At 35.9% G+C, this 132,196-nt stretch overlaps 8 protein-coding genes and 3 pseudogenes across 11 annotated transcripts; 7 read left to right on the top strand and 4 right to left on the bottom strand.

Annotated features, from left to right (window-relative positions):
* Positions 1 to 18,944: 18,944 nt before the first annotated feature.
* LOC132270801 (probable LRR receptor-like serine/threonine-protein kinase At3g47570) lies at positions 18,945 to 27,737 on the bottom strand (annotated as a pseudogene).
* Positions 27,738 to 27,842: 105 nt separating this feature from the next.
* On the bottom strand, positions 27,843 to 29,082 carry LOC132269868 (receptor kinase-like protein Xa21). The gene is made up of 2 exons (XM_059771103.1): positions 28,434 to 29,082; positions 27,843 to 28,366 (listed from the first exon to the last, which is right to left on the bottom strand). Exons 1-2 carry the CDS (start codon positions 29,080 to 29,082, stop codon positions 27,843 to 27,845), a joined length of 1,173 nt encoding a protein of 390 aa, XP_059627086.1.
* Positions 29,083 to 31,202: 2,120 nt separating this feature from the next.
* Positions 31,203 to 37,363, top strand: LOC132270800 (clathrin light chain 2-like). The gene is made up of 3 exons (XM_059772003.1): positions 31,203 to 31,708; positions 33,208 to 33,361; positions 36,689 to 37,363. The coding sequence occupies exons 1-3, from the start codon at positions 31,293 to 31,295 to the stop codon at positions 37,055 to 37,057; spliced, it is 939 nt and encodes a 312-aa protein (XP_059627986.1). The 5' UTR covers positions 31,203 to 31,292; the 3' UTR covers positions 37,058 to 37,363.
* A 1,000-nt stretch (positions 37,364 to 38,363) lies between these two features.
* LOC132270802 (uncharacterized) lies at positions 38,364 to 45,113 on the bottom strand. 2 transcript variants are annotated; one of them, XM_059772004.1, is made up of 5 exons: positions 44,097 to 45,113; positions 43,657 to 43,768; positions 42,272 to 42,386; positions 39,575 to 40,657; positions 38,364 to 39,252 (listed from the first exon to the last, which is right to left on the bottom strand). In XM_059772004.1, the coding sequence occupies exons 1-5, from the start codon at positions 44,290 to 44,292 to the stop codon at positions 38,995 to 38,997; spliced, it is 1,764 nt and encodes a 587-aa protein (XP_059627987.1). In that variant the 5' UTR covers positions 44,293 to 45,113; the 3' UTR covers positions 38,364 to 38,994. The 2 variants fall into 2 exon arrangements, with proteins under 2 accessions (XP_059627987.1, XP_059627988.1); XM_059772005.1 differs by lacking the exon at positions 44,097 to 45,113 and having other exon boundaries at positions 43,649 to 43,768.
* Positions 45,114 to 50,633: 5,520 nt separating this feature from the next.
* LOC132270803 (arginyl-tRNA--protein transferase 1-like) lies at positions 50,634 to 56,881 on the top strand (annotated as a pseudogene).
* Positions 56,882 to 69,443: 12,562 nt separating this feature from the next.
* On the top strand, positions 69,444 to 76,552 carry LOC132270804 (arginyl-tRNA--protein transferase 2-like). 2 transcript variants are annotated; one of them, XM_059772007.1, is made up of 6 exons: positions 69,444 to 69,841; positions 71,946 to 71,984; positions 72,799 to 72,949; positions 73,483 to 74,628; positions 75,454 to 75,766; positions 76,178 to 76,552. In XM_059772007.1, exons 1-6 carry the CDS (start codon positions 69,703 to 69,705, stop codon positions 76,283 to 76,285), a joined length of 1,896 nt encoding a protein of 631 aa, XP_059627990.1. In that variant the 5' UTR covers positions 69,444 to 69,702; the 3' UTR covers positions 76,286 to 76,552. The 2 variants fall into 2 exon arrangements, with proteins under 2 accessions (XP_059627990.1, XP_059627989.1); XM_059772006.1 differs by having other exon boundaries at positions 69,445 to 69,841; positions 76,169 to 76,552.
* Positions 76,553 to 77,793: 1,241 nt separating this feature from the next.
* LOC132270806 (protein yippee-like) lies at positions 77,794 to 83,758 on the bottom strand. Its single transcript, XM_059772009.1, has 5 exons — positions 82,078 to 83,758; positions 79,984 to 80,027; positions 78,560 to 78,668; positions 78,392 to 78,447; positions 77,794 to 78,216 (listed from the first exon to the last, which is right to left on the bottom strand). Exons 1-5 carry the CDS (start codon positions 82,171 to 82,173, stop codon positions 78,132 to 78,134), a joined length of 390 nt encoding a protein of 129 aa, XP_059627992.1. The 5' UTR covers positions 82,174 to 83,758; the 3' UTR covers positions 77,794 to 78,131.
* A 5,070-nt stretch (positions 83,759 to 88,828) lies between these two features.
* LOC132270805 (probable LRR receptor-like serine/threonine-protein kinase At3g47570) lies at positions 88,829 to 92,993 on the top strand. Its single transcript, XM_059772008.1, has 2 exons — positions 88,829 to 91,906; positions 92,384 to 92,993. Exons 1-2 carry the CDS (start codon positions 89,188 to 89,190, stop codon positions 92,767 to 92,769), a joined length of 3,105 nt encoding a protein of 1,034 aa, XP_059627991.1. The 5' UTR covers positions 88,829 to 89,187; the 3' UTR covers positions 92,770 to 92,993.
* A 3,172-nt stretch (positions 92,994 to 96,165) lies between these two features.
* Positions 96,166 to 103,626, top strand: LOC132269869 (putative receptor-like protein kinase At3g47110; annotated as a pseudogene).
* Positions 103,627 to 107,139: 3,513 nt separating this feature from the next.
* LOC132270810 (uncharacterized) lies at positions 107,140 to 110,701 on the top strand. 2 transcript variants are annotated; one of them, XM_059772016.1, is made up of 3 exons: positions 107,140 to 109,340; positions 109,734 to 110,211; positions 110,426 to 110,701. In XM_059772016.1, exon 1 carries the CDS (start codon positions 107,527 to 107,529, stop codon positions 108,514 to 108,516), a length of 990 nt encoding a protein of 329 aa, XP_059627999.1. In that variant the 5' UTR covers positions 107,140 to 107,526; the 3' UTR covers positions 108,517 to 109,340; positions 109,734 to 110,211; positions 110,426 to 110,701. The 2 variants fall into 2 exon arrangements, with proteins under 2 accessions (XP_059627999.1, XP_059627998.1); XM_059772015.1 differs by having other exon boundaries at positions 109,807 to 110,211.
* Positions 110,702 to 116,605: 5,904 nt separating this feature from the next.
* LOC132269871 (probable LRR receptor-like serine/threonine-protein kinase At3g47570) lies at positions 116,606 to 117,277 on the top strand. The gene has a single exon (XM_059771104.1). It carries the CDS (start codon positions 116,606 to 116,608, stop codon positions 117,275 to 117,277), a length of 672 nt encoding a protein of 223 aa, XP_059627087.1.
* The last annotated feature ends 14,919 nt before the right edge of the window (positions 117,278 to 132,196 follow it).

Genomic DNA, 132,196 nt, shown 5'->3' on the forward strand with positions numbered 1-132,196 from the left:
CCACCTTTGTGGTTTGTGCTTAGAGTAATCGTATATAGTCCGACTACTCAATGTATCTACAAACAAGAGGGGAGGTCCTATAATTAATTACGACAAACAAACAAGAGGGGAGGTTCCTGAAATTATGACAAATAAATCATAAAAGAGGTCTTTTTAATTATGACAAACTATAAGGAGGTTCTGTAAATTACCCCCCAAAAAAAAAAGTCTTGCACTTGCACCTCCCAATGCAAACCACAATTGTCTAGAATTTCCACTTGACTGACAATAAATCAAACTGCTACCAACTTAACCGTGGTTGATGGTCTAAGTGGAACCCAAATTTGCTTACCAATGGTTTCAAATTTAAGCTGTTTTAAAACGGATTCATTTCAAGTAGGATGGCAATTTAAACCTAAATTAATTAAACCATTCAAGTCAATTCACTAAAATTAAATTATTTGAGTATCCAAATTTAAGTGAGTGGGTCAATAATGGGTAAAAAGTGAGTATACATTCAATTCAAGGGTCAATAGTGAATGAGGAGTGAGAATCCATCTTAACTCGCTTAAATAAAAATCTGTATTTTCTTTCTTTCTTTCTCTTCCTTCTCCTCTGTTTTCTCTCCTTTTTCTATCATAAAAAAGAAAAAAAAAAATGTAATGCTTGAAATAAAAATATTAATATAAAAATAATTTTATTATTATTATTATTATTCAATATAATTACTGAAAGTGTAGGCGTTAATATTATATTTAATATTATTAAATATTAATGCCTACACTTTCAGTAATAATATTGAATAATAATTTTTTAAAAAAATTTATTTTTATATTAATTTTTTTATTTCAAGCATACATTTTGTTTTCTATTAAATATTAACGCCTACACTTTCAGTAATAATATTGAATAATAATTAAAAAAAAATTTGTTTTTATATTAATATTTTTATTTCAAGCATTACATTTTTTTTTTCTTTTTTATGACAGAAAAAGGAGAGAAAACAGAGAAGAGATAAAAGAATAGTAACTTTTTTTGTTCTCTTTTTTGTTGTGATAACTCTCCAAGTAAGTTATATAGTAACTTTTTTCCAAAAAAAGTAAATAATAAAAAAATAAAAGAAAAAAAAATTGTAATTGAGTGAGATCAAAAAATTAATAAATTTAATATAAAAATATATATTTTTTGGTATTCAATAATTAAAATAATTTGACAATTTGTATCTAAAAATATTTAGGTAATTGGATTGGGTGTGTATTAACCCAGCCTATTTAATACCCAATCTTTTTATCACCCATTATAAATGGGTTGATAATGGACTATTGACTCTCATATTCATGATCAGCCTGCCACCCCTAATTTCAAGTCATAATTGTTTTACTTTAATAAATAAGCCTAATTAGTAGATCTAAATATATATATATATATTTTACAACATACTTAGGTCTTCACTAGTGAGGATATATATCATTTTCATTATTGATGTGAACCAAAAATAAATGGACATGTAATCTTTAATTATCAAATTCAATATGCTGGGAGTAGATACTCATTTACCAAATCAGAGATGTGATTTGATTACCATCTGTGATTTGATAATTAAAATAGAATGTGTCCATTTGTTATTAGTCCACATGATGTAGATTTTCATTAATGAGGAATTAAGTATTATTCTTTTTTTTAATAATGTAATACCAATTTTCTTATTTTATATATATATATATATATATATATATATATATTCAATGAAATGATGAGGCCTACCGAATGATAATTATCATGCTTGACAACGAGGAATTGACACTGACGTGCTCCATGTGAAGGAAGATTTCTCAGCCCCTTCTCTTTTTTTCCTATCCTTTCCATCAAACAAAATAAAGCATAGTAATTCTACGATGGCAACACTTGACCATCAAGTTAGGACGTATAGTAAGAGATGAATTACTATGTCAAGACTTGGAAATGTAGGGACATGGCGTAATCCATAAGCTAAGATGGCAATTGAGATGCCAACTACCAAGACTTGGAAATGCAGGGACATGGAGTAGTCGATGGGCTAAGATGTCAAGTCTTGACGAGGTAGGAGTGTAGGACACGGACAAATCCCTGGGTAGTCTTGACGAGGTAGGACCGGACCATCTCATTGAAATAAACCTTGCTAATGTAGTAGCTTTTTTATATATGTCTTTGTAGATCGATGGACACATATCCTTTCCAATACACTAGTATTTTTAAATCAAGAATGCATCGCCATACAATACCAGTACATACTGTACATTAAGGATGCAACAACGCACAATAAAAGGATATTACACTCTTTGATTTAAATTAAGATGTAATTTGTATATATATATATATATATATATATATATTGCATAAGTGTTGCATTATTGATGTATAGCGTGTGTTACATGCATCATCGATTAAAATCCCACTGAAACATCCAGTCCACAGGAATGGACCCGATTCTATTATGAATTACATAATCACTTAACATTCTATTTGAAAAAAAGGAGATTGATATCAGTTACAACTTGTTCTAGCTAATTCTTTCATGGTAATATGATTTTTTTTATTTTTTTGGTGATATCATAAAAGGAAAAGAAAAAATAAATAACGACCTACTTTATTTAATATGTCTTACTGCATGGATTATATATGGATTGAAAATAGTTTAGACTAATCAAATTGGGCTCCGCCAATTTTAATGTCTCCAGTACCACAATATGATTTTCTTTTCAAATAATTAGGTAATAATCGTATGCGGCAAGTTCGTTAGAACTCACCACATGTCGTCTTTCCATTAGTCAAAAATAATGGGATAAACATTGTTAATTCATAATATGCAAGAAATAGCCACAAGTTGACAACTGATTCCATGAAAATGAAAATAAAAACACGAGGAAAAACAGAAAAAAGAAGTCCAATACATGAAACAGTGGAAACTGATGAACATAACATCCCAATAAAAAAATTAAAAAAAATTTTAAAAAAAATGGACGAACAAACTTCAGCGAACTAAGTGGCATTTCTTAGAATTGTCATCAGCCTCTTGCACCTGTATAAAAGGAAATAAATTAGCTTCTGAACTTTACAACTTTACCTTAATCAAAGTGATTTGACTTGAGATCAATTATAAAGAAACAATGTTGTTATAATATAATTGCCAAGATTTTCAAATAGATGAAAATCGTGTAGCTGAAAAAATATTTGCCAATCATCTGGGCATCCCATGAATATTGAATTGGTCTATTGAGCACAATCACAAACGCACACATGAAATGACTGTTGGAAACAGAGGCATTAAAAGCATAAATTTTGAATGAGATTTGGAATAAATTTTGTTAAGAATTTTTTGCGAATCTCTAGATGAGCGCGTTTCTCTCCATAAGGAGATGAACATGCTATATTTACTTTCTCAAATTTATTTCCGGGTGAATGAGAAATTAGCTCCAAAGTGTGATATTTTGATAAGCCTAAATGGGTATGCAAAATGTAGGAAGTGTTTGTCCCACATGAAGAAAAAAAAAAATGTTGAAATCAATTGAAATTTAAATAAGCCAAACTTGGGCTTGGGCTTGGGCTTAGGCTTGGGCTTGCGTCTAATTGTAAAGTCCAATTATTCTTTTTACTAAAAGGAATCTTAGATTGGGCCTTTAATTTTGGACTGGGCTTATTTAAATGGGTGGTTGGTTTTTGAATTTAAATTAAAAGTTAGTTTTTTTCCAAAGGGTTGCATCTATTTCTAAAGGGTTGTATCTATTTTTCAAAGAGTTGCATCTGTTTCTAAAGGGTTGCAACTCAAAACCAATAGACATAACTATTCATGTGAACCATTGCAACCTATTGGAATGGATGTGTCTATTGGTGAACAGATACCATGTGAACCATTGCAACCTATTGGAATGGATGTCTCTATTGGTGAACAGACACCATGTGAACCATTGCAACCTATTGGAATGGATGTGTCTAGTGGTGAACAGACACCATGTGAACCATTGCAACCTATTGGAATGGATGTGTCTAGTGGTGAATAGACACCATGTGAACCACTGCACCTATTGCCATGGTTGTGTCTAGTGATGAAGAGACGCACCCAATCCGAAAAGGCATTTCTGATTCTATAAATACCCCCCTTTGAATCATTTGCAAGTTGTTCATTTTCATTTTCTTCTATCTCCCTCTCTAGACTTGAACCCAACCCATATGGGTTCAAACCATAGGCTAAGTGGTCCGAGCCACTTAGATCATAATCCAATTTCATCGAGCCATATTAAGATTGGTTCAAACCATTTTGGTTCGGATTGTACCCAATTTCACATTTATATTGTATAGATGCATTTTTGAGTCAGAGAGAGTATTACACAGAGGAGGTTTGCCGTATCCACGAGTTTGTAGTGCTGCTACTGGTGGATGTAGACCGTTCTATCCTGGGAGATAGACGCCACTGAGTCCGTTAGCACCATAGCGGGGCGAATCTGTCTTAAGGACATAATATCCAATACTAGCCTCGGTTCAGGTTCTTTATTTATTATTATTATTTTATTGTTTTAATTTGCATGTTTAATTAAATATCTAGTTAAATATTTAATTAATTATTTTTAGCATATTACAAATATCTCATATTATATTAGTATAGGGTTAGTTATATCTTAAATGTCACGTGAAACATATATATTTACCAACAATCTTAAGACAGACTCATTCCTTGCGTAGATTTTATTATATGTTTCTATTTAAGATATAAACAAGTAGATATTATACTAATAGTTGAGATATGATAAAATAATGTTATATACATTATTATATGATAATATGTTAAATATTAATGCATTCAATATTATGTGGAATTGAAGCATGTTATATAAGTAGATTATTGAATTATTCAATATTGGTTGAATTATTTAATTTTGTAATATGATATTATGAAGTATATGACATTACCTTAAACATGTACCAACTAGAGGTGGAAAAATGTACTTCATTACTTTTATCAATGGTTGCACAAGATACCGATATGTATATTTGCCACGAAGCAAAGATGAAACCTTAGAAATGTGACATCATATGAATTATGGAAAGGTTGAAAACCTTTCTATAAATTCTTAAAAGTGTGGGGGTGTCTATTTAAGGTTGCAGATCCTACTCCTATGAAAGGTTAGAGTGGACCTAAAATGTGACAACCTTGTAGGTGAGTGTGTTGTGGACGGGTGCAAGAGGCACTGACAGGCTACCACACTAGGCGAGCTACAAGTGTACAGTCCCCACACATAAAACCTTTGATAGGTTATGCTCATAATAATATTGCATATCATTTCCTTGTGCATAAATCATACAATGAAAATAAAGATGAGTTTAGAGGTAGTAAAAAGGCTAGAACGTCTAAATCTTTTATTCCTTATTTTCTAACATGTTTATTGGAGAATAAGCCACAAAGCTTTAAGGAAGCAAATTCTTCTCTTGATTATTATTATTTCTTATATTAATTATGTGATATAATTAATCATGTGATATAATATGAAACTATATTGTTATGCAAGTTTAATATTATTTTTATAAATGTTTACTATCATTTGATACTATAATATTGAACTATATAGTTGAATTACTTAATGTGTATTGTAATTCAAATTTACAACATAATTTATTTAATATGTGATATTATTGAATTTTGTATGAATGGACTAGTCCAACTATGTCAACTCTTCTGATAGTCAAAGGAAAACGATCTATACTAGTGTTTAAGACACGTATAGCTGTAAATGGGCTGAATCAGAGAAAATTTTCCAATAATTCGAAAGAATTTAATAGAAAATGTTATGGATACACTAAGCAAGTACACCAAGACAAGCTAAATCGAGCTAGTTAGCTCTAATATACAATTTAGCTAAAAACTAAAATGTTATTGAGTTGCAAACTGGTTAGCTTAGGTATAAGCTAAAATGATTAATGAGGTACACAGAATCTAAGAGGAAGATGAAAAACTGTCAGTTGGTTCTAACTCTTAACTTGAAAAAAAAAAAAAAAAATACATGAGGGTGATGAGTAGCCATTTTAGCCATAAGCTATTTGAGTTATACATCATATCTGCTCATGTATGAGGGAATAATACTACTTGTAAAGTAGTAGTTTTTGAAGAATATTCTTCAAAACAAATTACTCTACTACCCAGATAGACCACTTAGATAAGTGTGTACTAAAGCTACGAGCTACTAGAATTGCTAGCTAAACAAACTTAATTTCAAGCTAGCGATAATAACTGAAAAGTGGGTGCTCATCATAACTTAGTAGTGAGATATGAGAAGAGTGTAATAATACTTGAGAAGTGAGTATTCACTCTGTGGTGATTGTATCCAAAACTTAAATAATAAGATAATTATTTGCTTAAATGATTGAGTTATGTGATGTGTGACACATGAAAGGTTATGACATGTTAATATGACTAACTTAACATGAATAACTCAATTCATAAATACAAGAGATGTAGAAGCAAATATTAATTAAAGCCCATATCTCTAGCATTAATTCACAGTCAAGTCAGTGATATATTATAAAAACAAGTTAGAGATAAAGTGAATACATATGCACTAGAGACTCTTAGACATGCTTGTTGAAAAATGAATATAGAACCTTAGAAAGGTAGATGAGGTGAAATATTTAATATATGGTATTTCAAGAGTTAGAAAACCATAAGAAATATATCATATATAAAATTTCAGGATTATCTCAAAGTTGTGGGGGGATATTGTCCATAGATAAAATTTGCTATGAGTTGCCTCACCAAATAAGAAATACTTATAAATGTAGGGTTCTTAATCCTAAGAAATTTTGAATAGAACCAAAAATCATTTATAGTATTATAACAATAGTGCATGTTGTTTCCTATGAGGAAAATATTATGGAACAACTAGAAAAATTCTTTTTCCAGCGGAAGAGCTGAGTTATTTGTTTTAGTTGAAGAGTAAAGTGTGTAAGCTTATAAGTCCTTGAGTGGATTAAAGCTAGTACCAAGACAATGACATAAATGTGATGTATAAGTCATTGTATGCCTTAAAAAAAAAATTAATGATATACTAATTAGTATATTTGATATAAAAGATTTAACATCTAATAATATAGTATATTCTCAATAGAGTGAGATTGAGATAATACTAGTTATGATAATAAAAGCCTAACTAACTTTTGTAGATGTAAATCTCAAATATAAATACTAGCCAAAGTATATCATTGGTTGAGATTGCAAGGCATCTTAATAACTGTGTTTAATTGCACATTTTCAATCCAAGATCGGATCACTAAAAAACAATAAATTGGGTAGTTGAGATACACCATAAATCCAATATTGCATAGATCGAGGTATCTAACTAAATTGGAGGTGTAACAGTGATGCAATCTAGATATGGGATATTAAAGACTTCAAATCCAATAGTGGATATGTCTTTTATATTAAAGGTGTAGTTCTATATTTTTAATATAACTCAAAGTTAGAAACTTTGAATAAATCAAATAGGGAAGTCAATAGACTTCACCTAGAGGAAAATTCAAAGTAAGTCTACACCTGTGCCACTAAAGAAAATGATATTGCTAACAATAAGCAATTTTAGGGCACAAAATATACAGTTGCTCTCACCTGGAGAAATCTCTGCAGAGTGTAATATTTCTAAACACAACTTTGTGGCCACATATAAAATTGAAGGTTGTACTAGAGAGCAATTTTACAGTTCATCGAGGGGAATGGGATTTAAAGCCTAAAGCTAACGAGTCACCTTAATGGAAATCCAACCTAGCTGACTGGAGATCCCAAGATCTAGGTTTAAAGGGACAACAGAAATTCTGAGTGACTCACCAGAAGCACTGGGAATATATAAATCTTCTACCCATTTCTATGATAAGACAGTGCTACCTACAGCGATGATCAGGATAAGCTACGCTTTTAATGACTCTTATACCTTGAAAATTCAAGTGGGGTTTGGTAGGATACTCTTAATAAGAAGTCACCTATATGAGTGTGAAGTGGGGCCGCTTCTATGAGAACTATAAAGGCTAAATTTTCTAGAGCACTCATTGAATACCAGGACTTGTTCAGGGCCAAAATGAACACAACAATGAGAACCAACTTTGTGAGGAAAGCTACTGTGTGTTTGTTATTGTCTTGGTTTACACAAACGGCTGAACAATTCAAGACATCGCGTTCACTGATTAGCTAGTAAATCCGATAGCAATACACTAGGGAAGGTTCAAAGCCAAAAGCCACCTATCCTGATGCAGTAACTTTCCGACTATACTCTCTCTAGTGTCTGCATGATCATCTTTTGCATTTTATGCAAATTTCCATTCATGTGGGGGATTGTTGGAAACAGAGGCATTAAAAGCATAAATTTTGGATGAGATTTGGAATAAATTCTGCTAAGAATTTTTTGTGGATCTCTAGACGAGCGCGTTTCTCTCCATAAGGAGATGAACATGGTATATTTACTTTCTCAAATTCATTTCCGGGTGAATGAGAAATTAGCTCCAAAGTGTGATGTTTTGATAAGCCTAAATGGGTATGCAAAATGTAGGAAGTGTTTGTCCCACATGAAGAAAAAAAAATGTTGAAACCAATTGAAATTTAAATAAGCCAAACTTGGGCTTGGGCTTGGGCTTAGGCTTGGGCTTGCGTCTAATTGTAAAATCCAATTATTCTTTTTACTAAAAGGAATCTTAGATTGGGCCTTTAATTTTGGGCTGGGCTTATTTAAATGGGTGGTTGGTTTTTGAATTTAAATTAAAAGTTAGTTTTTGTTCCAAAGGGTTGCATCTATTTCTAAAGGGTTGTATCTATTTTTCAAAGAGTTGCATCTGTTTCTAAAGGGTTGCAACTCAAAACCAATAGACATAACTATTCATGTGAACCATTGCAACCTATTGGAATGGATGTGTCTATTGGTGAACAGATATAATGTGAACCATTGCAACCTATTGGAATGGATGTGTCTATTGGTGAACAGACACCATGTGAACCATTGCAACCTATTGGAATGGATGTGTCTAGTGGTGAATAGACACCATGTGAACCATTGCAACCTATTGCAATGGTTGTGTCCAATGATGAAGAGACGCACCCAATCCGAAAAGGCATTTCTGTTTCTATAAATACCCCCCTTTGAATTATTTGCAAGTTGTTCATTTTCATTTTCTTCTATCTCCCTCTCTAGACTTGAACCCAACCCATGTGAGTTCAAACCATAGGCTAAGTGGTCCGAGCCACTTAGATCATAATCCAATTTCATCGAGCCATATTAAGATTGGTTCGAACCATTTTGGTTCGGATTGTACCCAATTTCACATTTATATTGTATAGATGCATTTTTGAGTCAGAGAGAGTATTACACAGAGGAGGTTTACCGTATCCACGAGTTTGTAGTGCTGCTACTGGTGGATGTAGACCGTTGTATCTTGGGAGATAGACGCCACTGAGTCCGTTAGCACCATCGCGGGGCGAATCTGTCTTAAGGATATAGTATCCAATACTAGCCTTGGTTCAGGTTCTTTGTTTATTATTATTATTTTATTGTTTTAATTTGCATATTTAATTAAATATCTAGTTGAATAATTAATTAATTATTTTTAACATATTACAAATATCTCATATTATATTAGTATAGGGTTAGTTATATCTTAAATGTCACGTGAAGCATATATATTTACCAACAATGACAACCAAGATAAGGAGGATGTGAGCAGTTGAGCAAATTAAAATTGGCTATTAGAGGGGTTTCGATGCCTGATGTTTCTCAAAGCCTCGCACTCAGCAATGAAGCTCCTCGAAGCGCCTCAATGCAAAAGGTTAAATACCTTGACAGCAATCTTTTTCACACCCTGATCAAGAATTCCCTTGTAGACAGACCCAAAACTTCCCATTCCTATCAAGTTGGATTCACTGAATCCATTGGTAGCTCTAAATAGAATTTGGTAGGATACTTCAAGAAACAATCTTCCCGAATTCCCTAATGAAGGTTTTTCTTTTTTCTTTTTGCACCAACAAAGAAATAGAAAACACAACACCAATATCAGTCCTAGAAGCCCCAAAACTGTTGGAATTACTAATTTTAAGTTATCAGTGGATTCCTTCTTAGTTGGCTCCCTGAAGTTGCATCTAGGAAGCTTGAACTCAGGTATTCCCATATCAATCATATGTATTACAATATGAAAAAAAATTGTTTTCACTTGTTCCCAACCAAACCACGAAAAACATATTCTTAACTTATTTCTAATTTATGCGCATCAATATACATATTCATTTATATCTCTCTCCTCACTCTATTCTCTCTCCTCTCACTCTATTCTCTCTCTTCTTCTCGTTTATGATCTCTGCGTGAGACAAGTCATTTTTGCAACAAAGGACAACCCATACATGATAGAATACTATATGTCCTGCAGATTGAAATTACAAAAACTTATAAAGACAATAAAGCCCCAATCCGCTTCGATTATCAGGGATTGTTGCCACTTATAATCTCGATGTATATACACATATCTATATATAGGTACGGATATGTAGAGGGATTGATGGTTACATTTCTTAGAGACAGGTGAATATGGGTTTCTCTTTAAATTGGTTCAACTTTATTACTTTGTCTTATTTTCATCATTCATTACTAAACTCAATTACCAATTGCCAATTCAAAAAATCCTAACAGAAAACTCAATTGTTATTATATATGAGAAATATATTAATTAATGGAATTAATATATTTTTATAAGAATAATTTTTATTTTTATTTTTGGTGCTAAAATCTTACCAAACATGTTTTTGGTTTACGGTTTATAAAATTCAAGAAATAAATAAATGTTACCAAACACTTCACTGTTTTTAAAAAACTGACAAAGAAATAAAAACACTTAAAAATAGAAAAAGTAAATAAAAAACACGTTTACCAAACTACCCCTAAATTTTAGTAATCATTTGTAAACAAAATTGCTTTTTAAGCCATCATAAAAAGTGGTAAAAAATGAATACAAATAAGGGACCATTTTATCATTATTCCATATATGCCCTTTATATAAGCGAACAGTTGTTATGCTCCTCTGATCCTCGTAGACCAAAACCTGACAACTGTGTTAAATTGCGAGGGAAACTTTTTGCATGATAATTGTAAATGTGAATCAATCCAAAGTCCTTTTCTAATCGGGTCCGGCTCACCCATGGCGCCCTAATTTGGATCCAATCCCAAAATGTAACTCATTTATATGAAACAAAATTAAAAAATTAACAATCCATTTTACCCCTACCTCTTTTGGAACAACTCACAAACCATCTATAACTAAGAACTCGAGGACAAGATTAGAATGCAACCCATACAAGCAAGAAATTAATGATAAGGGGTGTAAACAGCAAGATTGATAATGGAAATTTGGTACTCATAGTGAAATTTGCTCATTCCAGACAGATTGGAAATGTTAGATAGGAGTTTATATCACGTGATGAGCCTGCCCCGTAACAATTATTAGGTGTTTAATATTCCTCAAGTACCATTATCCCAAAAAAATTAAGTCCTTTTATGCTCTTAATAAGTATATGAAGTTAATTGACAAAATGGCCTGGCAATGCAATTTTCTTGGCGGGTTTTGGACCTGATTTCTAATATCTACTGTAACCCCGAATATATAAGAGTGCTAGGATTTTATATTGTTCATGTAATATTGACAATATCGACAGTCTACTTTGAAAGGTACCATTATGCTACACAACTCATTGATTATTATGTTTACGCTTGAGAGCCCACTGCATAAGGCATGAGCAACTTGATGGCAAGACATGACGAGGAATGGATATAAGTTGAAATTCGATGGACTATAATTTTTTTTTTGTTGTTGTTGTTGTCGTCTTTATTTCATATGAATAGAGTCGGCTGGCCATATAGAATAATGCGACACCATCAACATCTCTTTAAAATAAGTGGCCTAAGCAGCTTTCCCGAGATCCTTTAATGTATAATGTTGTATTGAGATGTCACAAAAGTATTAGTCAATTTCAATATCTCATTAAATTTTGAATTTTGGGCAACCAGCCAAAAATAAAATAAGACTTCTATATTGAATTCACACACAACCAATCTCCAACCTGATGCTACTCTTATATAATGGGTGAAATACCTCACATTCCCTAAGGTTTGTTCAAAATTTTCTAAATCAAAACTATTGTCAAAATAATTCATAATTTTCTATTGAGTGTTTTTTCAAATATCTCTTAACTGATATTATTGTCAAAATAGTCCCTGAATTCCTCTAGAGTTTTGTCAAAATACCACCTAACACCTTTGAGATTTGTCCAAATTTCTCTTACCATTCGCTAATCAATGGAATATTTACTAAATGCACAAACTACCTTTAAGTCAAAGAAAACTATTCAAAATTTAATTGGACAAAATTACCCTTGTTAAAATATCAAATGACAATTTCAATCAAATTTAATTGGACCAATCTACCATTTCTTATATCTACCATTTTGGATTGTTTTTACTAGGAGTGCACAAAAAACCTTTAGAACCGAATCAAACCGGAACTGGTGCTTCGGTTTCGGTTCCTGTTCCAATTTTTACGAACCGTTGGAAACGATTCCGGTTCCGGTTCCAGTTCTAGACGTTAAATAATTATAAATATTATATTTTTAATTATATAATTTCTAATATATACGTCTATTGATGCATACAAAGAGATATATATAATAAAAGTATGTTTTATGTATAATATTATATATCAAAATGCACTACAAATGGGCTTAGAGTCATTAAATATTTTTTAAAATAAATAAATAAATAATAAGGAATCGGAACCGTGGACCCGTGGAACCGTTCGGTTTGATTCCGATTCTATGTCCCAACTATTCCGAATCCAATCTATTATTCAAGTCAAATTCTAATTTTTGTTATACATAAAGGCATCTAAGAGAGTGTAAAACAAATGGGCCAATCTATCTATGGGCCATGGACTCAAATTGGCCGAAGATATTCAATCCATAATTTAGAATTTAGATTTAGGTTGGGTATTTGTATTAATTGCTTGTTAAGGATTCTTAAAATTTAGCTTGGGCTGGTTTCAACCAGACCCAACCCATACTGCAAGAGCGAACGGTCAACGACTCACCGATCTTTAACAGCAGTAACAAAAAAGACGTGTTCGCGTCACAGCCGATTTTGCTCCCACCAGCAGAGATGGAGTTTCGCTCTCAGAGAATGAAGAAGATTAGGAGGTCTTTGCCTTGATTTTTCTTCTCCGATTTGTTGAGTGATGTTTTTAATTTAGCTCACTTTCAATTTTTTGAATGGTTTATTGGATTTATTATCAGTTTAGATCAAGGTACGTACCATTTTTGGCAAAAGTAAAAAAAAAAAAAATTTCAAAAGTTTCACCAATCAATACCTCTGTGATATAAAAATGAGCAAGTCAGTTCCTATAATTTCAAAAGTGAATAATTTGTATCCTTACATTTTACCTCCAACCACTTTCTTTTCATATTGTAATACATATGATTGATATTTGTTTATTAATCCCATAAATATCCTCCAATATAACTGGTATATCTTTATTTATACCCTAAGGTCAGTTCATATATATATATATATATATATATATATATATATATTCATGTGTATTTATTTCACTTCTATCTTTTCTAGCTATTAGAAGTGTTATCAAATGTAGCTGAGGAAATAATACAATCATAAAAGGTACGTAATCAAAACCCTCTTACATATATGAATGTGGGATTTAAATCCCTTTTTGGCCTCAAAGCCTTCCTCAATGCTCACTTTAAAATAGTTTTCAAGGATTTTATTTGCTTGAAACTTCAACAAATTGCTAGTTAGTTTTGTACTATGAATAATTTTTTATCTTTTCGCCTTATACTGAGCCACGCCATGAATACAAATGTAGAATCGTTACAAAAAAATTAATAAATAAAAATACAGATGAAGAAAAAGCTAATGGACACATGTTCTCCAATTTTGTAGAAAAAAAAAAGGAGTAGAAACCCATTCAACCCAAGTTCACATAAAGCAAACAAATGCCCACATGAAGTAGGATTAGATCAAAGTGAACAAAATGAAAACAAACTCTCAGAGTCGTTGGTTAGGGCGCGTAAATGCAGTGGGATACATAACATTTTTTTCCCTCATTTGAAATTTAACAGCGAAGGGAGGCGGGGCATATCTCTCTGCTCGAGACTTGGTTTTCAACGCAAAGGATGTGGATGGGAATTGATATTTGTTGGAGGACTTTTTGATCATTTTGCAAAGTCTTACTATTGGCCTCTCTAGTCCAAGTAAATAAGATCATGAAGTTTTACTAATTTTTCAATTTCAAATAGAGGTTGGGTATAAAAACAAGCGTGATTCTTTTTTTTTTTCTTTCCAAATGGGTTTGCGGGTAAGGTGGGTGAAAGTATGTTGTTCCGAATTTTCAATTTTAAACTCTCAAACCCTAAATCACATATTCGAGCCATTTCGGTCGACTGAAATGCCAGTTCGGTCGCCTGATTCCCTTTGTGGTTTTTTTTTTTTTTAGAAAATTAAAATTGAATGTGGTTGAATCCATATACGTTGTGTTTGATAAATCCCCAACCTCTCTCACAAAAAGTGTGATGGACAATGATGAAGAAGTTGAACTTGAAAAGGGTACTCAACTTAAAGTCAATTTAGGGCTATATGATACCTCAGTTTATTATAAGGTGCATTTAAGATATTTTGCTTTTTATTTTTAAATTTTTTTATTAAAAAAGTTAATTATAGGGGATAGTATGGTAAATACACAATGACATCGAGTGAATGGTAAGAGGTGAAATGTAAGGAAACAAATTGCTCACTTTTGAAATTATAAGGACTAACTTGCTCACTTTTATACCACAGATAATATTGTACTCACTCAGTGAAACTTCATGAGATTTTTTGCACCTTTGCCTACTATATTACCTTGGTTATTGTGTAACTAATGACATCACTATATGCTTGAAAACACTGCCTCTTCTTCTTTGTTTTTATTTCCCACGGAAATTGCAATACAGACATTAGTTTTGTTGTCACATAGAATTTTTGTGATATGATTTTTATTTTATTTTTATCTCGACAATGAACTCACACATTCACTTGGCTAAACCCTCGCCCAAAAATACCACTAGGGACAACCCTCGGTAATACGAAATTTATTGAAAGAAAAATTGTACAGAAAACAGAACAAGGACTAAAAGGGCCCCCGACCTAAGAACAATAAAAGATAAGCTAAAGCCTACAACTAATCAGGAGAAAGGACTATAGTAAACAGAACACTCAAACCATGTGAAGAGCCCAATTACCAAGAGCTGTAACCAATGGTAGTTTCTAAATTTCAAAATCGAACATTTTGTGACATGTATATCAACCTTGAGTGGCATTTTCTTAGAACTGTCATCAACCTTGTGCACCTGTAAGAAAAGGAAATAAATTAGCTTTTGAAAACTTTGCATTAAAATGAAGTCGTTTGATGTATGTAAGGTTGAATGACTACAGCAGGGAATCAGATGTTCTCACAATATTTAGTCATAATAATTTACTTAATCAATTATAAAGAAATGATGTTGTCATAATATAATTGCCAAGCTTTTCAAATAGATGAAATCATATATTGGAAAATATTTGTTCACTCGTATGTCTTAATATGTGTGGATTTAGTAATCCTCAATAACTAGTTGCATAGCAACAAATATTTGCCTATCATGACATCCCGTGAACATTGAATTGGTCTAATGAGTTTGATCATAAACACAAACTAACACATTGATATAGAGATCATAATAAATTAATAATCACCCAACCAAAAAAAAAGAAAGTAAAATATATCACAACTTGAACTTCATAAAACCCTAAACTGTTTCGAAAATCACTAGTTTTTCAATGTGCCTTCAGTATTACTAATCTATCAAACATTCTGATAAGTTTTTTTTTTTTTTTTTTCTTTGATAGATCAGTTGTTATGCTCCTCTAATCCTCCTACGTGAGGACCAAAACCTGACAACTATGTTAAATTGCAAGGGAAACTTTTTGCATGATAATTGTAAATGTGAGTCAATCCAAAGTCTTTTCTAACCGGGTCAGGCTCACCCATGGCGCCCCAATTTGGGTCTAATCCCAACGTGTAACACATCTATAAGAAACAAAATTTAAAATTTAAAATTTAAAAATCCATTTTACCCCTACCTCTTCTGGAACAAGATTAGAATACTACCCATAACAAGCAAGAAATTAATGATAACTAAGAACTGGAGGACAAGATTAGAATACTACCCATAACAGGCAAGAAATTAATGATAAGGGGTGTAAACTGCAAGATTGCTAATGGGTTATGCCATCCATTTTTCTCCTTTCTTCAAAAAAAAAAAAAAAAAAAAAAAAAGAAATGATACTCTGCTTTTCTGTCTAGCAAATATTGGTGGAAGAATAAGTGTGAACACTATACTAACAATCTTCAAGTGTAACTTTGAATGTTCTGTCAAAAAAAAAAAAAAAAAAAAAAGGTGTAACCTCGAATGAAAAAAAGAAATGCTCTATTTACACAGCAAGACTTGACTAGGGAGGGACATAAAATAATCAAAGTAGAAGTCAATGTCAATTCTACATTCAATTTTGGATTTTGGGAACCAGCCAAAAATAAAATAAGACTTACAATATTCATTCACACACAAACCATTCTGGAACCTATCCTTTCATGCCACAATGGTTGTTTGGTTGTTAAAATGTCCCTACAAAATACGGGAGACTGTAGAACCATGTTTCCACTTTCCTCTTTTACTCGGTCAATCTTGCGAGATCTTAGGGGTTGCCATATGTTGGAAGTTTCCATTTCCTTAAGGATTTTGATAGCATACAGTGTTGTCCAAAAACTTTCTTCCTGTAATCCTAATTCTCAAAGGGTTTGTTTGGTTAGACGAAAATAGATGATAGAAAGTGGAAGTGAAAGAAAGTGAAGTGAAGAAAAAGAAAATTAAGTTTTCATGGTGCATTTGGTTAGCATGAAAATTTTTCAAGAAAGTTATAAGAAAATATTATGTTGTTAGTTTGGATAAAATGAAAGAGAAAAGAAAATGATTGTACTTGTTAAAATTGTCCTTATAATTTTAAATACTAAAAATATAAATAAATTTGAATAAAATTAATTCATGCATCAAATTTTGTTGTTGATAATAATTTTTTTTTTTTTATAAGTAATACAAAATATTTTATAGTTATATAATTTTAGTTGAATTCAAAAAGGTTGTTAATAATAATATTCTGAACTTGTACGAGATACCAAGTCATCCGAATTTCTTTAGTCAAAATATATATATATATATATATATATATATATATATATATATATGATTTGGACATTACAATTTATATAGTAATTGTAAGTACTTTGATGAAATCGAATAAGATTAGGATTGTTCCGCTAAATGTTTGTTTATATTAAAATAACCAAAACCAATAAAATTTTACATATAACAACCAAGTTTACGAGGGTTTTTTTTTTTAATTCAACTAAAATTATATAACTATAGAATATTTTGTATTATTTGTTTTAAGGAACGTATATATTCTCTAAAACTTATAATAACTCTAGTATCCAAATTCTAAAACCAACTCTATGTACCAAATTCTAAAACCTAGTTGATATGTATATATACATATTGTAAATTAATATAATGCACTTAAAAAATACCCACCATAATATGTTATATGTATATACGCATTTGAAAAAAAAAAAAAGGTGGGGAAGAATAAAGCGATAAAAATAGATTACAAAAAAAAAAAAAAAATGTTAAAAATAAGATCTCCCCAATTTCGTTCATTTACGTTTGGAAAAAAAATGTCTCTCAAGAAGGGAGAAAATATAAAGGAAACCCAACTGATATATAATAGGAATTTAAAATATAACTTCATAACTTTTCGAGAAACAAAAATTTTCGTGTGTTTTATACTTATACAGGAATCGTTTTAACAAACGTACAAAAAGTTTAAATATTTTCAATTCTTTTGCTAGTTCTATCTAACCAAATAAAACCAAAACGATTGATACATCATAGTAAGTTCCATGAAACTCGCCATGTGTCATTCTCTTATTGGTTTACGGACACCATTATTTCATAGACTCCATGTGCCGAAAGCTGAGTAGTTACATGAGTTTTGCCTTGAATAATTGAGTAAGGTTGCATATATAGTAGTGTTTCCATGCAATCTTTATTTTCCGCATCATTAGGAATTTGTGGGCGGTGGGCCATTGATCTAGTGTGGCAAGTCTTACAAGACACACCATATTCTTAACTTAGAAGACTCCTTGGGGCGGAGAATGATTGGCTTAATGGTCTTTGCTTTGGATTACTAAGTGAAGTCAGGTATGTGCTTTAACGCTTCAATATGACCTTCCTTTCCAAGCTTGCTAGAATTGTGATCCAGTGTGGCAAATTTCATTGAAACTCGCCACATATATCCTCTTTATCGGTAGACAATTTTTCTCTTGATTTTTACCTCATGTACGAGTCTATATGGCAATATGATACAAATCAACTTTTATGTCTCCAGTACCATAATATGATTTTCCTTTCAAATAATTAGGCAATAATCCTGTGTCGTCTTTTCATTTGTCAAAAATAATGGGATAAACATTGTTAATTCATAATATGCAAGAAATAGCCACAAGTTGACAACAGATTCCATGAAAATGAAAATAAAAAAAATAAAAAAAAACAAGGAAAAACAGAAAAAAGAAGTCCAATACATGAAACAGTGGAAACTGATGAACATAACTTCCCAATAAAAAATAAAAAAATTGGACGAACAAACTTCAGCGAACTAAGTGGCATTTCTTAGAATTGTCATCAGCCTCTTGCACCAGTATAAAAGGAAATAAATTAGCTTCTGAAACAATGTTGTTATAATATAATTGCCAAGATTTTCAAATAGATGCAAATCATGTAGCTGAAAAAATATTTGCCTATCATCTGGGCATCCCATGAATATTGAATTGGTCTATTGAGCACAATCACAAACGTATACATGAAATGACAACCAAGATAAGGAGCATGTGACCACTTTAGCAAATTAAAATTGGCTATTAGAGGGGTTGTGCTTACTGCTTACCATACCAAAGAAATGCTTGCAAAAGTTTGTATAGGTTAGAAAGTGATGGGGTCATTACGGACCTACTTGTGATTAAACTGCAGTCGTAATTCTTCTTCCTCCATCTGTTCCAAGAAGATTGCCCCTAATGACATGCAACTTTGTTACAACATCTCCGATATCTAATCTTTCTTGTGGAGATTCTGCAGAACAAGCAATTCCAATTCTAAGTAGTGAAGTCACACAATCTTGAATCTTGTAAGCGCTAATGTGGCTTTGATGGCGAGTATTTATGGTATTTGTGCTCGTCTCCCCCTCCTTTCCTTGTTGAAGAACTACTGGATCTATAATTTCAGCCACTCTCTCTGGCAAAGCCATCTTAGCATAGTTATGAAGGTTCATACCGTCAATGAACATATCATCAGTTGGCCTTTTTTCCGTAAACATCTCCAATAAGAGGATTCCATAACTGTACACATCGCCAGATGTTGACACCTCACTTCCCATTCCATATTATACACTCCAGGCAAACAAGTGTACATAGAAACAAATTTATGTCATGATAAAAGCATGTAACTAATTGTTAGCAAAATAAATGAAAAGAGGGAAAAAATATATATATATATGTATATATATATTTCCGAAAAGTCAATCTAAAATATATAGTTTCAGGCTCAAGAAGGAATTACTTCTTTCAAATGAAATTATAGCATATGGTTTGCACAAGGATGGAATATGATATTTTTTGTGGAATCGAGCTTTTTAAACAAAGTAGCGAATGATGCCAAATTTTCATCAAGAACCAAAAAAAAAATTAAAATTAAGTGGGAACGTTGAACAAAGAGCTCATCTATTAAACATTCAATTTTAACATATGATTGTGTAATATATCAAATATTCTGATAAGATAAAATCTACAAAAACTTACCTTAAAAGATTGAAAAACTTTAAAGAAAACCCAAAGAACAATGGATTTTATGTAGTCCTTTAATACTCATACATGATGGATTGTATGTAGTCCTTTAATACTCATACAATATATGTTTATTTGCGTGGGAAAATGGGATTACACAGTTTACACTCAGTATTTCTGCTACTTAATTTGCCATTTGAAAAACAATTGTAAATGTGAATCAAACAGAGTAAAGAAAAAGAGAAACAGAAAAGGAAACATAATTACCTGGTGGCATATATCCAATAGATCCTTTGATCCCAAAAGAACTGGTTTGATTTTCACTGTTGCTAATGTTAATATCAAGAAGAAATCTTGCTAACCCTAAGTCACCAACACGGGCAGTATTGTCTTCGTCGAGAAGTGTTGGGATTTATATGCCCTGGCATAGCAAATTCCTATCTGGATTGTATTGACATATGTTCCTGACATATCTGAAATATTTATGATTTATATAATTGGTGAATTCAATGTATTATGTTTCAATTCACTATGAAATTGATAGTGTCCAGTTAATTACAAGAAATATTTATATATATGTGATGACAATCAATGCATGATATATAAATAGTAATTATAAATTGTTCATAGTCGGTAATTATGGATGGACTCATAATTAATTAAGACTTGAACTGGATCCGCGTTAGGTTGAGATATATTGCGAGAGCCGTCGTATGCAATTACTCCCTATTACCGTCATGGCATGTGACTCTTAAGCATGAGAAAAGTATAGACTCTTTTATTAATTAATAATTACTTTGATTTGTTCGGCGGATTCTTCGGGATCCTTAGACCGACACTTTGGGTAGTTATGTAATTAATAGTTAGAGGATTATATTTTCAATATTTGCATCATTGCTACTTGTATTTATTTTGTATTGATTATGGTTGATCACAAAGTAAATTCGAAGGCCTTCGTGTGTTTTTAGACAAAATGATTTATTATATATTTATTTATTTAAATTATTATTTTTGTCAAACAAATGTTTTATTGTGATCGAGCCAGAAATAATCAAAGGTACCAAAATAAATATATTAATTAAGTAGTCGGATTGATGGCTATATTTATCCGATAACTAATTATGCATAGAGGGGTCAAAGTGCAATATTGACTTAGAGGTGATTTATTATTTAATTGGAGTTCAATTAATTTCTTTTAGTGGAGTAGAAATTAATTTATGAATTAATTGAATTGGGTCCATGGACCGGGCCAATTATTAATTCATTGTAGCCAATAAAATAATAGGCCCAATGGATTCTCACTCATAGCCCAACTTGATATTGGAATCATATTAGATTTGAGACATATGAATTAGAGATGGAGAAGGATTTGTTGTTTCCTTTTCTTTATTTTTATGTTGCCTATAAATATACATGGTCTATGTATATTTTAGGGGTGATTTTTATGAGAAGGAAAAAGGAATAAATTTTCTCTCTCTAGAAAATTAGGGTTTATGTTCTCATCTAATGGAGGCTCCCACAAGCCTAGTTTTCCAAGGTCATTCATGGAGGCATATGAGTGATTCCTAAAGGCAAAACAATTACCAAGAAGATGGAGATCCAAGGAGAATGCATCTAGCAAAAGGGATCTACAATAAGTGAGAACATTCACTTTAGAGGAGAGATCTGAGGTTTACTCAAACCTTGATGTAAGTATTCAATCTTTTAGTTGAATAATACATCATATTTTATTTTATTTTTTGCATAAAACTTGTCTCTATGTGATGAATCAAGATCTATGAATTTAAATCCCTCGAAAAGTTTTTAAAACTAGCACGTTTCCCAACAGTGGTATCAGAGCATGGTTTGATTCATTACTAGAGAACATGTGTTTATAAAAATCATATTCATGGATCCAAATTATTATATTATGTGGTTAACAAACTCATTTTAATTTTAAATATGCATGACAGAATTAATAATTCACCTTGCATATTGTATGAATGCATTTATATTCAGATTAATTATGTCTAATCCAGTTAATCTACTTGCTTACATATTCTATGATATTGGACCTTATTTATAATGACTGGAAAATGAACTTAGATATTTTATTCACAACGTAAGGGTACAAAATGTATTTATTACTCCTATACCTATCTCTTTTACTTTGAGATACCAAATTTGACATTAATGCTTTTAATAAATTAGATAAGGCAAATGATATGACTTGGTGCAATATTCTAGAGTTTAGCTCGAATATACTCCAAAGCTAACATTTGTATTATTTTATTTTCTTCAAGCATCATATTAAATGTCAATGAGATATTTTGGTGAGATTAGATAGAGCATATGCCTAAGTACTGTGTCAAATTTAAATACCATCAAGATAGCCTGATGAACTCCAGTTTGAAATCAAATTTTGGAAAATGATTGTTTATTATTTAAAAATTAGCTGGAGATCAATAAGGCTGACTTGGGTGGTAAGTTTCAAGTTGACATGATTATTGCCTTGTTACCAAACTCATTCGACTCTGTTAGAGTGAACTAAATAAGGAATCAGTTTGAGTTCACACTCGCTGATATTCTTATAGACTTGGTAACAGAAGAAGGGATAATCAAGAGTATGGGCGTTCCTATCAATCTAACCTAGTCTATACCATCTTCTTCTAGGCCCAAGTGGATGGACAAAGCAAAGAAGAAGGATGATAATAGGACTAGGCTAGCACAAGGCTAGCACAAAACATAGGTATCTAAAAGGTTAAAGGGAATAAGGCAGTGTATGTTGAGGGCGAATGAAACTGTTTCTTTTGCCGTTAACTAAGACACTAAAGGACAAACTGTCTAAGCAATGACGTGGCATAGGAAAATATATATTTAATCAGTGAGACATGTTATGTGGTTGTATCTATTGATTCCTGATGGATAGATTCTGGAGCCACTAAACATGTTTGCAATTTATTGTAAGGATTTCAGGAATCCAGAAGCCTTGATGATATGGGTATATATTTATCTTTTGACCTGATGCCAAGGTTGTAGCTAAGTCAGTGGGAGTATTACATCAGAAAATAGAGAGTATGAGGATATTAGTATTAGAGAACTATTTTTATGCACAGAAGTTAGACGCTATCTTATTCTTGTTTCACTTGTGGTTTATAAAAACTGTGTTGTTATTTTGTAAAACTGGTTTTATAAAATTGAATAGATATGCGATTACTTCTGGTGTATTGAAAGATGATTAATATACTATAATCACAAATTCTTAAGATTTGCAGGATGTAGAAACAAATGTTGCATCTTCTAGATTGAATGATAAGAGAAAATTTGTTATTCCTGACTCATTGTATTTTTAATGTCTATTTTTGGGTTGTTATCAATCAAAATAAGATTCAAAGATTGGTCAAAGAAGGTTAATTACCTAGTGAGGCAGGGGAGCCTAAACCAAACTTGTGAACCCTGTTTTGAAGGATAGATAACTCTTAGGGCTTAATCAGCCAGATGAAATAGACATAAAGGACAATTGGAGTCGGTACACACTGACACGTGTGGTCTTATGAACATCCAAGCAAGAGTACTCACGTTTTGGATAAGTTTATCTGATGCGACACAAGTCTTATACTTTTGGTCTATTCCGAGAGGGTCAAGATTAATGTGGAGCACAGATTAGGTAAACTTATCAAGACACTTCGATCTGATTGAGGATATGAGTATTTCTTGGTATAGTGCAAAGACTATATGGTCAATGAGGGTGTTGTGTACCAGTTTTCCGCAATTGACGCTAAATTAATTTAGGTGTCAAATAAGAATAACAGAATTCCACTTAACATGGTTAGATCTATGATCAGTTATGCCACATTATCTCTTTCATTTAAGAGTTTAGCGTTAATGACATCGATGCGCATTATGAACTGCATTCCATCTTAGTCTGTCTCAAGGATACCGTTGAGTTGTGTTTTTGACTAAATATTAGTTTGAATCATATGCACATATGGGGTAGTCTTGCACATGTGCGCTTGATATGGACAAGTAAGTTGAAAGCAGATCATAGGCATGCTAGATTTGATAGCTACTCTAAATGTCACTAGGATGGATTATTTTATGATCTCAAAGATAAAAGTTAATTGTTTTGACTCACTGTTTATCTATAGGAGAATCATATTATGAATCACATACCTAGTAGCATAATGTTAGAGAATTTGGTATGAGTACCAGATGTACCACATGTGAACACACTTATTATAGAGATTGAGAATAATATATGAATTCCCTATTGATGCGTTAGCATCATCTATTACACAGATTCTTGCATCGGTACATTGATGTAGTGGGAGGATTATCATCCAATTTGACAGAATCATGTTTTTAGGTGAGACCATTATGGACATCCCTGTTAAACATGAGTTGGACCCAGTAAGCTACACGGAAGCGTGAACCGATGTGGATACAGATCGTTTTGGTGAGTTACTATGAAATCAGAGTTGGAATCTATGTATTCTAATAAATTCTGGGATCTTGTAGAACTTTCTAGTAGGGTGATTCCTATGGAAGGCAAGTTAATCTACAAAAAGATACCAGAAAATTTCTTAGTGAATAAATCATGAGTGTACAAGGGAATGTCATTATTTTTCTTAATTCTATATATTGATGACATCCTACTCATTTATAATGACGTGGAAGTTTTGTCATCAATTATAAGGTAGTTGTTCAATTACTTTTAAATAAAGGATTTTCAAGATGTAAGCTATATTCCTAGGATCAAGCTTTTGCAAGATCAGGTTAAAAGGAAAATAGGCTTATCTTAATAATCCTACATTGATAAAGTTTTGACCAGGTTTGGTATGCATAACTCAAAGAATGAGTTCTTGCTTTATTGATATGGATCGCTCTCTCTAGTAAGTAGTTTTTCAAGACTAGCAGAGGAGATTGAGCAAATGAGACTGGAACAATATGTTTCGGCATATGAGAGTCTCATATATGCTATGGTCTATACCAAACAGGACATCCGCTACATGGTAGGGATAGTCAGTAGAGATCAGTCCAATACTGGACTTGACAACTGGTCTATTGTGAAAAATATCATTAAGTACCTAAGGAGAATCAATGATATCATACTCATTTATGGATGTGATGATATGGTCCTAGTCAGGTATGCTAGTTCTGATTTTCAATCAGAAGTAGATACTATGAGGTTCATGACTTAGTGTATGTTCACTTAATGGAAGGGAAATCAGTTGGTAGATTGTCAAGCAGATTTCAACTGTTGACTCAAACCTGCAGGTGGAACATATTGCAGCCTTAAAGGTGGCAATATAAGCCTATTGGTTTGATCTCACTGATTTAGAGGTTGTGGAGCATACTAGCCTGCCTATCGAGCTATATTGTGACAATAGTGCAGAAGTAGTCCAAACCAATGACCCAAGGTTCCATAGAGGAACAAGATACACTGAGAGGAAGTATCATGTTCGACATGATATTTTCCGGCAAGAAAATGCACTTGTAGTTAAAACATTGCATTGGAACACAACTTTGTTGATCTATTATCAAAGGTGTCATTGATCAATAATTTTGATCATCATCTGGATAACATTGGAGTTAGGTGCAATTTGAATTGGCTATGAGGGCAAGTGGGAGCTGTTGGGATTTATATGCCCTGGCATAGCAAATTCCTATCTGGATTGTATTGACATATGTTCCTGACATATCTGAAATATTTATGATTTATATAATTGGTGAATTCAATGTATTATGTTTCAATTCACTATGAAATTGATAGTGTCCAGTTAATTACAAGAAATATTTATATATATGTGATGACAATCAATGCATGATATATAAATAGTAATTATAAATTGTTCATAGTCGGTAATTATGGATGGACTCATAATTAATTAAGACTTGAACTGGATCCGCGTTAGGTTGAGATATATTGCGAGAGCCGTCGTATGCAATTACTCCCTATTACCGTCATGGCATTTGACTCTTAAGCATGAGAAAAGTATAGACTCTTTTATTAATTAATAATTACTTTGATTTGTTCGGCGGATTCTTCGGGATCCTTAGACCGACACTTTGGGTAGTTATGTAATTAATAGTTAGAGGATTATATTTTCAATATTTGCATCATTGCTACTTGTATTTATTTTGTATTGATTATGGTTGATCACAAAGTAAATTCGAAGGCCTTCGTGTGTTTTTAGACAAAATGATTTATTATATATTTATTTATTTAAATTATTATTTTTGTCAAACAAATGTTTTATTGTGATCGAGCCAGAAATAATCAAAGGTACCAAAATAAATATATTAATTAAGTAGTCGGATTGATGGCTATATTTATCCGATAACTAATTATGCATAGAGGGGTCAAAGTGCAATATTGACTTAGAGGTGATTTATTATTTAATTGGAGTTCAATTAATTTCTTTTAGTGGAGTAGAAATTAATTTATGAATTAATTGAATTGGGTCCATGGACCGGGCCAATTATTAATTCATTGTAGCCAATAAAGTAATAGGCCCAATGGATTCTCACTCATAGCCCAACTTGATATTGGAATCATATTAGATTTGAGACATATGAATTAGAGATGGAGAAGGATTTGTTGTTTCCTTTTCTTTATTTTTATGTTGCCTATAAATATACATGGTCTATGTATATTTTAGGGGTGATTTTTATGAGAAGGAAAAAGGAATAAATTTTCTCTCTCTAGAAAATTAGGGTTTATGTTCTCATCTAATGGAGGCTCCCACAAGCCTAGTTTTCCAAGGTCATTCATGGAGGCATATGAGTGACTCCTAAAGGCAAAACAATTACCAAGAAGATGGAGATCCAAGGAGAATGCATCTAGCAAAAGGGATCTACAATAAGTGAGAACATTCACTTTAGAGGAGAGATCTGAGGTTTACTCAAACCTTGATGTAAGTATTCAATCTTTTAGTTAAATAATACATCATATTTTATTTTATTTTTTGCATAAAACTTGTCTCTATGTGATGAATCAAGATCTATGAATTTAAATCCCTCGAAAAGTTTTTAAAACTAGCACGTTTCCCAACAAGAAGAACATTGCTTGGCTTCAAATCGCAGTGAACTATCGGAGTTTGGCAATGATGGTGAAGATAATCCAGTGCACAAGCAACATCGATAGCAATATTTAATCTCTGAACAAGACTGAATTTGTTTGGTTCCTCCCGCTCCTCATATTCTCCTCGAACCGGATGCAACCACTGATCTAGGCTTCCATTCACCATAAACTCATAAACCAGAGCCTTGAAATCATTATTTTGGTGATCCACACTTGAACATGCACTGAGTACTTTAACAAGGTTTCGATGTCTGATGTTCCTCAAAGCCTCGCACTCAGCAATGAAGCTCCTCGAAGCTCCTCGATGCAAAAGGTTAAATACCTTGACAGCAATCTTTTTCCAATCCTGATCAAGAATTCCCTTGTAGACAGACCCAAAACTTCCCATTCCTATCAAATTAGATTCACTGAATCCATTGGTAGCTCTAAATAGACTTTGGTAGGATACTTCAAGAAACAATCTTCCCGAATTCCCTAATGAAGGTTTTTCTTTTTTCTTTTTGCACCAACAAAGAAATAGAAAACACAACACCAATATCAGTCCTAGAAGCCCCAAAACTGTTGGAATTACTAATTTTAAGGTATGAGTGGATTCCTTCTTAGTTGGCTCCCTGAAGTTGCATCTTGGAAGCTTGAACTCAGGTATTCCCCCACAGAGCTTGTTGTTTCCCATGATTGAAGTTGCAGTTGCGTTGGCAAAAACACCTTTTATTGGTACCACCCCTCCGACATCATTATAAGATAGATTCAAATTCTGCAATAATTGAAAGCCCTCGAATTATTTTGGAATTTTGCCAGACAAATTGTTACGAGAAACATCGAGAACTTGAATAGCCCTAAGAGAGCTGAGAGATGATGGGATGCTCCCTTGAAAGAAGTTACCTGCTGCGAGTAAAATCTCTAAACTTGCACAACTACCAAGAGTGCTGGGAATTTCACCTGATAACATGTTATCATTAATATGCAATTGACCTAGATTTTTCAAGTCTCCGATTGCTACAGGAATGGAGCCAGTGAAATGGTTTCGAGAGAGATCGAGACCGATTGATAAGGTAGATAGACTGAAAACTTCTGGGGGAATGGTACCACTAAAGTTGTTGTTAGAAAGGTCCAGGAATAACAAATTTTGGCATTTCTCAAGGCTTGAAGGGATGTTACCATGAAGTTGATTGTTTTCCAAGCTCAATTCGATTACAGCACTCAAATTTCCTAGAGAGGACGGAATGTTTCCAGACAAATTGTTCCCACTCAAATATGAGAGAAGAGAGATTGAAGATTGAGGGAGGGATGATACCAGATAACCTATTTAGTGCTAGAGTAATGATTGTTATGTTAGTAAGTTGGCCAAGAAAATCAGGAACACTCCCACTCAAATTGTTCCCGGTTGTAGAAAGTCTATAAAGAGATGATAAGTTCATAAAAGAATGAGGAATCTTTCCGATTAGATTGTTAAACCCAATATTCATCGACTTTAGCTTTGGCAAGGAGCCAAGCTCCGTAGGAATTTTCCCTACCAGTTTGTTTTTATAAAACGTGAAATCAAGGAGGTTAGAGCAAGCAGATAAATTGGAAGGAATGTTGCCACTAATTAAGTTACTGCGTAGGCTTAAAAGCTGCAGTCTCCATAGAAGGCCAAGTTCTGGAGGGATTTCTTTTTGAAAACTATTGTTCGAGAGATTTAGTACTCTCAGAAAGCTTAGATTCCCGATATGTGGCGATATGGACCCAAACAATTTCTTGGACCGCATGTCTAATATGGTGACCCTTTTGTGTCGGCGACCACAGGTAACACCATACCACTGGCAGAAGTGAATGGAACCATTCCATGAACTCATAACCCGATAAGGATCGTCGATTATTTTGGCCTTGAAGGCCAACAATGCAAGACGATCCGTCTCATTCCCTCTCACCCTGAAGGTGGCTTCAACAGTAGGAAAATTTGCATGCATCATCATGCTCAAGCAACATGCAACCACAACATAGATGGAAATGTTGAAAAGTGAGCTTGAAATGCCCATACCTGAAAGCAAAACTCAAATATGGACGTTGGTGCTCCAGTACTTCCTGCAAACAAAAGAAATTATCAAGTCCTCTCAAAAACTAATCAAGAAACGGATATATGGGGAGCATTTAACAACTAATTAATAACTACATATCAATTGTATGTACCTGTAAACTGGATTTAGTAAGTTCCAAAAAATTTGAGCACAGCTTAATTACTTGAAAAAAAAACTAGAGAAAAAAAAAAACATGGAGTTGTGATAACTAGCCTTGCTAATAGTTTTCCCTGAACTATTATTAAGCCTATTTAAACAAATTTTGTATGAGGACTCAACAGGAAGTCTTCACACTTTCTAAAGTTCTTCACTTTAACAAAAGACTAATTAAACAACTTTTGTTGGAGGACTCAACAGGAAGTCTTCACACTTTTTAAAGTTCTTATCTTTTCCAAAGGACTACTCTCCTTCACACTACTTTTGTTAGTTCTTCTCTTTTCCAAAAGACTACTCTCCTTCACACTAGTTTTGTTGAATGGAGCCCAAATTCCACGTTTGTTCTATTTATTAATATTCACTATATATGTGTCCCAGTGTGTTGCATTTAGAATTGACAGAAAATAGAACAAGCATTATTTTTTTCTAAAACTGCCTAGTCTTACATTTGATCCCACCATGTTTTTTTTTTTTTTTTTTTTTGGTCACCATGTTATTTACATAACTTAAGGTAGTCTATAATTCTTTATGAGGGTATAATTTTTTATACACACAAAAAATTATTCCCTCACTAAATTTTCAGGACACTACGCAAATCGCTCCCTTGCACGGGTTTGGTAAAATTTAAGCTTTCATCTGCGAGCGTAACTTTAAAAAATTATTTGCACTCAAATGTGATCAAATCTTAAACCTCATACTTTAGGAGACATTAAGTCTAAGAGGCTTGGCGAGCCAAACTTAGTCCATCTACGTAATGAAAGAAATGACTATAATCAAAGTACAAACTAAGGCTAGGTTTTGGGCCTTTGGCTATTATATTTGGGCCCTTAAAGCACAAAAAGTAGGTCATAAAGGATTATTTCAAAAAAAATTCATCATATTGTGAACATTGCACTAGTTTTCTTCCATGTAAGCTGTAATGAAAGAAGTGATTTCAATGGAAAGACTTGACAAGGTAGGACATGGATTAATCTCATCTTAATTTTATATTTTTTAAAAAAAATTATTAGATGATTCTCCTGTTACTTTATGATTCAGTCTAATTAAAACTGATTTTTAGTTTTTTTCTTTTTTTTTGTAATATTTTATTAGGCTCTTGTAATTCTACTTTTCTTAATGAGAGAGTCTTTGATTAGACCAACTATAAATGATTCAAAACCATCTAATAATTTCCATCTTTTTTTTTCCTAATTGATACTCACAAACCTCTAGTTATCCATTTAAAGAATGCTAAATCAGATTATTTTAATACAAGAATTATAATTACATGTACCCAATATATCCAACAAAAAGTTTCTTAAAAAGCATACTACTCTAAGGCTCAGTTTGTTTCGACATAAAATAATTTTCTCATAAAATATTTTTTTATTTTTATTTTTCTGTTTTTGAGAAAAGTCTAGGTCAAGTCCATCGGGCGAAACATGTAAAATAACTTGTCGAAAATTGATTAGTAAATTATTATTGTTAGATTTTAATTTTTTTTTCTTCGTAAATATTTTATGATAACTAAAAATCAAAAAATAAAAAATATTTTCTAAAAAATATTTTACATCCAAATAAACAGAGTTTAAAATAAAAAATTTTGAAATTTGAGACATGATTGTCCAAAATTTATCATTACTTCAATGTGAAGCTGATGCTAACAGTATAAAAAGGCCCAACTAAAATGGCAAAAGAAAAACGGACACTGACAAAACGATTGTCCAGGAAACAAATGTGCCCAATCTATCTATGGCCCATAAACTCAGGTTGGCTAAAGATGTTCAATCCAGAATCTGGATTTAGGTTGGCTTAATGGTGTCGGGCTTCTCAGAACACTCCACTATTCATCACCCAACTAATACAATCAAAGTTTAAATAGGCCAGACCCAACCCGACCCATTGCTATCTTGACAGAGAGGCCTATATAAATTTATTAGATATTCAACCAAGAAATTTCACCGAATCATAAGGTGTTCATTGTGCGAGAGCAAACAAACCAAACGACGAGCGACCATTTTCTGGATTTCTAAACCATGTCATCTTCATTCCCTGACTCGTTCGACCAACTCGGTGCAGACTCGCGACCCGCCGCTTCCACTCGGCCGTTCGACGACGACGGCTACTTGGGGTACGATCCTCGCATCGCATCCCAGCGTTTCGACTCTTTCTCGAACTTCGCCGACTCGGAGTCCGTCAAGGACTCGATCGTCGACGACTCACCGATCAACGACGTGTTCGCGTCGCAGCAGATACCAGACACTCCGTCTCCGCCGCCGATCTATGTCTCTGGCAGTGGACACTCACCCTTTTCGCCGGAATTATGTTCGTTGTCGCCGGAAGCGAATGGAACACCTTTCGACAGTGGTTTTGTGGGGTCTAATGGTCCGATTTTGCCCCCTCCGGCAGAGATGGAGCCTGAGGATGGTTTTGCTCTCAGAGAATGGAGAAGGTTAGGTTTTTGCCTTGATTTTTCTTATCCGATTTGTTTCTGTTTGATTTGTTCAGTGATCTATTTGATTTAGCTCACTTTATATTCTTTGAATGGTTTATTTGATTTATTGTCAGTTTATATCAAGATTCAAACTATTTAATTTTGTTTCTGTCTAGTTAATAGGAAAGTACTAACTAAGAAGAAATTATTTGCGGATTGAGACTTGAGAGTTGTTTTTGATTTTTGAGATCTCTTTGTAAAAAAGAGATTTGGCTTGGTTGTGCAATTCTTTTTTTTTTTTTTTTCCAATTTCTTATGAAGTGGAATGAGAGATTTTACTTTCTCTATGCAATTGTATTGGTGGATTTGGGACCTGAATTTTAACATAAACTGAAAATTAGTTTGTAAATATATCAGACCTCCGAGAGTATGAATGATTGACAAATAGAGGATTGAGATTTTTGGTTTTTCCGAGTATGTTGTATAATATTTTTGGATAACTCGACTTATTTTATTTTATTTTATTTGTTTTGGGAAGCAAGCTGAGATTTTATAATATCATCAAACCTTTACAAGATACCAGAGGCAAACCCCATAACTGGGCTTTTTTTCTTTTATTTGCTTTTTTTTTTTTTTTTTTTTTTATATATGCTATTTGAAATTGTTGTAGTTGCAGGCTGATTGGCAGAGTACCGTTATTGTGTAGTGATATCACTATATGCTTGAAAACACTGCTTCTTCTTCTTTGTTCTATTTCTCATGGAAATTGTAATAGAGATATTAGTTTCTTCACATATAGAAGTTTTTCTACTTTTAAACCTTAGGCTATATATTTTCGCTCTAGCTTCTTGTAAGAAGGGCAGAGCCAATTAAGGCCTATGGGGCAAGTGCCCCGCCCCGGACCCGCCCCGCCCCGCCCCGCCCAATAGAATACATGTAGTTAATTTGTATTTTTTTTTAAGTATGTGTGAAAAATTATATATTGCTCCCCCCTAAATTTTTTATTTCTAAAATTATCTTGACTTTTTCTTTCTTTTATTCTTTAAATTTCTTATAAAAAAAATGTCAAATTTCCCTTTTGTGAATCATACTCTAATTTTTTTTCTTTCAAATTTATCTCAATTTTCTCTCTTTTTTCTTCCTTTTCTTTTTTTCTTCTTAAAATTCTTCTTTTTGCTTGTTATATCAACGTTAGTTGAATTTTTTTTCTTTTTTTTCTTTTTTTTCTTCAGCTGTGCCCCCTCTGAATTGAAATCCTAGCTCTGCCCTTGGTTGTAAGAAAAATTAGCCATATTGAATGGCATAACATACCATTAAGGGTTGTAGTCCAATGACTACCTCCCAAAGTGGAAGGGTAAGAGTTCAAATCCCATAGAGTTAAAGTGGGGGTGTGAGTTATTTGCCATGATAATAAATAAATAAAAAATGGCATACTATATGCCAGAGTAATTAAAGTGAAAATTAAAAAATTATTTCTTAAAATTACTTACAATACATGTAGCTTGTTAAATGCTCAGGCAAAACGCAATTCGACTAGAGGAGAAGGAAAAAAGAGAGAAGGAATTGTTGAACCAAATTATTGAAGAAGCTGAGGAATACAAAATTGAATTCTACACGAAGAGGAAGGTCACCTGTGAGACTAACAAAGCCACTAACAGGGAGAAGGAGAAGGTAAGAATGCATGATTTTTACTTTGATAAAGTAATAGTTTATGTTTATATTGCTGCTGTTATTTGTTTATCCATTATTCATATAATAAATTAATATGGCATTTCTACGTTTCTCACTCTCTTAATCACCATCTCAAGGTTATTTCCATGTATCACATCACACGATAGGAATTTTTTTAGTACTCTGTTTTGCATAGGTATATGATTGCTTTCTGTTTTAAGCCTATTGTAGTATGGTGTGTCTCTTAATTTATTTGATATTATTAATAAATTTCATCATGTTCTGGGTTTTTGGATTTTTATGCAACAACAAATATAATACTAAGAATTTCTCTTACCAACCATCCTTATTCTTCTTCCATTTTCATTATTTTATTGAAATTTTATTCTTATGTGTGATGGACCATCTAATTGGGATGGCCTGTGTGTTGGCAATTTGACCAGTGAGATGGCCCATTTCATGGTTTAATGAGTGGTTTTGGTTTCCAAAATGTTGCTAGTAGAAAACTCTCAATAGAGACTGATGGAGATGATGAGGTTGTTGATTGAAGTAGTTCTGCATTGATCTCATAGTTAGTGCTAGGTTAAGTTTTCCTTATAATGTAGGATAGGTGGTAGAAGAATGTTGTAAACATTTAACAATTTAACATTTTGATTAACAATTTAAGTGAGACAATTTTATTTTTATTTTTTGGGAATTTTTTGATTTATTTGAGATCTACAACCTTTAGGCATGTGCAGTTTAGCTAAACTGAATGTTGAAGGGTAATCCTATTGGATATTTAGGCCATTCAGGAACATGGTTCATTATATTTAGATGGGATTTCTATACCTTGATGTATGGTAATGTCTATGGTCGATAGTAATAACTAATATGTACTTGTCAATAAATGAATCATGCATAGCTTGACAAAATAAAACATGGTGATATCACTAATATTATTATATAAAAAAAAAATTTGATAAGTAATAATATCAAAAAAAAAAAATCCTTTACTGATCATCATCTTGAATGAGTAATCAACAAAAGAATCTTTTGAAGGGAAAAATAAATGTCCGATTATAGTATTAAATTTGTTAAATTCAGAGTATATATCATCTTAAAATATTGGAGTACCTATTATCATCTTAAAGGGTTTTTTTTTTTTTTTTTTTTTGTTTGGGGGGAAGTTAAAATGTTACCTAAGTTGATTGAATAAGTAATTAACAAAGGAATCTTTTGAGGGAAGAGTAAAGTTCAACTTCAATACCCTTTAAGTAAATGTGTGGGAAACTTGATAGTGATATACTCTTTATGGGTAATACAAGTTCACAGAAAGTACCATGAAATTTCTTTTAACCTGAGAATATTTCACTACATGGACCACATGGATTGAAAGAGGCCCTCCTTGATTGGGGTGCCTCTAATCTTCACATGCTTCAAAGTGCCCCGAGACGGGTGCATCTCATTTTACTCCCTCTGTCCCATATTAGTAGTCCATTTTCCCCTTTTAGAGTGTCCCAAATTAAACGTCCATTTTGAACTGTCAAACAAAATAAATGCCATCTTTCCATAATTACCCTTCTAATTTTTCAAAAATCTTACAACTTAGTGTTATATATATTTAAAGTTTAAAGGACAACTTAGTAATTTGAAAAGGGGACAATGCATTAATTGCATGTCCCCTTAAAAAGTTATAAAACCAAAGATGGACAACTAATAAGGGACGGAGGGAGTAATGATTTTGTTGGACAATTGGAGTTGAAGTGCGTTGATGAAGGGCTCCACACTTTAAAAATGGAATAGAGTTATAGTTGTTTTGTAGGGAGGAAGGATGGAGTGAAGGAAGGTTTTTCCTTCAAGAGAAAGGGGATGAAAAATGAAGAGGGAAGCCTCTTTCCCCTGGGTACACCAAATATCTTCCTTCTAGATCTGGATGGAAGCATCTTTTTCTCTTTCCAAGTGATTTTCCAATAAATATTATTACTTGCGGTATGGTATAAAGATCCATTCACAGTTCACAAATTACCCATTCAGTTCCTTATTTCATTTCCATTCAACTAAACAAAAAGTAAGGTTCTTTCCTTCCCATAGGGATTTTTATTCTATTCCTCCTATGTTTTCTTCCTTTCAATTTTTCATCCTTTGTATTAACTGAAGTGTTAGTAGGGATTACCTTCCAATTTATGTGCTCCATGTGGTGAGATGATATCAAGTGAGACCCAAAATAAATATAGTATTTTGAAGCTGAGAAATAGAATGAAAGTTCCTGTTTTGCATCGCTCGTTTGTGGAAAATACTGGTGTTATTATGTGTTATGAAAATATTCTCATTATGAATAAAGTTGCCAAATACGTACTTTTTGGTGTTCTCTATTTTCACGTAAGCTAAAATTCTATATATTGTAAATTGCACGCACATATTGCACATTTCGTTGCTCCAATGCATTTCTTAATTTCTATTGTATGGAATGGATTCTTTTTGCATGACTACATATTAGCAGATATCAAATTGTACAAATGGATGGCAGATATTGTGGCATGAGATTCTGTTGTTTATTGAGGTTTGGAAGTGATGTGAACAAAGGACATTTATCTACGGAAATGAAACTCTAAAGTGAAGAAAATAATTGAATAATCATAGGGGTGAAGCTTTATAATCTAATAGTTGGTGAAAAGCACATGTCATATGCACCGGATAACCATAGAGTATTGTGCGTACCTGGCAATGTTAGAAAGCAAATGCAAATGTGAAAAGTATGATCTATTAATGAGAGAGAGTACATGAAAGCCTCTTGTTATTCCGAGTTCAGTTTTGAAGGAGATATGAAGCAAAAAAAAAAAATAAGTTTTGAAACATGGAAATAATACCCTTCCTTACTAACTCCACCCATATTAACTTTGGTCATTCAAGTAAGACCATGTCACACTCTTCCTATATTTTGTGTGTGTGTGTGTGTGTGTGTTTTCTGCTTTTGGAGTTCTAAGGCAGTATTGGAAATTTTGAACTCGCCTTGATGCTTTCAGATTCTCTATGTTTTCTGAAGGCTTATTTTGCTTTGTGAAGTTAAATATTTTGTAACTGATATTGCCATACAACTGGATGAAGGAAAGGCAGCATCTTTAATTGTGGTGCATCAGAACTTACACACTGTATCTGTGATCTTTGATAAGGGGTCCGGCCTATGATGTATCTCTGTTGTTACCAGGAAATTGTACTGCGGTTCCACTTTGCTGAACATGGAAGGATGAAATTTGTTATATAAAGCAAAAACTATCCTCTTAACATCTCAAAAAGCAATATTTATTAGGATAATATATATATTCTAACTTGTCTCTTTCATGTCAGTTATTTGTTGCCGGCCAAGAGAAGTTCCATGCCGAGGCTGACAAAAATTACTGGAAGGCAATTGCTGAACTTGTTCCTAATGAAGTTCCAGCCATAGAAAAGAAGAGAGGGAAGAAGGACAAGGAAAAGACGCCTTCCGTAGTTGTGATCCAAGGGCCAAAACCCGGGAAACCAACTGAACTATCAAGGATGCGGCAGATACTCTTGAAGCTTAAGCACAATACTCCTCCTCACCTAAAGCCTTCTCCACCTCCTGCTCCAGCCACAACCAAGGACGCTAAAACCGGTGCTCCTGCTGCTGCTACTACCACCGCTGGTCCCAAGGCTGCAGCTGTTGCCACCACATCTGAGCCTGTTGTTTGTGCCTGATAGTTGCTGCTCTCTTAGTAATCAGCTTTTGTATGTCGAGATGCTTGTAGGAGTATGCTATTTATTATTTTTCTGTTTCTATATGTACAACAAATGGATCTACAAGGTTTCTGTTCTGCCTCAATGTTACGTCATGAGGTCTATTGTCTGTTAATAGGAACATGTCGGAGTGTGTGAATGAATGACCTTGAAAAGCTCGTGTGCCTACCAATTTCGTGTCTTGGAATTGTAAACCGAGTCAAAATTTTATGGCCGTTGTAAACCTGTATTTGATTCTTGTTAATTACTCAAATCTCAGCTTACCTACCCAGAAAATAAATAAATAAATAAATAAATTTTAACTAATGCAACCCTCAATTCCAATTTTAAGGTGATGATTCCATGCATACAAAACCTTGTGTAAAAAGCATTTTTTACTTTATTTCAGGTATGCGGGAGTGGGAATTACATGTGTTTTAAGAGACTCGACACCAATACCGTCAAAATTTGTGTGTATGACTTCGTAGTTGTTAAATTTTGCTTGGTTTGATCCAATCAAGTTCAAGCCATCACTTATGAATTGAAATTCTATGGGGTCCTCAGATGGGCCAGCTCTTTGAATCTGTTGAAGGCTTTTAGGGTCATGTCTCCCTCCTTTTTTCGTCCCCATGCAAAACGTGAAGAAACTGGAAACCGTGGTTGTGGGCACTCACATGATATGATGATGATATTAAATAATTTAAAGGACTAATAAGTCAGTGGCCTAACTGTACTAGTCTCCTATTTTTCAAAAGGAAATCAAGAGTTCAAGCTTCGGTGGAGACGTGTGTATGAGAGTACTAATTAGGAAGAAAAAAAAAATAATTCAAAGGACTACAGAAAAAAATGAATTTGTGGGCAGAGTTTTGGGTCCATCTACTGAACAATTTCATCAATAATGTTCAAATATAGTACCAGATTGGTACTCTAGGTCTTGGCATTCCCTCTCTGCACTGAACTGAGCTCAAACGGACTGGTGAATTTGTGAATGTGGTCCAGCATCTGAATGGCTGGGTCCAGAAATGACTCATTTATCCAAAAATCCTTCTGCAACTGATCCATGTGACATAACTCAAGGCTGACAATAAGTGGCAATGGTTCAATAGAGCTTCAACCCATGCATTTAAATTTTATGGAGGGAAAAGACTGAAAAGCCAGGTTCACACTGAGCTGTTATACTATGAACCTCAGGTTTGAGGATAAGCACCCACATTGGAGTGTATTGAGGATTTAAATCTGATCCAGTTCCCAAATGATCCTGAAATCCTTCATCTAATACACAGAAAACTCAGCAAAGAAAGTATGACTGCATAAGCAGCAAAATATGCTAACAACTTTTTGTATTCTTATATTTTTCACTTCGAAGTTCCTAACAAAATCAAATAAAATAAAATAATATTCCAGGACATGTTACAGAATGAGCAGCTCTATCTCCACCAGTGACTGAGCTTCTTCCTCAAGTTCCTCTCTTGTTTCCACGTGACCATCACATCAAGGCGAATGCAGATATAGTGGTGGCAGATATAGTGGTGTCCTTTCCGAACCTTTGCACCTTGGGGTAGGAAGCGTGCACTAGTAATTTTGTCAAGTAAGCAAATTGGGGTAGTGGGTAGTCAAATTCAGATCCAGAATAAAAAGATTTTAACATTTTACAGCAAGTTCATAATGCCTCACAACACGGGAAATGAACCAGCAAGGCGGTTCATCTAGAATTGAGATTCTAATAATACAAAAGCTCTGACTGATACGAACTTAACCCAATCATCCACTCAACTTTACATTAATCATAACCCATACCCGTGTCAGCTATACCTGGAAACGAATTTGCTTTCAGCCGTTGTGCTGATACAGATCCAAAATGAAAAGACAAATGGATTTGCAAAGCAGCTTCGTCTGTTAATAGTAGTAGGTCCAGAATATCACCTTCCCTGGACACTGGCAGGAGATCGGACACCTTTCTCACTGTTAAAATCATCCTCTACTTCGATTCCATCTGGAAAGATGCCATTGTTTTTGACACTTACTTCAGAACTGGCATTACTGCTCGTTGCAAGAGGGGAATCTGAAACACTAACTGTCCTGCTACGTGTAGGCCCTGATCTCACGCTGTACATAGAGGATGCTGGAATATTTGTCATTAGTGGTCGTAGATTACCTGGAATACTTCGCCTTATATCCTGCTCAAAGGAAATGCCAAATCAAATATGGAAAAGTTATGAAATATTTCTCTAAATATTTCTATATATATATATATATTAATATGACAAACACTGGAAAAGAAGAAAATTAAAGCAAAATTTTGAGCTTTCACAGATTTAGCAATAAATTTAGGCACCGTGAAAGAGAACCATGTCATGTCATATCAAAATAGGTAATTTGGATCTGAAGTATGTCGATACACCAACACTGATCAGCATTGAAAACTAAGAGTATGTAGTCTCAACCTTTGCTGAATAAACCATTATAACACCATGTGAAATTAAAAAAAAAATTGCATACCATATGCCTTATAGCCATATCCAATGATTTCTTTGAGAGTGTTCTTCCAAAGCCCGAGCTATCTGGAGATGAAGATTTCCCAGATAAGTTACTATGAGGAGAATTTTTGTCATCTTGCTTTGGTGGTGCCAGTTTCCGCATATTTATTACCCGTTCCACCATCTTGGTTCCAATTAGAACAGGGCTCACATTCTCATTAGCTTTAGAATATGCACGACTCATTGCAGGAACAGAGCTTCCACTGCTATGAGTAATGCCATTAGGGGGGCGTCCTCTTGAGGGAGAGCATGATTGTCGTCTAGTCCTCCCATTAGAACCAGCCTCAACAGAAGAAGATCGAGCACTGGGTGCACCAGGCCTCCCTCTAGTGGCTGAAAGTGGCCTTTCAGGAAGTGTGGTTCTTAAATTCGGCGGTGCATCGAGGGAGAAACCTGGCATCTCTGAAGGCTTCCATGGTCTGGATTTTACAGTTGGGGAACTACCACGTGATTGCACTGGATTTCTTGCTGTCATGGGAGCTGACTTGGTAACTGAAGGAGACTTAACAGGAGGAGCAGACGTGTTTGTCACAGTTGACTGTGCGGATGGTCTACGAGTTGGTGTCGCTGCTCTTGATGTTGGCTTGGAAGCAGGAACAGAGGGTGTAGGTGTTGGCGTTGAAGATCTTGTCGTAGTCCTTGACAAAGGAGTAGAGGGTCTTGCGGTAGTCCTCGACAAAGGAGTAGAGGATCTTGCAGTAGTCCTTGACGAAGGAGTAGAAGATCTTGCTGGGATCGTGGGCTTAGTTGAAGGTAATGTAGCCCGAGAAATAGGTGTAGAGGAAGACCTTGAAGGTTTGGACGCGGCAGACAGTGTTGGTTTAGATGTCGCAGTCAACGTGGATTTAGATGCCGTGGTCAACGCAGGTTTTGAAGCTGTGGTCAACGCGGAGCGCCCAGTTGGTGTTGCAGGTCTTGATCCTGGACCCCCTGATGACGATGGCCTGCGAATTCCTATACTTGAAGTATTCAACCCAGGGATTGAAGCTGGCTGTCTAGATGCTAAGTTGCTCCTTGCAGCAGGTTCTGGCTGAGAGTTTGCTAGCTATAGCCACAGTAAACAAATGATTGAAGAACATGAGTTTATGACTTAAGACAGATACAAACGTGTAATTTCCTAAACGATATATTAATTTGTAAGCAACCCTCGAGCTTTCTTAAGAACTGAAACTTCTGTGTAGAAGCACTCCTATTTTTTAGGGAACCCTTACTTAAGGAGTTAACAAGTTTTTTAAAACCTTTCAGATGCTTCTAAAATTTTCAACATTTTTTGGAAACCATGTGCCACTGTGATTTATCATCCATTCAAACATTTGGAGATGCAGTGACTTTTATTGGTTGTTATTGAACTCGCATGCCCATTGGAGATTCTTGGTTTGGCACACCAATGTTTCACAATAATGATTAAAAAGAAAAACCATCATAAAGCTTGTCACACATGCAGAAGGATGAAACAATAATTCAATGGCTTTTAGAAAGTTCTGAATTTAAATAGATGTGATATGCAGACATGTAATCCCAAGTTCCAACCATACTTCGTGTCGATGGATGTCATTAGATATTATATGCCAGCAGTGATGGAAGTTTCATTTAGGAGGGGTGACAAATGATCGCCGAAAGAATCAAATTGCACGGCTATAAACCAACTACCTCACTAGTTTATGTGAGAAATGACACTAAATTTTGTTATTTTTAAAAGTAATATTAGATTTGATTTGGTACATGGGTTTAGAATTTAAATGATTATAAAACTGAATTGGACCTGGACTTTTAACATACTTGAGGTCCAAAGACAATATTAAAGAAATTTATCATGGTCATGATCACTGTAAAAAAATAAAAATAACCAATAATTTCATCTCAAACATCACATTACCAGTTTACCACTAAATAAAAATTATTTTTTAATTTGATCACTAAAGTAGTTTAATATTTGCATCCTTCTATTCTTTTGCAATCCACTTGAAAAAGGAACAAGTGCTCTGTAGAGTGTAAGCTTTTCTTTTTTTAAATATATATATATATATATATATTTGTGGGGTGAGTGTGCTTTCGAAGGATAATTGTGTCAAAACAATAAAAATGAGAGAGCCATTTTTCCAAAGACAGAAGAGTGTTTGAAAATTTTGAGGGTGAAATTATAGTATATATCAAAATAAAAGAAAAGAAAGATGACACGGCTTATTATGGCTCCTGACAAGAGAGAGAGAGAGAAAGAGAGAGGTTATGGGGAACCTGGGGGCAATTATATATAGAGTGGTTATGGGGAACCTGGGGGCAATTAGATATAGAGGAGTTTAATCAAATATTCAGTGGGGGCATTATTAAAATTTTAGCGAAATTGAGTATCTAATGTAAATAAAAAGAATTTAGTGGGGATGTACCCGCTCAGCAGTCGGCCTTATGTGCATCTGCCCGTGTGCCAGATCCTCAGAAATTTTGCAATGCACATTTGGCTTTACCATTATTGGAAAACATTTAAAAGAAATGGGTACATTAATAGTTACACTTATTTTTTATGATTATTTCACCAGGTGCTTAATTCGTATTGTATAAAAATTGTAAATCTACCAACTTTCAAATTTTTATACTAATACAATCCCATAACTTTAGAATAAAGACTGCTAGCTAGCAAAGAAGTAAAAATTATCAGTCTTACTCTAGATTTCAGCACTGTAGGGTGAGCTTTAGGAGTTCCAATCTGACTCATAACTGTTTTCTGTGATTCCATCTCCAATGAAGGAAAAAGAGGAGTGCCAGGAGGTGTTAGAAGCCTGAGAAGTGAGAACAGAAGAAGCATAGAATCAAATAACAGCGTAAAAGACATTATTGGCCTGCATCTTTTTACATTGACATGAAAGAATAACTCCTTTTTTTTTGGATTAGTGTAATATGCAACAACAATAACTTGAATCTAATCCATCAGAAAAAAGATTTGAAGTCCATTAGACACATGCCGGCAATGTGCAGGAACTTGTCCAGGATTATTTAAATTATTTGCTGTTTGGCTCAAAAAAATAAGAAAATTTAACAAACTAGTTCCCACCATGCATTTACTTCATCAGGAATCATATCCCCAGAGTGTGAAAGGATATTTGAGACCATTTCATAATTCATTTGATACAGATGACTACGGTATAACTAAAGGTGGAGATAAATGCAGAACATTTGTGTTTAACGACATTCCCCTTTCACCAAACCTCTTGTTTAAATTTTATTGACCTGTAAAATATTCAGTTTATAAGGGGCTGCAGTTGGTTTTGTCTGAGTAAAATATTCTGTTTGTGCCTCTTAAAGAGCGGGGAAGAAATGCAGGGAAGAATTTTATTATTTTCCTTTTTTTATTTAAGGGATGGATGATCGAGAAGAAGGTGGTTTGAACACTATATCCAAAACAATATGACTAGTCTACAGCTCTGGGTCAACATAACAAAAAATAAATAAATGACATTCAATTATATACAATAAATAAATAAATAATTGAGGATCTACTGAAAAGACTTGCGTGTGAATTGTAAAAGTAATACAGATTTGCAACAAAAGGGAGGAATCAATGACAATGGATATGGCAAACTAAGTTGAGGATTGCGATAGAACTCCACTAGATCAAACCTATGTATTAATCAATAATTTGCTGGGTCAGCAAAGCATAGTCATTTATATCCATCAGCTGTGCCTGTTACTGAGAAGGCTTACTTACGAGGCAGTGACAGCACAATTTCTATTGATGTTGTACATTTTTTGAAAAATTACACCCTATATTCTAGTTTTTAGGATATGGCAAAAACATACAGGTTGACCCTAAAGAAAAAAGTCAAAAACCTTTATTATAAATTTAAGTATTAAGTTAAATTTTCTTATTCTACAAGGAAAGTTTGTTTTGCAAGAAGAACGGAAAAAAAACTAGTTCATTTATCCTTATAGCTCTTCTTCTTGAGGCAATGATGACTCCAACATAATTTCTAATAGGAAGTAAGGAAATAAAATGAAAACTATTAAAACAAGTTAAGCATTTGAGAAAAGTAAGAGAAGCCACCACATCACCAGTCATAATCATTTTTCTCATTGTCAGAATTGAGGAAGTCATCAGCTCCAGTCCTGCGAGCCGGGGTTGATGATGTAATACTGAATATGGGAGAACTGCCTGGTTTTGATCCTGCAAGTAAGAAAAAATATGTCCCGAAAGCAATTTCAAATTCTCAATACTCAAAGAAGCACGTAGCATAATTAGTTAAGAGACATGACAAGTCAAGTGATACTGGGCATATCTCGATTTAACCAGTTCAAAAGAAACAATTTTTAGGATTACAAAAATAAATTGCATTAACTCAACAAATTGCTAAAATTCAAACAAAATATATAACAGATTTACAGGTCTGTTAACAATAATTTAATAACACAGAAAAAAACAAAATCGAATCAAATCAGATCAAAACCTCAAAATTTCCAAATTTTGAGCAAAGTTATATCATATGAATTCTTACCTAGCGGAACATCAAACTCTTCCGAGTTTTGAAAGAAAAGATTGTTCTGCTCCTTTTCGCGTTTCCTCATATCGAGAAACAATGCGAGCTCATCCTCCTTCTCCTTCATCATCGAATTCATGAGACTCCCAACTTGCTGCCTCTGCTTCAACGCGGCCGTCATTTGCGATTCCGGAGCTCTAAAACTTCGATTCATTCCCAAATCAATCGTCTCTAAAGCTTAAGCCGTAAAATGACGACTAATCACTCAATAAACCTTACCAAGACTTCTTTTTCCGGTAAACACAAGCTATCTAACACAGAAAAGAGCAAAGCATCGAATCTTCAAACTTCAACCCTAATTTATCATTCACAGATCAAAACACAATCTTGCGTACATCAAAAGGACCATCAGGTAATCAAAATCAACAGATCCAGATCTGAAATTGAGCTCGAATGGTTTGAAATTTGAAGCTAAACTATCAGAAAAACTATTGCCATTCACGTTCTTCCCGAAAAATCGAAACTCTCTACCTTCCAGTAACAGTACTAGAAGCCGCAACCTAGATAAATATACATAAATATATATATATATAGAAACTTGTATATGAATTTGTTTGTCTATAGAAAAAAGCCTTAGCAAGTCGTTGTCGCCAAACGAAATGGAGATAGAAAGAGAAACCTAGAGAGAGAGCTAGAAATAGAATGGAGGGAGATCACCGGCGAGAGAGAGCCGAGGGAAGGATGACAGTAGTGGCACTGAATGTTATTTATTGGTTATTTGGAGGCTGAAACGGTAGACGAGAGATTTCCGGAGCTTTTTCCTCGTCCGAGACGGGACAATGGTGACATCTATCAGTTTCTCTCACTTAAAGGCGACCTTTCCATACTGTTGCTTTTAGACGTATAATGACGAAAGCACCCTCCATTTTTGTTATTTATTGTTTTTGAATTTTGGGTTCAGATTTTGCTATGGTGTTCCTTAATTTTGCGTATTTCGAATTATTCCCCCCATATAAAATGGTTTTTTTTTTTTTTTTTCACTTCCTATATAAAATGGTTTATGAATGCAGGCATTTCAAAAGTTACATAAAGACATAAAATGAAACGACGTCAAAAATTATTTCAGCCACTTGAAATTATATGAATGACAAAAAAATTTTGTACTACAAGTACATTTAAATTTTCAATAAGAAAATCAGATTTAGATGTTGCTAATTTTCTAACATGTAACTTGAGTGAGTCAATCTAAAGCTTCTTAGGCATGTTTTATACCCACTGGACCCAACTCGTGATTCCACTCTATCAATCAATTAATTGAGATATTAATGGCTTATTAGTGGTTTGAAAAATACACCATGTCACGTCTTTAATTCAAACGACTCGATATATGAGTAAAAATAAAAAATGAATCGAATTTGACACTCGAGTACCCGAATGCAGAAGTAAATTTCCCTTCGTCAATGAGGTTAACGAAATCCACAACCCCACATGAAATAATGAATCTCAATACCCAATCATTTACTGACCACATGCCACACCAAGGCATAAAAGAAAAAGCGAATCCAGTAAAGATGTCACTTAGCCCACATTTGCACATAAAACTCATAAAAGAAGATATGTGTGAAAATTAAGATTTTCCCACTCTTTCAGCTAATTTATTTTCTTACTCATGTAATCTTATTTTTTTAAAAAAAAAATTAAAATGAAAAATTATTTTCAAAGAATTATAAAAGATAATTTTCTAAAAACAAACAATTTTTAACTAAATTTTTAAAAATACGAAATAAATGTTACTAATGTGAGTTTAGTTAGAAAAACTTATATATATTTTGTACACCAATTGGACTCTCAACTATTGATTTCATTTCATCAATCAATTAATTAAAAGATCAATAAGCCCACAATTTCGACACAATTGAATTGAGATAGCTTTTTATTTTTAATTTGAGAGTTTAATATAATTAACATGTTAGCTTAATTCTTAATCAAATATGATTTTAAATTAAATTAATTCATGGTGGTGGTGTACCAACTACCAAATACTACTATTTCAAACTTTAACTAATTTCATCAACCCTTTAATAGCATAAAAAGGAACTTTTGTTGACTGTATATCGAGGAATTCATCTAATGAATAAAATAGAAATTAATATTTTCTAAAGGCTAAATCTAGCTCTCATTTCACAAATATAAGTGAAATTAACGCCGATGATGTAGAGAAAATCATGACTAGTTGGAAAATACCCAAAGCTAAAGTTAGTGAATTGTATCTTCAGTTTGAACTAAAACAGAGATTCTATTAAGACTGTTGAACAAGATTTACCCCTTACTAATGCCAATCACATTTTTCAATTATTAAGCAAAATTGCTTTAGATAATTTGAAAGACAAGTATAAGTAATATCCATTTCGGGTTAGTAGGATTTAAAACAATGATTGTTGATGGGTTAGATACGTCCCTCTTGGTCTATCTTAGAGATTGTCACCATCTAGATTTTGAAGATTCTCTTCTAGACATGGTGAAAACTAACTTTCGACAAGGGCCAATTTATTTTAATTGCTACTTTATTTATTTAGTTTCTTTATTAGACTCACATATTTGCGATGTTCTAACTCTTATTAATATCCAAACTCTAGAAATATCGTATGAAACAAAGCTATTGTCGCTATTCCTAAAACACTCAAATGGAGTGATATTACCTCTCCTGAATCCTTTAAAGTGCTACTCGATCTGATCCACCTCAAAGGAATTAAATGAAAAGTATTATTGTTGATGGTGAAAGAAATGTAGAAATTCGATTTACCCCTCGTATCAACCAACATAGACCATCAACCCCATAATAGTATAAAAAGGAATTTTGGTTTGTCTAGTGATGAGATAAATTGGTGCAGCAATCAAAAAGTTAGCTCGGGGAGGAGGTCAATCATCAGTGACGGATTATTCCTAGAATATGCAAGTAGAATATTTAAACAACGAGCTATGCTATAAACAATTATTAGAGTCTCTAATGAATAAAAATAGAATCTCTCTTTTAATTAGGTTATATCTTTTAATAATTGTCAAATGAGTTAGTTAGAAAACCAATCTAGATTTCTATCTTTTTTTTTATGAACAAATGCATATGGCACAAATAGTGATACATGAATTTGACTAGACCAATTTAGGCCCGGGACACAGCAAACCTAAAAGTCCAAAAAAAAAAAAAAAAAAAAACCAACTTGACTTTGAGCAACTTGAAGTCTATTTTATATTTTGGAAATTTACCCAAATGCAATTAATTTTTATTCTATAAATTGACTTTATTTTATAAAACACAATTTTTTACAAGTAGAGTTTAGAAAGCCCTTAATGACTCTCATACTAACTTTTAAAAATTGAAAGTTACTGGAAAAAAATATACATAAAGTATAATTTTCACATATATATAGTCAAATTTATGCTCTGTGTTTTAAAATATAACTCATGGTTAAAATATTCCGACCATTTGAGCATGCTTGGTATTCATTTCGTTGCCGAGAGTTGTGATATCAAAAATCTGGAACTTCACCATGGAGCACCTGTGAGGCAACATAAGCGCATACTTAACGCTGTAAAATAAAAAAATAAAAAAAAAATGTACCATGTATCTCGATGCCACAAACACATTTATGATGATCCCTTCAAAGTATCCTAAACGGTTTAGACCTCAAAGACACTGTTACATGAAATTAGGGAGCGTTGGTTTGGTAACTAAATTTCGAGGATGCTAGAAGGAAGATCTCACTTGGTTTGATTAGGGCTGCAAGTTGGACGGGCTAACCCAGCCCAACCCAACCCCAACCCAAGAATTTTGAAATTTGGACACACAATTCACAAATCGGGTTCATGTTCGGGTTGGGTTTATGGGCTTTGAACTTTTGATTCTTGCAGACAGATCTGAAATATATGGGTTTTGAACTTCTAATTCTTGTAGATTTTGTAGTTTGAAGTTGCAAAGAGAGAGAGACAGAGAGTTGAGAATGAGACTGGACGATTGGGGAGGCTGAAATGATTTGCCCTAATTTTTTTTTGTTTTTTTTAATAATATATAGATATATCTATATAATATATATATTTTCGAAAAAATATATATATAAATAAATTTTTTAAACTCAATCCGTCAACCCGACCCATCAGGCCCGAAAATATTCGGGTTGAATTTTTACTATAACTCATGTTAGGTACAATTCGAGCTGACCCAACCCAACCCAATTTAGGTTGAGGTTGGGTTGGGACTAAGCCAACCCAACTTGCAACCCTAGGTTTGATAGAATGCGTAGGTACCTTTTGGTCTATCACAAATGAAGGATTGACATCGGTCTCCCCCCAAGGCAAAGTAAGAACCCAGATCCCTTTTGTGTGGAGGAGGTCCTGTGTGCACTCCGTGCACGAAAAATAATATTGTTTTGATACACAACACAGATCAATGCGAGTCGCGTGGAGTCCTAATGCGATGTCCACATTGAACTACGCACTTGTGCACCAAAATGGCACACTTTTACAGCACGACTCCTTCCACACAAGAAAAGGATCTCATTCGACAGACCCTCCAAACTTTTATGTCATAATTGCAAACCTTCCTCTGTATTGTAAGTGTATTAAATGTTTCAATCGTTTCTTCCCCTATTCTGACTTGCTTGCACAATCATTCTATCTTAAATTCCTAAAAGCCACATCCTTATTAAACAAATACCAAATGATAATGCTTCGCACGACTAGTTTTATCCCAATATAAATAGAAAATTAATGTTTCATTTACGACAATCAAAAAAATGAATAACATTTAATGATGCAATTATGCTTTTGACGAAGACCACGAAAGACACCCTCATGCCCTTCCTCGAGGTGGCCTCTTGAGCCCCTTTGTGACAGCTTAGACTTCTACGAAGGTCTCTACTATGTGGTATTATTATAAATTGCAAGAATGGTCTCATATTAATAAGACACAATCAATATTTATGTTGAGTATGAATTTAACTTTAAAGAATTATCAATGGTAAGTGGTTTAGTGGTAATTTTTATTTTTCAAAAGGAGATCAAGAATTTAAGTCTTTATAGAGACATGTATGTGTGAGTATCAACTAAAAAAAAAAAAAAAAAACTTTAAAGGATTAAAAAAATTACTTTAATTTATATTTCACACAAAGAAAGTGATTATGATCCTCTTTCTTCTTTCTTAAGAAGAAAGAGGATAAAATTAATGAAATATACCGTTTTAAAATAAATTTTAAACTATAAAAATTTTACCTTTAAGTTACTTAAAGTCAATTCATATAAATAAATAAATAAACAAAAAGTTGATGTTTAAGAACATTGGACATTCAAAGTAATAATAAAACAAGATGCTTTAAAATGACCCACGACTATATATGTATTTTTATCTATAATATTTATTGAGTAATACTATTATACAATTTTATTTATTTTTAATTTCTATAATAAAAATTATTCCAAAAAGTATCATTGTATATTTCTCGTGTGACCTGATTTTTGTTATACAAGACTTTTATCAGCAATATATTCTTTTAGAATTGTCATCTAAAATAATTAAATTTATTTTTAAATTATAGATACATCCAGAAAACATAGATCAATATTTATAAATAGCAAAGGTCTCTACCATGTGGTCTTATTATAAATAGCAAGAATGGTCTCATATTAATAAGACACAATCAATATTTACGTTGAGTATAAATTTAATTTTAAAAGATTACCTATGGCTAGTGGCCTAGCAATATTCTTTATTTTTCAAAAGAAGGTCAAGAGTTCAACTCTTTATGGAGACATATGTGTGAATATCAATTATGAAAATAAAAAAATAAAAAAAATTACTTTAATTTATATTTCACACAAAGAAAGTGATTATGGTCCTCTTTCTTCTTTCTTGAAATATACCATTTTAGAATAAATTTTAAACTACAAAATTTTTACCTTTAAGGCTTTAAGTTACTTAAAGTCAATTCATATAAATAAATAAATAAACAAAAAGTTGATATTTAAGAACATTGGACATTCAAAGAAATAATAAAACAAGATGCTTTAAAATGACCCACGACTATATATGTATTTTTATCTATAATATTTATTGAGTAATACTAGAATTTTATTTATTTTTAATTTCTATAATAAAAAGTATTCCAAAAAGTATCATTGTATATTTCTCGTGTGACCTGATTTATGTTATACAAGACTTTTATCAGCAATATATTCTTTTAGGATTGTCATCTAAAATAATTAAATTTATTTTTAAATTATAGATACACCCAGAAAACATCCTAGTCTATTTGATTTCTAGATTAAAGTAGAATATTTTCGTTTTAAAAATGTGATAATACATTCGCACTCTACTTTTATACTTAAATACATGTTATTAAAGACAATTATAGCATTTTCTTAAAAACAATTAACATTAAAAAATTAAAATGGGGAATATACATTTCTTAAAATTTTCTCACTATTATTTTGAAATTACGAAAATACCTTCAAATAAAGCTCTCAGGGCAACATGCAAAGCTTGGATTCCACAGATCTGCATTTAAACCATATATTGAATATTAAATCCAATGGCGTCAACTGCAACTGAAATGCCCAAGTTGCGAGTTTCTAACTCCTTATTAATTGTGAGCTGTGGCTTTCTTTCAATCTAGAGAGAGAAAACAATCTGAATTTAGAGAGAGACGGAGAGGGGGAAGGTGGGGGACCAAATGATTCATGTGTGCGGTTCATCTTGTTAAAACCCTAAAATTCTGGTAACGAAACACTGTTGAAGATTCGAGTGAAGATCGATAATGGCGGAGATGAGAAACGAAGCTAGTAGTAGCCCGCGAAGAAGCTCGTGTGATTATTGTAAATCCGGTGGCCGTACCAGTATATCTCACGGTCGGTGTTTCGATTCTCTGTTGTATATGCATGGAATTCATATATATGCGTAATCATAATAATTGTTGTTTAATTTATCGATGATATAGATATGGAGGTAGATGAAGTATAATTTGAATATCCAATGAGCTTCGATGTTGTTTGATGGATTGAATTTCATAGCTTTGTTTATTCATTTTAACGATTTGATTGTTCTGTCAACTGTTGATGGAGAATTTGAATATCTAATGAGCTTCGCTGTTCAATATAACGATTTGATGGTTCCGTCAACTGTTGATAGAGAGGACGTCAATTTTTGTGCCTTCACAATGAAATTGTTCACTTTTACATGTTGTAACGGAATTTACTCTATTTGAAAGACGATATAGTGATATATATGAACTTGGACTACAAATGGAGGTTATCGCTTTCAATGCATTGATAGAGCTAAGTTTTTACTATTTTTTAATTCTAGTCTTTATGAGATTTTGAATTATACACATATTTTTCATCCTTGATTCATCAAAATAAGCATTCAATCTTCAATTACAAGATATTGGTGCATAAGGATGATCCATTTGCTTTTATTTTTATAAGACTATTGTTCATCATTAAGCCATTTTTTTTTAAAGTGAGAACATAAAAGTTGCAGCCTGCAACTCTTCAACTGTTACTGTGGTCGACAATTCTTTCCCTTCACTGCCACAGTAGCTTCTTTAGTTTTATCCCTCAAAAACCCCAGTTTGATTGTGATTTCTTAGGATGCTCTGAATTTGCAATCTTCATGGGCAGATTTAGAAGATTACAGAACTAATGACATTTGCATCATGAACGTGTCAGCTATGATATGATTTTCATGTCTTTTATGTTTTTTTTTTTGAAGTTAAACATTTGAATAATATCCATGATACAAGTTCGGTAATTAATTATGTGTTAGCCTTTAGACATTCCCCAGCTTGATGCACCAAAATGCATGGTAGGTCGTTGTGATTGGCATTTGTTGTAGAAAATTTCGATGATTACACTAATTCTTTAACATTATCTGTTTGAAATGGTTGCATGAGATTTCTTTACTTTTTTTTTGGAAATAATAAATTTTAACAAGCATGGCTTTCTTAATCTCAGATATGTTTATGACTCTTTTTTTCCTCACTGATTAACTTCTGAATCAATTTATTATTATTCCTAAATCTGTGAGGAACATGTGAGAATATGCAAAGAAAAAAGCTAGCCCAGTGCACGAGGCCCTTTCCACTGCAGGATCTGGGAAGGATTTGATTTACGCAGCCTTACCTCCATATGCAAGTCTTACCAAACTCATATTTCCTTTTCGTGCCATACGGCACCATTGTGCCTATCACAGGGAATTAAAATTACCAAGATTGTAAAAGTTTCTCTCATAGACAAATTCCACTCATGGACATACAATTCATACAAAATGATAAGAAAACGGCAAAATTTATGTCCTTGTGTACAGGTTTAAATAACATGGTAAATGTTTTAGCTGTTGGGGTACTATTTAATAACTAAATTAGATGTTATTTTGGGTAGGTAATCAAAATTTTTAAACACAACTAAAAAAAATCAGTTCATTTAATGCCCGGTTTGTGATTGTTCATTAAGCAAGCAAATCGAGCTCAAGCTCGATTATTAAATGAGCCGAGATAGGACAATGTTCGACTCGGCTCAGCTTGTATAGGCTCGTGAAGGCTTGACGCATATAGGCTTGTGCAGACATGCCTCATGAACTCGTCTTATAGGTTTTTTAATAATGTAATTTTGACAAGTTTCATACATATTTATTGATAAAAAAGTGGTTGGATATACTACAACATTAAAGTTTTCAAAATTATGATAAGAAATAAACATATATATGTTTCATGAGCTCACTAGTCAATTGGAGTCTACTTGCAAACAACTCATCTGAGTTGGAGCTCAACTTTATGAACTCATCAGAAGCCAGCCTGAGTTAAGCTCATGAATAAGCGACCCGAGTCTGAACAATCTTGAACTAAGCTTTGCTTCATTCATTTGCCGCCCTACTGAAAATTATAACCCACGTGATAGGTTTTTTGTAGTTTTTTATTCTGAGATTCTCGTTTTTGATTTTGCAGGTTTACGGGCAGACAGTCTGACAGTAGATGACTATCAAGGTAGGTATTTTTTTGTTTCTCACTTTATTTTGTTATTCAGCACCTGTTCTGCTTAAACCTGTGTGCACTCACCCACGATCTATAATTGGAAGGCAATATGGCTTCTTTGTGTTGCTTCAATGCCATGCAAAGGGTAGACCACCTCTTGCATTCACAAGAACAGGTCTCCATGAGCTATGGTATTACAAATCCCCCCCTCCTATCCTTCTCCTTCTCCTATCCCTCCTCCTTTTCTCTGTGGTGCACCATTGTTAGTGCTATGTACATCTACCTTCATATTACAAGTTAATCAGACTGAACCCCCCTTCTGCCACACAGACTCCATAATTACAACTCTCATTATGTTGACAACTACTAATACTAGATCCATTTGATATTTCACAAATTTTGGAACACATGCAATTTAGTTTGGATTAGCTGAACCATTGGGGAGAAATGCAGCATGTTAAATCTGGAACTCAGGTGATTGTATTTAAGTTATCCATGCTATACTTGCATTTGTGTGCAGGTAGCTTTTCTTTCTTTTGTGGTTTCAGCCTGAAAGTCCTGCTTTTTGTTTCTTTGTTACTTTTATTACTGTTAGTTGTTTTAAAAGTCTTTGCTCTTGAACTTTGATAGGATAAATGCTGATTAATATTTTTTAGCACCTTTGCTAGCTCTTTCCTGTTTTGGCTGCCCTATGCTTTGCTGTTGCTCTTTTTGACACTTATCCCCCTAACAAAAAAAGACTTCGCTGTAGCTCTTCTTGACAGAGGTTGGAGAAGATTTGGTTCTTTCCTTTACAAACCTGAGATGGAAAGAACATGCTGCCCTTCTTATGCTATTCGTCTGACGGCCAGTGATTTCATTCCTTCCAAAGAGCAACTTCGAGTGGCTAAACGAATGCAGAGGTATTTTCATATTACCATCTTTACTTTTTTCATGGCAGTGTTGAAGATGTTGTATTTTTTCTTTTTCTTTTTTAAATGCATTTAAGTAAAATCTGATTTACCTGAATACTTACTGGCATTGTGGATCCATCATCATCATCATCCTTGCCTTTATCACATATTTGTGGATGCCTAATAGAGATAAAAATGATTAAAACCAAGAAAACGTTAGGGGTTCTAAACTTGGAGATATCCTGTGCAGAAAGATAGTTGGTCTGATGGTTGTATTCAATGCATTTGTCAAATTTTATTTTATATTATTATCTTTCAACAGAATCTTCGGAAGGTTGCGATTTTCTTGAACCGTTGTCTTATTTTTCTTTTAGAAAATAAAATTATTTGGAGGTTGAGTGGATTGCAGAATAGTTAATACCACTCTCCTTTGTGCATTGACCAATTTGATTATGCCAGATATTCTTAAATTCTCTATATACCCCAGCTTTCTTAAGAAGAAATTAAACTGGAATTACTGACAGCAACAATGTATAACCTATCGGTTTCTAGATGGCACATTGGATGCTAAAAAACAAGATGAGATCACATCCGAGGCAGGTAATTTTAAGGGTTCATGCAGCCACTCCCTTAATGAAATTAAAAGCTCTGCGGCGGGGGAAGCCTTGGTGTGTAACGATGAAGAAAAGAAGAAAGCTGAACAATTTATGCATTATTAGTCAGACCAGATCGATAATGCAGTACGTGCATGCATTGGAAATGGGGAGTTCCCTTGTGATATTCAATTACCAAAAGCATCTGTCAAAAGAGTTTCACAAGCCAAGAGGAAGCGGCTAGTTGAAGGATCAGAAGTTCTCTTGTACTCCAGCAATGTTTCATTCCAGATTGCCGCTGTTTTAAGGCGGGTTGAGAAGGATGTGCACCATTCAGAACTGTCAAGGCGTATTGTGGGAGAAAATGACGAGTCTCTTGAACTTTCCCCGAAAATGATTGCAGAAAAACTGGCATGTTCTTTAAATCAGCTGGCAGAAACCTCTGATTTGTCAATCAAAGCTTGCAATGGACACATTAACTTCTATTCTTCTATAAAACAAGCTTGTTTAGATGAAAAGGTTAACAAATTTACAGTTTCTAAAGAGTCTCCCACAGGAAATGGAAGTAAAAGGAGTTGTTTGAAGATATGCGAACGTCCTCAGGTAAAGAGACAAAAGATTGAGATCCTTTTGAAGAGGTCCAGTTTTGATCCAGAAGAATATGCGTTGTATAGGAGATACCAGCTTAAAGTGCACAATGATACACCAGATCATGTTACAGAAAGCTCATATAGGAGGTTTCTGGTTGATACTCCCTTAGTTTTTGTTCCTTCAACTGGCGATGGTACAGTTCCCCCATGTGGTTTTGGTTCTTTCCATCAGCAATATGTGATCAATGGCCGGCTAGTCGCAGTTGGTGTGATAGATATTCTCCCAAAATGTTTGTCGAGTAAATATCTATTCTGGGATCCAGACCTTGCTTTTTTGTCTCTCGGAAAGTATTCGGCCCTACAAGAAGTAGAATGGGTCAAAGAGAACCAAGTCCATTGTCCTAGCCTCCAGTATTATTATCTTGGCTATTACATTCATTCCTGCAGCAAGATGAGATATAAAGCAGCATATCGCCCATCTGAGCTTCTATGTCCTCTCCGTTACCAGTAAGTTCTTTTTCCGCATTAAGCAATTGACCAGCAAATTTCTGGGCCTATAAGATTTACATAAATGCTAGAAAAGTGGTGAAATATATTTATTGTTTTATTTCTGATTCATATGGGAGATTTGGAGCATCTTGCATCTGAGTCGCATATGCTCAGTCATTCATGCCAACACAAGATAGACCCCTCAAAAGGAATTGGCAATGGTAATGGATATTAATGAATGGAGGATGTTGGACCCCAAAATCTGGAAATTTAATGTGTCAAATTATTGTAAGATTACTTTTATCTAAAGTAGCATGATAAGATCAGTCACCATAACATATCGTTCTAATCTCCTATGATATAAATCTGAGATGGCCAGATGGGTTACATTTACTTTGGCGGGGCATTGTTTTTATGTAAGTTGAGTTGTATTATGTATTCATCCTAAATTCAGAGGTTTGTTTGTAGTCTGGGGAGATCGACACATAATGCTCAGTCCTTAAAATGATGCATTGGATTCCAGTCAGTGTCAAAATTTTCAATGAGTGATGGTCTCATGGATCAAGCCAACGAACTTGATAGAGGTTTTGGATTGATTTAAACAAAAAGGGCATCCATGCTTCACTTGTGCTTGAGTTGATCAGGTTATTATGTGATATTCAATCCCAGACTTATCATTTATTGCTTTGATCCAGTATTTGCTCTGCTACTTGTTGAGTAACTAAAGGTTGCAGCGTTATACCAAATGGTCACGTTAAAGTGACATTCAGGGTCTTAGACGGGACCACTGTAGGCTTCATGCTCTTTTTATTCTTTTTCTGACAACTTAACTTCTCTCTTCAGGTGGATTCCATTTGATATCGCAAGGCCGTTGCTTGATAGAAAACCGTATGTTGTGTTGTCTGATTTTGCCACTTCACAGAATGTAGATTCCTCAGCACCTGACATTCTTGAAGAACATACAGACCTGCAGCATGATGACCCTGGCATAGAAGACTCGAATGATGTTCTTATTGATGAAAACGAAGAAATGGCTGATACTAATTTTGAAGATTCTGACGATGAGTCAGGCCTAGAAACCAATGGTCTGACGTCACCAGAAATAGAAGGTGGAGATGTCAGTAAAAATAAATAAAATACGCTATCTCACGTTTTAAAGGTTGTAATCAATGTTTGTCACATAAGTAACAAAAAATTTCGAATGCAAAGTTTATTTTTTTCTTTTTTTATCCCACCATTATATAATGAATTTCATGATTCTTATGGAATTCAATATCATATATAAACTACATTATTTATAAATTTTTTAAGTGATTTATTTTATTATTTTTACAGACAAGTAAAATTATGTGAAATTTCACTATTGTAGTGATGCGGTAAAATTTCATTAAAAAAGTTACAGAAGGGTGATTTTGGTCACACCCTCTCTCTCTCATACGCGGGGACAGACTCTCTCTCTCACACACACTAGGTGTTCTCTCTTTCTAGTTTCCACCCGGTACCCTGTCTCTCGCTATAATAACGCCGCTACCCCATTGAGCCCCAGCCCCCCCCCCCCCCCCCCCCCCCCCTTCTTCTCTCTCTCTCTCTCTCCAGATTTTCTTCTTTCACAGTTCATAAAGCTCTCACCGCCCCCCCTCCTCCTCTCTCTCTCTCTCTCCAGATTTTGATAGAATGCGTAGGTACCTTTTGGTTTATAACAAATGAAGGAAAGACATCGGTCTCCCCAGATCTCTTTTGTGCGGAAGAAGTCCTGTGCACACTTCATGCACAGAAAATGATATTATTTTATGACATAACACGATTAATGCAAGTCGCGTGGAGTCATAACGCGATATCTGCATTGGATTGCGCACTTGGGCACCAAAATGGCAGACTTTTACTGCTCATGACTCCCTCCACACAAGGGATCTCATCCGGCAGACCCTCCAAATTTTTTTTTTTTTTTTTTTTTTTTTTGTCATAATTGCTAACCTTCCTCCGTATTATAAGTGCATTAAATGTTTCAAACCTTTCCCACCTATTCCGACTTTCTCGCAAAATTATTCTACCCTAAATTCCTAAAAGCCAAATACCAAATGATAATGCTTGGACTAGTTTTATCCCAATATAAATAGAAAATTAATGTTTCATTTACAACAATCAAAAAAAGAATAACATTTAATGATACAATTATGCTTTTGATGAAGACCACGAAAGACACTCCCATGCCCTTCCTCGAGGTGGCCTCTTGAGCCCCTTTGTGACAGCTTAGATTTCTAGGAAGGTATCTACTTGTGGTCTTATTATAAATAGCAAGAATGATCTCATATTAATAAGAGTCGATCAATATTTATGTTGAGTATAAATTTAACTTTAAAACATTAAAAAAAGCAACTTTAATTTATATTTCGCACAAAGAGAATGATTAATGGAATGTACTGTCTTAAAATAAATTTTAAACTATAAAATTTTTACCTTTAAGTTACTTAAAGTCAATTCATATAAATAAATAAATAAACAAAAGTTGTTGTTTAAAAACATTGGACATTCAAAGTAATAATAAAACAAGATGCTTTAAAATGGCCCGCGACTATATATATATTTTTATCTATAATATTTATTAACTAATACGATTATAGAATTTTACTTATTTTTAATTTCTTTAATAAAAATTATTCCAAAAAGTATCTTTGTATATTTGTCGTGTGATCTGATTTATGTTTGTGGAGGGAAAAAAGACGCCCTCCAATAAGAAGCGTACACGTCATCACTACACATATCTACATTTCAAAGACGTATAAGGCCCGTCATGCTCAAGCCCAAATTGAGTGTATTTTTAGCCCAAGATCATTGTTATTTGTCTTCCAACCTCCATCAAGGCCGAATCAAGAGGTCATCAGCCCAACTTGTTAATATTTAACATCCGGTCCGTGACTCAAGCCCAGCCGGATCAAAGTATGTTCAGCTCAGTTATTCAAGAATGCACAAGTCCTACCAGTTGAAGGATTTACCGTAGAAGGAAAATTCTGAGATAGGAAGTTCTGTACAAGGCAAGTTCTATGTATGGAAAATTAGACAATGGAAAGAACTCCATTAGTAAAGAATGTTTATATAGAAAGAATTGGAGGACAAGCAACGCGAGTCCTACCATAATTTTACAATCTTTTGTATATAAATATAGGCTTAGACCTCCAATAAAGGGATCAAGCAATTCTACGCTTCGACATATATTGTTCTTGTTTATTTTTGCTATTGATTGAGTGAGTTGTTTTATTTTTCTTAATCATTATTGGTTGAGCGAAATTTTGCACCTACACTTTGGCGCCGTCTGTGGGAAACTTATAAAAATATACTCCCACTTGTTCTTCAAATCAAATCCTTAGTCATATCTGGAATGTCAAACGGAGAGTCAACAATGAATCAACAGATAGAATTGATGCAAAAGATGCGAGAGGAGTTCTTGCACCAATTTGAGACACTTCGGCAAGCAAACGATACGAGTGTCGCCCAGATAGCTGCGCTTCAGCAGCAAACTCATACGCTGCACACGGCAATGGCCAGGCTAACCCCACAACCACCACCAGGCGATGCTGCAGCACCACCCCCCACCTAGAATTTACCTCCAGTTCACGAGCCTCCGGCCAACGGGACACCACCCAACGGGGCTCGACCTAATGAGGTTCAGCAACAGCAAGGGACGAGGTCCGAGGCGGTTGCTTCGGATAATCTCCCGCGTCGCACACAGGACGAACAGGCCGAGTCCAGCCATAGGCTTACGGTATGGTCCAATGGCGTTCCAGATGGCGCATGCGTACAAGATGCCTTCTACGAAAATAAGCTATTAAGAGTTCAGACACCAGCCGAGACGGCTAGAGAGCACAAGAACTCCTTGGTCAAGACCCCCTTTACTGACGATGTGTACCTTGTGGAGAGACCAAGGAAGTTCACTATGCCATCCTTCACCCAGTTCGATGGGGCAGGAGACCCCTCTCGGCATCTCGATCATTATGCGCAAAAAATGGCACTGGACGATCATAACGATCCGTGGATGTGTAAGGTTTTTCCTACCAGTTTAACCGGAGCAGCGTTAGAATGGTTCAGGAATAGGCCACACAAGTCTATCCCTGATTATGAGACCTTGTGCACTATGTTCTTAGCCCAGTATTGCGAAAATAAGAAGCAGAAGAAAAGTATCGCCAGCCTTTTCACCATAAGGCAAAGGAAGGGAGAAACTCTGTAAGATTTCTTATCCAGGTTTAACATGGAAGCCTCGGAGATAGCAGATTGCCACCCTGCCACGGCAATCGAAACATTTAAGTTGGCAATGATCTAGGGAACCAAGTTTCACACATCCCTGATCAAATATTCCCCCCCCGGATATGCAGACTTTGAACGCTAGGGCACAAATCTACATTCGGTTGGAGGAAAACGTAGCCCACCATGCACAACACGCTACCCTCGTCATAGTGGAAAACAAGTCTCGAGAGAAAGCTGCAAGCACAAGGATGCAGAAGGTTCCTCATGCCGCCACACAAGTCACCCAAGCGCCTGAGAAGAGGCAAAAGACAAAGGACAGGCTTACCCCTCTCCGTACTACCTTAGCGCGCCTGTTCCAAGAGAATAAGACGAGGTTTGCAACTCCTCAGCCCATGAAACAACCCTTGGAGCAGAGGGACAAAAGCAAACATTGTGCCTACCACAGAGACTATGGGCATACCACCAATGACTGCAGGTCCCTTCAGCGACAGGTAGAAAGCATGATAGCGAGAGGAGAGTTGGTGGAGTATCTCGCCACGAAGGAGTACGTAAAACCTCGGGAGGTTAACCCTCGACGGGTAGAGGGCGGTCAGGTAAAGGTTATCCATGCCATACACAGAAGGTCAGAGGATGATGAAGAGTCTGAAGAGTTGTACAGATCCAGGCTGAGAGAGGCTCATAAGTTACGAAGATTGTCTTCGGTAAACACGGTTGCGCCAGGCAGCATCAACATTGGATTCGGTAACAATGATCTGTCTAGAGTCCAGCGCCCGCATGAAGACCCCTTGGTCATCAGCCTCCTAGTGGCAAATTATATGATCAGGAGGGTGCTGATAGATCCGGGAAGTAGCGCCAACATCATTACAAAAGCAGCCTTCGATCAGCTGGGGGTTTCACCATCGTCCATCAGGCCAACTTCCAGCCCCCTAATGGGGTTTGATGGTACTAATGTGAATCCGCTTGGGGTGATTGATCTATCCGTTAATGCAGTAAAGAGGACTCTGAAGGAGAACTTTATCGTGACGGAGATTCATCCATCTTATAACCTCATTATGGGGAGAGGTTGGATCCATCGTATGAACGGAGTCCCCTCTACCCTTCATCAAGTAATGAGGTGTTTATCCCCAGATGGCAGGGAGGTCATCGACCTCTGGGGAGACCAGGTTGCTGCAAAAGAATGTTACATGCTAACACTATATGAAGCAAAGAAGGCATCGAAATCACCTCAGTCAGAGGCGAATCCCAAAGACGCAATCAAATAGCAGTTACAGTACCCTCTGCCCAAGTATCTCAAGGCAGAGGAAGAAGCCGAGGCGGAAGCACCTACAGAGGAGTCCCTCGAAGCTATAGAGGTAGTCCTCGGAGACCCTCAGAAGGTCACCTACATTGGCTCATCTTGCACATCCGAAGAGAAGGAAGCATTGATCAGGGTCATTCGGTGCAATTTGGATGTCTTTGCCTGGGATCACTCGGACATGGTAGGGATCGATCCTACGGTCTCATGCCATAGTTTGAGGGTTAACCCAGAATTCAGGCCAGTCAAGCAGAAGTAGCGACGGTTCGCACCTGAACGGAATCGCATAATAGCTGAGGAAGTAAATAAACTATTACAAACAGGATTCATTCGAGAGGTGCAATACCCATAATGGCTCTCAAATGTAGTAGTCGTTCAAAAGAAGAATGGGAAATGGAGGGTCTGCGTAGATTATACCAACCTTAACAAAGCTTGCCCAAAAGATAGCTTCCCTCTGCCCAAGATTGATCAAATGGTGGATGCTACGACATGTTATGAGAGACTCACATTCCTCGATGCATACTCCGGCTATAATCAGATTCCCATGAATCCTGAAGATGAGGAGAAAACCGTTTTCATCACAGAGACGGGCACTTACTGCTACAGAGTGATGCCCTTCGGTCTAAAGAATGCCGGAGCCACCTACCAGCGACTTGTCAATAAAATTTTCAATAATCTACTGGGGAATACAGTTGAAGCTTATATCGATGACATGGTGGTCAAAAGTATACGGAAAGAGGATCACCCGAAGCACCTCCAGGAGGTCTTTGATACTCTCAAGAGGTACAATATGAAGCTGAACCCCACCAAGTGCTCCTTCGCCGTCTCTTCAGGACAGTTCCTCGGGCACATTGTAAATAAAAGAGGAATAGAAGTAAGCCCAGCTCAGGCAAAGGCACTCATACAGAACCAAGAGCCAAAAACCCGCAGGGAAGTGCAAGTTCTAACTGGCCAAGTTGCGGCCCTCGGCCGGTTCATATCTCGATTATCTGATAAGTATAAACCTTTCTTTGATGCTATTTGATCCAAAAACAAAGATATGTGGGGACCTCAGCAGAAGGAAGCTCTCAATCAATTGAAAAGCTACATGACAAAACCCCCAATCCTTTCTGCTCCAATGCCCAGAGACACTCTCATCCTGTACTTGGCAGTATCAGCTGTAGCAACAAGTGCAGTATTGATCAAAGAAGGAGGCAAGATTCAGCATCCAATCTTTTACACAAGTAAAACGATGACGGATGCCGAGACACGGTACAGCAAGACGGAAAAGATAATTCTGGCGTTAATTTATGCCAAAAGGAAACTTCGACATTACTTCAAATCTCACAGCATAGTGGTACTTACAAATCACCCTATACGGGCTATCCTAGCTAAACCAGACTTATCTGGTCGAATTACAAAATGGGCTATTGAACTTAGCTCTTTTGATATCACCTATGCACCAAAGGTATCTCACAAGGGGCAGTCAGTAGCGGATTTCCTACTGGAGTATGAAGATCAATCTTAGGAGCCGACACTTCAAGAGCCGTACTGGGAGTTACGGGTTGATGGCTCTTCCAACCAGAAAAGGGCAGGGGCCGGGATTGACATCACAACACCCGAGGGTACCAAGCTGCAGCAGTTAATTTGGCTAGATTTCCCAGCTACTAATAACGAGGCCGAGTATGAGGCGTTGCTTGCCGGACTTCGGCTAGCTAAACAGCTACAGGTACGGTGCTTAAAAGTTTTTAGTGACTCACAGCTTGTGATCAATCAAGTGACAGGGCACTATTATCCCAAGGAGGAACGTATGAAGTCATACAAAGATGCTGTAGAGAATGCCATCCGGGATTTCGATCAAATCGAATTCCATCAGGTACCACGAGATGAATATGCCGAAGCAGATCGATTGGCTGCAGCTGTATCATCTTCAGACGAAGAGTTGATTCGGCTTGTTCCAATCGATGTCCTCGAAGAACCTAGCATTAATCCCCGGCAAGAGGTGATGGTGATCCCGGAAGTTCCATGCGAGCCATGCTGGATTGATCCAATCGAGGCCTACCTCAAGGAGGGAGTTCTCCCAAATCAAAAAGCTGAGGCAAGGAAGCTTAGGCTTACCGCGGCTAAATACTCAATACTCAATAATCAATAACCAGTTATACCGAAGGTCATTCTCCGGTCCTTATCTCAAGTGTTTAACCCCTACTGAGGCTCTCACAATTCTACAACAAATTCATGAAGGAGATTGTGGAAATCACTCGGGAGGAAGATCCCTTGCACACAAAATTCTAACCCAAGGCTATTTTTGGCCATACTTGGCTCGGAATGCCGAAGAATACTCAAGAAGATGTGACAAGTGTCAGCGCCATGGTCCAATAAAGCATCAACCTGCCGAAGGTTTGCACGCCATGGCTAATCCATGGCCATTCGCCCAATGGGGGATTGATGTAGTAGGACCGTTACCCAAAACCGTGGAAAAAAAAAGAGCATGTGCTTCTGGCTACGGATTACTTCACCAAGTGGGTGGAAGCTGAAGCCTTCTCTAGCGTCACCCACGAAGAAGTAAAGCATTTCATTTGGAGCAACATTATTTGCCGGTTTGGGGTACCAAAAGTCATCGTAATGGACAATGGTAAGAACCTCGATAACAGAAGTACAAGAAAGTTCTTTAACGAACATGGAATCCTACAAAAATTGGCTGCAGTTAGTCATCCACAAGGCAATGGGCAAGCTGAAATAACTAATCGCACGATATTTGGGTGCTTAAAGAAAAAATTGGAGAAATTAAAGACAAAATGGTACGAGAATCTCCCTCAAGTGCTCTGGGCCTATCGAACCACTCCAAGACGACCCACGGGAGAAAGCCCATTTGCTATGGCATATGGATCCGAAACTGTCATTCCTGCCGAGTCCATAATCCCAACCCTTCGGACATTCTTGGTACTGGAAGGGAACAATGAACAGCAACTCGAACATAGCCTTGATCTTATGGACGAAAAGAGAGATGCGGCAGCAATTCGGCTCGCGGCATACCAACAGCAGGTGTGTAACAGTTATAACAAACGCGTCAGATTCAGGAGTTTTGTGGTAGGCGATTGGGTTTTGAAGCAAGAGACAGCTCATGTAAAGAAACTGGAACCTAATTGGACCGGACCCTATAGGGTTACCGAAGTAGTGGGGAAAGGAGCATATCGTTTGGCCGAAGCTGACGGACGTCCCATTGCGCGTCCTTGGAACGCAATACACCTTAAAAGGTATTTCCATTAGATAAGTTTGTCAATTTTGCTACAAATTCTTCACAAATAAGGCTGAGTATGTCCACAGTCAACCAAACTTTTCTTTATTTTGCTTCTATATTCAGTACAATTCTACTCTATTTATTTTTTTCTATAAAAATGGGGGCCATACTACTCTATGATTATACAACTTTTATGCATGCAACTTTTATGCATGCATCGCATTAGGCAATTTTTATGCATGCCAAGTCGCACTATGCAATTTTTATGCAAAGCAATATTAGAAGCAAGCTGTTAAAAAGCATTCGTCACAATGATTTTTAAGGAAAAAAAAAAAACATGAGTTATGGCCTATGGTTAAAACTTTCTATCCCACATCGACAAAAAAGTATGTGCTACATTCTGTTATATATGGGAATATTCAAATAGTTAATTGCGGTGTAAGGAGGGTCTACTGGTATTTAAGGCTGTCAAGCTCAATATCAAAGGCATTCCTTACACCGACCTTTTTGACAAAATTTAGTTTATATCCCACATCGGATAGAAATAGAAAAGAAATGCGGTTAATATATGCGTAGTCCACTACATTTGGTTGCCAATAAGGGAGTATCAATGGAAGAGGAAAGTCTCCAAAGTCAACAAATAGGAAACTTCACAGCCACTGTTACTCGCTTTCTTGGCTTCTTATCATTTTTGAATCCTCGGCCTCATGGTAAGTTGTTTAAGAAAAAATATAAACAAACTTCCCCTCAGGCTCAGCGCCGGGGAGTAGTTCATTCGCTTCGGATCCTAAGTGTCCGGCTCGGCAAAACCTCCCCTCAGGTTCAGCGCCGGAGAGTAGTTCATTCGCCTCAAACCCTAAGTGTCCGACACGGCAAAAATCTCGCCTCGGATCCTAAATGCCCGGCTCGGCAAAACCTCCCCTCAGGCTCAGCGCTGGGGAGTAGTTCATTCGCCTCGAACCCTAAGTGTCCGGCTCCGCAAAAATCTCGCCTCGGACCCTAAGTGTTCGGCTCGGCAAAAATCCCACCTCGGACCCTAAGTGTCTGGCTCGGCAAAACCTCCCCTCAGGCTCCGCGCCAGGGAGTATTTAATTCGCCTCGGATCTAAGTGTCCGAGACAGCTTTGGACCCTAAGTGTCCTATTCAGCAATATTCCTCCACGACTCAGTGCCGAGGAACAATTCGCCTCGGATCTTAAGTGTCCGAGACAGCTTCGGACCCTAAGTGTCCTATTCAGCAATATTCCTCCACGACTCAGTGCCGAGGAACAATTCGCCTCGGATCCTAAGTGTCCGAGACAGCTTCGGACCCTAAGTGTCCTATTCAGCAATATTCTTCCACACTCAGTGCCGAGGAACAATTCGCTCTAGACCTCTGGTGGCCGGATCAGACTCCAAGTGTTTAATACCCTGTGGATGTGGATATATCATAAGTTCATCATGATCCACCCCACATCAGGAACACACGAGAAAGAAAGAGTATGTATACGTCTACTGCAGGCAAGTCAAAGGCAAGAAGAATTCACTTAACAGTTAGATCATTGTCCATATGAATCATCCTGAGATATCAATTAAACTATTAAAAGGATCTCCTTCTTCCCATCGTCCTTGCTTTTTCTTGGATAGCATAAATCCGAAGCATAAAGACAATGTGTTTTGCTTGTCATAAAAACATTACCAGTCAGAAAAGTATGAACAATATCAAGAGCATACAGTAAAAACAAATCAGGTATTGAAAGCCTAAAACAAAAATTATATTTATTATCCCAAACATACTGTCAATAAAAACAAAATACATGGTTCTACTTCCTCTTCGGATCAAAGGGAGTAGATTCAAAAGCATCCACTACAGTAGGACTTGGGGTAGGAGGAATTGAAGCCGCATGGGCAGAAGAGCTAGGAGTACCCTTCAGGTGCGCCTTCACCATCTCGACAAAGCGGATTTCAGTTTCCAAAGCCTGTGGCCCTTCATCATATGGGAAGTGCACCCCCACCTGCTTGTCAAAAGCGTCCGGATCCATCGTCCTAGGGCCTGAGCCCTGATTATAGTCAGACCGGAACGCTTTAGCACTAGCCAGGTGTGCCAGACAGGAGTAGCGCCCCTGCATTTGCTTCCCTGCCTTGAAGCAAGTAGTAAGAGCCTCGGTCAGGCGTTGAATTTCGGCCTGAAGAGAATCCACCTTAGCCTCAGAGGCAGCCAACTGCCTCTTATACACATCCTTGACTTCAGTAGCTATCTTCAGATTGGTAGAGGCAGTGGTGGCTCTCTTCTCTGCATTGTCAAGATCCTTTTCTAGCTTCTTGATGGAAAGGGATTGGGCTTTAGCAGTGGCGCAGAGGGCCATGGTGTGGTATAGACTCTGTATAACAGAGGAACAAATATGAGCATAAATGGAAACATAAGTAAGCAAGAGTAACATAATTCTGAAGGAGCAATGCGAACCTCTATGGCCCGGACCGGGGCAGAGGGGAGTAGTTGTTCCAACCCTATTTGGCTGATGGCTTCCTCGTCTTTTGGGAGCCACATCCTTCGGGCCACAGCCAGTGCAGCTGAAGGGTCTGTGATCACAGAATCTCCTGAATACAGGACTGACTTGTCAGCCCTGGTGAAGGAAGGAGTCCAAGGAGCCCCAGTTTCAGCCAGAACAAATGCCCTGACTTCATCTTCAGGTTCGGCCTCTCCAGCCTTTTTCCCTCTGTTTTTAGAAGGGACCTTGCCCTTGCCAGAGGATGGGGGTTGAAGCAAGATTTCTTCATTGGTGGTTCCTCAGCCTCCACCTCACCCTCAGTAGATCTAATAACGACCAAGGGTTGGGCATCTTCGGCTTTCTTTTTTAAAGCCTCAGCCCTCCGTATCTCCTCCTCAGTCATGGGGAAACTATCAAAGGATGGTAGAGACAGATCCATGAGGTCTGCAGCAACAGCACTGGAGGCAATATCCTTGAGGTTTGAAGAAGTTAGCAGGTCCTCGATAGGCGAGGGGTCACTCTAGACTCGTTCCTCAAGAAAAGAAAGTCTGTTCCTTGCTGCGGATGATGGGAATGTAGCTGAAAAAACACCAAGAAACTCATAAGTACGGCGAAACATTAAGATTTGGCAAGGAAAATAGCCAGAACACTTGGTATGAAGGGAGGTTAAGTATTCTATACCTAATTTCCCGAACTTGCGCGGGATGGGGAACGTAATTGATTGGGGCACGAACCATTTTCCTTTAACTATAACCATCCTTTCTTTCCACTTCTTCTCGGATGAAGGAAGGTTCGTGTATATCCTCTGATGAAGGGGAGAGGTAAAAAAGAAGCGACCAGGCTCGGTCCCATGCTTAGATATATTGTAAGTAAGCAGAAGGTCGGCAAAGGTCAAATCCAGAGCCTCTAATTTCCGGCGCACCAACAATGCCGAAAGGATGCGAAAGAAATTAGGATTTACCTGAAGGGGGGCAAGACCTAACTTGTTGAAAACTAAATGATAGAAGGGGTGAAGAGGGAACCGGAGGGCGCTAAGATGCCCTACCGAAAGAAGCAACTCACTCTCTTCAATTCCCTCGCCGGAGGTAAAATCGGCACCCTCGGGATATTCTACAATTTCTACTCCCTCAGGAATATCAAATTCTTCCATTACCGAAGCAATAGAGAACTTGATACGGCGAATAGAGATGATTGCTTTCCTCTCTTCATGAGTAAGAACATTATCAGAGCCTAAGGTGGATGTCTCGGCTGGAAGGGGGGAAGTACCTAATTGATTCAACGAAAGACGATCTGTAGAAACCCTAGGAAGGGGAGCCCTAATGCGAACGGGGGAAGATGAAGGTGTGGATTCAGAATCCCCAATGTCTATACGTTCGGGAGTAGATGAAGTACTCATAATGAAAGATTGAAGAGAAAGATGCGAAAAAAAACTAACCTGACAAGGCGATGGAATGAAAAACGCAGGAGTGCAGCTAGGGCGAATATAACTCTTGCAGAATCTTGTACGACGGAGTAATAATGAAAGTCCTCGAATCGTCTCTGAAGCAAAGTAAAAAACCGGTTTCAATTCCCTCTTTAATGGGAGCCGTCACTCAATAAAAAATGAAATTTGGGGCAAAGTGTGGAGGGAAAAAAGACGCCCTCCAATAAGAAGCGTACACGTCATCACCACACATATCTACATTCCAAGGACGTATAAGGCCCGTCATGCTCAAGCCCAAATTGAGTGTATTTTTAGCCCAAGACCATTGTTATTTGTCTTCCAACCTCCATCAAGGCCGAATCAAGAGGTCATTAGCCCAACTTGTTAATATTTAACATCCGGTCCGTGACTCAAGCCCAGCCGGATCAAAATATGTTCAGCCCAGTTATTCAAGAATGCACAAGTCCTACCAGTTGAAGGATTTACCGTGGAAGGAAAATTCTAAGATAGGAAGTTCTGTACAAGGCAAGTTCTATGTATGGAAAATTAGACAATGGAAAGAACTCCATTAGTAAAGAATGTTTATATAGAAAGAATTGAAGGACAAGTAACGCGAGTCCTACCATAATTTTACAATCTTTTGTATATAAATAGAGGCTTAGACCTCCAATAAAGGGATTAAGCAATTCTACGCTTCGACATATATTGTTCTTGTTTATTTTTACTATTGACTGAGTAAGTTATTTTATTTTTCTTAATCATTATTGGTTGAGCGAAATTTTGCACCTACAATGTTATATAAGACTTTTATCAGCAATATATTCTTTTAGAATTGTCACCTAAAATAATCCAATTTAATTTTAAATTATAGATACATCCATAAAACATCTAGTCTATTTAATTTCTAGATTAAAGTAGAATATTTTCGTTTTAAAAAAATGTGATAATACATTTGCCCTTTACTTTTACACTTTAATACAAGTCATTAAAGACAATTATAGCATTTTCTTAAAAACAATTAACATTAAAAAAATAAAATGGGGAATATAATTTTCTTAAAATTTTCTCCCTATTATTTTGAAATTACGAAAATACCTTCAAATAAAGCTCTCAGGGCATCATGCAAAGCTTGGATTCAACAGATCTGCATTTAAACCATATATTGAATATTAAATCCATTGGCGTCAACTGCAACTGAAATGCCCAAGTTGCGAGTTTATAACTCCGGAATAATTGTGAGCTGTGACTTTCTTTCAATCTAAAGAGAGAAAACAATCTGAATTTAGAGAGAGACGGAGGAGGGGGAGGTGGGGGACCAAATGATTCCTGTGGGCGGTCCATCTTGTTAAAACCCTAAATTCTGGTAACGAAACACTGTTGAAGATTCGAGTGAAGATCGATAATGGCGGAGATGAGAAACGAAGCTAGTAGTAGCAACAGCAGTGGAAACAGCAGAGGCGAAAGCGTCGTAATTGATGTTGGCCGGCGAAGAAGCTCGTGTGGTTATTGTAAATCCGGTGGCCGTACCAGTATATCTCACGGTCGGTGTTTCAATTCTCTGTTATATATGCATGGAATTCATATATATGCGTAATCATAATAATTGTTGTTTAATTTATCGATGATATAGGTATGGAGGTAGATGAAGTATAATTTGAATATCCAATGAGCTTCGATGTTGTTTGATGGATTGAATTTCATAGCTTTGTTTATTCATTTTAACGATTTGATTGTTCTGTCAACTGTTGATGGAGAATTTGAATATCTAATGAGCTTCGCTGTTCAATATAACGATTTTGATGGTTCCGTCAACTGTTGATAGAGAGGACGTCAATTTTTTGTGCCTTCACAATGAAATTGTTCACTTTTACATGTTGTAACGGAATTTACTTTATTTGAAAGACAATAAAGTGATATATATGAACTTGGACTACAAATGGAAGTTATCGCTTTCAATGCATTGATAGAGCTATTTTTTTACTCTTTTTTAATTCTAGTCTTTATGAGATTTTGAATTATACACATATTTTTCATCCTTGATTCATCAAAAGAAGCATTCAATCTTCAATTACAAGATATTGGTGCATAAGGATGATCCATTTGCTTTTATATTTATAAGACTATTGTTCATCATTAAGCCTTTTTTTTTTTTTTTTAAAGTGAGAACATAAGCAACTCTTCAACTGTTACTGTAGTCGACAATTCTTTCCCTTCACTGCCACAGTAGCTTCTTTAGTTTTATCCCTCAAAAACCCCAGTTTGATTGTGATTTCTTAATGCTCTGAATTTGCAATCTTCATGGGCAGATTTTAGAAGATTACAGAACTAATGACATTTGCATCATGAACGTGTCAGCTATGATTTTCATTTCTTTTATGTTTTTTTTTTTTTTTGAAGTTAAACATTTGAATAATATCCATGATACAAGTTCGTTAATTAATTATGTGTTAGCCTTTAGACATTCCCCAGCTTGATGCACCAAAATGCATGGTAGGTCGTTGTGATTGGCATTTGTTGTAGAAAATTTCGATGATTACACTAATTCTTTAACATTTTTGTCCAGAAATGTTTCATGTGTTTGAAATGGTTGCATGAGATTTCTTTACTTTTTCTTGGAAATAATAAATTTTAACAAGCATGGCTTTCTTAATCTCAGATATGTTTATGACTCTTTTTTTCCTCACTGATTAACTTCTGAATCAATTTATTATTATTCCTAAATCTGTGAGGGACATGTGAGAATATGCAAAGAAAAAGGCAAGCCCAGTGCACGAGGCCCTTTCCAATGCAGGATCTGGGAAGGATTTGATTTACGCAGCCTTACCTCCATATGCAAGTCTTACCAAAATCATATTTCCTTCTCATGCCATACTGCACCATTGTGCCTATCACAGGGAATTAAAATTACCAAGATTGTAAAAGTTTCTCTCATAGACAAATTCCACTCATGGACATACAATTCATACAAAATGATAAGAAAACGGAAAAATTTATGTCCTTGTGTAAAGGTTTAAATAACATGGTAAATGTTTTAGCTGTTGGGGTACTATTTAATAACTAAATTAGATGTTATTTTGGGTAGGTAATCAAAATTTTTAAACACAACTAAAAAAAATCAGTTCATTTAATGCCCGATTTGTGATTGTTCATTAAGCAAACAAGCCGAGCTCGAGCTCGATTATTAAATGAGCTGAGATAGGACAATGTTCGACTCGGCTCAGCTTGTATAGGCTCGTGAAGGCTAGACGCATATAGGCTTGTGCAGACACGCCTCATGAACTCGTCTTATAGGTTTTTTAATAATGTAATTTTGACAAGTTTCATACATAATTATTGATAAAAAAGTGATTAGATATACTAAAACGTTAAAGTTTTCAAAATTATGATAAGAAATAAACATATATATGTTTCATGAGCTCACGAGTCAATTGGAGTCTACTTGCAAACAACTCATCTGAGTTGGAGCTCAACTTTATGAACTCATCAGAAGCTGGCCCAAGTTAAGCCCATGAATAAGCGACCCGAGTCTGAACAATCTCGAGCTAAGCTTTGCTTCATTCATTTGCAGCCCTACTGAAAATTATACCCCACATGATAGGTTTTTTGTAGTTTTTTATTCTGAGATTCTCGTCTTTGATTTTGCAGGTTTATGGGCAGACAGTCTGACAGTAGATGACTATCAAGGTAGGTATTTTTTTGTTTCTCACTTTATTTTGTTATTCAGCACCTGTTCTACTTAAGCCTGCGTGCACATACACACACACACAATCAATAATTGGAAGGCAATATGGCTTGTTTGTGTTACTTCAATGCCATGCAAAGGGTAGACCAACTCTTGTCATTCACAAGAACAGGTCTCCGTAAGCTACGGTATTATAAATCCCCCCACCATCCCATCTCCACAACCCCAGTTCCCCTTCTCCTATCCCTCCTCCTTCTCTCTGTGGTGCACCATTGTTAGTGCTATGTACATCTACCTTCATGTTACAAGTTAATCAGACTGAACCCCCCTTCTGCCACACAGAGTCCGTAATTACAACTCTCATTATGTTGACAACTACTAATATTTAGATCCATTTGATATTTCACAAAATTTAGAACACATGCAATTTAGTTTGGATTAGCTGAACCATTGGGGAGAAATGCAGCATGTTAAATCTGGAACTCAGGTGATTGTATTTAAGTTATCCATGCTATACTTGCATTTGCGTGCAGGTAGCTTTTCTTTCTTTTGTGGTTTCAGCCTCAAAGTCATGCTTTTTGTTTCTTTGTTACTTTTATTACTTCTATTGTGGGAATTTGTCATTTTACTTCTACCTCTCAACTTCTGTTTACTGTTAGTTGTTTTAAAAGCCTTTGCCCTTCAACTTTGATAGGATAAATGCTGATTAATATTTTTTAGCACCTTTGCTAGCTCTTTCCTTTTTTTGGCTGCCCTATGCTTTGCTGTTGCTCTTTTTGACACTAATCCCCCTAACAAAAAAAGACTTCGCTGTAGCTCTTCTTGACAGAGGTTGGAGAAGATCTGGTTCTTTCCTTTACAAACCTGAGATGGAAAGAACATGCTGCCCTTCTTATACTATTCGTCTGAAGGCCAGTGATTTCATTCCTTCCAAAGAGCAACTTCGAGTGGCTAAACGAATGCAAAGGTATTTTCATATTACCATCTTTAATTTTTTCATGGCGGTGTTGAAGATGTTGTATTTCTTTTTTCTTTTTTAAATGCATTCAAGTAAAATCTGATTTACCTGAATACTTACTGGCATTGTGGATCTATCATCATCATCATCCTTGCCTTCATCGCATATTTGTGGATGCCTAATAGAGATAAAAATGATTAAAACCAATAAAACGTTAGGGGTTCTAAACTTGGGGATATCCTGTGCAGAAAGATACTTGGTCTTATGGTTGTATTCAATGCATTTGTCAAATTTTATTTTATATTCTTATCTTTCAACAGAATCTTCGGAAGGTTGCGATTTTCTTGAACCGTTGTCTTATTTTCCTTTTAGAAAATAAAATTATTTGGAGGTTGAGTGGATTGCAGAATAGTTAATACCACTCTCCTTTGTGCATTGACCAATTTGATTATTCCAGATATTCTTAAATTCTCTATATACCCCAGCTTTCTTGAGAAGAAATTAAACTGGAATTATTGACAGCAGCAATGTATAACCTATAGGTTTCTAGATGGCACATTGGATGCTAAAAAACAAGATGAGATCACATCCGAGGCAGGTAATTTTAAGGGTTCATGCAGCCACTCCGTTAATGAAATTAAAAGCTCTGCGGCGGGGGAAGCCTTGGTGTGTAACGCTGAAGAAAAGAAGAAAGCTGAACAATTTATGCATTATTTGTCAAACCAGATCAATAATGCAGTACGTGCATGCATTGGAAATGGGGAGTTCCCTTGTGATATTCAATTACCAAAAGCATCTGTCAAAAGAGTTTCACAAGCCAAGAGGAAGCGGCTAGTTGAAGGATCAGAAGTTCTCTTGTACTCCAGCAATGTTTCATTCCAGATTGCCGCTGTTTTAAGGCAGGTTGAGAAGGATGTGCACCATCCAGAACTGTCAAGACGTATTGTGGGAGAAAATGATGAGTCTCTTGAACTGACCCCGAAAATGATTGCGGAAAAACTGGCATATTCTTTAAATCAGCTGGCAGAAACCTCTGATTTGTCAATCAAAGCTTGCAATGGACACATTAACTTCTATTCTGCGATAAAACAAGCTTGTTTAGATGAAGAGGTTAACAAATTTACAGTTTCTAAAGAGTCTCCCACAGGAAATGGAAGTAAAAGGAGTTGCTTGAAGATATGCGAACGTCCTCAGGTAAAGAGACAAAAGATTGAGATCCTTTTGAAGAGGTCCAGTTTTGATCCAGAAGAATATGCGTTGTATAGGAGATACCAGCTTAAAGTGCACAATGATACACCAGATCATGTTACAGAAAGCTCATACAGGAGGTTTCTGGTTGATACTCCCTTAGTTTTTGTTCCTTCAACTGGCGATGGTACAGTTCCCCCATGTGGTTTTGGTTCTTTCCATCAGCAATATGTGATCGATGGCCGGCTAGTCGCAGTTGGTGTGATAGATATTCTCCCAAATTGTTTGTCGAGTAAATATCTATTCTGGGATCCAGACCTTGCTTTTTTGTCTCTAGGAAAGTATTCGGCCATACAAGAAGTAGAGTGGGTCAAAGAGAACCAAGTCCATTGTCCTAGCCTCCAGTATTATTATCTTGGCTATTACATTCATTCCTGCAGCAAAATGAGATATAAAGCAGCATATCGCCCATCTGAGCTTCTATGTCCTCTTCGTTACCAGTAAGTTCTTTTTCTGCATTAAGCAATTGACCAGCAAATTTCTGGGCCTATAACATTTACATAAATGCTAGAAAAGTGGTGAAATATATTTATTGTTTTATTTCTGATTCATATGGGAGATTTGGAGCATCTTGCATCTGAGTCACATATGCTTAGTCATTCATGCCAACACAAGATAGACCCCTCAAAAGGAATTGTCAATAGTAAAGGATATTAATGAATGGAGGATGTTGGACTCCAAAATCTGGAAATTTAATGTGTCAAATTATTGTAAGATTACTTTTATCTAAAGTAGCATGATAAGATAAGTCACCCTAACATATCGTTCTAATCTCCTATGATATAAATCTGAGATGGCCAGATGGGTGACATTTACATTGGCGGGGCATTGTATTTATGTAAGTTGAGTTGTATTATGCATTCATCCTAAATTCAGAGGTTTGTTTGTACTCTGGGGAGATCGACACATAATGCTCAGTCCTTAAAATGATGCATTGGATTACAGGCAGTGTCAAAATTTTCAATGAGTGATGGTCTCATGGATCAAGCCAACGAACTTGATATAGGTTTTGGATTGATTTAAACAAAAAGGGTATCCGTGCTTCACTTGTTCTTGAGTTGATCATGTTATTATGTGATATTCAATCCCAGACTAATCATTTATTACTTTGATCCAGTATTTGCTCTGCTACTTGTTGAGTAACTAAAGGTTGCAGGGTTCTACCAAATGGTCACGTTAAAGTGACATTCAAGGTTTTAGACGGGACCACTGTAGGCTTCATGCTCTTTTTATTCTTTTTCTGACAACTTAACTTCTCTCTTCAGGTGGATTCCATTTGATATCGCAAGGCCGTTGCTTGATAGAAAACCATATGTTGTGTTGTCTGATTCCTCACAAAATGTAGATTCCTCAGCACCTGACATTCTTGGAGAACATACGGACCAGCATGATGACCCTGGCATAGAAGACTCAAATGATGTTTTTATTGATGAAAACGAAGAAATGGCTGATACTGATTCTGAAGATTCTGACGATGAGTCAGGCCTAGAAACCAATGGTCTGACATCACCGGAAATAGAAGGTGGAGATGTCAGCAATATTTTGATTGGGTTGAAAGGATCCCGTCTGAGATATAAGGTACGTATAGTTACGTCGCTTTTAAAGTATATTTTATTCCATATGTTTGAATCCATAAAACTAGTCAGTATTCATTCTGTGTGGAATTTCAAAGAAGAAATATATATATGTGTTTATATATATACTGGTTGTATGTTGTATATGCTTTTCTCAATTCAAGTTTTTCTCTGCAATTGGTCTCATCCTTAAGCCATTGAATAGTCTTGATCATCCTGTCCTACATAAGATGTCTACGGGCTTTGGGTTGACAGATTCCACTACACAAAACAAGAAAATTAAGTTACCAGTGTTCGACACGGGATTATATTTGTGTAACCTGTCTGGAAGATCTGGTTCAACCTTTTCCATCCATTTTGATATATTGGTCTGTTTTTTACTCATCACTTCGTATTTCTTCTGAAGGGTCTACAGATTGCTATTGGTCCTCCTCAAAGGACCTACCTTGAAACCCAACTGCATAGATACATGAGGACTGTTGGTGTAGAGCTCTCTGAGCGAATGGTTTATTCACTGGGGTGATTCAACAACTATTTACAAGATTTTTCGGATCTCAACTACAAATAAGTATTCCTGCCTGATTCATGGCTAGCGATCTACAGAGCTGTTATGGAGTTATTATTTCTTGCGTATGTTTTTCCTTTTTATTGTTTGATCCGTGATCGAATACAGAAGTAAAGGCTCATCTTGTGGATTGTATGAATACCGGTCACCCTATAATGTACTTTCTTTGCCTGCCGATTGAAATGGTTCACCAAATTTGGTGTAAGTTAATATTTTGGACACAAACTTTGTTTTCCATTTTTTTTTTTTTTTTCATTAATGGATGTTGTATTGCAAAAGGACCAACTATTACAATACAAAAAGGAAGAGGGCATACCCTCTGTAAACAAAAGAAAAAATGCCTTTGAGACCGGGATTATAGTGCACGAACTCAAGTATACCGGTTCAACTGCTTAATCACGTATAATATGTGAAACTCAATGGCTTGGCTTGGCTTGGCTGACCGGGATTATAATGGCTTGGCTTGTCATTCAAAATATGTGAAACTCAATTTATATTCTTTATAGGGCTTCAATAATTTTAACTTTGATCTGTGACCGTAAGAAGTGATCTCTGCAGGTATAGCATATTTTCCGTGCCATGTCAATGCGTGATTAAAAGAGTAACTGGTCTGTGAATCGATCCTTAAATAAGATGATGTTTTTATGTGAAGTTTTTATCTTCCCAAGTTTGCAATGAATTCTCTGGTCACAACCTAACCAAAAGAAAGGAAAAAGATGAGCAAGTCAATTCTATGTAATGGTTCATGCTACAAACAGTTTATTCGGAAGCTTTCGCATTGTCAAATTTCTTAACTGACACGATTTGCTTATTAGTATTATTCCATCATAATCGTCCAGCTCTATAGACATTAATCATTGTTTGGTGCCTATTGTTTTCAGAATTAAATTACTTTTTCGGGTTGTTTGAAAATGTGCTTTTCTATTGCCCTCCATATGCTAACCAAATAAGTGGTTTATAAATGTTCACGCCTCATATGTATTTGTTTGATTGATGCAATAGAAGCATTATATGCACATGGCGTGACAAAGACCAAGCAAAACAGACAACAGGGCACACCTTGAGAGATGTTATAGATTTGTCTGATAAATCACTAAATTTGGATTGATGTAACATATTACAGAATTCAACCAATTCAGATAAGTTCAATTGATAGGAAAAAAAAGAAAAAAGAAGATAGGTTCAATTGATTAATAAATAAGAGAGAGAAAATCTGTCTATAATTTGAATATTATTTTGCACGAAGTGATTATTCTTAAAATCAACCCGCTCAAACATGTTAGTTTGAGCTATGGCCCTTATTTACAGCTTATTCACATGTCAATTTCCAATATGAAATCTAGCTAAAGTATCATCAATTTGTCTCTCAAAAGTTATATGGTTATCTACCATATGAAAAACGCAATTTCATGCAAAAAAACATGCTTGCATTCTGTTTTGATCAAGACAGTTATTAACTCGAACAATGAATGACAATGTTGAATGCTTATATTATGCAGACAGCAATGTAAGAGTTTTGGCACACATAGCAAACATATGGACTAATAACAACAGGGTACTGCTCAAAATAAGAGCCTCCTAACCCGAAGTGCATTCACTGTTAGAATTTTTAAATTTTTGAAGAGAGGTTCTGATTTAGCATAAATCAGTGTGAACAATGGAGTCTTTGATACATGTTATTCGGGCAGCGAAATCAAGCTTTGCTGAAATGAGAAATTACCAAATCAAGAATCCACAAGTTGAACAGGAACACTGGGGAAAGAATTTACAATTGGAATGAAGAAAGTTGGAAATGAAGAGTAAATCAAGCATCATCTGCATCACTTCCACTGACATGTGCTTCATGAGTGGCCCAGTAGTTGCTTCCATCTGGACCCGAGACCTTAAACCTACTCAATCAAAAAATCCAGATCTCAAACATCAAATATATACCGGGAAAGATTTTTGGGTGGGGGCGGTTGTGGTTGAATCAAGTTAAAATGAAAGAACTCAACTGAAATATTACAAAATAAATTTTAAATTGAAGGTCAACTTTTTAAAAACCATATAATCTTATCTACTGACCGCTCAAGAACGGATTTCCCTTCCTTGTACTTTTGGCTCTTTTCATGGGCAGCCTCCTGAAATCAATCATCCCACTAACTAACAGCAACAATAAAGGAATATATACATAATATGTATTGATTTATTTATATAGAAGATTAATGTAGAATATCTGCCTCCTGATCTTACATATGTCCATCCTACAATTGATCCGCACCCAACACAGAAAACGTCAGCAACTGTGTGCATTCCAGTTATCATCATTCTCTCTTCTTTCTCTCCAATAGTGACATTCACTCTGTCAAAAATGGAAGGCAAGTATAGATTATAAGATGATCTGAAGTTGCAAATATGAACTCAGCACTCGGCAGTGACTAATCAAGTGTAAAAGAGACATAATTGGGCATGCCAATAAAATCAATCCTTGAATATCCTACTCCACATTTAGCTTAATTGCCCAATTTTGATACCTGCAGTTACAGAATTACATTTCGCTATCCTGTTCCAATCAGACAAATCTGAAGATACAGCAATTGGAAAATGGGACTGAAAGAATTAAGGCTTTGAGACAACAATGCTAATTCATTTTTTTTTTTTTTCCCAGTAAATAATGGCTACTTCCTTGTTGCATAGAAACAATGTTTCAATACTAAAAAAGAATTTCACACGCTTCAAAGTTCGAAGAAACAACAGATAAGTGCGCCTTGGTGCATATAGAACAAAAGCAAGCCAAACAAGCAACTTAAAAGTGTTTATCTTCATTTGGAACTATGAGGTGCAAGCAAAAAAAAAAAAAAGAAAAAAAAGATCGGCAGGTGTGGTAATTGTGCTCAATTATATTTCACAAAAGCAATATATCCACCCCCAAGGAAATACAATAAATAATATAGCTGAGGTGATGAGAGAAATTTAAATTGAAACTGACCTAAGGAGCTTATAACATTATATGTGGTCATGATGAGCGTCTTTGAAGATATTGGACTATGCAGAACAAGTTTAAGCTAGTGAAAGAGTTAAACTTTCATGTACGTCAAGCATTTGAAAAGGTAAATTAGGTTACAAATAGCCTTCAACAAACTATAAACATCATCCTAGGGACAAGAATCCATTTCAATCCTTAGGTTGATAGACAAGGAAGTTTTCCAAATGCAATTTACTCTCCTACCTTTTTTAGAATTTCTCTCTCTATACTGCAGCCCAGTTGGGCTGCTTAGTTTTTTCTTTTCTTCCTCCCCAGACTGGAGAGAGGCTTTTACATTGCACTGTCACACATGGATATTTTCCTTATAGTAAATGTACGGAAGGATCCAACATGGAAAAGGTAGTATCTTCCCGCATTACCAACACCACACCATCTCTGGGAAAAAGGAAGGAAAGAAAGAGAAGAGAAGAGAAGAGAAGAAAAAAAAAAAAAAAAAAAAAGCACTCAACAATAGCGAAATGAAGAAGCCAGAAGAAAGAAAGGTGTATAAATAATAAATTTTTTGTTGTTCATATAACAAAAATTGCATCTCATGGCTCCATAAATCTTGAGATTTTGTTAAATACAAAGTTGTGCCCAGAGAATTTTGGTTCGTGTAGTAACGGGGTGCCCAAAAACAAGAAAAACTTACACCTTATTGAAGAGGTAAGCCTTCCCATGCCTGCAGTGGAAAGACTGAATAGAAGAACAGAGGCAAAACATGTAGTCAGAAAATTTGCTTTGCATAAAATTCCAACTAATTATAGATTTGACTTCAAATATTTAAATAAATTAAAAAAATTAAAAGTAACTAAATGTGACACGGATATGTTTAGCTATCAAGGAAATATAGTAATTTTGTTTAAGCCCCAAGAGGATTATTTGAAATTGCCCAGAGTACAGCACTCCGCCTTTTCCACTCTGTTTAGGACCACGTCTTCTCCTATATTAACATACTAGCTATTTGTAAACATATATATAGATATATAAACACATACGCATATATAAAGTTATATATACAAAGCCATGTATGCGCATCCATAAATTCTTGCTTCTGCATACTTACGAAGGTCAAATAATTATTTTCAACAAACTGTAGAAGTGAAAAGGTCATTTAAATCAGGTTTAGTAAATTGAGCTAGACAGATTGGCCTGCCAAAGTAAAGAAACATTTGAAAGCAAAGATCCACCATATATTCTTGAGAGAGCATTAGCTTTACATTAAGGAGCAGTAGATCCATCAGAAACAGTCTATTGAGTTGCTTGCATATATATTAAGTATGCAATGTTTGGAGTAAAAGCGCTAGGTAAATGGAATGAAATTTCTAAAACCCAAGCTTTTCAAAATCATCAGCCACACTGATTAATGACTTTCTGGAAAGATCTATTAAAAACTTATTAATGGGACACTCCAAAAAGATCTACTAAAAACTTGTTAGTGGGAAAGGCACCAATCAGGAAGAAAGAAGTCACATTAATTCAAGGTTTTAAACATTCCCAATATCCTAATCCATCAAATGTTTCATTTCCAATTAAACTAGAACTTAGAAGAAAGTATGAAATGTTAATACTTTGTATAGGTCCAGGGGAATGTATGTAAAATTAAGTACTTGGAAAATTCCCAACCAAGAAATTAGGGACTTAATTCATTAAGTTTCAAGCTATTTAACTTGCAACAGGAACCTCCTCTAAATCCTAGTGAAATGCAACTTTTTATTTAGAATATCAATAAAATTATATAACTCAATTACCAAGCATAAGTATCTATGAAGAAATATATATGTTGAGACAAATGTTTAAAGAACATCACTCCAATAAATGGAGACCCAGTAAACAGCAACTAACACAAAATAACTCGACACATCCTGACTAATCCCGGTTCCTTCACAAATCCAGATTGGCCACCATGCTCCACCAAAGGCCATCAAATAATTTCTCGCTGGAGGAGCACAATAACATCCTCCTTCCATTCACAGTTGGAGTAGAGAAAATATGCGAAGTTGTGGCCCGAATTTTGTTTTGGCCTGAGTCGTGTTTCCTTTTGCAATTCATGGACCCGATTCTAGAACTCTTTTGTGGCCCAGCATTTAGGGTTTAGGGTGTGTTCAGAGAGAACACTAATAGTTGCAGATTAGAGAGTGTTAGAGAGAGGGGTTTGGGGGCTGAAATTCGTAATTCGCTTAGTAAAATCTAGGTCCGGTAGATTTTACACAAAATCATGTAAATCTTTGTGTTCTTTGTGGGTAGCATGTTTACTTTTCTGTGGATTTCTTGATTGTGTTATGGCAGTATTTGTCACAACAAAATAGAATCTAATCATTCAACTGACATCCTAAACCTGGTAGAAATATCACTGCAACCCAAGCCCACTACAATTGATTAACAAGATTGGCCTTCAAAGGACAAAAGCCCTAATGGGTCTTACCAATCCCTCGTTTATTAAGGTGACAAGAGCTGGAATCATCCAATAAAGCATCATAAACTCTTTCTTTATCAGCTTGCTATCAAACTGATGCAATTTTAGAGAAACCCAATCAATAGATTTGCATTTAATTCCTCATCTCTTACAAACAAGTCCTCTATTGAATATCTAAAAATTACAAAAACATCATATTTCAGAACAATCAATTACTAACACGAAAAAACAAATCCACAATTTGACAAACAAAGACCACATAAAATGGGGAAAAGAATTCACTAGATTGAAAGAACTGATCGATCAGAGGTTGAGAAGAGAAGGAGAAACCTTGGAGACGATATCTTCACTGAGAGCAAGATGGGTTCGGCAGTACTTGCAGCTGTAGATCTTGCCTTCAAGAGTGACCACAAATAGCCTGCCCATTTGTCCCCCTTTCTCTCTCTCTCTCTCTCTCTCTAAAAACTCTCCCCTCTCTCTCTCTCTCTATAAACCTTACCTTACTTTACTTTACTTTACTTCCCCTTCAACGCAAACACAAAATCTGTTAAAATGAAGTTAATTCATGAAAAGGGTACAAAGAAGATGGATCAATAATGTACATAATCAATCATATAGTATAAGATTCGAAGGGTCGAGGATGGTGAAGCGTTTGTATTGTACGTGAAGAAATAGACAAAAGTGAACAAAATAAAGAATGCGTGTAGAAAGAGAGAGGATAAAAGATTGAATAATGAGGAAGTTAGCTCCTGAATAACCCAAGTTGAAAGAAACAGAGAATCGATATATCAGGCACCATATCAACATAATACGGTGTTAAATTCGCAATGAACAATGCTTGCTCCCTGCTGAGGTGGCCATCTAATATTCTGATACATGTCCCCAACAAAAAATTGATGTTAATATGTGCAATACACATTTTTTATGGGTTAAACCCATTTCTCCTTATCACTCTCTTCTCTCTCTCAATACCTAATCTATCTGCCGCCGCAACAAACCCATTTTCATCTGCACATTCATCAACATCTTTCAACCAGTCAGGTGAAGTAACCTTCAAGCTGTTCTTCTCCACCACAAATCTACCCACAATAAACAAACCGAACACACACCAAAGCTCCAAGTTTAGTACCCATCATCTTTTTTCTCTCAACTGACTGAAAGAAAATGACCCAGGTCAGAAAATAAAAAATCAAATCCAACGTCTTTTTCTCTGGAAACCCAGCAATTCTAAACTAGGATGATCATATATATATATATATATATATATATATAAAGATCAAATTTTTGCTCCTTATCTTTTCTGGGTTTTTAGCTGAATTTGAACAGGGTTAAAAGGAAAGAGTTTTGGGTGTTTGGAAGAAAAGAATCTACGAGGAAAAGAAAAGCTGGTTGAAGAATTGTAAATAGACTATAGACGCGTTTATTACCAAGCATAGACTTTGAACTGATTTGGGTCGTCTTCGATAGAGTTAGTTATGGATTGAGATTGGGATTGAGGCAGCGACGAAGACAACGGCAGCGCGACAGGAGGAGGAGGAGGAGGAGGAATAATAGGATGATATTGAGGTTGAGGGGGAATTGGGATAGTATTTTCTAGTTTTTTGAAGGAATTGGGTTCTGTAATTTAGGGCATTGAAATGGGAATGGTGTTGCTGCCTCTGCCGTCGGTGGTGGTGATGCTGCCGCCCTTTGATGGTGGTGCTACTGCGGCGGCCGGTTGTGGGTAGGTAGATCCAGAAGCAGGAAACAAGGAGAGAGAGAGCGAGTTGTGACCACAGTGTTCTTGCTGTTCATTTTTCAATCATTCCTTTATAGGTCAGAAATTTCTTAATTTCCTAGAATCATCTAAATTTGATTACTCAATTCAAAATTCTTGCAATCTACAACCTTCTTCCATCGTTTTATAAACAAGTCCGGATCTTAGAGAAGATGGAAACAAGGAAAGAGATTAAGAGTGCGCTAGAGAGAGAGTTGAATGAGTATTCTTGCCGTTCATATTTGGACAACTACAAAATTTGTTTGTTCCAAATGGGTTTATTGGGGGCGGCAGTTAGGTAAGTATTGAAAGAGAAAAGATAGTGACGAGGAGAAAAGGGTTTAACCCGTAAAAAATGGGCATTGCCCATATTAATATTATTTTTTATTATTAACAGGTGTCATAATATTAGGTAGCCACGTCAGCAGGGAGATGCTTCAACCTCCCTGCGGAGATGTAAGCATTGCTCCAATCAAAATGACTACTCTGTAACAACATGTTACATTAAAAAAATAATAATAAATAAATAACAATCTGTACTTTTGCATAAGGGCAAATTCTAGATAGCACCAACGACACTTATATAAAAATATACGCCATATATTTAGAAGTGGAGTTAGGATTTGAAAATAGGGAACTAAAGAAAAAATTAAAAAATTTCAAGCAGGGAAAATAAAAATCAAAAAATAATATTATATCATTCCAAACACCTTAGTCTTCTTCAATCTTTTAGTTCTAATTTGTTTTTAGGCTTATTTTTTTTAGGATGGATCATTTATCATTTATATTATATTATGGCTGGCTATGGCTATGGCTAATAAAAATTGGTAGTTCTAATTTTATTTATTTTTTTTTGGACATGGGTTATAGCACATGTTAGCCCACAGGGAGCTCCGCCCTGCATATATTGGTCAACCATCCTTGTGGTTTCTTGAGTGATGCTTCAAATCAGTGTATGGTAACTATATTTTTGGACAAAAATAACCTTGTTATTGTGAGAAGACCAAATTGTCCATTAATTGAATTGAAATTACATCACTCCAAAAGGACAAAAGTATAGAGATAATATTGATTTTTTTTATATGTAAACCTTAAAATGATCAATTGAAATGTGACAAATAAACAAATAAACATGATCTAGGGTAAATATGATTTATTGAAATCTAAAATGACAAATAAATCATAAAAAAATGAGGGGAATATAAGAGGGGTAAAACAATAAGTTACACTCACTCATTCCCTTCCAGAATTTTCTTTTAAACAATGGTTATATGCATTAAGGTCATATAAGTAAATTTATCTTTATCTCCAAAAGTCAACTAGTCAATTTAGACTTTGCTGTTAATTGTTGGCGCATACTTCTATCTAGGTACACTAGATGAAAATTTCGTGGGTGCTATATGTAATTTGCCCTTTACAACATCGTTTCATCAATATATATATATATATATATATTTAAAAAGGTTCAGTTCAAATTCCCTCTCAATTACAGTTTTCAATGACGACACTTAATATAGGATAGAGTGAGTATATTTTTTTGACCTATTTTTACTCTACATTATGTCATAATAATTGTTGAATTAAATGTCAATAGGAATCACCCACCCGTTCGGCAACGGTCAAAGCTATTTTAAACCAAGATTTAATCTATAAACAAAAATGGAAAAAATCTCCATTAAGAAAAATAAAATTTGATTTTAACTTATGAGTCAAATAAGCACATTATGACATAAGTGCTTTAAGAGGAGCTCTTGAAACTAAAAAAAAACTTCTATCAATTCGTAAACTTTTCCAAAAAGAAAAATAATGATAAATAATTTTGATTCTAAGAAAATCTCTTTAATGAGCATCTTAATCTATAAAGAAAAAAGGAAAAAATCTCCATTAAGACTTCGTTTGTTTAGACGTAAAATATTTTTTTTATTTTATGGTGTTTGGTTGTTGTAAAATATTTACGAAGAAAAAAATATTAAAATTTAACAAAAATAATTTATCCATAAATTTTCGACAAATTATTTTATATGTTTCGCCCGATGGACTTAACTTCAACCTTGACGTAAACTTTTGTCAAATAAAAAATAAAAGAATATTTTACCTGAAAAATATATATTTTTTTTAAAAAATTCTTTATATTGAAACAAACGGAGACTAAGAAAATAATTTTTTATTTTAACTTATGACTCAAATAAGCACATTGTGACATATGTGCTTTAAGAGGAGCTCTCGAAACTAAAAAAAACTTCTATCAATTCATAAACTTTTCCAAAAAGAAAAATAATGATAAATAATTTAATAATTTTGTTTCTAAGAAAATCTCTTTAATGAGCATTTTCTACTCAATGCATGCGAATATGAAGAATTAATACAATGACAGAAACTTTGAATGAGATCGCCCAAGCTTCCTTTTTTTACGACTGACTGTTGGGTGTGGATTATTATATTATTAACAATTATAAAAGTTAGTTATATGAAAATAAATATTTTTATAATTGAATTTTTATAAAATAATTTTTAAAAAATTGAATCAAATAGAAGACTGTTTGTACAATTTTTTGATTTTTAATTATTTGAAAATAGAAAATTGTTTTATGAGTGATAAATCAAATAGAAGTGTATGACATATATACTTTAAGAGTTGCTCTTAAAACTAAAAAAAAACATTTTTTTTCAATTTATAAACTTTAGAATAATGATAAATTAATAAATAAATTTGATTTTCTACTCAAGTCAGTGCATGCCAATATGAAAAATTAATGCAATGACAGACAATTTGAATGGGATGGCACGAGTTTCCTTTTTTATGGATAATGGTTAGGTGTGATTATATTATCAAGGCAAACTGAAGTGCTCAATCCTGGCTCAACATTGCTTGTTACATTTGTTTTACATATAAATTAGTGGAGGCTGTTAATCAAGGTCAAAGAAGATTTGTTAATTTATTGAGACGGAATTTCCGTTACAATGCGAGTTCAATGTGAGTAGTATTATAATGGACAATCACACGTGTAAGTAATTGTGACCGTTCAATACACCGTGATCGTTTAATGTTATATAATATAGTGTTATTACAATGCAATGTTATAAGGTTTTTTAATAAAATTAAATCAAATTTTAACACATTATATTTATCTATTTCAAATCAGATTTAATATGTTAAAAATTTACTGTGTTGAAAAATAAAATTAACGTGTTGAAAAACAGAAAAAATTTGCTTACATGAATTGTATATTTGTGATAATGACATATTACTTAAAATATCATTACATCATTATTAGCTTAACTGATATAATCTCTAGTGTCTCAAAGAAAAAATGAGGTGTTTGAGGCTTTGAGCTTTGTGAGTGTGTCCATAAGTATTTTACCTGAAAAAAAAAAAAATAAAAAAAATAAAAAAATAAAAAGATACTTGTTGCTTTAAATATTCACTCCTATGTACTGATTGGGCTTGAATTGTTAGGTTGAGACATGGGCTTTATATGATGTTTTATTTTTGTTTCAATGACCCATGGGCCTGTGGGATTGTTCCATGACATGTTTGGAAAGATGACGTTGCTAAGTCGTAAAAAAAAAGAAAAAAAAAAAGGGTCAAATTATATGATGAAGTAGAAAAAGTGACGTTAACAAGGTAAAAGGGGATGGTGTCACGGATCACCGTCCTCCGAAGGCTTTGGAGTTTGCTACGGGACTAAGTTTTGCATTGGGAAAGAGAGAATGCATACTTGTGTATGGGATGGTGAGTGCAAATTTTCAGTTGATTTTCTTTTTTATTTTATTAGGTTAATATTCACACACTGACACAAATGTGCACTGTGAGACTCGAACCCCTCACTTCACCCACTGTGGGAGCTTAATTGCAACTGGTAGATGTTTGGCATGTGATGAATTGTGAATCTTGAAAATTTTCTAGTCTGCATATAATGGACCGTACGTTTAATTTAGGTGGATAAATATTTTGTTTGTTATTGTAAAACATGTATGCTTAATTGGGTATTTAATCCAATTGTGGAAACCCCAACCCCAATTTCTGGCATTTAATCTTATCCTTGAATCACCCTTTAGAATGAAGACTCTCAATGATTTAGCATTAGATGGGATTTACTTAAAGAATAGTTTTTGCACTTAATTTCACCAGATACCCATATAATAATATACTAGGGAGTAATATGTTTGTAAAACATGCCCAACCCCAATTTCTGGAATTTAATTTTATCCCTGAATGATCCATTAGAATGAATGCGCTCAATGATTTAGCATCAAGGGAAATTACTTAAAATAGTGCAGTACAAGTATTTGGAGTAACATCAGTGTTTTTAGTGTCTCATACTAGCCACTCATAAATTATCAATGGTTAGGTTTGTTTCGTATCTGCCCTGCGAAGGACCTGCTTTAGTGGGATCAGAATTGGGTAAGGTCCCTTTTATTTGGAGCAACATAATGTCACAAGGGTTAAATGCACAACCATTGCAGATTATCATAAATACTCTACAATATCTTTATATTATAGCTTTTTCTGTGTATCTAATAATAGTTTGCTTATAGACAATTCTCAAACTACCTCTCCCTTTGAATCTCATTAAGGGGGTCTATTTATTTGTACCAATAAAGTATAAGTGATACTACCTCAGATGATACCTATATAATATGTTCATAATCAAATTAAAAACTCAAAAATATAAACTTAAATTAGACAACACTAATATGAAAAGAGATGGATGCACTATATCTGCTATTGCCTTTTGTATGACTTTCTGCACATTGAAATTCTTTCATTATCATTTGAGTGGGTGGATGATAATTATAATTCCCTATTATAATATATTCAATTTATAAGATAGATATTATTGACTTTTCAACAAGATGCATACAAAATAAAGAGATGACCATTGACATGAAACCCATGAAAGCCAAGTGAGTCATTTTCTGACATAAAAAAAAGAGAGGCCTTTGCTGCTTATGGCTAATTTGTTTGTTTAATAGCTCTGCAGGATATTTATTCTCTACAGTTAGTGATTAAGATGCTCAATAGTTTTCAAGAAATTCATAGACCGTAAATGCTAAGCACAGTCACAAATGACGGGACACATACCAAATTGAGCTATGATTCAACTTCCTCTCCCACTTTGGGCACCATAGTCCATCTTGCCGTCAGACTTTATACTGTTAGATTGTCAAAGAATCCAAGAGTGATGATACTTTCAGATTTCAATGTTGTACAACTAATGAATTCATGTCCTCTGCTTTCTTTGAAACTGGATTACTTATCTGGCTCGCCACTAACACTGTGCCACGAGACTGCCATAATCTAAATTCGAAAACAATAAAACCATATTAGACTAAAATTAGTTGACTATTTTTAGCTACGGACACACACAGATATGTCCAAGGTCATCACTGTCAACTTGTTCATATCACGATCATTTGGAGGTCTAATATGAATTCATTTTGTAGGAGACGTGATGTGAATTCATTTGGTCCAGGCACGTGGATGTTAAAAAAACCATTCATTATTAGTGAGGGGAATGTAGTTGATTTGGATGCATTAAGAGGCAGCTCATTTTTCTTGTCTATATATTGTTTATTGTTCAAATGATTCTAAAAACACATAGCCTTTAGTATCTTACTTTTGATTCCTGAATCCTTAATTGAAACCTACAATAGAGCAAAAAATAAATTCTTCAAGTTAAATGGGGCTTCCAGGCTTGTGCCTGAGCATATTATGGTCACTTCACAATGTTCACATTCATTTTACCCTTGTATGCTGCTTAAGCATGCTGATTTCAGGCTTTCGTGCCACTTTAGCTGCCTCCAGTCTAATAGGGCCTGACACGGATCGACTTTCATTGCTTGCCCTGAAGGCAAAAATAGTTGAGGATCCTCTCCAGGCTATGACCTCCTGGAATGAATCAATCCACTTCTGCCAGTGGCAAGGTGTTACATGTGGTCACCTCCATCAGAGGGTCACCGCATTAGACCTACAGTCCCAGAAACTGGTAGGGTCCATATCACCATACATTGGTAATCTGAGCTTTCTAAGAGTATTACAGCTCCAGAGCAATAGCTTCAGTCATGAGATTCCCCCAGAAATTGGCCGTTTGCAAAGATTGCAGAATTTGAGCCTGAACGATAACTCAATTGGTGGAAAAATTCCTGCCAATATATCTGGGTGCTCTAACCTCATTTTCTTGAATATTTCTTACAACAAACTTGCAGGAGAAGTTCCTGTAGAGTTTGGCTCCTTGTCAAAGCTCCGGACTGTAATTATTCATGATAACAGTTTGACAGGAAGCCTCTCTCCTTTTGGGAATTTATCATCTCTTGAATCACTTTCTGCAGCAGAAAACAAATTTTCTGGGACTATTCCTGACAGCTTGGGACAATTGAAAAATCTTCAATATCTTGCACTTGGTATAAATAGGTTGTCTGGTACCATCCCTCCTTCAATCTTCAATTTCTCTTCTATTACAATGCTTGATGTGACTACTAACCAAATCCAGGGGAGCCTTCCTAGGGACTTGGGCATCACACTTCCAAATCTCCAGTCCCTCAATATTGGTGATAACCTGTTTACCGGATCCATTCCAGCTTCAATATCGAATGCGTCAGATCTCCAATCCCTCATATTGGTGCAAAACAATCTTACTGGTAAAGTTCCTAATTTGGACAAGCTGCATAAACTTGAGTGGTTAAGCATTTCAGACAACCATCTAGGAAGTGGTGAAGCTGATGACTTGAGCTTTCTTTCTTCTTTGATCAATGCCACAAATTTGCAGGTATTGGCTGTGAATATGAACAATTTTGGAGGGATGTTGCCAGATTCAATTGGTAATCTCTCAGCCGGAATTTCAGTATTATATGTAGATAACAATCTGATATATGGAAGCATCCCAGCTGGGATAGGGAATATTGTCAACTTGGAGAGTTTATATATGCAGGTTAACCAATTCACAGGTAACATTCCTCCTGATATTGGAAAGCTTCAAAAGCTACAAGAATTGAATCTCATCAAGAACAGATTATCAGGAAACATCCCGTCCTCCCTAGGAAATCTGAGTTTGTTAAACAGACTCATTTTAGGACGTAATAATCTGGAGGGCAGCATCCCTCCAAGTCTGGGGAACTGCAAAAATTTGAAGTTGTTGTTTCTTGCTGAAAACAACCTTAGTGGTACCATACCCCAGCAAGTTATAGGTCTCTCATCCTTGTCTATATCTGTAAACCTATATCAAAATCAATTGACTGGTTCCCTGCCCATGGCAGTTGGGAATTTGAGAAATCTCGGCAAATTGGATATTTCTGACAATATGCTATCCGGTGAAATTCCTTCCACTATTGGTAGCTGTGTAAGTCTGGAAACTCTATCTATGAGGGGCAACTTTTTCAGAGGGACTATTCCTTCTTTGACTTCTTTGAGAGGTATGCAAGTGTTAGATCTTTCGCATAACAATTTGTCTGGCGAAATTCCAAAGTACTTGGAGGGCTTTGAAGGTTTACAAAGTTTGAATCTATCTTTCAATGATTTTGAGGGTGCAGTACCAGAACAGGGCATATTTAATAATGCAAGTGCAATATTGGTTGCGGGGAACAGTAAGCTTTGTGGTGGTTTACCTGAATTACAGCTGCCTGAATGCAACTTCAAAGGATCTAAAAAGAAGAGATCGACTCTTACCACAAAACTAGCAATCTCTCTATCTTGTGCGCTTGTAGGACTAACTTCCATTGTGTGTTTTTTGTATATTTGTTGGGTTAGAAGGGCGAAAAACAGAAATAATCCTTCTTCAGGATCATTAGAAAATTCGCTCTTTACAGTGTCCTATCGAAGTCTCGTGAAAGCTACTGATGGGTTCTCTCCAACCAATTTAATTGGTGTGGGCAGTTTTGGGTCCGTGTACAAAGGAACTCTTGAACATGATGGAACAATCATAGCTGTGAAGGTATTTAACCTTTTGCGTCGAGGAGCTTCCAAGAGTTTCATAGCAGAGTGCGAGGCCTTGAAGAACATCAGACATCGGAATCTTGTCAAGGTGCTAACTGCTTGTTCAGGAACAGATTTTCAAGGAAATGATTTCAAGGCCTTGGTTTATGAGTTCATGGTTAATGGAAGTCTCGAGGAGTGGTTGCATCCAAACCAAAGAGAAGGTCCGGAAATTGATGAGCCTAGGAAGTTAAACCTTCTTCAGAGATTAAATATTGCCATTGATGTTGCTTGTGCATTGGATTATCTTCACAATCAGTGTCAAACACCAATAGTACACTGCGATCTCAAGCCGAGCAATGTTCTTCTGGACACTGAAATGACCGGGCACGTTGGTGACTTTGGGTTAGCAAGATTCCTTCCAGAAGCCATCCATAGCTTCTCCACAAGCTCTATTGGAGTGAGGGGAACTATTGGTTATACTGCTCCTGGTAAAAACGCTTTCAATCATTCTTCATCATTTTATTATCCTTCTGCTTTTTCTTCCATTCTGTTTGGAGTATTCTTTATGGATTTGCCAATTAAGTTCTGGTTAAAAACTTGTGACAATATACACAAGCAGACACATTTCCACCCATATAATTCCTATTGTTGGTTGTCTGGTTGTTCAGGATAATTTTTTCACGTAGAGAAAAGGGAAAAAACAAAGGAACTGACCATAGATCAAACAATGATTTAAAAATGAGATGGATGTTTCCTTATTATATAATGCATCTAATAGTTTAAAGTTGCACCAATTGCTTGCTTGAAACAAAATAAGTTTGTATGTTGTTGGCTACTATATAGATTGCATTCCTAATGTCATGATTAGATTATACAGTTGTATGCAGAAGATTTTTCTTTCTGCAACAGCTTTGAGATTGAGCTCCTCCACAATTTTGTCACAATTTTTGCTGTTTGCATTGCAGAGTATGGTATGGGAAGTGAGGTGTCGATATCTGGTGATGTATACAGCTTTGGCATCCTCCTGCTGGAAATGTTCACCGGAAAGAGACCCACCGATGACTTTTTCCAAGATAGTTTAAACCTTCATACCTTTGTAAAAGCAGATTTGCACGACAGACTGTCTGAGATCGCAGATCCATTTCTGCTTCAGGAAAGAGGAGAAGAGGAGATGAGCACGGAAAGTAGAAAACGCCAAAAGGATCAGGAGTGCTTGATTGCCATATTTGAAATCGGAGTTTCTTGTTCTGCAGAATTCCCAAGAGGACGAATGAAAATTAATGATGTTGCAGCTGAATTGCATTCCATCAGGGACAATCTTCTTGGAACTTGTATACATGGAAAGAGATGAATTATGTTATAGAGGTAATATTTTTGTATTTATGACCAGTTCGTGTATAAACTTGTATATAGTTTGTAATCTCAACATATCTGCACCGGATCAGCAAATTCTGTGTTCCACGTCAGGTGAAAACTTTTCTTATTATTAGTATTTTAAATTTGATAAATAGAATAGGTTTTTTTTTTTTTTTTGGAAATTGAATAAACTTGTTATCTTCTATAGATAATTTGGAAGGAGCCCATTGCATACTGTTTCTTTTGGTGATCTCCTCGTAATACTGCCATTTTTTTTCCCCAGTTGTTACATTTGTTTTAGATCTAAATTAGTATTGGAGGCTGTTAATGAAGGTCAAAGAAGATTAGTTACTCTATAGATACAAGATCCTCTAGACTACAAAGCATGTTGTACTGTAATGGCCAATCACACGTACGAGTGATTGTAACTGTTCAATGCACTGTGACCATTCAATGTTGTACAGGATGATGCTGTTCAATACAATTAAATTAATTCTCAACACATTAAATTTATATATTTCAAATCAGATTTAATATGTTAAAAATTTACTGTGTTGAAAAACAGAATGCATGTGTTAAAAAACAAAATTAATATGCTTATGTGAATCCAAATATTTGTGATAATGACATGTTACTTGAAATATCAGTACGTCATTAGCTCAACTGGTATTATTTCTTGTTTCTCAAAGGAAAAAATTAAGGAGTTTGAGCACTACAAAGAATATTTGTGAGTTTGTCCGTAAGTCTATCTGAAAAAATAAATAATAAAAAGGGGAGACAAGTAGCTTTAAATTCCTCCTATGTACTTATTGGGCTTGAATTGTTAGGTTGAGACATGGGCTTTACATGATTTGTTTTGTCTCGATGATCCATGGGCCTGTGGGATTGTTCCGTAACGTGTTTGGAAAGATGGTGTTTAAGTCGTTAAAAAAATAAAATAATAATAAATAAAAAAATGGGTATAATTAGATGATAAAGAAGAAAAAATGAGGTTAACAAAGTAAAAGGGATGGTGGGTCACCGTCCTCCGAAGGCTTTGGACTTTGCTACGGGAGTAGGTTGCATTGGGAAAGCGAAATTGCATACTTGTGTATGGTGATAGTGAGTGCAAACTTTCAGATGATTTTCTTTTTTATTTTATTAGGTTAATATTCACACACACACACACACAAATATCTACTATGACTGTGACACTCGAACCCCTCACTTCCTCATTGAGGGAGCTTACTTGCAACTGGTAGATGTTTGCCGTGTGACGAATTGTGAATCTTGAAAATTTTCTACTCTGCATATGATGGACCATACATTTAATTTAGGTGGATAAATATTTTGTTTGTTATTGTAAAACATATATGCTTAATTGGGTATTTAATCCAATTGTGGAAAACCCAACCCCAATTTCTGGCATTTAATCTCATCTTAGAATGACCCATTAGAATGAACACTCAATGATTTAACATTAGAGGAAATTACAAAAAATAGTTTTTGTATTGAAGTTTTAAGTTTTTGGAGCAACATCAGTGCTTTTGGGCGTGAGTTCAACACCCATACCAACCACTTTGTGAATTATCAAATGTTAGACTTGTCTTGATTCCTCCCTTCGAAGGACCCTGCAGTAACGGGACCAGAATTGAGTAATGTCCCTACTCTCCCCTTTTATTTGGAGCCACATAATATGATTTCTTATACATAATTCTTGTATGATCTCTACCTTTGAATCTCATTAAGAGGGTCTATTTATTTATACCAGTAGAGTATAAATAATATAATATGGTTGTAAAACATGCCCAACCCCAATTTCTGGAATTTAATTTTATCCTTGAATGACTCATTAGAATGAATGCATGCTCAATGATTTAGCATCAGAGGAAATTAATTAAAATAATTTATGTACTGAAAAAGTACAAGTATGTGGAGCAACATCAGTGTTTTTGGTGTGAGTTCGATTCTCATACCAGTCACTTTATGAATTATCAAAGCTTAGGTTTGTCTCGAGTCCGCCCTTCGAAGGACCCTGCTATAGCGGGACCAGAACTGGGTAAGGTCCCTTTTATTTGGAGCAGCATAACGTCACAAGCATTAAACCCACAACCATTGTAGTTTATCTTAAACTCTCAAGAATGTGTTTATATTAAAGCTTTTTCTGAGTACCTAATAATATGTTTGTAATCCAATTAGAAACTTCAAAATATAAAATTAAATTATACAACACTAACAGAAATAGATAATGGGCACCCCATATCTGCTCCTGCCTTTTGTATGACTTTCTGCACTCTGAAATAATTTCATATCAGGATGATTCAAATCTCTTTTTTCAGTGTAGTTCAACCTACAAAACAGAGAAGAGAATTATAGATTGCCTATGATAATATATTCAATTTATAACATGTATATTATTGACCTTTCAACATGATACATACAAAATAAAGAGAAGACCTTTGACCTGTAACCTATGAAAGCCAAAGGAGTCATTTTTTGATATTAAAAAAACTAAAAAGGCCTTTGCTGCTTATGGCTACTTTATTTGTTTAATAGCCCTGCAAGACATTCTCTATAGTCGGTGATTAAGATGCTCTATAGTTTTCAAGTTTCAACCAATTCGATAGACCATAACTGCTAAGCACAGTCACGAATGACCCAAACTGTTGGATTATGTGGGCCCCTCTGTGGGACCTACCTGATTCAACGGCTGAGCTTAGCACAACTATTGACAGAAAGATGTTTGGGCTGAGGATAGATGGGGTCAATGAGCTATGATTAAACTTCATCTCCCACTTTGGGCATCATAGTCCATTTTGCCGTCAGACTTTATGCTGTTAGATTGTCAAAGAATCTAAGAGTGTGAATACTTTCAGCTTTTAATGTTGGGAGCTTATACAACTAATGAATTCAGGTCCTCTACTTTCTTTGAAACTGGGGTGCTTATCTGGCTCCCCATTGACACTGTGCCACAAGGTTGCTGCAATCTAAATTTGAAAACAATAAAATCATATTAAACTTAATTAGTTGACTATTTTTAGCTAACGACACACACAGATATATCAAAGATCATTGGTGGATCTAATGTGAAAGAAAACAACTTGTTCATATCACAATCATTGGGAGGTCTAATATGAATTCATTTTGTAGGAGACATGATGTGAATTCATTTGGTCCAGGCACATGAATGTTGAAATAACCATACATAAATGGTGAGGGGAATGTAGTTGATTTGGATGCATTAGGAGGCAGCTCATTTTTCTTGTCTATATATTGTTTATTGTTCAAAGGATTCTAAAAACACATAGCCTGTAAGATACACATAGCCTATAGTATCTTACTTTTGATTAGTTCCTGAATCCTTACCCGAAACCTACAATAGATCCAAAAAAAAAAAGGTTCTTCAAGTTAAATGGGGCTTACAGGCTTGTGCCTGAGCATATTAGGGTCACTTCACAGTGTTCACATTCATTTTATACTTGTACGCTGCTTAAGCATGCTGATTTCAGTTTTTCCTGCCACTTTAGCCGCCTCCAGTCTAATAGAGCCTGACACGGATCGACTTTCATTGCTTGCCCTGAAGGCAAAAATAGTTGAGGATCCTCTCCAGGCTATGACCTCCTGGAATGAATCAATCCACTTCTGCCAGTGGCAAGGTGTTACATGTGGTCACCGCCATCAGAGGGTCACCGCATTAGACCTACAGTCCCTGAAATTGGTAGGGTCCATATCACCACACATTGGTAATCTGAGCTTTCTAAGAGTATTACAGCTCCAGAGAAATAGCTTAAGTCATGAGATCCCCCCAGAAATTGGCTGTTTGCGAAGATTGCAGAATTTGAGCCTGAACGTGAACTCATTTGGTGGCAAAATTCCTGCCGACATATCTGGGTGCTCTAACCTCATTTTCTTGAATATTTCTTATAACCAACTTGTAGGAGAAGTTCCTATAGAGTTTGGCTCCATGTCAAAGCTCCGGACTGTAATTATCGGTCATAACAGTTTGACAGGAAGCCTCTCTCCTTTTGGGAATTTATCTTCTCTTGAAATCCTTTCTGCAACAGAAAACAAATTTTCTGGGACTATTCCCAACACTTTAGGACGATTGAAAAATCTCCAAAATTTGGAACTCGGTATAAATAGTTTGTCCGGTACCATCCCTCCTTCAATCTTCAACTGCTCTTCTATTACAACACTTGTTGTAACTACTAACCAAATCTACGGGAACCTTCCTAGGGACTTGGGCATCACTCTTCCAAATCTCCAGTTCCTCAACATTGGTGACAACCTGTTTACTGGATCCATTACAGCTTCAATATCGAATGCGTCAGATCTCCATTACCTCATATTGGTGTAAAACAATCTTACTGGTAAAGTTCCTAATTTGGACAAGCTGCATAAACTTGGGTGGTTAAGCATTTCATACAACCATCTAGGAAGTGGTGAAGCTGATGACTTGAGCTTTCTTTCCTCTTTGATCTATGCCACAAATTTGCAGGTATTGGCTGTAAATATGAACAATTTTGGAGGGATGTTGCCAGATTCAATTGGCAATCTCTCAACCGGAATTTCAGTATTATATGTAGATAACAATCAGATATATGGAAGCATCCCAACTGGGATAGGGAATATTGTCCACTTGGAGAGTTTATATATGCAGGTTAACCAATTCACAGGTAACATTCCTCCTGATATTGGAAAGCTTCAAAAGCTATAAGAATTTTTTGGTGCGAGTTTGAGTCTCAAAACAGTCACTTTATGAATATCAAAGATTAAGTTTATCTCGATTCTCGAGTCCTCCCTTTCAAGGAGCCGGGACCAGAATTGGGTAATGTGTCTTTTATTAACAACATAATGTCACAATCATGAACGCATAACCATTGAAATTTATAAAAAATACTCAACAATATCTTTATGTTATATGAATGCCTAATAATAGTTTGCTTGTAGACAATTCTTAAACGATGTCTCCCTTTGAATCTCATTAAGAGGGTCTTTTTTTTTTCGTACCAGTAAATTATTGTGATACTACCCCAGGTGATACCTAAATCATATACTATAATCCAATTAAAAACTCCAAAATATAAACTTAAATTATATCTGCTCCTGCCATTTGCATGACTCTCTGCACATTGAAATAATTTCGTATCATTTGAGTGGACGATTCAAATTTCTTTTTTTCAGAGTGCAGTGGTACCTACAAAACAGAGAAAAGAATTATAGGTTCCTTATGATAATATATTCAATTTCAATTTATAACATAGATATTGATCTTTCAACAAGATACATAAAAAATAAAGAGAAGATCATTGAGCCAAAGAAGTTGTTTACTGATAAATAAAAGGTCAGTGCTGCTCATGGCTAATTTGTTTGTTTAATAGGCCTGCAGGAAGTTTATTCTCTATAGTCAGTCATCAAGATGCTCTATAGTTTTCAAAAAATTCGATAGAACACAAATGCTAAGCACAGTTGGGAATGACGCAAGCTATTGGATCATGTGGGCCCTTCTGTGGGACCTACCTGATCTAACGGCTGAGCTTAGCACAGCTCTTGATAGAAAGATGCGTTGGCTGAGGATAGATAGATAGACTCAACGAGCTACGAATCTATGATTCAACTTTATCGTCAACTTTATGCTGTTAGATTGTTAACACTTTCAGATTTCAATGCATTTTCTTTGAAACTGGGCTACTTATCTGACTCTCTGATCTGCTTCATTTTAATTAGAACAAAACCACATTATAGATCAACTTTGATGATCTCATTGAGTAAGTAAAATCAGCAATGTATCAATTGGTTGACCTTTCAATGCTGTTATGATGTGAACTCATTTGGTCCAAACACACGAATGTTAAAATAATCACTCATTTTTTGTGAGGGGAATCTAATTCATTTGGATGCATAGGCTGTTCATTTTTCTTGGCTTTATATTGTTTATTGTTCAAAGGATTCTAAAAACATATAGCTTTCAGCATCTTACCTTTGATTAGTTTCTGAAAACTACAATAGAGCAACAACAAACTTTCTTCAATTTAAATGGAGCTTCCAGGCTTGTGCCTGAGCAAATTATGGTCACTTCACAATGTTCACACTCATTTTATACTTGCATGCTGCTTAAGCATGCTGATTTCAGGATTTCCTGCCACTTTAGCTGCCTCCAGGATAGGAGGGTCTGACATGGATCGAATTTCGTTGCTTGCCCTGAAGGGAAATATAGTTGAGGATCCTCTCCAGGCTATGATCTCCTGGAATGAATCAACTCACTTCTGCCAGTGGCAGGGTGTTACATTTGGTCGCCGCCATCTGAGGGTCACTGCATTAGACCTACAGTCCCAGAAACTAATAGGGTCCATATCACCACACATCGGTAATCTGAGCTTTCTAAGAGAATTACAACTCCAGAACAATAGCTTCAGTCATGAGATCCCCCCAGAAATTAGCCTTCTGTGAAGATTGCAGATTTTGAGCCTGAGCAATAACTCAATTGGTGGCAAAATCCCTGCCAATATATCTGGGTGCTCTAACCTCATTTACTTAGATCTTTCTTATAACAAACTTGTAGGAGAAGTTCCTGTGTAGCTTGGCTCCTTGTCAAAGCTCCGGACTGTAATTATTCATGATAACAGTTTTACAGGAAGTCTCTCACCTTTTGGGAATTTATCATCTCTTGAAGGACTTCTGCAGCGGAAAACAATTTTTCTGGGATTATTCCTGACACTTTAGGACGATTGAAAAATCTTCAGATACTTGCACTAGGTATAAATATGTTGTCTGGTACCATCCCTCCTTCAACCTTCAATTGCTCTTCTATTACAATGTTCGATGTAACTGGTAACCAAATCCATGGAAGCCTTCCCTGGGACTTGGGCATCACTCTTCCAAATATCCAGTGTCTCAACATTGGTGATAACCAATTTACTGGATCCATTCCAGTTTCAATATCAAATGCTTCAGATCTCCATTACCTCATATTGGTGCAAAACGGACTTACCGGTAAAGTTCCTAATTTGGACAAGCTGCATAAACTTGAGTGGTTAAGCATTTCAGACAACCAATTAGGAAGCGGTGAAGCTGATGACTTGAGCTTTCTTTCCTCTTTGATCAATGCCACAAATTTGCAGGTATTGGTTGTGAATATTAACAATTTTGGAGGGATGTTGCCCAACTCCATTGGTAATCTCTCAACCGATATTTCAGTATTATATGTAGATAACAATCAGATATCCGGAAGCATCCCCACTGGGATAGGGAATATCATCAACTTGGAGAGTTTATACATGCAGGCTAACCAATTCACAGGTAACACACCTACTGATATAGGAAAGCTTCAAAGCTACAAGAATTGAATCTCATTGCGAATGGGTTATCGGGGATCATTCCCTCCACCCTGGGAAATCTGAGTTTGTTAAACAAACTCATTTTAGGAAGTAATAATCTGGAGGGCAGCATCCCTCCAAGTCTGGGGAATTGCACAAATTTGCAGTTTTTGTTTCTTGCTCAAAACAATCTTAGTGGTAGCATACCCCAGGAAGTTATAGGTCTCTCATCCTTGTCTCTATCTGTAGACCTATCTTAAAATCAATTCACTGGTTCTCTGCCCATGGCAGTTGGGAATTTGAGAAATCTCGGCAACTTGGATGTTTCTGAGAACATGTTATCTGGAGATATTCCTGCCACTCTTGGTAGCTGTGCAAGTCTGGAAATTCTATCTATGAGGGGCAACTTTTTCCAAGGAATTATTCCTTCTTTGACTTCTTTGAGAGGTATAGAAGTGTTGGATCTTTTGCGTAAAAATTTATCTGGCGAAATTCCAACGTATTTGGAGGGCTTTGAAGGTTTACAAATTTTGAATCTATCTTTCAATGACTTTGAGGGGGCAGTACCAGAACAGGGAATATTTAAGAATGCAAGTGCAATATTGGTCATGGGAAACAGTAAGCTTTGTGGGGGTGTACCTGAATTGCAGCTGCCTGAATGCAACTTCAATGGATCTAAAAAGAAGAGATTGAGTCTTGCCATAAAACTAGAAATCTCTCTATCTTGTGCGCTTTCAGGACTAACTTTCATTGTGTGTTTTTTGTATCTTTGTCGCATTAGAAGGGTGAAAAACAGAAATAATCCTTCTTCAGGATCATTGGAAAATTCGCTCTTTACAGTGTCCTATCAAAATCTCCTGAAAGCTACTGATGGGTTCTCACCAACCAATTTACTTGGTTCAGGTGGTTTTGGGTCTGTGTACAAAGGAACTTTTGATAATGACGGAACAATCATAGCTGTGAAGGTATTTAACCTTTTGCGTCATGGAGCTTCCAAGAGTTTCATTGCAGAGTGTGAAACCTTGAAGAATGTCAGACATCGGAATCTTGTCAAGGTGCTAACTGCATGTTCAGGTGCAGATTTTCATGGAAATGATTTCAAGGCCTTGGATTATGAGTTCATGGTTAATGGAAGTCTCGAGGAGTGGTTGCATCCAAAACAAAGAGAAGCTCCGGAAATTGATAAGCCTAGGAAGTTGAATCTTCTTCAGAGATTAAGTATTGCCATTGATGTTGCTTGTGCATTGGATTATCTTCACAATCAGTGTCAAACACCAATAGTACACTGCGATCTCAAGCCAAGCAATGTTCTTCTTGACAGTGAAATGACTGGGCACGTTGGCGACTTTGGGTTAGCAAGATTCCTTCCAGAAGCCATCTATAACTTCTCTGCAAGCTCGATTGGAGTGAGGGGATCTATTGGTTATACTGCTCCTGGTAAAAACACTTCTAATCATTCTTCATAGTATTCTTATTCTCTTGCTTTTTCTTTCATTCTGTTTGGAGTATTCTTTATGGACTTGCAAATTTTATTAGGTTCTGGTTAAAAACTTGTGACAATACACACACACACACACATTTTTCACACTGTAATTACTTCAGGATACTAATTTCTTCCCATAGAGAAAAGGGAAAAAAAACATGGGATCAGACCATAGATCAAACCATGATTTAAAAATGAGATGGGTGTTTTTTTATTAAATAATACATCTAACAGGCTAAGGTTGCACCAATTGCTTGCTTGAAACAAAATATTTTTGTATGCAGTTCACTATTATAAAGTTGCATCCCTAATGTTATGATTAGATTATACTAGGCCCCTACTTCTCAAAGGGAGGTCAAGGATTCGAGTCTCAGTGGAGGCATGGGTGTGTGAGTACCAACTAAGAAAAAAAATAAAATCCTTCCTCAATCTACATTTAAATAATCTTTTTTTCTTCTTCCTAAATCATTGAATAATTTTTTTCTGGAAGGCCTTTGTATCTATCAGATTAACTATAGATTTTTTTTTTTAAGTTTGTATGCCGAAGATTTATCTTTTTCCAACAGCTTTGAGATTGAGCTCCTTTACATTTTTATGTAACAATTTTTGCTGTGTATTGCAGAGTATGGTATGGGAAGTGAGGTGTCGAGATATGGTGATGTATACAGCTTTGGTATCCTCCTGCTGGAAATGTTTACCGGGAAGAGACCCAATGATGAATTCAAAGATTGTTTAAACCTTCATACCTTTGTAAAAGCTGATTTGCATGACAGAGTGTCTGAGATTGCAGATCCATTTCTCCTTCAGGAAAGAGAAGGGGAGACGAGCAAAGAAAGCACCAAAAACCAATGCCACAATAAAAGTCAAAAAGATCAGGAGTGCTTGATATCTATATTTGAAACTGGACTCTCTTGTTCTTCAGAATTTCCCAAAGGGCGAATGAATATGAATGATGTTGCAACTGAATTGCATTTCATCAGGGACAATCTTCTTGGAACTGCTATACATGGAAAGAGAGGAATTATGAAAAACCAATAAGAGGTAATATTTTTGTATGGAAAATGATATGTAATCTGACAGTTTGATTGATCCGATTGTTTAATGTGAGTGGAGGATGACGTCATTAATCATGATGATATCATCCCCCACTCACATAAATGCAGTCGGACCAATTTGAGTACAAACTTGTATTGACTTTGTTAATCTCAATACCTCCACGCCACATTAGCGAATTCTGTGTTCCCCATGAGGGGAAACCTTTTTTTATTATTAGTTTATAAAATTTAATAAACAGAATAGGCTTTTTGGGAAATCAGATGGCTCATGGAAATTGAATAAGCTTTGTTATCTTCTATAGATTACATGCCTATTGCATACTGTTTCAGTAATTCTTTTAGTGATCTCCTCATGATACTGCCAGTGATTGTTCAGTTTTCACGGGACATTCAAACATTTTAATGTAGAGTGAAGGCTCCAATATCTAATGTAGAAATGCCAGTTAATGAAACTTGATGGCCCTAAGCCAAGTAATTAGTCCCACCAGGGTTGGCTAAACAGTTTTGATTCAACCTGACCTAATTGATGTATTGATGTATAAAACCGGCAGTACTAAACCATGTTCTATTTTGGTTACTGATTTGAAATTGCTTTGTCTTGTCATGAACTTCATTGGCAACACAACTCTATAGACTACGTCGACTGTTTCTGAGTTGGGAAACAGTCTGTCAGTGTTTAACTGGATATATATATATTACAATTTTGTCGGGCTGATTTTCTGCAAACTCATTAATTATTAGCTATAAGGATATACTATCTGCAATACAGTAAAATTATTTCTTTTAATAGAAAAAAGATTCAATGCTTTGGTGTACTAATAATTTTTCTGTGTATCACAGGTGCATGGGATTGATGTCCCCTCCTTATAGATACTTATTTATTGACGTATGAACTAGATGTTGCATCGCGACTGCGCTGCTCATCATCATCATCATCCTTGCCTTTATCCCGTACAAATAGGGTCGGCCACATGGATTCTCTTTTTTCCACTCTTTTCTCCTGTATTTTTCCTACTCGTTTTCCCTTCTATTGCATATATATATATATTTTTCTCTCCGGTATACAAATATATAGTTTGCAAGTGCTTTCCAATTCTGATTTTTTCTTTTCTGAAAAACTTCATATGATTGAAAGCTCATTTGAATTTTGAAACATTAGGGAATAGCAGCTAGCATGTTAGATGTCCAAGTGCCTTTTCAGATGCAGTTGCATACCTGTTGTGTAGTGTGCGAAACCATGTTAATGTCTCTCCTAGATTAGAGAAATAAAAATGCCTGGTTGGTGCTGACATTGACCTTCTGTAATAGCACTTTGGTTAGTTTCAAGGTTACATCTAAAAAGTCATCTAGGTAGGTTAGTTCAACTCCATCTGTCACATTAACCCTTGCCTTGGTCTTTCGGCTGATAGGATGCGCGTTTGAGTTTCAGAGCAGTTCAAAGGATCTTCGACCTGTATCTAGTCTTCCCCTCCTAACACTCCACGTAGTTAATTAGACAGGACATAATCTGAATAATGTACTTTAATCCTCCATTAAATGATGGATGCATTTAGCTCTAACAGACTTTGGCTTGTTCCAGATATAAGGAGGTGTCATGGATAGAGATTAGAGGCTTGATTTCAAATACTTTCTTCTCTGATTTAGATTCTAATATAGCTTGAACTATTAGAGTTACCCCACTAATTATGACCACATCCAGTGTTGTACTCTGATGATTAATTTTACTTTTATTAAATCCACCGCCCTCTGCTGAATTCACTTGCCGATACATATCCTCTGGGTTGTGCGTGTCGATTGTCTTTAATTTCAAGTTGAAGCTCAAGAACTGGTGCTTCTAATCGGGAATCTGAGGAGAAGATTAGTAGATGAATATTAGTAATACTGCATAATCCTAAAATGTCTTCCAAATTGAAACATTATATAGAACACATCATCAATTGGAGTTTAAAGTGGTAGAAAGATCTCTTTTAATGTAAATATACAATTAGAAAGTTGTGAGAATCACAAATTAAATTTATATTTATATATGTAATATCTAATTATATATTTAATGGAAAAAAACTTTTAATAGGATTCTTTGGTCATTTCACAACATTATATATTAAAGGTTAATAGGTTTTTTAAGTAAAAGAATAAACAACCATCAAAAGAATAATTTAATCAATCAAACACTATGCTAAGCTCGCGCGCACACAATATATATATACAATTATCTGGGCAATGCTAGCATCAAAAGTTATTCAATCAATCAAACACCATGAACAGACACGAATTAATTAAGGCTACTGAAACTCACTCTTCCTGAAAAAAGTCTAATACCTTTCGACTCCTTCAGATTAGGAACACCATCTCTAGTGTTCATCCCATTGCTACATATGATCATATGTATCCTCCCCAATGCCACTGCTACATATGAGCATAATTTTCTTGAAAAATTTATTTCGCTTTCTCACTTTTAGATATATATTTTTTACTTTTATTTTTACTTTTACTTTCCACCCTTAATTTTTTTTTTACTTTTACTTTCCACTTTAGGGTTCGTTTGGCATATCTTTTGCTTCTATTTTTATGCAGAAAAAAAAGAGAAGTAGAAGATATAACTTATCTGTTAGTGTTTGAAAACTGTATTTTAGAAGAGCTTTTAATGCCAAAACATTTATTGAAGCTCTTTTACTACTGAAATAATTATTTTGCCTTTAGATAGAGTATTTTTTTTGGACTAGCCTATTTTTTTCATAACTCTTTTTCAAAACACATACAAATAAATCACTCAATATAAAATATTAAAATATTGAAGGTTTCTATTTTTTTTACTAAGAATCCCGTAAAAGAATTTTTTTTCTTTTCACAATTGTTAATGTCTATAAAATGAGGTAAACAACATATAATTAAGTTTCCTTATAATAACAAACTTAATTATATAATAAGGAAACTTAATTATATTATAAGGAAATGAATGAAAAAGAAGAAAGAAAAATATTGATGTTTCCTTATAATAAAATATTGATGTTTCCTTATAATAACAAACTTAATTATAATATAAGGAAACTTAATTATATTATAAGGAAATTAATGGAAAAGAGAAAAATATTAGGCTGTGAATTGGTTTGTACACCACAATGTGGAATAGCTATGCCGGCTGGACTTCTATAAACTCATGAATTGAATCTTTGAATACATTGTATAACAAAGGGAATTCAATTTGAAGGTAAAAAGAGAAAAATATTAGGCTGTGAATTGGTTTGTACACCACAAAATATCATTTCAATTTCACTACAGTTACTGTGGAAGAGCTGCCGGCTAGACTTCTATAAACTCATGAATTGAATCTTTGATGAATTAATCTTATAAAAAATAATAACTTATTTTTTTGGTAAATAACTGGAATACATTGTTGCAACAAAGGGAATTCAATTTGAAGGTACTAAAAAACTTAAAGATTTGTGATGGAAGGATGGAGCATTGAAATATGGAAAAAATAAACCTCAAGAAATAGGTAGAGAACAACAATAATCTTTTTCAAATTTTTTCTTCGGTTGAATGCTTGTTGGATTGTTGCTAAGTTTTTCATATAATCAGTCTTCTTCCGAGTATGAAGGGATATATTGCCAAAGAACACCAAGGTGAGATTTTTTGACACTAGAGTTCGGAAATAAAATTAAGGGGTCTTTTATAGGGATATGGTTGAAATTATATTTTTTAATGAAATAATATAAAGGGTACACTTGTCATTTAAACTCTTATAAGGTTCAAAATCTCTTTTTAAAAACTAGCCAAATACTATTCACAATAATTTTCAAGCCCAAAAAGCCAAAAATAACATTTGAAAAGTCAATCCAAACAGACCAGAACCTAAGGTAAACAAACCCAACAGTTGAGCTTAAACAATAATAAACTCTTGTTAAGTTCATAAGCAAGTTTAGCCCACATGCACAAATCATTCACTGGCCCAATTAGTTGTTTTACCTTTAATGGCCAATTTAACTTTCATCTCAACCCTTGGTTTTTTCATATATGATGATTAAGTTAGGGGTGGACAAATAATCTACCAATTCGATCCGATTAGTAAGAATTGGATCGAATTGTTACACCCACGAATCGGTGACAGGTTCAAAAAAATTGAATTCTTGACTCATGAATTGAATCACGAATTTAGTTGTTAAAAATCTGATTCGATAATTTTAAAAGTCCCATCTTATCCGTAGACTTAGTTTTTAATATTCTTTTTTTAAGTATATTGGTGGTGGCAGTGGAATAAGTTAGTTTTTTATTTTTATTTTTATTTTTATTTTTTAAATAATAAATATATATATATTTTCTAAATAATTTTCATGTTTCAGAAATACTTATCGTTGTTTGTCTTTTTGATAGTATAAATTTGGAGTATATTTTATAATAAAATAAATATTTTATTTATTATTTAAACAAGGACAAAAATAATATTATATTATTCTTATTTTAAATCTCATTTTAAATTCAATTTACCACGACGCAGGATTTCTTTTTAATTCCAATTCCTACTCCAATTCAGATTCCTTTTCCAAATCTATATAAATTGATTCCAAACAAAGCGGAAACCGTAAACCTTCGGCAGTACCCTTTCTCAACAAACCCTAAAAAGCACGACGGAGTTTTCAAATATTTCGATGGAGCCGGGAATGATGGTGGAGAAGGAGGAGAAACCACCAGTGCCTGGAAAGAAGATGATGATGGAGGAGGAGGTGTAGGAGAGGATAGCATACCAGATTTTGGAGGATGGAGTGGTGGAGAAGAAGGAGAAACCACCAGTGCCGGGAAAGAAGACGGTGGCGGGATCAACAATTCAGCCCACGTGTGAGCAGAAGGTAAGGCCAGTAGTTTTCATAGTTTGCCAATTGAAAAATTCTTCTGTATACTCTGCTGCGATTTTCAAATTAGAGATGGGAAAAACTCTAGTAAAATCTGAAGGTCGATTTGAAGTGTTTAATAGAAGGAAGTATTTGGGCATGGAAACCTCTCCACGTTTAGGGTCTGTGTCTTGTGCTCTGGTGGGTTACGAATTATACTTAGCGTGTAGTTATTCGCAGCTTGACCTTCAGGGCGGCCAGATCCGCCAAGCTCCTGTTCATATCTTCGACACTTTGCATGAACGACTGGTTGAGTTGCCGTCGTCATCTCATTGTTTTGTTACACCCAAACCTTTCCCCGTAGTTATGGCTGTTGGAACTCTCCAACTTTATGTTTATGGACAATCTATGGCAACTTCATTGAATGTCCCAGCGCCAACACTTGAGAGCTTTAACATTGGAGAGTTAGAATGGGAATCACAATTACCTCCACAGTTTGATTTACCGAGCTGTACCTTTGTTAATGGTTATGCGGTTGTAAAGAATTTTCTCCTCATTTCGGTTGCAGATTTCAATGGTAGACATTCTCGTAATGAGTTTTTCTACTGGAATTTCTCTGGTGGTTCTAATTCCAAAAACAAGTGGGAGAAGATGATCTTTTCAAAAGGCCAAAAAAATATAAACTATCCCTTCTCCGGGAAGGCTGAGTTTGTTGAAGATGTGATTTATTCATACAATAGAGGCTTGTATGCATACCGGGTTGATTGCTGTTCTGACAAAGAAGGTCTACAGATATCTCCTCCTCAGCTAGTTGGATTTCCCAAGTTTGCAGCCCCGCCTGTGGATTGGTCCGATTCCATCTATTTCTCGTTCAGCTGTGCATATATGGGGATTGGGAAGAGATTCTGTATCATCAGGACTGGGGACTCGGGTTGTATTGGTGATCAACAATACGTGGCCGTATCTGTTGTTGAAGTTTCCGAAGATGTGCAGTGTCTAACAACCGTCTCTTCGACAATCTGCTCACTCGACATCAGTGGCCTCGGCAGTGACTTGATCCTCGATTCTTGCTTTGTTGTCTAACAATTCTAATTGTATTCTTTTGATCATCATTCTATTAAGCATGTCTGATGCATTGAGTAGCTTTCAACATTTCTTTTACATCCTTGTTCTTCATTTTATTAGGAAGATAGGAAAAATCATTCAAACCATTTTGTGAGTGACGAATTACAGAGTATAATTTAGTTGCCTGAGACAGTTTGCATGTCGTTTTGTTGGATCTGTGTCTTTCTGGTAATGGAAATTTGAATGAAAAGGTGGTCTTTAACCGAATAGTATTTAATGGCTTGTGGCATGTGAATGGTAGATTTGTAATGGATAAATATAATTTGATATGTATTTATTTTGTTTGACGAGCAAATTTGGGATTGTGCATGTATTTTTGAGAGGTAAACTTTAATGTTATGAACACTTCTTTTCCTTTGTTTATTAATTTCAAGTTTTGGGTCTGTGTCTTTTTGGTAATGCTTAATTTTTATAGCATGAAATGAAGGGTGCGGGTGATTTGATTGATCACATATGATCTTGTAATCAGTCATCAATTATTCCCTCCTACTCAACCAAAGATTTGGCAAGAAGGAAAACAATAGTTAACCTGTAAACATTAACAAGAAGGCAACATTATACCAACACCATTATACAATTTGAGCTAAATTAGATTTTGCACATCTATTGTGAAATTCCAATCATTCATTGTGATCTAAAACCAAGCAACATCCTACTTGACAGTGATATGGTTGCTCATGTCGGAGGTTTTGGGTTGGCGAGGTTTCTTCAACAATGTAACATTCACAATCAAAGCAGCAGTACAATTGGAGTAAGGGGAACGGTTGGCTATACTGCTCCAGGTAATCACTGTACATTAGTACTACTTTTTATCTATATTTGTTTCCTCTAGGATTAAATTAAAATTGCACAAGTAAATACGCCATAAGTTCTCTGGATTAAATATTGAAACCCGGTTAGGATCCATGCTTTGGTAGGCATCATTGAATATCTTTCTCTGAGTTCTGATGTACTTCATGACATAGACCTGGAAAAGAAGATAATAATGTGAATTGTTAATTGGTTCCTAGTTCATGAAGGCATAGAATTTCTGATCATTAGAATTTAATCACATTTCAGTCTATAACTTCAAATTAAAACGAGCTTTCTCATTTTCTTATGTTCTTCCCACCTTTGTCAAATTTTATGCTCTTTCTTTATTATTTATTTATTTATCTTTTTTTTAACATTGACAGAATCATGCTCGATTCAGTTACCAAAATAAGAGAACCATTCTTGGTTTTGTTCTTTTCATTTTGTGAATGGCAGAGTATGGCTTGGGAAACGAGGTGTCAGCAATGGGGGATGTATAAGGTTACGGAATCTTGGTGTTGGAGATGATGACAGGGAATAAACCTGTTGACAGTATGTTCAAGGAAGGCCTTAACCTTTGCTAGGATGGCTTTACCAAATGGCGTTATGGAGTTCGTAGATCCAATGCTTCTAAACTTTGATGAAGAAGAGACATCAGAAGTGCGTAATAGAAATCAGATTGCAAGAGAATCAAGAAAAGAAAACAGAAAGGAATGTTTGATTTCCATGATCAAGATCAGAGTTGCATGCTCCAAGGAATCACCACAGGATTGAATGGGCATAACTGATGTTGTTCGTGAGCTGAATTTGATCAAAAACATTCCTCAAGGCACTCGAAGAGGTCCTAATGCATAATATATAGTAAGAGTCAAAACTCAAACGTATTACATGGATGCTATTATTGGTTGAACTCCTCATTATTCAATTAAATTGACTAAAAACACAAATCGATGTTTTAAGAGCATATTGACATACATTTTTAAGATCTCGAAATTCGCTAGTCATTTGATAAAGGCACGTGCATTTTCTTGACATTTCTCGGTTTTTCTCTTCTTGTTTCTTTAAAATTTTACAGGGCCATGAAGTTTGAAAGCAGAGAAGAACAGCCCAAACTCATGTTTGAGAAGCAATTCGAAAATGGCTGTTATTGCAGTACATAGCAGTATTGTGTACTGGACTTACATGTATATCCACTTCAATTCCATAAAACATTAAATTCCCTATATTTCTTGTATTTTGTATCTTCTGTATTTCAATTGCATAAAATGTTTCTGGACTCGGTTCCAAGAACTTGTCTTTGTGCCTTTTTGTACTTCAATTGCATATAATGTTTTTTTGATTTATATACCTATATCTATTTAACTACTGAGGATATCAAGTATGACAGTGTGTGTATGTGAGAAAGAGGGAGACATTGCTCATCATGTGAAAGAGAGTGTCTGATTCAAGTACCTCATATAGCTTTTTGCGAACACGGAACACAGTAGTTCCGTATGAGTTCGGATACAATACGGTATGAAGGGTAATTGTTGTTATCCTTCTAATAATTTTTCTGTGTATCACAGGTGCATGGGATTGATGTGCCCTCCTTATAGATGCTTATTCATTGACGTATGAACTAGATGCTGCATTGCGACTGCACTGCTTATCATATATCATCATCGTCCTTGCCTTTATTCCATACAAACATGGTCAGCCATATGGATTCTCTTTTTTCCACTCTTTTCTATCATAGGTCATATCTTATACTGGATTTAATTTTTTGAAATCATTACTTATCACTTCATTCCATGTTATTAGTTTCCTGATGGTGTTGCTAATAATGTATTTTTTTTTTTTTTCTCCCGTATTTTTCCTACTCGTTTTCCCTTCTATTGCATATATATTTTTTTCTCTCCGGTATACATATATATAGTTTGCGAGTGCCTTCCAATTCTGATTTTTTCGTTTCTGAAAAACTTCATATGATTGAAAGCTCATTTGAATTTTGAAACATTTGTGAATAGCAGCTAGCATGTTAGATGTCCAAGTGCCTTTTCAGATGCAGTTGCATACCTGTTGTGTGCGAAACCATGTTAATGTCTCTCCCAGATTAGAGAAATGAAAATGCTTTGGTGTTTCAACTTTATTAGCCTTTCGGAAGGCTAATAGGATGCACGTTTGAGTTTCAGAGCAGTTCAAAGGATCTTAGGCCTGTATCTAGTCTTCCCCTCCTAACACTCCACGTAGTTAATTAGACAGGACGTAAACTGAATAATGTACTTTAAATCTTCCATTAAATGATGGATACATTTAGCTCTAACAGACTTTGGCTTGTACCAGATATAAGGAGATGTCATTGATAGAGATTAGAGGCTTGATTTCAAATACTTCCTTCTTTGATTTAGATTCTAATATAGCTTGAACTATTAGAGTTACCCTACTAATTATGACCACAGGTCCAGCGTTATACTCTGATGATTTTACTTTATTAAATTCACTGCCCTCTACTGAAATCACTTGCTGATACATATCCTCTGGGTTGCGCGTGTCGATTGTCTTTAATTTCAAGTTGAAGCTCTAGAACTGGTGCTTCTAATTGGGAATCTGAGGAGAAGTTATTCTGCATAATCCTAAAACGTCTTCCAAATTAAAACATTATATATAACACATCATCAATTGGAGTTTGAAAGTGGTAGAAAGATCTCTTTTAATGTATATATACAATTTAGAAAGTTGTGAGAATCACAAATTAAATTTATATTTATGTAATATCTAATTATATATTTAATTGAAAAAACTATTAATACGATTCTTTGGTCATTTCACAACATTATATATTAAAGGTTAATAGGTTTTTTAAGTAAGTAAAAGAATAAATAAGTCATTTCACAAGGTGATGTGGGTGCGCAGTGAAACATAACAGATAAAGGTCGTGATTTAGGTTAACCTCAGAATGTCACTGTCATTTACTCTAATTTAAATATGTGAGAATTCTTAATTTTACTATTGTAGTTCTTGTCATAATCGTGAGGGACGATGCATGTTGAGCGGCCACAAGGGGTAACTTCAAATGTCAACGAGGTGCCAACACAGTTTGAAATAGATTATATCACAACCATCAAAAGATTAATTTAATCAATCAGACACTAAGCTAAGCACATACACGCACACTTATATATATATATACACACACAATTCTCTGGGCAATGCTAGCATCAAAAGGTTATTCAATCAATCAAACACCATGAGCAGACGCGAATAGGCTTCTGAAACTCACTCTTCCTGAAATAAGTCTAATGCCTTTCGACTCCTTCAGATTAGGAACATAAACTCTAGTGTTCATCACATTGCTACATATGATCATATGTATCCTCCCCAATGCCACTGCCAGTACTAGTAGCTTTAATGGAGACGAGACAGATCGTCTTGCCTTGCTGGAGTTCAGGTCAAAGGTTATTCATGACCCTCAAGGTGCCATGAGCTCGTGGAATGATTCTTCCCAATTCTGCGTGTGGGAAGGTGTTGCATGAAAAAATAAAAACACCCCCACACACTGACACTGACACAAAAGAAAATTTTCATTTCTTTCATAATTTTCTTAAAATATTTATTTCTCTTTCATTCACTTATATATATATACTTTTACTTTCCACCATTAATTTCAAAAGGAGCCTAAAATAAACAAACCAAATTGCTGAGCTTAAACAACTCATTAAGTTCATAAGCAAGTTTAGCTCACATCAACAAATCATTCACAGGCCAATTAGTTGTCTTACCTTTAAAAGCCCATGTAACTTTCATCTCAACCCTTGGTTTTTTTCATCTTAATCATTTTTCATCTAGGTGATTAAGATAAGGAAACTAAGGGTGAACAAATAATTTGTAAATTCGATCTGATTCGGTACGATCTATGTAGATTGGATCGAATTATTACACCCACAAATCGGTGGAAGATAAAATTTTTTTTTAATAATATCCGATCCATGATATATATATATATATATATATATATATATATATTCAAATATTTTATTTATTATTTAAACAAAGGCAAAAATAATTTTGTATTTATTTTATTCTAAATCTCATTTTAAATCCAGGTTGTCCTAAAAATATAAATAAAATTTTAATTCCAATTCAAATTCCAATTTCAATTGAGATTCCTTTTCCAAACCTATAAATAAAAAGAAAGGGCAAAGGAAACCGTAAACCTTCCCGAAACAAGCACAGTACCCTCCCAACAAACCCTAAAAAGCACGACGGAGTTTTCAAATATGTCGATGGAGCCGGGAATGATGGTGGAGAAGGAGGAGAAACCAACAGTGCCTGGAAAGGAGATGATGATGGAGGAGGAGGAGGAGGAGGTGGAGGTGGAGGAGAGGATGGCATACCAGATTTTGGGGGATGGAGTGGTGGAGAAGAAGGAGAAACCACCAGTGCCGGCAACGAAGACGGTGTCGGGATCATCAATTCAGCCCTCGTGTGAGCAGAAGGTAAGGCAAGTAGTTTTCATAGTTTTCCAATTGACAAATTCGTCTGTTTACTCTGCTGCGATTTTCAAATTAGAGATGGAAAAAACTGTAGTAAAAACTTTAAAATCTGAGGGTCGATTTGAAGTTTTTAATCGAAGGAAGTATTTGGGCAAGGAAACCTCTCCACGTTTAGGGTTTGTGTCTTGTGCTATTGTGCGTAACGAATTATACTTAGCGAGTAGTTATTCGCAGCTTGCGGCCAGATCCGCCAAGCTCCTGTTCATCTGTTCGACACTTTGCATGAACGACTGATTGAGTTGCCGTCGTCATCTCATGGTTTTGTTACACCCAAACCTTTCCCCGTAGTTATGGCTGTTGGAACTCGCCAACTTTATGTTTATGGACAACCTCGGGCAACTTCGTTGAATGTCCCAGCGCCAACACTTGAGAGCTTTAACATTGGAGAGTTCTAATGGGAATCACAATTACCTCCACAGTTTGATCTACCGAGCTGTACCTTTGTTACAGGTTATGCGGTTGTAAAGAATTTTCTCCTCATTTCGGTTGCAGATTTCAATCGTAGACATTCTCGTAATGAGTTTTTCTACTGGAATTTCTCTGGTGGTTCTAATTAATTCCAAAAACAAGTGGGAGAAGATGATCTTGTCAAAAGGCCAAAAAAATATATACTATCCATTCTCCGGGAAGGCTGAGTTTGTTGAAGATGTGATTTATTCATACAATAGCGGCTTCTTTGCATACCGGGTTGATTGCTGTTCTGACAAAGAAGGTCTACAGATATCTCCTCCTCAGCTAGTTGGACTTCCCAAGTTTGCAGCCCCGCCTGTGGATTGGTTCGATTCCATCTCTTTCTCGTTCAGCTGTGCATATATGGGGATTGGGAAGAGATTCTGTATCATCAGGACTGGGGACTCGGGTGGTATTGGTGATCAACAATACGTGGCCGTATCCGTTGTTGAAGTTTCTGAAGATGTGCAGTGTCTAACAACCCTTTCTTCGACAATCTGCTCACTCGACATCAGTGGCCTCGGCAGTGACTTGATCCTCAATTCTTGCTTTGTTGTGTAACAATTCTAATTGCATTCATTTGATCATCATTCTATTAAGCATGTCTGATGCACTGAGTCGCTTTCAGCATTTCTTTTACATCCTTGTTCTTCATTTTATTAGTAAGATAGGAAAAATAATTCAAACCATTTTGTGAGTGACGAATTACAGTGTATAATTTAGTTGCCTGAGACAGTTTGCATGTCGTTGTGTTGGATCTGTGTCTTTCTGGTAATGCAAATTTGAATGAAAGGTGGTCTTTAACCGAATAGTGTTTAATGGCTTGTGGCATGTGAATGGTAGCTTTGTAATGGATAAATATAATATGATATGAATTATTTTGTTTGACGAGCAAATTTGGGACTGTGCATGTATTTTGTAGAGTGGTAAACTTTAATGTTATGAACACTTGTTTTCCTTTGTTTATTAATTTAAAGTGTTGGATCTGTGTGTTTCTGGTAATGGAAATTTCAATGAAAGGTGGTCCATTTTTATTATGCAATGGGTTTAGGTAGATAACTCATTACTTGCTTAATTTTTATAGCATGAAATGAAGGGTGCGGGTGATTTGATTGATCACGTACGATCTTGTAATCAGTCATCAATTATTCCCTCCTACTTGACCAAAGACTTGGCAAGAAGGAAAACCATAGTTAACCTGTAAACATTAATAAGAAGGCTCTATTATACCAACACCGTTATACAATTTGAGCTAAATTAGATTTTGAAGGATAACGAGTGCTTGAACATTACACATTATTCTTTGTCTTTAAACTGTGCATACTGATTTTGAAGTGCCAACCTCTCTGATGTTTAGATGTGCAATGTCTAAATCTGTTTGTAGATGCTGTCCAAGAAAGAAGGCTAGATGGGATGTGAGATTAATTTCCAGATGACTAAGGCCAGGAAGAAAAGGCCTAGAATGCCAAGGGTTTGTGAGAGGAATTAACATTGGTGATTTTTGGGTTGTGAATGGTTTGTGAGAGGAATTAACATAGGCGATTTTCGGCTTGTGAATCAACCATATCTCAACTTTTTTATTTTTATTTTTTTTATCTTTTATCTTTTATCTTTTAGCTTCTTTTTTAAGCAGTCTTCTCTTCCCTCTCTGATTACAAGTGTACATTCCATACTCATTATATACTCTCAATATGAACACACTTTTATTCTATTGAAAAATTTGTTGGTGTATTGAATTTGTGTTTTCTAAATCAGGTTCTATGATTCTTTTTCTTTAATTATTTTTTAGTTTTATTAACTTTTGTTACTGTAAATTTATGTGTATATATACATATTTATATATTTTGTTTGTGAGTTGTAATTATTTTTATTTATATTATTAAAAATGTCACTTTTTATTTTTTTTTGGCTTTGGCCCCAAATTAGATCGAGCCCAGTGGGAACACTTTGGAGGAGTGAAGACTTTGGAAAGTGCCTGATGGGTTCTTATTTGATAAGAGTGCATTGAACACGGCAGTTGGGTTTTCCGGACTAATGGTTAGATTATTCCACAGATTTTTTTTTTATGTATATATAATTTTTATGAATGCGACTAGCAACGTAGAGGTCACTCACAAGTCCCAAAAATATCTAGGACAACGTAGAGGTCGATCTCTAGTGTTCATCACATTGCTGCATATATTTAGTACCCTCCCAATGCCTACATCACTATATTACCTTTGGCAAAAACGAGTGTGATACTGGTAGCATGCGCAGTACATCTAGTTGTTAGCATGGTGTTGGCTTTCTGGTTTTGTTGGGTTGAAAGGAAAAAAGAGGTTCAACCTTCTGAGTCATTGTTGAAGGAACCATTCATGAAAGTGTCCTATAAAAGGCTCCTCGAAGTAACTGATGGATTTTCTTCAGCAAATTTGATTGGTGTGGAGAGTTATGGTTCTGTCTATAAAGGAATCCTAGATGGAGAGGAAAACACTCTTGTTGCAGTCAAAGTATTAAATCTCCTTCGTCGAAGAGCTTCCAAGAGTTTCATGACCGAGTGTGAGGTCTTCAGAAGTATCCGACATAGAAATTTGGTGAAGGTCATAACTTCTTGCTCGAGTTTTGATTTTCAAGGCAATGATTTTAAGGCTCTAGTTTATGAATTCATGCCCAACGGAAGTCTACAACAGTGGTTGCATTCAAGCTCGGAAACAAACAACGGTCAGAGGGTGATTCAGAGCCTAACCCTGCTTCAAAGAATAAACATTGCAATTGATGTGGCTTGCGCACTTGAATATCTTCACCACCATTGTCAAACACCAATAATTCATTGTAATCTAATGCCAAGCAATATCTTCCTTGACAGTGACCTGGTTGCACATGTAGGCCATTTTGGACTAGCAAAGTTTTTTCAAAAACCCATAAATCCAAAACAAAGCAGTTCGAAAATAGAGGGAACCTATTAGTCTGCAGCCCCAAGTAACAATCTAAACTTTTGTTCCATTTATATATATTTAGTAACAGTTGTTTCCTTCATGTTTACTTTAAAAAGTACGGATTCAATTCCATTTATGTAAATGCGAGATAACCATGAAAAAAGTCCATTTTCCTTACTTTAAAACATCATCAATTAAAGAAATCAAAACTTCTCAATGAGTCGATATTAAATTTTGAAATCAAGTTAGAATCTATACATTGGCTGGTATTTTAGTCCACACCAAGACTGCCTTACAAAACTGATCAAGTATGGTTGTTTTAGGTAAATTTAACTTGTCTTAATCAAAATTTCGGTTTTTCATTTTCAAATATCTAACATTTTTTTTCCCCCTTATTTTCTTCAATTTTGTGAATGACAGAAAATGGTCTTGGAAGCCTGCAGGTTTCACCAAAAGGGGATGTTTATAACTATGGGATTGTTGTATTGGAGATGATGACTGGGAAGAGGCCCATTGACCTTAACCTTCCTAATTTTGCTAGGACCGCTTTGCCTGACCGTGTTATGCAGATTGTAGACCCAATACTCGTGAATATTGTGAGATATTAATTATTTTTGGCAATTGTCGTAGACATAACAAGTCCATGTCGAGTTGTAATTTAAGCTACTTGTAATGCAAGTTATCAAGATCGACGGAGACTATGGATTTGGAACGTTGTTCAGAGATGCTATAATTGTGATCATCACAGAAAAGGAAGAACACCATGTTAGGAAGAAATCCAAAAAGGTTAGGACACATTCCATATTTGGTAATTTCAAGTCTGGTAGATTTGAATCTGTTCATGATTCTTAGAACAGGTTCAAGTCATTAGAATTTCGTCTAGAAATCATTCTGCCATTCTTGAACCTGTTCCCAATTCTTTGAACAGGTTTAAGTTTTCAACATTGGCCTCGAAATGCATTCTGCCATTTTTGAACCTGTTCCCAATTCTTTGAATAGGTTTAAGAGTCCTGATAGCCTATGGAAAGTTTAGTTTCCTGTTTCAGATTTCTCTCCTAGTTGGTTTAGAATTGTACCAAATTCTATGCATGAATTTTATCTTATTTTCAGAGGGATTAGGTCATTCTAAACTCTATATAAACCATGTCATATACATTGGTTGAAGAACGACTTTTACATTATTATTTAGATATTATTCAAAGCCTTAGGAAGATTATTTTTGCAGAAAATCAGAGTTGATTTTTTCTGATATCTTTCTAGAACATATACACATAAACACTTAGTTTAGAGTTGTGGTGTTCGAATCCTGATCGTGATCATACAGTCATATTTATATCGATCAGACGAAGCAGTTCTTCTTCTACATCATTCAGACGATTGAAGAACAGAAGTAAACGCAGTCACACTTTAAAAGGGTTGAGCATTCGTGGAGTGTTGTCTGATCTACCTGATACTCTTCTACAAATATCAAATGTAAGCCTGAGATCAAGTTGCTGTTGGACGGGGAGTCGCAAAGCCAGAGGATCGTCAGCGGTTGGTGTGGTATAGAACGATAGTGTGTGAGCCAGAGTCAAAGTTCAGTATACTTTGTTTCAAGCATAGTGGATTGGTTTACTTTGGACTGCACAAGTCCACGAGGTTTTTCCCATAACAGTTGACGGATTTTATCAACTGGGGTTTCCTCGCTAAAATCCTGGTGCCATCTCTACCTTTATACTGTAACGACCCAAATCCTCATGGATTCGGATCATTAAACGGGTCCTTACCCTACCCAAAATCATCCGAGGGTAAAACGGTCTTTTCACATTAAATTTAAATAACAAGGTCCAAAAGGGTAAAATGATAATTTACCACAATTCAATAATTTGCCGCATCACATAATAAATAAAATAAGGTTCGGGACAATACAGTCCTTTTGGTAGTTAAAATATAATTATTTCACTTATTTGGGTTATAAAAGTAATTACGTGTAACCTCACTTGGGTGCCAAAGTGTAATTTTAGGAAACTAAACACATATTACTTAAGTGACATAAATCGGTCGACGTCTCCACACCATACGTCGACTGGTTTGGGTTATGAACAGTATGAAAACCCACTACGTCGATTGGTTTGGGACGTGTAAGATGAACAACTTCTAGGAGGATACTGGTCGACGTATGGGAAGCCACATGTCGACTAGTTTGGGACGTGATACCGGTCGACGTCTGGGAAGCCACATGTCGACGGGTTTGGAACGTGTACAAGATTACCACACTGTAAGATACCGGTCGACGTATAGGGAGCCGTACGTTGACTGGTTTGGGTCATTCACTTTCAAAAGGCTTACTGTCAGGATATCGGATACCGGTCGACGTATAGGGAGCCGTACGTTGACTGGTTTGGGTCATTCACTTTCAAAAGGCTTACTGTCAGGATATCGGTCGATGATGCCACACGTCGACTGGTTTGGGTTATCCAGACTTGGTTACCACTGTCCAAAGAAAAACCAAAATGTTCAACCACCTACGCCATTACACTTACGAACATAAATTAAGATATGCGTCAACATCAAATTGTAATAACAACCACCGTTGATAACGTAATTTACAACACGTTACACCAAATACGGGAATTAGTGCAATAAGAATTTAATTACATTACCCAAATGGCTTTACACAAAATGGACCTAAATACATCACATGATGCTAATTAATACCATTTTTATCAACCCTTTTTTCAAAATTAGGCCCAATACAAAAGTAACAAAAATGAAACATTTTTCTACTCCAAGCTAAGGCAAGGGTGGATTGTCTTCCGCTATTTCTTTGCCATGACCTGAAAAAAATGTAGAATATGGTGGGGTGAGCAATATGCTCAGTAGGTGACACTTAAGACATGTCTCTTGTATCCCCGTGAATCCAACCAAAGAATAGGGCAATAGGAATAGGGATCATATAATGTCGGGATAACACAACATAACAACAAGTCTCATTATTAACAATAGCATGCCATGGGATGCAATGCATGCCGATGTCGCTCCCCATTTTCTTTTCTCAAAACATCACTTTCAAACTGTTAATATAACCTGTCCTTTGGTGACCCCACAGCGACACGAGAGGAGGATTGGCTAGTGTCCCTGACCCTTGGTACCCCCGCGGCGTCATTATGGGGCCCAGCTAGCTCAACCACGCTAGGGCGACTCCCTAGTCCCCTCTAGGCTATATTAACACTCCGGCCCTTTGGTACCCCCGCGGCGACCGGGTTTTCACAAAATAATTCGTCAACATACTTTCCCAAAACTCCCTTTTTTTTTTTTTTTTTTTTTGTTTGTTTGTTTCAAAATCAATTTTCTTCCCATTTCTTGCCCAATGTAAATGCATAGATGCATTTATGTCATACCAATGTTCATCATTTCAGAATTAGTTCAAATTTGTCTACAAAGCATAGCACACAAGAATTTCACAAGAATATACCACCTGCTCACATACATTAATAATCTAGCATTTTGAGCATACATACATCAACACATAAGCATGTTCATCACATGGATCATCTAATACACATAGTCCCACAATTAACAAAATACATAACAATTAGACAATTGTCTAGGAACTACCCAAATTAAGCATGTTAATTAACCATTTAAGAGGAGCTAACTCACTAAAGCACAAGAACATCATGGATTAAGAGCCCCTACCTCAAGTTGATCCAAAACCCTTAAAATGGGTCCCTAATTTTGAATTCCCTAGGGAGGCTCAAAGCTGAAATCGTTGGTACTCACGCGTAGAGCTTGTCGTGCTCTTTGTTTAGCCACAAACGGCACTTAAAAACTCCAAGAATTGAGAGAGTAATCATGATACAAAGTTTAATGTAAAAGAGAAAGAAAATGAAGAGGAAATGGAGCAAGAAGGGAAACCAGCGGGGAGAGAGAAGATAGAGACCAAAAATGTGGTCTCAAGGCTTTAAAGTTGGTGGTGGTGGGTCCCATGAATTTCCTTTTCTTTTCCATTTTTCATTAGTCTCAATTTGCACCACATATTACAATACATGCACCACTAGATAAACACCACATAAACATATAAATTTAAAATGCACAAAAGCAATTGGACCCAACCACAATCCCGTACACAAAACGTGAAATGACAAAAGTGCCCTTACAGCGACACAACTTCCGAAAAAAATGAAAAATACTAAAAATTGGAAACGTCACAATCTACCCTCCTTAAAGAGATTTTGTCCTCGAAATCTACCCTCCTTAAGAAGAAGGAGGCTCACAATCATAGTCTTTCCGAGAACACCTCACAAAATCCCGAGACTAAGAACTCAACAACCATATCACCTTTGACACCAGCGTCAACAGGCAATCACACACTGCCGCCAGAAAACTCAATGATCACCACCCTATGAGGGAACTCATCACTCACAATATCATACATAAAACCCATTGAGTTCTATACTCGACTTAAGACCGACACTGGTCCCCCTCTACACCGCTACATAATACTTCGGAGCTCGAAGAAGAACGGTCATAAGACCGCTGAACATGACAACATCCTATCACAACTCATCCCTTTAAAGGGGAACCCAAACCCCAAACGAGGAACCCCACCATCACACAATCATACCCAAACTCAATCTACACATCTTTGTCCAACCAATACTCGTCATCCAACATACGGCTATACTCCTATAAAATCATACAATGACCACCAACCACACTAACCGACAATTATTATACAGGTCAACCTCAAGATAACTAAATGATGAATCCCCCAACAATTATTCAATCACGAGTCACCAGAACAATAAATTGTACTACCCTGTATTCTGAACACAAATCCTCAAAATGAGATTCTCTATAATCAATAATTGTACTACTAACTTGTTATCAAACACTTAATACCACCTAACACCTTTCATCACCCAAGATAAATCCTGTAAATCCACATTCTCATACCAATACAACGCACAGCACCATACTCTCACTATCACCAACAAATCGGAACGATCATTGACCTTTGACCTGACATCATGCTGGAGAGGGTTTAATTAAGGAGAAATGGTTGGCCAGGCCATCCTCATCCTCAATTCGATCTTGACACAGACGTCGTTCTTGTCCTCAGGTCTAAACCCTAAACACAACCCTGTATCGTCCGTAAAACAACCAGGAGATCTACTCTCTAATCAATCTATCACTCTACATAACCTTGTCCGCCATACAATCACATATCAGCTCTAAAATCCTAATCGCACTTTAATTACACAACCCTTAATAAGCCAGAAACAAAACGACACCAAACATCACAATCACCAACTAGTATAAAAGATCTCGATCTCCTCATAACATCTACACCAGGTAAATGACTCCAAGTCACCATTCGTTTTGATTTTTACCTCTTCAAAACGCTTAATACGATCGTCTCATATTTGAAACCTCAAAATCAAGGTCACTCACTCCTATAGTTCTTCAATGGAATCCCACAATCACGCTCTAGCTGCAAAACATTTAAACAATACCGACATTTGTCCTCAAGACACTACTAGAATCAATCACTTCTAAAATCATCCAAATACATGAGTCATATCACCTAATTATCCTCAAACAACTGCAATTCACGACACATTCCCTAGCCATCACTGCTAGCACTAATCATTAGAAACATAACCCTCATTCGGCCACCCGTGCCACACATCCCACCAATCAAAACCATTCCCAAAACAAACACCACTAAAAACAAAAGACTATACATTCCTCCGTGGAAGTAAGTCGACCCCCTTTCAATCAAAACCTCAATCGATGAACTCTAACAGCGTAATACCTACTTACAATTTGTCCACCTACAGAAGCGCATAATTCCTAGACAGAGACAAGACTCACAACAAACAACGTCCTTGCCAGAATTGGAACAACAGAAAGGATAATAAGCCTGGCTCTCACAAGAGACTAATGACTCATGCCTGAGTGCACCTAGTGACTGGTCACATGCTATTCATCAATCGTCCAGCCATGGACACTCAATCTCACTTGAGACAAAAGAACTCTTTACGCACAAGGAGAAGAACTAACTAGATACACATACGAGACTACGACCACAACTCTAGGCGACCTCGCCAAAAACGGACTGTCATACACAGTCAACATCGGAACCTTGCATACGCTACCCCGCACCACTTATGATAAGAGTACCAACGCTCACGTCACAGAAACACAAGGAACAAGACTCGTCACGTCAGTCACATTAACCCACGACTTGTCAAAGGAAAAAGTGCCTATCTGGCAACACCGCTCTCATTAGCTCAAGAAACTAAACTACCCCCAATCACTTCAACTAACACACAACTCTATCGTCTATTTAACAACACATAATAAACGACTTATAACCCCTAATCCGTCCTTGGATCATGCGTGAAACCATCATGCTCATCCGTACTAATCATCACACCACGACATCATAACACCTCCACTATCACTCATTCCAACAACCATTCAAACCTATTATCTGATAAGCGCTGAATACTGTATATTCAAGCGCCCTAAATTACATTAACAAAGTCCATTAATTGATTATTTTATGTAGATTAACTCCATCTGCATGTTTTTGTGCATTTTCAGGTTAAAGTGCAAAAAGGAAGCAAAAATGATGCCTTGTGGAATTTTGAACAAAAAGGGTGCCAATTTTGAATTTCTGGCAGCAGTAGAACCTGACTTTTGTCGCCATTTTCGACCTAGTAAACTCAAGAACTGAACTTCCATCATAACATGAAATATTTAGAGCTCTGAATCAGTTTTCCAAATCTTCAAGCGGTTCATCATTCGGAGTTTGGAGCAGAGAGTTATGATCTTCTTAATAGAGGTGCACAGAACTGCCTGGCAGCACTGAAGTACTGCCTTTCTCCCCATTTTCGACCAATCAGACCTGAGAATTGGGTCTTCATCAAAACATGAAGTTTTTAAAGCACTGAATCAGCTCTCCAAATCTTTAAACAGATCATCATTCGGAGTTTGGGGCACAAAGTTATAGCCATTTTACCAAAGTAGGTCAGTGCTGAGCAAGAAGAGCATGTTGCACATTACACTAATTTAGAGTGCTCGAGACCACCCTTCGAGTGCTCGAAATTCTGGCAGATTGCACTCGGAAATGGCTCAATTTCAGCCACTTGCACATTGGTTTCCTCAATGCCATCTTCCTTCTTTATGAAGTGGTTGGAGGTGTTCCTTGGAGGAGAGAGAGCATTGACTTGAGCTTGAAAAGAGAGAGGGAGGACCACACAAATTATGATGCCTACATTTTGCAAGATTAGAGGAGAGATAAGAGAGCAAAAGAGGGGTGTTCTTCAAGCTCCAAGAAGGTTGCACGAAAATGGCCATGAAGATGGAGCTTCTTCCTTCTTCTAGTTTAGCAATGGGTAACTAACTCTTTCTCTAGGGAGGTGATGAAGTCCCTCCCTTGTAAGCATGTCCTAGGGTAGTCTATATTGGGGGATTGCAATGTATATTTATGGTCTTTTTCATAGCTAAGAGCACTTCATTTGGTGTAATGAATGTTTATATATGTATGGATGATTTCTTCAAGCTCATTATCTTATGTTAGGTGATGTCTTGTATTAATCTTTTTGCTTGATTTTACATGGTGAGAATGGAAACAAGGTTATGAAATGATTTAATGGCATGTTGATAGGTGACTTTGATAGACCATTGCTTAGGAAATCCTTTGATGGTGTATGCTTAATCTCTAGCTCCATGTGCTTCATCATTTTGTCAAGAATTTGATAGTTTTTCATTTAAGTAAACATGTATAAGCTACACCTTAGTTAGGTAGTCTAAACATGTTTACCATTTTGACGGATTATACTTGTTTGAGACCTAATGTACCTCTTGATTACTTACATGGCAACTATGTGTTGCTATGTAGTTCTTGACCATCATATGTTGTTTTTCCCCTAATTTAGGTCTAATCTAGCATGTGTATAGGGATGGAGGCGGATTCACTTCCTTAGTCTTCTTTACTCGTCTTTCATTTCTTAAATTCTTGCAAGTTTTTCATTAATGCATATTTCAATTCATAGTATAAGTGACAAACAATCAACAACTCTTTATTACACCTCATCATCCTAAGAATGATTCTAGACATTTAGGTTACTTTAGACTAGCGCAGTCCTAGTGGTTCGACTTACCCGACCAATAGCCCTATTTTACAATGATTCGTGCTATTGCGAAGGTTGATGTATAGTTGATCAACCGATCAATTTTGGCGCCGTTGCCGGGGACTTGCATACGGTTTAGCGACCAAAGTTCTAGGGTTAAATTTAGTTTGATTGTGCATATTGTGTTTTGTGCATATTTTTCGTGTGGTTTAACCATTTTCGTGTTATAAGATTCTAGGGACTTGAAGCGCCGTGGGAACGCTAGCAAATTGAACGCTAGCAAATTGTAAGTCTAGATGACCCTAGGTAAGTCTCTTGACTTCTAGTTTCAACTTGTAGATACAGTACATGTGTTAATTTTAGACGTAGTTAATTTAGTTGTGAAGCCCTTGTAGAGGCTATTATCTTGTTTAATTTCGTGTACAAGCATCGGTCCTTGTCGTGGCCATTTATTTTCTGTCTTGATAATTGAGGAGAAAGGGAACATCGTATGTGGAGTATTGATGATGAATTGTGTTGTTGAATATATGTTTTGTTGTTGATGTTTGGCCGTAGGTCACACTCTCTTCCCACACTTGACTCGCCTATTGATATAAATTCACTTGAAAGAACTCTTAGACGGAACCTTAGGGAACCCACTCTTACAAGGGATCTTGAAACTGAATTCAATACAATGGGGGATAATGTAGGAAATCCGGGGAATAAAAGGGCTGAAATTCCTAATGTAGAACCAATGACTCTTAGAGATCATTTCATCCCTACCACCTATGCTTCTCCTTCTTGCATAGTAATGCCAAACATCGATGCAGCTCAATATGAGATCAAATCAAGCACCATCCAAATGCTTCCATCATTTCATGGCTTTGATAATGAAGATCCATATAAGCATCTTGATGAGTTCCTTGAAATCTGTTCGACCATCCGGTTAAGAGGTTTTCCGGACAATGCACTCCATCTCCATCTTTTCCCATTCTCCCTAAAGGATAGGGCAAAATATTGGTTAAACTCCCTCGCTCCCAATTCCATTACTTCTTGGGCTCAATTGCAACAAGAATTCCTTAAGAAGTATTATCCGGTGAGTAAAACCAACCAAATGAGGCGTTCCATTCTAAGCTTTTCTCAAGTTGATGGAGAACAACTCCATGAGACTTGGGAAAGGCTACAAGATCTTCTTTAGAAATGTCTTTATCATTTGATCCCAAAATGGCAATTAGTGCAAGCTTTCTATGCCAGCTTGACCGAAACCCATAGATTCATGGTTGATTCTTCTTGTGGTGGGATGTTCATGTCCAAGAATGCGGATGAGGCTTGGACCCTACTCGAGAATTTAAGCGAAAATTCACTTCAACATAATTCTCGTAGGGCTCCGACCTCAACCATTGCAAAGAACACCAACCCTTGTCAACCAAAATCAATAAGGGAGGAATCATCTCAAGTGGATGCCATCGCTCATAAATTCTACCAATTGATGGCACCACATCTTCCTCCTTCATTGTCTCAAAATTTGGCAAGTTCAGTTTGTGCTTCATGTACTAGTCCATTCCATCTCTCGGAAGATTGCCCCACACCGGAGCAATTTCCCAATCCCAACTAAGAGCAAGCTAATACCATGTTCTCGCGGCCCGGGAATAATCCATATTCCAACACCTACAATCCGGGTTGGCGAGATCATCCGAATTTCTCGTGGCGGCAACAAGCCCCACAAAATTCCCAATTCCAAAACCAAGGGCGGCAAAATCAGCCCTCTTCTCAATATCAAGGTAGACCTTTCCAAGCCTCTTCAAGCTACCGTCCTCCTTACAATCCAAATGTCTCCAATCAACCTCCTGTGTGTCCAACTGACGAGATAGTAGCTGCAAACAAGCAAATGATGGAATCATTAAATAAGCAAATAATGGATGCCAACAAGCAACTCTTGACATCCTTGCAGCCTGCTCTCCAAATGGTTCACTCTCATACTCAATCCATAGCTAATCTCGAAAATCAAGTGGGCAAAATAGCTAACTCGGTGAATTAATTGCTTCAAAAGGACAAGGGCAAGCTTCCCTCTCAACCTTTTGAAAATCCTAGAGGAATGCATGTGATTGATGAAACCCCTCCTCCGAGTAGGCCGACTCATGAACAAGTTCAAGCTATCACCACCCTTCGGAGTGGTAGAGTGATTGACAACAAGGTTGATGGAGACACAAGTGAGAAAAACCCTCCTTTGAAAAATCCAAATCTAAGCTCTTCAAATCCAAATCCAAGCTCTTCAAATCCAAATTCTTGTCCAAATACCATTCACGGAAATCCCACACATGTCACCCCAAATGTGGAAACTACTTATGAGCTAAAAGCTCCGTTTCCTCAACGTCTTCAAGAGTCGACACATTTTGGGAACAAGAATTGTAAAATTCAAGACATATGGGAAGTTTTCAAGCAAGTGAAGATTAACTTGCCCTTCTTGGATGCTATCAAGCAAATCCCTTCCTATGCAAAATTTCTCAAAGATTTGTGCACTCAAAAGCGCACTTCTAAAAATCATTTGCCAAAAAAAGTGAGGTTGACTGAAAATGTTAGTGCTATCATTCAGCACAGCACTCCTCCGAAGTATAAGGATCCGGGTGCCCCCACAATCTCTTGCGTCATTGGTGACAGCAAAATCGAGAGGGCCCTCCTTGACTTAGGAGCTAGTGTGAATTTAATTCCATATTCAGTCTACCTACAACTTGGTTTGGGAGATCTTAAGCCGACTTCTGTGGTTTTGCAACTTGCCGATAGATCGGTCAAGCATCCACGAGGCATTCTTGAGGATGTTATCATCAAAGTGGACAAATTCTACTTCCCAGTAGACTTTGTGGTTCTTGATACGGAACCGGTCCATAACCCAAAAAAGCACATTCCCGTGATCCTTGGTAGGCCATTTTTAGCCACGGCTAATGCATCAATTAATTGCCGAACCGGGGTGATGGACATTGCTTTTGGAAACATGTAAGTCAAACTCCACATCTTTCATGCAACTCAACATCCCTCCAATGAGGATGATTGTTTTCTTGTGGATGTCATTGATGAAGTGGTCGAAGAATCTCTCCCCTTCATTCTAAGCAAAGATCCTCTTGAAACTTGCATGTCCCATTTTGACTTCTCAAACTTTGATGTTGATCAAGCCATTCAAGAAGTCAATTCCTTGCTTGATATTAATGCTATCATGGATGTACCTCCTTGGAAAATTCCAAAAGAACCACTTCCCCAACTTTCCACCACTCCTCCGGTCCCATCATTGCTATCTCTGCCACAACTTGAGCTTAAGCCGCTCCCGGCCCATCTCAAGTATGTGTTCCTTGGTCCAAAGCAAACCCTTCCGGTCATCATTGCCTCGGACCTTCAAAAAGACCAAGAGACCAACCTTTTAGCGGTGCTCCAAGAGCATAAAGAAGCTATTGGTTGGACAGTAGTAGATTTGAAAGGAATTGACCCCTCAATTTGTATGCACCGCATTCATATGGAGGATGACGCAAAGCCTACTAGAGAGGTCTAGCGCCGGTTAAATCCAAATATGAAGGAAGTGGTCATGAAAGAGGTGATCAAATTGCTAGATGCGGGAATCATCTACCCTATCTCTGATAACAAGTGGGTGAGCCCCACACAAGTTGTGCCCAAGAAATCCGGTCTCACCGTTGTTAAAAATTCAGCGGGTGAGCTCGTGCCACAACGGACTACCACTGGGTGGCGTGTGTGCATTGATTACCGAAAACTCAATTCATCAACTAGGAAGGATCATTTTCCACTTCCATTCATAGATCAAATCCAAGAAAGGTTAGCTGGCCAAAGCTTCTATTGTTTTCTTGATGGTTATTCCGGCTATAACCAAGTGGCAATCGCCCCCCAAGATCAAGAGAAAACAACATTCACATGTCCCTTTGGTACTTTTGCCTATCGACACATGCCTTTTGGTCTATGCAATGCACCGGCAACGTTCTAAAGGTGCATGATGTCCATATTCTCCGGAATGGTTGAAAAGTTCTTGGAAGTTTTCATGGACGATTTTTCCGTATTTGGCTCTTCCTTTGACTTGTGTCTCAAAAATTTATCTCTTGTACTCCAAAGATGCAAAGAGACGAATCTCATTCTAAGTTGGGAGAAAAGCCACTTCATGGTCCAAGAAGGCATTGTTTTAGGACATGTCATTTCTAAACGAGGAATCGAGGTAGACAAGGCAAAAGTTGAGTTGATCTCTAATCTTCCTCCTCCGAATTCCGTCAGTCAAATTCATTCTTTTCTTGGCCATGCCGGATTCTATCGTCGCTTCATCAAAGATTTTAGCAAAATCTCACGGCCCTTGTGTAATCTCTTAGCCAAAGATGTTCCGTTCAATTTTGATGACGCTTGCATGGAAGCTTTCATCAAACTTCGTACTCTCCTCTCATCCGCCCCAATCATGAAACCCCCTAATTGGTCTCTTCCCTTTGAGATCATGTGTGATGCATCCGACTATGCATTAGGGGCGGTTTTGGGCCAACGTGTGGATAAACTTCCGCATGTCATTTATTATGCTAGCAAAACTCTCTGCAATGCCCAATTGAACTACACCACCACTGAAAAAGAATTGCTAGCTGTGGTGTACGCCTTGGATAAATTTCGCTCTTATCTTCTTGGCTCCAAGGTCATCGTCTTTTCGGATCATGCCGCTCTTAGGCATTTGTTAGCGAAAAAAGAGACAAAACCCCGTTTAATTCGATGGATCCTCTTACTTCAAGAGTTTGACATTGAAATCCGGGACAAAAAAGGGACCGACAATGTTGTCGCCGATCATCTCTTTCGCTTACTTACTGAGAAATCTTCAGAATTCGCAGCCATCCGTGATTCCTTTCCGGATGAGCAACTTCTTCAAGTTTCACATTCTACTCTTCCATGGTTTGCGGATATTGTCAATTATCTTGCGGTTGGCAAAATTCCAGCTCATTGGTCCAAATAAGAGAGGGACCGGTTTTTCTCCCAAGTCAAGCATTTCTTTTGGGAAGATCCGGAACTATTCAAGTATTGCCCGGACCAAATCATCCGGCGATGCATTCCTGAAACCGAGGCCACAAGCATTCTAAATTTTTGCCATACTCTTGCTTGTGGAGGCCATTTCAGTGCCAAAAAGACCGCTAACAAAGTTCTTCAAAGCAGATTCTTTTGGCCTACCTTGTTTCGGGATGCATACAATTTTTGCAAATCGTGTGAACGATGTCAAAAACTTGGATCCATGTCCCGAAGAGACATGATGCCCCTCACCAACATTTTAATTGTTGAAAATTTTGATGTGTGGGGAATTGACTTCATGGGACCATTTCCATCTTCTTATGGCTATGAGTACATCCTTGTAGCAGTGGATTATGTGTCTAAATGGGTTGAAGCCGAGGCTACCAAAACCGATGATCATAAAGTCGTGATCCATTTCATTCAGTCTCACATCTTTAGTCGTTTTGGTACACCCCGAGCAATCATTAGTGATGGCGGATCTCATTTCTGAAATCGTTATCTAAAATCCGTCCTTGCTAAGTATTCCGTCATTCATAAGGTTGCTACACCTTACCACCCTCAAACGAGTGGTCAAGTAGAGATTTCTAACCGGGAGATTAAGCACATTTTGGAAAAAACGGTTAGACCGGACCGCAAAGATTGGTCATTAAGGCTCAACGATGCGCTTTGGGCTTACCAGACAGCTTATAAGACACCCATTGGCATGTCACCATATCGACTTGTCTTTGGCAAAGCATGTCATCTCCCAGTAGAATTAGAGCACCGTGCTTATTGGGCCATATAAAGGTTCAATTTTGATCTCAAATAAGCCGGCTCTAATCATGTGTTGTAATTAAATGAACTTGAGGAATTGCGCAATGACGCGTATGAAAGCGCAAAAATCTACAAGGCAAAGACTAAAGCTTTTCATGACAAACACATCGTCAAGAAGTCTTTTGCCCCCAGACAAAAGGTTTGGCTTTTCAATTCCCGCTTGAAACTCTTTCCCGGTAAACTCCGGTCAAGATGGGATGGTCCATACATTGTCACTACCGTCTTTCCTCATGGAGCAATCGAACTTCGTGATCCTGCAAGTGGATCACTCTTCGAGGTAAATGGCCAACGGCTTAAGCCTTGCATTGACGACACAATCCTAACCCGAAGAGTTGAGGAAGTCCTCTTGACGGATCCAATTTATGAGGATTAGTGCTTGCTCTAGCTTTGTCTAGCTATCGACATTAAATTTATCAACTCAAGGGAAACAATTCTTTCAATTTCCAAGCTTCCTCCTCTTTGAAATTGTTCGTGCCTTGCAAATTTTCTGGGAAATGGTTTAGAAAAGCCAAAAATTTGATTTTTCTTAGACATTCTCAACTTTAATTTTCATTCCCAGAAGTCTCCATCGCTTTCTAGCAATTTCATTAGATTTTTCAAATGCGACTCATGTGCATATTTTCTCATTTTTAATGAAAAGTCTGAAATTTTTTTCAAAATTCTTCATGCATTTGAGATGATTAAAAAGTTGAAAAATTGCAAGGTTTCAAAACAAAACTTTCAAAATTTCCCATGCATTGGAATGGAATGAATTTGCAAGTTTAAAATTTTCTTCGGAAATTTCATTCATGCATTGTGTGATGTTGCAAAGGTTTGAAAATTTTCTTACATCCACCCATGCTTTGTGTGATGTTCTGAAAGTTGGCAATTTTTCCATGCATTAGAAATTGCAAAGTTTAAAAAAAAAAAGAAAAAAGAAAAAAGGGGGGGGGGGGGGGGGATTTCATTCATTGAAGTATTTAATTTAATTTTACTTTATTTTGTTATTATTTTTATGTTTATTTTA

Source organism: Cornus florida, unplaced genomic scaffold (genome assembly GCF_030987335.1).
Source record: "Cornus florida cultivar Cherokee Brave unplaced genomic scaffold, ASM3098733v1 CherokeeBrave_3.0.0_Hap2_Chr08, whole genome shotgun sequence".
In the NCBI taxonomy this organism is placed as follows: domain Eukaryota; kingdom Viridiplantae; phylum Streptophyta; class Magnoliopsida; order Cornales; family Cornaceae; genus Cornus; species Cornus florida.

Coding starts and splice junctions, on each gene's coding strand:
- LOC132269868 (XM_059771103.1), bottom strand. CDS start 29,082: ATGGGCATTTCAAGCTCACTTTTCAACATTTCCATCTATGTTGTGGTT. Junction 28,367..28,433: donor TACAACCGGGAACAATTTGA/GTGGGAGTGTTC, acceptor AGCACTAAATAG/GTTATCTGGTATCATCCCTC.
- LOC132270800 (XM_059772003.1), top strand. CDS start 31,293: ATGTCATCTTCATTCCCTGACTCGTTCGACCAACTCGGTGCAGACTCG. Junction 31,709..33,207: donor GCTCTCAGAGAATGGAGAAG/GTTAGGTTTTTG, acceptor TTAAATGCTCAG/GCAAAACGCAATTCGACTAG. Junction 33,362..36,688: donor CTAACAGGGAGAAGGAGAAG/GTAAGAATGCAT, acceptor CTTTCATGTCAG/TTATTTGTTGCCGGCCAAGA.
- LOC132270802 (XM_059772004.1), bottom strand. CDS start 44,292: ATGAATCGAAGTTTTAGAGCTCCGGAATCGCAAATGACGGCCGCGTTG. Junction 43,769..44,096: donor AGAGTTTGATGTTCCGCTAG/GTAAGAATTCAT, acceptor TCTTACTTGCAG/GATCAAAACCAGGCAGTTCT. Junction 39,253..39,574: donor ATATGGCTATAAGGCATATG/GTATGCAATTTT, acceptor TCCTTTGAGCAG/GATATAAGGCGAAGTATTCC.
- LOC132270804 (XM_059772006.1), top strand. CDS start 69,703: ATGGCGGAGATGAGAAACGAAGCTAGTAGTAGCAACAGCAGTGGAAAC. Junction 69,842..71,945: donor CCGTACCAGTATATCTCACG/GTCGGTGTTTCA, acceptor TTGATTTTGCAG/GTTTATGGGCAGACAGTCTG. Junction 74,629..75,453: donor CTATGTCCTCTTCGTTACCA/GTAAGTTCTTTT, acceptor TTCTCTCTTCAG/GTGGATTCCATTTGATATCG.
- LOC132270806 (XM_059772009.1), bottom strand. CDS start 82,173: ATGGGCAGGCTATTTGTGGTCACTCTTGAAGGCAAGATCTACAGCTGC. Junction 78,669..79,983: donor GCTTACCTCTTCAATAAGGT/GTAAGTTTTTCT, acceptor CATTTTTGACAG/AGTGAATGTCACTATTGGAG. Junction 78,448..78,559: donor CAATTGTAGGATGGACATAT/GTAAGATCAGGA, acceptor GATTGATTTCAG/GAGGCTGCCCATGAAAAGAG.
- LOC132270805 (XM_059772008.1), top strand. CDS start 89,188: ATGGGGCTTCCAGGCTTGTGCCTGAGCATATTATGGTCACTTCACAAT. Junction 91,907..92,383: donor TATTGGTTATACTGCTCCTG/GTAAAAACGCTT, acceptor TTTGCATTGCAG/AGTATGGTATGGGAAGTGAG.
- LOC132270810 (XM_059772016.1), top strand. CDS start 107,527: ATGGGAAAAACTCTAGTAAAATCTGAAGGTCGATTTGAAGTGTTTAAT.
- LOC132269871 (XM_059771104.1), top strand. CDS start 116,606: ATGGTGTTGGCTTTCTGGTTTTGTTGGGTTGAAAGGAAAAAAGAGGTT.